Source organism: Peromyscus leucopus, chromosome 3 (assembly GCF_004664715.2).
Source record: "Peromyscus leucopus breed LL Stock chromosome 3, UCI_PerLeu_2.1, whole genome shotgun sequence".
Lineage (NCBI taxonomy): Eukaryota > Metazoa > Chordata > Mammalia > Rodentia > Cricetidae > Peromyscus > Peromyscus leucopus.
This window is the reverse complement of record NC_051065.1, coordinates 99,029,944-99,172,041: the sequence shown is the minus strand read 5'-3', so window position 1 is coordinate 99,172,041 and position 142,098 is coordinate 99,029,944. Positions and strand designations below refer to the sequence as shown.

The 142,098-nt window shown below is 48.1% G+C and overlaps 3 protein-coding genes across 3 annotated transcripts; 1 reads left to right on the top strand and 2 right to left on the bottom strand.

Annotated features, from left to right (window-relative positions):
- Positions 1 to 1,644: 1,644 nt before the first annotated feature.
- Mob1a (MOB kinase activator 1A) lies at positions 1,645 to 16,577 on the bottom strand. The gene is made up of 6 exons (XM_028871324.2): positions 16,347 to 16,577; positions 13,560 to 13,726; positions 10,848 to 10,941; positions 10,093 to 10,226; positions 5,536 to 5,699; positions 1,645 to 4,328 (listed from the first exon to the last, which is right to left on the bottom strand). Exons 1-6 carry the CDS (start codon positions 16,358 to 16,360, stop codon positions 4,251 to 4,253), a joined length of 651 nt encoding a protein of 216 aa, XP_028727157.1. The 5' UTR covers positions 16,361 to 16,577; the 3' UTR covers positions 1,645 to 4,250.
- An 11,286-nt stretch (positions 16,578 to 27,863) lies between these two features.
- Positions 27,864 to 39,494, top strand: Mthfd2 (methylenetetrahydrofolate dehydrogenase (NADP+ dependent) 2, methenyltetrahydrofolate cyclohydrolase). The gene is made up of 8 exons (XM_028871325.2): positions 27,864 to 28,034; positions 32,200 to 32,384; positions 33,787 to 33,909; positions 34,545 to 34,697; positions 35,500 to 35,607; positions 36,491 to 36,583; positions 37,035 to 37,160; positions 38,361 to 39,494. Exons 1-8 carry the CDS (start codon positions 27,934 to 27,936, stop codon positions 38,522 to 38,524), a joined length of 1,053 nt encoding a protein of 350 aa, XP_028727158.1. The 5' UTR covers positions 27,864 to 27,933; the 3' UTR covers positions 38,525 to 39,494.
- Positions 39,495 to 40,260: 766 nt separating this feature from the next.
- Slc4a5 (solute carrier family 4 member 5) lies at positions 40,261 to 105,051 on the bottom strand. The gene is made up of 24 exons (XM_028871327.2): positions 104,922 to 105,051; positions 87,513 to 87,673; positions 86,379 to 86,531; positions 85,377 to 85,472; positions 82,013 to 82,068; positions 81,066 to 81,223; positions 79,909 to 79,996; positions 78,851 to 79,005; positions 77,516 to 77,704; positions 75,323 to 75,497; positions 71,474 to 71,607; positions 69,853 to 70,124; positions 65,621 to 65,679; positions 63,469 to 63,669; positions 60,072 to 60,185; positions 57,113 to 57,274; positions 56,205 to 56,383; positions 54,722 to 54,794; positions 50,058 to 50,126; positions 49,301 to 49,474; positions 48,431 to 48,586; positions 46,407 to 46,491; positions 45,349 to 45,416; positions 40,261 to 41,792 (listed from the first exon to the last, which is right to left on the bottom strand). The coding sequence occupies exons 1-23, from the start codon at positions 104,972 to 104,974 to the stop codon at positions 45,382 to 45,384; spliced, it is 2,997 nt and encodes a 998-aa protein (XP_028727160.1). The 5' UTR covers positions 104,975 to 105,051; the 3' UTR covers positions 40,261 to 41,792; positions 45,349 to 45,381.
- Between the last annotated feature and the right edge of the window lie 37,047 nt (positions 105,052 to 142,098).

Genomic DNA, 142,098 nt, shown 5'->3' with positions numbered 1-142,098 from the left:
CAGCTGAACAATTACTGAATTCTTGGACCTTCCACTGATAGACACTGTTGGACTAGCTGGACCACAGCCTGTAAGCCATTCTAATAATCCCATATATAGTCTTTCTACCAATTCTGTACCCCTAAAGTAGTGGTTCTCAACCTTCTTAGTGCCGTGATCCTTTAATACAGTTCTCATGTTGTGGTGACCCCCAACTATGGTTTATTTTTGTTGCTACTCCGTAATGATAACAATTATTTTTGTTGCTATTTCATAACTCATTTTGCTACTATTTTATTAAACATAATGTAAACATTTGTTTTTCAATGGTCTCCACGACCCTTCCCCAAAGAGGTTGTGACCCACAGGCTGAAAACCCCTGTTCTAAAGAACCCTCCTGACTAAATACCCTGAGCATGTTGGTAATTCTACAATGACAAGTGGCTGATTGGGCTGGGGAGGGTTTTAAGGATACAGGAGTACTTGAATTCAAGGTAAGAAAATTAGTGAATCTAGCCTCCATCCCCTTTCCCAGGAATGTACATAAGATCTGGAGTCCCATGAGCATCCCAGGATGGAGAATGCTCATTTCTGTCCGGGGTGGATCTGCACTAGATATAGGGATTTGTTCTTTGGAACAAGGCTCTGGTATTATATTTGGTTTCATTTAGGAACTTCTCCTTCCTAAGCTTTAAGAAAGTAGATACTAAATGGTATGCAAAGACAACCCTCCAAATTTAAACTATAATCAAAATCTACAGAACCTGCAAAGATCTCATTTCCACATTTAAATAAAAGCATGCTAACACACTTCAAAGCCATTTTTACTTTCAATATAGTTTATTCTGATGAAGTTACAAAAGTAGATACAAAATACTTTTTTAAAAAGTACAGTTAACGACTTAGAAAAATAGAATAAAGCCCTAAAGGTTTAAAAATACAACAAATTTTTTTCCCATGAGGAATATTTTAAGTTATTTTAGATGGTAACCAAGACTACCTTATGCAAATGATTTTTGCTGCAGACCAACACAGAACGCTGTTCTATAAGCAGCCTGTAGCACACTGGTCATCCATTTGGCTCTACTTGTTTGATATACTCTGATGAGAGAATTGTGAATTTCAATGCAGCTGCCACGTGTGTGCTCCAAAGCCCCTCAGAGCCCAGCATCAAAATTGAATATAAAAACAGGAAGACCAAAAGACCCCTTTCCTTCTTTGCCGAACTCAAGACCTCAGGAGGAGAGAACATGACTGCTGGAGAGGTGCTCAGCAGCCCATGTCCAGGCTGGCACTGTTCAGGCCAGGGCTCCATACTGATGGGCGGCTCCCACAGACAGCACAGGAGCCCTGGCACCAGGACTGGAACCACACCTGTAAGGCCGACACTCTTCGGGCCTGATTTGTTTATGCTTCTGAGGTAATGACGTCATGTCTGAGAAGCTCTACTACTGTATGATCTTAGGGCTTAGAGAGAAGCCAAGAGAACAGGAAACCTCAGCGCCAGGACTGTGCCTGGGCCTTTGCTGCAAGTCGTGAACACAGACCTGCAGTTCTCCAGTGAGCAGTCGTGTGAACTCGAGTTCTGCAGGCCAGGGTAGAAGAACTTAGCTAACTGGCTGCTGGTAAGTCACGAGTCAGTCAGCAGAACAACGGTAGAGTGGCTGTCAACACAAAACTACTACAATGAAGTGTGATTTTTTTTTTTTTAAATCTGTGTATCATTGTCCAAGTTTTTTAAAGTCCTGGAAATTAAAGCACCACAGGGCTAAGGCGGAATTCAGCAGGCAACTGGAAGCCACTGCAACTGAGTCTAGGGAGCAGTCAGCACAACTGACTCCTCCTGGGGTGGGGGCAGGGAGTAGGCAGAAAACCCAGGACAGACTGATTTCTTCAGATGTTATGAAAGCGTCTCTAGTCACAGCAGGAAGACGCCACCCTCCTGCTCCCATGCTCTGCCTCAGAGGTGAGCTAACAGCACAATGTGTACATACTGCTGGTTAAGGCAGGTTGGTCTGGGAGTCTGGCACTGCTTTCGTTTAAAAAGACAGAAGGAAAAATGGAGTGGGCGGGGACACACAAGGAGACACTCCAGTCTCAACTACCAAGGGGTTTGTGTTTTGTCCCACTGGAGCTGCCTCCGTGTCTTAGCATTTACCCATCTGGAGCGCAATCTCGGAGAGGAGCGCAATCTCGGAGAGGGCATCTCTGTCTCTGAAATGTGTGCAGAGGAAAGAAAAACCTTTGATTTGAGGGTGCCAGATATCCTAAAAATGATTGCGCCTTGGTTGATAAAGAGAATTTCACTTCAGCAAATCAAAGTAAATGGAGTCTGTGGTTGAGGGGTGATGCTTTTTGGGGGCATCTAGAAGCCTGCATCCTGTCTGCAGGTGACTGACACTTGCAGCAGCTGGCATACGGACCTTTGCATACACCTGGGTTAGGAGGTGTTTCCAAGCTGTCTTTGTCTCTAAACCGTTATCCCACCTTGAATTCCTCTAATGGTGATGTGTGGTTTCAGCGAAAATAAGACAAAACTTCTTTAAAATTCTAAGCATACTTAAGAACATACTAAAATGAGTCATTAAAACTGGAGTTTCTAAGGAATTCTTTCTTGTATAGTTTAGTGGAGTCAAAAATAACAAAACCCTCATCACCTCTAACCTTTATAAAGCCATGCAGGAGGGCAGTGAGCACTTAGTCCCAGCCCTGACACACAGAATGCTGATACACTACAGCACTGCCCTTCAGACAAGTGTCCAGGATACTTAGGATGCCATGTACACCTGAGGAGGCAACCAGAACTGACTAGATCTGAGGACCTAATGAAAAGCAGGCACCTTCCTCAATAAAGGAGCCTTTTATCCTGATAGGATGAGGAAATTTTCAAGTTTTGATACAAAGACAAAGGAGAGAACCTCTAGAGCTCAACGCAGCCTTTGTATAGTAACAGAATGAAGCAAGGCTGCTGTCAACTCACTTCCCGGCTGGATCTCCAGCTCTCCCTCGAACAGGCAGCAGGGAGACCTGCAGTCACACACCCTCAAGCTACTTTTCCCTTATTGCCATAACGTCTGCATTTCTACACATAAATGTAAGTTTCAAGTTGCAATAAAAACATGGAATCGTTTAGGAAATAAGTATTCTAAATACTTTTTTTTCTACTGTCCTCTCCAGAACTTCAAGGCCTCACGAATTATCAATGAAAATAGTGGCTTTGAGGCCCAAGTCTGTCACAGTTTTTTGGAAGTTTCTTGATCTCTGCCAAAATCTAAGTGAAGAGTTTCAAGAGGAGAACCTGCATGCTGCCATCAGAGGACACAGACTACATCCATTATACACCCCCATCTAGACAGACAACGACACAACCCCCAAAATTAAAAAGTCACTTAAAAATAACTTTGGTTAATCTCATGCCACATATGCCTGTGATTTAAGCCTTGTGGGTTTTGCAAAACAAACTTTTTTCAGCAAGTTTACCATGTAGCCCAGGCTAGCCTCCAATGTGCTATCCTCCTGCCTCTTCCTCCACAGTATCAGGTAACAGACATGCACCATCATGCCTGGCTAAAAATATATATATATATACTCTTATCTATAAACACCAGCACACAGACACGAACCTAATAGGCTATCTAAGGTGAAACATAAGCTCTAAATGGCTGAGATTTAGAAATGGAACACCATTTCAATTTGTAAAGTGAAGCAAAACTGATCTGTGTTAAGAAATTTGTTCTAGAAACTAATAAGTTACTGCTGAAAATCCTTAATGTCCATTATGTTGTCACATGGAAAAACTCAATTTCTTTCTTTCTTTCTTTCTTTTTTTTTTTTCAAGACAGGGTTTCTCTGTGTAATTTTAGTGCCTGTCCTGGAACTCACTCTGTAGCCCAGGTTGGCCTCAAACTCACAGAGATCCACCTGCCTCTGCTTCCCAAGTGCTGGGATTAAAGGCATGTGCCACCACTGCGCGGCTTCAATCACTTTCTTGAACAAAAGATCAGCAACAAACTACAGGCTAACCTAAGGTTACAACAGAGGACACTAAAGGACAGGTGGCCACACAGCACCTCCAATCTGGCTGTGCCATACAGGTCTTTGTTCTGAAGCTATCTGGCCAACCTACCTCTGGGACAATTTTCTCTGCAGACAACAATGGGTCTTTTGATCCTGCGTTCTTATAGTCAGTATCACTAGTCCGCACCAGACAGCAATGAGAGAGTGCTAGCGGTAGATAGAGCGAGAGGGCAACTGTGTTCTAGAAGAAACATTTATCTGTCTTTAGATCCAAGCTTCTCAATTAATTCCTGAAGTGGTGCCAACTCACGCCTATCAATCAGATTAAACTCCTGGAAAGAGAAGAAAAGTAAAATGTAATAATGAACCAACATTGAAACTCTCACATGTCAACAATGTCTGGTGACCCTTAAGATCATCAGGTGTGACTGGTCTCCAGAAAGACCAAGACACAACTCATGACTTTATTAGTGTTGAGACATGGGGCTCCCTTCCTAACCTGATTCTGGGGGGTGAAAGGAACTGTAGCTATGAGTGTTAAACACTAAAATGAAATACACAAGTGTATATACAATGACCTAAAAATTACAAACTAAACCTCTGCTAACGGCCACCTCTTGAGAAGTCTACTTTTACACACACACAAAAACAATCTCAGAAGGAAAAAAAAACCATTAAGTGTGGTATACCCTTTGCAATACACACAGAACCATAATACACAATAATAAAAGCTACCAGGTTTCTTTACTTACTGTAAAGTGCTATTTTATATACAGAATTGCCCAGCTTTTTAAAGTTTTTTACTTTTATCTGTGTGTGTGTTTCCTGTATGTGTGGGGGTGTCTGAAGAGACCAGAAGTGGGTATCAGAGTCCCTGGAGCTCCCCCTGCAGGTGTTGGAAAATGAGCTCGGGTCTCTGCAAGAGCAGGAAGTGTCTTCACTGCGCAGCCGCCTGTCACTCACGCTCTTTTCTGGTTTCTTTGAAACAAGGTCTGGCTGGGATTACAGAGATGTGCATCATGCTCTGATAATTCTTTACTATCTTTTTCAAATAATATGAATTATTTTGACGGTTCCAAATTCTGAGTTAGTGCTCACAGGCCACAGACCTGGAAGAGCAAGGCAGCTGGACCTAAGAAGGATGCCGCCTTTCTTCCTTTTTTTTTTTTTTAAAGGTTTACTTACTTACTTTGGGTCTGTCTGTGAGCTTTTGTGAGTTTATGTGCTCCGCATGTGTGCCTGTGCCTGTGGAAGCTAGAGGATGCTGGATCCCTCACAGGGAGTTGTGAGCCTCCTGACAGGGATTCAAGGAACTGAACCCAGGTCCTCTGCAATAATTGTACATGGTCTTAACTGCTGAGCCATCTCTCCAGCCCAGAGACACAGTCCTTCTTTCTATACTGCTTCATGAATCGATGAAACAACAGAGAGAAGAAAACAAAGTTCGTACTCAGACGGGCTGCATCTACGAATAAGACAGTGTTCTTACTGTTATCAAGGTCCAAGTCCAAGACCCTGAGATCAATCTGGCTCACCTACCTGAACAAAGAAAATAAAGTGCTTAAAGGAGGTGTTGAGGTGGGCCTCCTCTTGCAGCTGCATCACGGAGTCAAAGTGCTGGTGGTAAATATGGGCGTAAACCCTGAAGAGACGCTTCAGGATAGTCTTTGCCACAGACATGAAGTTTTTGGGAAACGGGACACCTGTAATTGAATGCACACCTATCAATCATCAAATGAGACAGCAGCGAGTTTTGATACTACACATAAGCTTAAGCTCTCCCAAGTCGACTTCAAAGGACTGTAAGCAAAGCAAACACAACCTGAGTATTTTTCCCCGCTCCACACTGACTGCCTACAGCAGAAGACACAGGTAGAGACTGCTGATCACAATTCAAATTCACATGTTAGTTGTTTAAAATCAGTTTCTCCCTAAGATGAAGTGCAGTAAGAATAAGCATCACTTTCGTCATTTGTAACAGGAAAAAAAAGTTAGGAATGGAAATTTTCCTAAACAAAATAAATGACAGCCCTCAAGTTGGCAGAGAGCATCTCATCTTCTACATCACTCTGGAATGTAAAAGTAGTCTTCATCTTCCTAGAGCCCAAAAAGGGGTGATCCTTCCTGAAACAGAAGGCAGGGACCTCATTCCTTCTCAGAGAAAAGAAATACCTCTTGAGAGAAAAACTGGGAGGTGTGGGGACCTCTTGAAGCAGTAGTCATGGGACAACTGGCTACAATCCTGACAAGTTTGGCTGATGACACCAAAGTCCTTTAGCAAAGGGACTGGAGTGCCAGAGAGCCGGCACTGGCTCCACAACCCACCACTGAGAAGCACCAAGAAGGCGTTTGCCTGCAGGGCATGTGGTGCTTGTCTCTAATTCAAGGCAGACAGGTGGATCTGTGGGAGGCCATGGACTCCAGTGAGTCTCAGGCTTGACAAGAAGTCAGTTTCAAAAAGCAGTTCCTCAGAACCATGAAAAACAAAACACCTTTCAACCTCTCAGAAAACGGAGGCTTCTAACAGCATTCCTCCTGTGCATCTTACTTTTTTTCTTTAGCCAGCCCTTAAAAGCTTGATATTTAAGGGTTGGGGATTTAGCTCAGTGGTAGAGCGCTTGCCTAGCAAGCGCAAGGCCCTGTATCCGATCCTCAGTTCCAAAGATAGATAGATAGATATTTAATAAGTTGTGCTTATTTTAGTTGTATTCCCAACCCCTAGTCTTAGCTAAACTGAGTTTTCAAACATTACACTGGAGCTTATGTGCTGTTTCCCTGGACAGAATCTTAATATGAAATTCTAAAATGGCAGGTTTTAAAAATCAAATCTTTTCTCTTAAAATTCCTACCTTGCTAATGGTTTAGATATGCTGCTAAAAAAAAAAAAAAAAAGTTCTCACCAATAAGATGAAACTAGCAAAATTTACAACACTGATAATAGCCTAATGGGGAGAAAGAGGCAGGGGGAAGAGTCTAGAATTACTACAGTAGAAAGAGAAGCTGAGAAAAAAGGATTCTGGGGGCATGGTGATAAGATTTTATAACCTCAGCAAGTGGGAGGTAGAGATAGAAGGACTCAGTGTTCAAGGTCATTCTCAGCTACACAGTGAATTCAAGGCCAAACTGAGCTAAATGAGATCTTGCCTCATAAAAATAAAATCAAATGAAACTTAACGGAGTAAACATGTAAGCTGTTTTAATCTAAGTACTTTCTAAACTAAATTTAATAGAACATATTCAAGTGGAACCAATATGTAATAAAGTATCTGTGAGAAAGGAAATACAAGGTTTAGTAGAAGATTGTTAACAACGAACCAAGTCTAACAACTTTTTTCTTCTTTGAGACAAAGTCTCACTCTGTAGCACAGGCTAACCTTGAATTCCCAGCCATCCTCCAGTCTCAGCCTCTGGAATGTTGGGATTGCAGGTATGCTCTACCGTTTTCCCCAACACCAGCTTAAGTATAGAAACTTGACCTAGGGCCAGCAGGTTGGATGCCTGGATACCTGCCAAGCCTGATGACATGAGGGCAATCTCCAGGACTCACACGGTCGAAGGTGAGAACTGACCTCCCCAAGTTGTCCTCTGACTTTCACACTTTACAGTGCCACACAAGTTCACTCCCAGGCCCAGACACACTGGGCCATACAGAATACACAAAATAAAAAATGTCGGTTGTTGTTTTTTTTAATTGATCTAAATGTTTCTCCCAGAAGCACCTCTGCTTAGACTATGAAGAAGAGCACAAGCCAGGCAGTGGTGGCACACACCTTTAATCTCAGCACTAGGGAAGAAGAGGCAGACAGATCTCTGTGAGTTCGAGGCCAGCCTGGTCTACAGAGTGAGTTCCAGGCTTGTCTCAAAAAAACAAAAAAAAGCACAAGAATCTGGCAGCAGGCAGTGGTGGTGCACACCTTTAGTCCCAGCTCTCAGGAGGCAAAAGGTTCAATGCCAGCCTGGTGTACAGAGTGAGACAGGGCTACACAGAGAAACGCTGTCTCAAAAATCAAACAAACAACAACAACAAAAAATCTGGTAAGCAGCTGCTCAGATCCCCAGAACAACAAGCAGGCTAACATCATTCTTCAGTACAATATCAAAATCAAAACAGTAGCAAGCGAGAAATGTTCTCCTAGCAGAACATTTTAAAAAGAAATGGAGAAGTTGGGGTATAACTTAATGGTAAAGCATGTGATTAACCATGTGAGGGGCCCTGGGTCTGACCTCCAGCACCAAAAAAAAAGTAGTAACTTAGAGTCATCAAAAATTGACAATGGGAAAATATCTGCTAAAAACGGGCTGGTGAGATGGCTTAGCGGGTAAAGGCGCTTACTGCACAAGTCTGGAGATCCAGATTCCACCCCCAGACCCATGTAAAAGGAAAGAACCAATTCCACAAACTGTCCCTCTCTGGCCTTCACTTATGTATTGTGGTGCACACACACATGCACAATTTTTAAAGTAATTTTTTTAAAAATCTACACCTTTTTTTTTTTTTGAGATAAAGTCTCACTATATAGCCCTGGCTGACCTGGAACTCACAGAGATCTGTCTATGACAATCTTTGAATCCAATGCTAGGATTAAAAGTGTATACCATGACCAGCTAACATTTATTTTTACTTTGAGAAAATGCTTCTGTATTTTTATGAAGAACAAATAGAACAGACGTGAAGAACACTGGAAGGTGTGTACAGTTTCAGATTACCCTGTAAGGTTCCACAAGGTTTACAAGGTCCTAAAACATGGCAATTTGCTCTATACATGACTTAACTGAGGAAGGAAAGACACTCATATCAAACTGGAACAAACTGGCTAACTTTTTTTTAGAAAAAAAAAAAAAAAAACTTAAGTAGCATTCAGAATAAAAACCCTGACAGCCCAAAGATTAAAAAACAAAAAAACAGCTGCCAGGTGGTGGTGGCGCATGCCTTTAATCCCAGGACTCAGGAGTCAGAGCCAGGTGGATCTCTGTGATTTCCAGGCCAGCCTGGTCTACAGAGTAAGATCCAGGACAGGAACCAAAACTACAAAGAGAAACCCTGTCTCGAAAAACAAAATAACAAAAACAAATACAAACAAACAAAACTAAATAAAAAAACATAAGCAATGTCATTATCTAGAAATAAAGCCTTTCTCACTGTAACCAATGCAATTCGGAATTGTGAGCAGAGTTCAGGAACAGAACACGTGCCTAGCACACATGTGAGGCCCAGGCTTCAATCCTAGCACCACAAAAAGCAACAACAAAACCACCCACATTTTAAAAAAAATGAGCAAAATAAGAGAAGTGTATATAGCAAAACACTCTATAAATAAGACCAAAGGTGCCCTAGGGGAAAGAAACATACAGTTTACAGGACAAAGACCAATTATCTGTAACAGACAAAGGACATAACAGGACAGAAAAATGTAAATAAACCGAAAGTATTTAATTCTCTCATATTGGTGTGTGCGTGAGCACAGTGTCATGCATGTGCTTGCTATAAGGCACATGTGGGGGTCAGAGGACAACTTCCTTTCACCATGTGGGTCTCAGGGATCAAGCTCAGGCCACCAGGCTTGGTAGTAAGTGCCTATACTTAAAAAGATATATTTTTAAATGGACATTAAAATAAAAGTTTAGAGCCAGGTGGCAGTGATGGAGCACACCTTTAACCCCAGCACTCGGGAGGCAGAGCCAGGCGGATCTCTGTGAGTTCGAGGCCAGCCTGGTCTACAGAGCGAGTTCCAGGACAGCCAAGACTATATGGTAAAACCCTGTTTCAAACCAAACAAAGAAAACATGTAAAGGTGGAAGGACCAAATCCAAGAAGTTGTCTAACGTACACATATACACGTATATGCCATGGCACTCAAACCACACACACAAAATAATTATTTTAAAATATATCCAATTTAATCAAATTGGAAGAGATTAAAAAATAAGTATTAACTGGTATGAAAAAACACAATTGGGCATGCTGGGGGAATATACATGGGTACAAGCTTTTGGAGAGTGTGGCTTTCTCTGTTAAACTGATTTAAAGTCAGAACATTTAAAGATCACAGCCATCATTCAGAAAGAAAGGCAGTTAGTTCTACAATGATAACTTACCAATCTTCGAAGGGAAAAGGGTTTCATCATCAAGCTGATCCTGAACCCAAGTCATCAAATAGTCAATGTATTTTGGTGCAGAACACTTGATTGGCTTTTTAATATTAGTGCCATCTGCCCAATGGTATTCATACCTGCAGAGAACGACAAGAATGTGTTACTGACAGTTGTTAAATCTTAACACGCACAACCTGTAATCAAAGCAGGTTCACGTTCTGTCCACAGAAATTCTCCGAGAAGTTACGGGAAACCCTCAGCCTATTTTTATCTCAGCCTCTTTAAGATAGATACTTACTTCTGGTTGTGCAGCTACTATCATTAATTCAATACAGGTACCAGGAAAAATGAGCAACTATTAAAAGACTACCTAAAAATTTTTGTAAGAAATTAAACTCCAATCAAATAAAAAACAAACAAACAAATAAACCCACCAGACTTTCTGGATGAATCTAAGTGACATCTCTTTTAAAATGACAGAGTCAGTCTTGGCAGCAAGTGTCTTTACCCTCTCAGCCATCTTGCTGGCCCCTTACTCAAATTTCTATACATTTCCTCCTACAATTATAATTTATAAACAGTAAACACTGAGTGTTTATATACCAAAGTAGTTAACATAAGAGTTATTGCTGAGTAGTCAAGAACTCACAAACTGAATTATCTCTATACAAAGAAACAGGTAAGAACAGTATTATTTAATTCTTATCAATTATAAAAGAAAGAAACTCAAAAGCGTCTGTACCAGGCTAGATGCATACCTGGGACCTGCAGACATGACTGGGCAGCTTGCCTCAGTGCAGAATTCTGTAATGGTTCCATACAACATGTTGATCTGATTGAAGAAATCCACAGCTGCAAAGACAAGGACGTCACTCTAAGTATCTATGTAAACTATGATAAACCAAACACACCTCTCAGCCGAAGGAAAATGGACACTATCTTCTTTTTTGAAGTGGGTTCTATGTTGCCCAGACTAGTCTGGAACTCCTGGGCTCATGCAATCCTCCTGCCTCAGTTTCCCCAGCAACTGGGATTACAGGAGCATACTACCATGTCCAACTAACTTAAGCAAAACGCTGGAGCTGATTTTAACTTAATGGTAACTAATAAGTCACTGGAATACACTATTTGATTAGATCCAAGGAGTTGGAAGATTCCTAGCTTATCAATCTAAACTACATCCTATCATGTGTTATTATAGAACAAACTCAGTGAGAAGTTATAGGCTGTATCATACATTTCAAACATCTCCTTTAGCATCAGCATGTGACCACTCAAAAAGGATCTGGAATCAAGTCCTTAGTCTGGGTCTATGCGAACACAAGAGTTTAAAAGATGAATAACACAAGACTGAAGATGGGACCCACATGCCAACAGTAAGTGCTAGAAATTCAGAGAAAAAGCAACATCGGGAAGGACAGAGGTGGCCAGGGAGGACACTCCAAAGGAGCTTCCACTAGATCTGGAGGACAAGGAGGAAAGTGTGAGGGTAAACTTGACTGGGTGTGAAGAGAATCATTAAGACTTGGGAAGTTTTTCAAAATGCCATGTTCCTGTCTAAAGGAGTACTTGGGGGAAAAAATGAACTAGGGCTTTCCAAGTTTCTTCAAAAATGGATTAAGAGAAAAAAATTCTGTTTCATCAAAAACATTTTATAAAAGCTCTCTAACTTTCAAACTTTCCTCTGTTATATTTTATATTATTATTAGTATTAGTATTTTTAAGACAAGGTTTCTCTGTGCAGCCCTGGCTGTCCTGAAACTCAGAGGTCCAAAGATCCCCCTGCTTCTGCCTCCTAAGGACCGGGATTAAAGGTGCGTACCACTATGTCGGGCATCTTAGTTATATTTTAAAGAAAACAACATTAGGCCTAACCTCAATATTCTCACTAAAGAAGAGTACAGAAGATGACATTTCATAGGCATGTGTAAGCCTAGCAAGGGTTGGACCGCAGCTTTCACTCTCACCCTGAGGAGGGTGCAGCGGGGTTCTGCAGGGTCTCCACCGTGGTGTGAGAGTGGATGAGAAGCAGACATGAGGATCTAGCTAACTGTTAAGCCAAACAGTAAGAAAGACTCCCAAAGACTTACAATGCCATATTTCTCACTGAAACTTGTTCTGGAAAATTAAAATTTTGTTTAAATAAAAGTATTTGCTAACACAGGGTAGGGTTATTTTTAAATAAATTTAAAAGTAAATATTTTAATTTTTCTCAGTTTAAATTTCCCAAAGAGTAACATTAGATACACTGTACATAATTAAAAGTTTGACATGCTCAGTAATGTTTTTTTTTAATACCTATTTTCCCCCCACATGTAAAAGCAAAAAGCCTTTATTTCAAGCTCCGGAGCTTGGTCCCTGTGTCTGTCCGACACAGCAGTGAGAGCAGAGAGCCCCTCTAAGACCTATTTTTTACTAGGGGGAGAGGGAGTTCAGGTGCTGGTGGAGCCAGAGATGTTGGATCCTCCAGGACTGGAGTTACAGAGAGGCCTGATGTGGAGCTGGGAACTGGACTCTGGTCCTCTCCAAGAGCAGTATTAGCTCTCAAACATTGAGCAGTCTCTCCAGCCCTCCAGTAACTGTTCAGAGAATAAAGGGACTCTGGGAACAAAAGTGTTGTTTTGTTTTGTTTTTTAACTGTATTTGCACACACTCAAGTATGTGTGTATGTCCATATACATGAAGCTCAGAGGACAATCTCCAAGAGTCAATCCTCATCTTCCAACATGTAAGTTCTAGAGACTGAACTTGGCAACAAATATCTTTACCCGCTGAACCATCGCGACGGCCAGAGACCAAAAGGTTTGAATAGATGATTTAGAGCAGTTAAGCTTCAAAGAAAAATCTAAAACTGCAGGAGGCCAACACATGCCTTCAGAATTTGAGGTTTAATTTAAAAATATTTTAAATTATATGCATTTGTATCTGTGTATGGGTATATACATGACAGTCCAAGTGCCTGCAGAGGCCAGAAGAGATTGCTGGATCCTCGGGGGCTGTAACTGGAGTATAAAAAAAAAAAAGCAGATATGATCTGCCCTATGTGAGTGCTGGGAAACAAACTGAGTCTCTGCAGAACAGCATGCACTCTTAACCACAAACACATTTTTTCAGCCCAAACTCAATAATTTGAATAAAATTAAAAGCAGGGGTTTCCCTAAATAAGTAGTACTTTACATTGTTCAAACAACATATAAGCCTCTCACTTTGCATGTACATTTTTAGTTGACCTTACTCATTTCTTCACAATATTCTCCCCAAAAATCAGCCTAAAGCACTCAGCACTTCAAGTCTCTCCACTCAACCAACATTATCAAGTACTTTGACAAATAGTCTAAATGTATTTGTATTCATGGTTTTATAGATAGCTGTTATATCACAATAGTTATACCTATAAAAGAAAATTCATCCAATAAGATTTTAGCAAACTCTATCAATCAGCAAGTTTAACTAACGTTCTTAAAACTCACTGTTAACAGCAATCCATTCATTGAGGTCCTCTCCCTCTGGCAACATGACAGCTTGCCTCAGATTGCCACTTCCCAGAGTGGCTTCTGCATGTTTTAAGAGTTCGTACTGATGGGAGCCTTCAGGAATATTCTTCTTTGGTTTGAATGTTTTCGAAGAGCGGCTGCTGCTGTTGGGTTAAAAGTAAAAATGTATGAATTTTTAGGAAAGAAAGACTGGCAATTTGGGCTTATAAATGGCTCTGTTGGGGGGCTAGGAAGATGGCTAAGCCGCTAACATGTATTGCAAGCTGGGCGGTGGTGGCGCACACTTTTAATCCCAGCACTCGGGAGGCAGAGCCAGGTGGATCTCTGTGAGTTCCAGGCCAGCCTGGTCTATAGAGTAAATTCCAGGACAGGCACCAAAAACTACAGAGAAATCCTGTCTCAAAAAACAAAAACAAAAACAAAAAAAAAGAATGCAACACATCATTGCATCATTAAACAAATGTTCCATAGCATAAATAAATGTAACATATCTTCAACTAGTATTCCACAACAGGATCTGATGCCCTCTTCTGTCATCCACAGATTCGATACACATGCATAAATGCAGGCAAAACACTCATATACAAAAAGTAAAAATAAATATTAAGCCAGGCATAGTGACATACACCTTTAATCCCAGCACTCTAGAGGGAGAGGCAGGAAGATCTCTTTGAATTTGAAGCCAGCCTGGTCTACATAGTGAGTTCCAGGACAGCAAGAGCTACATAGTGAGACCCTGTTTCAAAGAAAGAAAAACTAACTAAATCTTTAAAAAATACAGTTATGCTTCAAATGACGGCATCAAGACAGCTAAATAATCCAGAGGATGGAAGAAACCATTTTTAAGTCACAGATGTGATAAGACACTAATATCCAAAAAACATGAAGAATTCTTACAACTCGAACCAAAAGGGCAGATGGACACAACCACTGCACCATATATACACATATGGAAATGTTACAGTGAAATGTACCCATTAATTTGTACAGTTAACAGGTGTTAACAAAATAAAAACAATCTGATTCTAAAGTAGGAAAAGGATCCCCAAAGACTTTCTTTATCCACAAGTAGCCTGAAAATACACAACGGTGCTTAATGTTTTTGGTCACTGGAAGAATGTAAATCAAGAGATTCCACTTCACACTGAGTATAACTATGCTAGACAGATGGGAATTGGAGTTTGAAAACTCCTATGTGGTGATATGTTGTGTACCCTAATAAAGCTTGCCAGAGGACAGAGCCAGCCCCTAGATTAAACACAGAGGTCAGGCAGTGGTGGCACACACCTTTAAACCTATCACTCGGGAGGCAGAGATCCATCCGGATCTCTGTGAGTTCAAAGCCACACTGGACTACATGAGATTGATCCAGTATAGAGCCAGGCAGTGGTGGCACACACCTTTAATCCCAGCACTTGAGATCTCATGCCTTTGCTTGGGAAGCACACACCTCTTTAATCCCAGGAATTAATATGGGAGGGCAGAGAAAGGTATAAAGGCACCAAGAAATAGGAACTCATCTCTTTAGACTGAGGATTTTGTAGAGGTAAGAACTAGTGGCTGGCTGTTCTGCTTCTCTGTTCTTTCAGCTTTCACCCTGATATCTGGCTCTGGGTTTTTTACTAAGAGACCATCTAAGATTCGAACACTCATACAATGAGGTAGGGATGTCAAATGCAGTGCAGAGCTTTAAAACACTTGTCAATGCCTCAGAAGACTAACATGTAACAATTCACTCTGAACACGCAGGCGATACCATCACACACACACATCCAAAAGCCCATAACCAGATGTTCACAGCAGCGTTATTCAGAATAGCCAAAGACCGCAAAAAACTAAGGTATCTATCATCTTAAGTTATAAATAAAGACTCACATTTACCTCACCTAGTTGAAGAGCTATAGACAGTCAGAAGGAAGAGGCAGTTTTTTTTTTCAGGGACAAGCTCAAATAGACTGTCTGTGATCAAGTGGTCACCTTTACACACCCAAGTACATACAGGCAACACTAACTGGATTCAGTAGGTATACATGTGTGTGTATGTGCACATAGATATGTGTGTACGTACACACACATAAATATACATACATATAAAACTATAGAAGAGAACATGAATTTGAAAGGGACAGGAAAGGACACTGGAGGAGCTAGTGGAGAAAGGAGTGGATATGATGGGGAAAAAAAAACCCACATCTATTAAGTTCTCAAAAAATAAAAACCTTTAAAAAGAAAAAAAAAATTCACATTTGGGGCCGAGATGAAAGCGCCCACCTTTAATCCCAGCACCGAGGCAGAGGCAGGTGGAACTCTGAATTCCAGGCCAGTCTGGACGACATGATGAGTTTCGGGCCAGCCTGGGCTACATCGTGAGCCCCCTCTCTCAAAAGAGGTCCACATTTAAAGCAGGCCTGTCCTGGTGGCCTAGGCTGTAATCCTGGCTACTTGGAAGGCTGAGGCAGGAGGAGGCCAGGTTCGAGGCCTGCCCGGGATGGGGGGGGGGGGATCACCTAATAAGGTGCCCGAGCCCAGCCTCTCCAGGAATCCTGTGTAAACCACGGAGAAGCTGCCCTTTCCTTTCTCAGCCTCGTCTAGACACAGAGGCACTACACATTTTCCTGCGCGAACCTTTACCGACGCGGCAGGCCGGGATCAGCCATACGTCCGGCTCCGCCCTCCGCTCGGCACCCTCCGCCGGGCCCTCACCAGGGGCCCCGCCGACCGACACCCGCCCCGCCCCGGCCCGGCCCGGCCCGGCCCACTCACAAGAGGAAGCTCATCCTCGCTAGCCCGACGGGCCGCGGCCCCCGCCCCAGTCAGACTCGGCGCCGCGGCGGGCACCGGGAAGCGGAGGGCGGTCCGCGGCGAAGCAGGGCCGCCGAAGCTTCAGAGCCCGGCCTTGGGGTCGGGGTCCAGCGGCCGCCGCGAACCAGCACACACCGCAGAGTCCGGCCGAGCTGCCTCCCACACTCCGGAGAGCCGAAATGCGGAACCAACACGATCTCGCGAGAGCAGGCTTCCTCCCGCCCCGCCGAGCCTCGCCCCGCCTCTAACTGAGCTCAGCCAATCAGTATTCCGCGGACCCGGGAAGGCGGTGGGCCGCTCGGCACGGCTGTCAACTATGCCCAGGGGCCTCTGCCAGCGGCACTTAGTGACTGTTTTGCCAGCTAGGACTTCATTCCTTCTTCTGCAGGAATCCCCTTCCAGCCACATCATCTGTTGATGGACACCTGGGTGGTTTCTACACGCATGCTGTAATGCTGCTGTGAATGTTCGCGTGCATGTTTTGTGTGGGGGAAGAGTATGTGGGCACCAGGTGACGCCGTGGTAGAATGATGAAAAGGAGGAGAAGGAAGATTGTGGGTACTTTTCCGCTCTAATTGCTGGGGGTTTTAAACCATTCGAACGTCGCTTGTCACATTAATGACATCAACTTTATTTTGTCAACTGGTTTTCTTTTTGTTTTTTTGTTTTGTTCCTTTGTTGAAGCAGAATATGACATATCCCAAGCTGGTTTAAAGGTCCTTAAGTAGCCAAGGATGACCTTGAATTCCTGATCCTCCTGCCTCTGCCTCCTAGTGCAGGGATTACAGGCTTGAGCGGCCATCCTAGTCTCCTTTTATTAACTTTTTAAAACATTTTTTACAAATTTGTGTGTGTGTGTGTGTGTGTGTGTGTGTATGGGCACTCGTAAGAACCACATGTAGAAGTTGGACCATGTTTGGGGGAGGGGGAGTGTCCAACCCAGGTTATCAGGCTTGCTCAGTAAGCTTTTTCAGTTTATTTTTGTTTTATTAACTTCTATAACTTCTGTAGTTTTATTTGTATATATATGATTTAAAGTGTGTACCTTGATATGGTTTTGTCGTTCTTTCTTTCTTTTTCTGGTTTTTGAGACAGGGTTTCACTATGTAATCCTGCTGTCCTGGAACTTACTATGTAGACCAGGCTGGCCCAAACTCACAGAGATTTGCCTGTCTCTGCCTCCCAAGTGCTGGGATTAAAGGCCTGCACCACTATGCCTGGACTGTCTTGATACGGTTATAAACACAAGGACACAGACTCAAACATTAATATTGTGTTATTTAGAGAATATAATTACAGCAGGGCAGTGGTGGTGCATGCCTTTAATCTAAGCACTCAGGAGGCAGAGGCAGTTGGCTCTCTGAGTTTACTCTACAGAGTAAGTTCCAGGAAAGCCAGGACTACATAGAGAGACCCATCTCAATATTGAGATGGCTTCATGATTAAGAGTATGTGTTGTAGCTGAGCAGTGGTGGCGCACACCTTTAATCCCAGCACTCGGGAGGCAGAGGCAGGTGGATCTCTGTGAGTTCAAGGCTAGCCTGAGCTACAGAGCGAGATCCAGGAAAGGCTCCAAAGCTAAACAGAGAAACCCTGTCTCAAAAAACAAAAAACAAACAACAGCAACAAAAAAAAAATATGTGTTGCTCCTATGTAGGCACCAGGCATGTATGTGTACCACATTCATGTATGCTGGCAAAATGCTTATAAAATAAAATAATAAATCCTCTTTTAAAAAGGAAAAAATGACAGAATGAAGGAACTCCAAGTTTTTTTCACCTTTTAATGCAATTGTTCTTAAAGTTGTAAAATTATTAATTAAAGTTATGGGAGGAAAACAGGTATTTATTAGAGAAACCTCTTAGTATGGTCAGCTGCAGGGAAAACGCCTTAGGGATTAGGGGGAGATCTCTGGTCAATATTTAAAGAGGATATCAATATAATCCCACTAAGGGGTCAAAGATAAAGTTTCCCAGTAAGGGAGGGGAGGGGAGAGGAGAAATAGCTAATTGCTATTGCTACAGGGCAATTTGGTTTCTCCAGAAGGGACCAAAGACTGGGTGCTTTAATCACTCTGGCTCAGCAGGGTGGAGAGATAGCGTCTTACCATCTGGCTACAGCAGATGTGGAAAACAGAAGGTAAGCAGCAGCCTAAAAGGCTATCCCGTCCGCCTGCTCTGAACTGCTTCCCACCCCCACGCTACCCCTGTTCACCACTCAGTTCCCCTTTTGAGCTTCCTCGGGCAAAAATTTGCAACCTTGACTTTTCATTCTGTGTAAGCACCCCACATCCTCGTTTGCAGAACTCCAGCTTGACTTACCCTCACCCACACAGAGCCGCTTCCCTCACTTTGGACACTTCAAGGTCCTGCCTCTCCCACACGGTTGGCACTATCTGGGGCTCACTTTTTGGGCTCCCTCCCATGTGAGTGAATAAAGATATTAAAGCTTCTAAGCTGTTCCTTCTCCGGATCTCAGATTACAGACTGTGAAAGAGAAATCTCAATTTATCAGAAACAAAACCCCCCACTCGGGTAATGAGAGCTTAGGGGAGAGGGAGTTTCTAGCTGGAACAGAACAGAGTGGGAGAGCAAGGAAAGAGATACCATGATAAATGAAGACACCATGGGAATAGGGAGAAGCAGAGTGCTAGGGAGGTTCCCAGGAATCCACAGGGATGACTTCACCATAGACTACTGGCAATTGTCAAGAGGGTGCCTGAGCTGGCCTATTCTGGTGATCAAATGGCTGAATACCCTAACTGTCATCATAGAACCCTCATCCAGTGACTGATGGAAGCAGATGCAGAGATCCATGGCCGGGTCCCAGGTGGAGCTCCAGGAGCCCATCGATGAGAGAGAGGAGGGATTCTATGAGCAAGAGATAACGAGACCATGATTGGAAAAAGTACAGAGACAACTAGCCAAACTAGTGGAGACACATGAACTGTGACCAATAGCTGAGGGGCCCCCATGGTACTGGACTAAGCCCTCTGGATAAGCGAGATAGTTGTTTAGCTTGAACTGTTTAGGGGGCCCCCAGGCAGTGGGATCAGGACCTGTTCCTAGTGCATGAGCTGGGTTTTTGGAGCCTAGTGCCTATGGTGAGACATTTTGCGCAGCCTTGGTGCAGGGAGGAGGGGCTTAGACCTGCCTCAACTGAATGTACCAGGCTCTCCTGACTCCCCGTGGGAGACCTTGCCTTGGGGGAGGAAGGAGTGGGGGGTAAGTTGAGGGGGAAGGCTCGGGGTGGGAGGAGGGAGGACAGGGGGATCTGTGGTTGGTATGTAAAATGTATAGAAAATCTCTTAATAAAATATATATATATGAAAAGAATAAAAATTAAATTTTTTTTTAAAAAAACCCTACTCATGGAGCATGGAAGTTTCTATTGTGAGAAAATGACTTAAAGTCCCTGGTCAGGCTTCTGTGTTCACCATATACATCTGTAGACAAAATATATGGCCTCTGCCCTCCTGGAGCTTGGCTGAGTTAGACAAGGTAGGTGTGTGTGTGTGTGTGTGTGTGTGTGTGTGTGTGTGTGTGTGTTGTTTTTCTTTTCTTTTAGGCAGACCTCATGTAGCGCAGGCTGATCTCAAGTTTACCATGTGACGCATGGGCATGGTGGCTCATGCTTTAAATCTCAGCACTTGGGAGGCAGAGGCAAGCGGATCTCCGAGAGTTTAAGGCCAGCCAGGGTTATATAATGAGATTCTGTCTACAAAAAAAAAAAAGCATAGACTCACTATGTACCTGAGGATGTCCTTGAATTTCTGATCCTCCTGACTCCACCTCCCAAGTGCTAGGAATACAAGTATGCACCAGTTCCAGTTTGTGCAGTGCTGGGAGCAAGGCCCAGGGCTTCATGCGGGCTAGGCGAGCACTTTGCTCATTGAGCTACACCCTTGGCCCTGATAAAGCAGACAGTAGTCCGACAATGACACCGGTAGATGGTACATGATTGCAAATCACGGCACTGTGAGGAGGAAAAGCACAAAAATGATGCAGATCATTGAAAAAGACTAACAGGGCAGATAAACAGACCAAACACTCACTTTGGCAGCATATAAAAATTGGAACATTATAGAGATTTTGCATGGCCCTTGTGTAAGAACGACATGTAAATTTCTGACATTTACTACCAAGCTTAACAACACAAATTTGATTCCCCAGGACCCAGGTGGAAGGAGAGAACTGACTCCCACCAGCTCTACTCTGACTTCCACATACACCTTGTGACACACCCAACCCCCAGCTCCAACACACGCAAATAAATAAGTTAAAAAAAAAAATAAAGACTGGGCCAGGTGTGATGGCACACACCTTTTATCCCAGAACTCGGGAAGCAGAGGCAGGCAGATCTCTGTGAGTTTGAGGCTAGCCTGGTCTACAAGAGCGAGATCCAGGATAGCCAGAGCTACACAGTGAGATGCTGTCTCAAAAACAAACCAATACAAGTGGAAAATTCAAGTATCAATGAAGCTAAGTCCCCGGAAGATGAGATTGCCCAGTGTGGGGGTGGGGGGTGAGAGGCACTGCTCTGAGCTGAACCCGTGTGCAAAGGCTTTGAAGCAAGCAAGGGTTTGCCACTGAAAGAAGAACTGAAAGAACTTTTTTTAAAAAAAAGCCAGCCTGTGAGACGGTGACAAGCCGGAGGAAAGCAAAGGAAAATGAACCAGCCACCGCAGAGTGTGGCCTCTTTCTTTAGAGGAAGGTGTTCGAACATTAAAAGTCTTTCTGAAGCCTGATGGTGTGTGTGTGTGTGTGTGTGTGTGTGTGTGTGTGTGTGTGTGTGTGTGCTGTACAAACATGTGGGTGCATGCTCAAGTGTGTGCAGGTGTCTATGGAAGGCAGAGGTTGGTACTGGGTATCTTTCTTTGTTGATCAACACCCTTTCTTTCCTTCTTTTTTCCTTCCTTCCTCTCCTCCCTCCCTCTCTCCCTTCTTTTCTTTCTTTCTAGAGAGCGTTTCACTATGTAGCCCAGGCTGGCCTGGAACTTGAGATGTAGACCTCACAGAAATCTGCCTGCCTCTGACTCTGGAGTGCCGAGGTTAAGGTGTATGCCACCATGCCCATTATGCTCAACAGCCTAATTAAAAAAAAAACAAAACAACTCATTCTTATTCTTTTAAATTATGTGCATATGTGTGTATGGAGGGCTACGTGCAGGAGCAGGTGCCCGTGGAGGCTAGAATGTTGGATCCCTCTGGAGCTGAAATTTCAGGCAGTTGGGAACTGCTCACCAAGGGTGCTGGAAACTGAACTCCAGTCCTTTGCAAGAGCAACATGCTCTCTTAACTGCTGAGCAGTGTCTCCAGCCTTCAACCACTAGGGTCCCTCACTCCACCTAGAACCTATTGTTAGACTAGGCTAGCTGGCCCAAGGGCTCTGAGATCCTCCTGTGTCCACTTACTCCCCAGGCCTGGCTTACAGTATGGCTTTTACGCGGCTGTTGAGCATCTGATCTCCAATGCTTACGCTTTAACCATGCTTTGCTGACTAAGCCACCCCTCAGCACCCACTTACTCTTTAAAAAGGGAAGCAGGCCGGGCGGTGGTGGCGCACGCCTTTAATCCCAGCACTCGGGAGGCAGAGGCAGGCGGATCTCTGTGAGTTCGAGGCCAGCCTGGGCTACCAAGTGAGTTCCAGGAAAGGCGCAAAGCTACACAAGAGAAACCCTGTCTCGAAAAAAAAAAAAAAAAGATCTATTCTGGAAAGAAGTTATACAAGTTCTGAGGAGACTGGAAAAGCGGGACATGTTAGGAAGCCATGGGAAAGGGCTCTCACCGCAGAGTGTGGTTGAAGCCTCTTGCCAGCTGAGATTCAAGGGTTCCAGAATGATTAACGTTTGTTTAAGGCTTTCCCCCCTTCCCAGCAATAAACCTGCAATTTTCTTTGAATTTCACCAAGAGCCCCATTGACAGCAAATGATATGTCCTAACTCCCTTCTGTAACCTTAGTGACCCTGTTTTCACTTTATTAGGTTATAATCTCATCCAAGGCAATCTCCAGAGTCCTTCATAATCTCACTTATCAGGAGGAGAGAGTTCTTAGTTAGGGTGACTATTGCTGTGACAAAACACCATGACTAAAGCAACTTGGGGAGGAAGGGTTTATCTGGCTTACACTTCCACATCACCGTTTATCATCAAAGAAAGGACAGGAACTCAAACAGGACAGGAACCTGGAGGCAGGAGCTGATGCAGACAGAAGTCATGCCGGGGTGCTGCATACTGGCTTGTCCCTCATGGCTTGCTCTGCATGCTTTCTTTTTTTTCAAATTAATTTTTAATGATTTAATTATTTTTATTTTATGTGCATTGGTGTTTTGCCTATATGTATGCCTATGTGAGGATGTCAGATCCCTTGGAACTTGAGTTACAGACAGTTGTGAGCTGCCAAGCAGCTGCTGGGAATTGAACTCAAGACCTCCAGAAGAACAGCCAGTGCTCTTAACTGCTGAGCCATCTCTCCAGCCCCTCAGCATGCTTTTTTTTTTTTTTTAAATATAGAATCCAAGACCACTAGCCTAGGGATGGTCCCACTCACAAGGGGTTATTCACTAAGAAAGTGCCCGGGCTGGAGAGATGACTCATAGATTAAGAGCACTGGCTGCTCTTCCAGAGGTCCTGAGTTCAATTCCCAGCAACCACATGGTGACTCACAACCATCTATAATGAGATCTGGTGTCCCCTTCTGGAATGCAGGCATACATGCAGACAGAACTCTGTATACATGATAAATAAATAAATCTTTAAAAAAAGAAAGAAGGAAGGAAGGAAGGAAGGAAGGAAGGGGAGGGGAGGGGAGGGGAGGGGAGGGGAGGGGAGGGGAGGGGAAGGAAGGAAGGAAGGAAGGAAGGAAGGAAGGAAGGAAGGAAGGAAGGAAGGAAGAAAGGAAGGGCTAGGGGCTGGAGAGATGGTTGGTTCAGTCAATAATAAAGTACCAGGTACACAAGTATGAGATTTGAGCTCAACACCCATGTTTGAAAAAAACTGTTTGTGGATGTGCATGAGCTGGTAGCCTTAAAGCTGTTGAGGGCAGAGACAGGAGAATCACTGGAGCTTGATCAGCCTAGCTTCAGATTCAGTGAGGAACCCTGTCTCAAGAGAATAAGGCAGAGTGTGATATCGTAGGGTACCTGATGGCCTATTCTGGTCTCCATGTGCTCCCATGGGTGTACACACCCAAAAATATACAGCACACTCATATACATACATACACACATAAAATAAAATAAAATAAAATGAGGAAGACATCTCATGTTGTCCTCTAGGCTCCACACTCATTGTGTACATGCATATACACATGAATCTATATACATATATGCAACGAAAATAAATTTAAAAGTACATATATACAAAACATTCAGATATACTTTAAAGAATTCATATTTTGGGAAAATAAAATCTTTAGGTTTTTTTTTTCTTTCTTTTTTTCTTTTTTTTTGAGGGTTTCTCTGTATAACAACCTTGGCTGTCCTGGAACTCACTCTGTAGACCAGACTGGCCTTGAACTCTCAGAGAACCACCTGTCTCTGCCTCCTCAGTGCTGGGATCAAAGGCGTGCGCCGCCGCCACCACCACCTGGTGGAGGACTTTCACAATTTCACAAGGAAGTAAGATGGTTAGTCTTCTTTAAACTTTTTAAAAAAATGTCTTCTTCTTCTTCTTCTTCTTCTTCTTCTTCTTCTTCTTCTTCTTCTTCTTCTTCTCTTCTTCTCCTCCTCCTCCTCCTCTTCCTCTTCCTCCTTCTTCTTAAATTTTTTGATTTGTTTGTTTTTGGTTTTGTTTTGTTTTTTTGAGGCAGAGTTTCTCTGTGTAGTCCTGGCTGTCCTGGAACTCACTCTGTAAACCAGGCTGGCCTCGAACTCAGAGATTCACCTGCCTCTGCCTCCTGAGTGCTGGGACTAAAGACTTGTGTGACCACCACTTAGCTCTTTTTCTTAAATATTTTTAGATGTATTTATTTTATGTGTATGAGTGTTTTGCCTACAAAATTGGTGCCCATGACATTCAGAAGAGGGTACCAGCTCCCTTAGAACTGGAATTAGAGATGTTATGAGCCACCATGCGGGTGCTGGCAATCAAAATTTCATACCTGTATATCATGTATCTTGATCATACCCACCCTGACTCCTTTTCTCCACCTTGCCCACACACATCCCCAACATACCTCCTGCCCAATTTTCTCCCTCTCACCAACCCTTAATAGTTCCCTGAATCCAATTAGTGCTCCCCATATGCACATAGATGTGGCGTCATCCACTGAAGCCTACATGTCCCACCAGTGGCCACCCTCAAAGAGAAGTGAGCCTGGCTCAGCTTCTCTGAAGCAGGGCACACTTGTTTTCATTCCCTTTTCACTGGCATGCAAGTCCAGATAATCAAAAGATGCCACCTGCTGGAGGCTAGCTGGAATGGGCTCTGAGAGGTCTAGTGCGAAGTCACATGACCTGCAGGCCACACTGGGGCCTATGCAACTTTTCATCTCCACTGTCTTGTGGGTTCTCAATACCACACCCTTTTCCTTAGTTTTTTTTTCTCTTATTCATAGTATATGTACCTCACCCCAAGCCTCAAGAGCACAAATACTACTGTTTCTTAATTTTTGAGATAATTTCAGACATACAGAAAGGTGACAGGCAAAGAGCAGAGAATACTTGTAGATTCCCAGTTGCTGCTACCTCATACTTTCTGTTGGTTCTATCTAATTTTTTCTCCTCATGAATGTACATTGTTATAAAAAGTGTGTCCCCTTTCAATTCAATGTGTTGTTTGGTTATTTTTATTTTTTTTGTTGTTTGTTATGAGACAAGGTTCCACTCTGTAAATCAGGTTGGTGTGAAACTCACTACATAGCCCAGGCTGGCCTTAAACTCGTGGTGATCCTCCTGCCTTAGTCTTCTCAGTGTCAGGGATAGGTGTGAAGCACTATTGTAGACTTTCTTTCTTTGTGTTTTTAAAAATTGTAATAGTTGACAGGCAGCAGTGGTGCACACCTTTAATCCCAGCACTCGGGAGGCAAAGGCAGGTGTATCTCTGTGAGTTCGAGGCCAGCCTGGTCTACAGAGTGAGTTCCAGGACAGCCAGGGCTACCCAGCAATACTGTCTTGAAAAAACACACAAAAAATTATAATAGTTTTTTTTTTTTGGTTTTTCAAGACAGGGTTTCTCTGTGTAGCTTTGTGCCTTTCCTGGAACTCGCTTTGTAGCCCAGGCTGGCCTCTAACTCACAGAGATCCGCCTGCCTCTGCCTCTCGAGTGCTGGGATTAAAGGTGTGCGCCACCACCACCCGGCTATAATAGTTTTAAAATTATGTGTGTGAGTTTGTCCAGGATTCAATTCAGAGTCACAGGTTGTATTTTATTATCATGAACTTTCATCTGGAACATCTCCTCATTCTACCATGATCTTGGCACTGTTGAAGACTAATTGGCATAACTCATACAGTGACTTGTCTGATATTTCCTTGTAAGTAGATTAAGATCATCTATCTTATTCCAAAGGTTTAGGAACATGTTTTTTCTTTTGCTGGACAGTGTCTACTGTCCAAGCCTATGACTTCTCCACATAGTAATGAGAAATACCTAGCACTTTTTAGGTAGTTTATTAGTTTCTCATTGCTGTGCCCCACTACCTGACAAGAAGGAACCTAAGGGAAGAAGCATTCGTACTAGCAGGTGGTTCAGGGTTATACAGCCCAATGTTGTGGGAGATGCAGAGGCTGTGGCAGTGGGAGCCTGAGGCTGCTAGCTCACATCTCAATGGATGGGTAATCAGAGTGGGGGACACAGGCAGGTTTTCTCCTTCCCCCATTTTATTGATCTCCAGGCCCCAGTCCATGGGATGAGCAGACTTTTCCTCCTCAGATAAACCTCTTACAGACACACCCAGAAGTGTGTCTCCCAAGTCACTCTAAATCCATGAGAGATTAAACATCGTTACTGGTTTAGGAAAGTTTCCAAATTAAATTTTCAGATTTGTTTAAAACTATCAAAAATGTGTGTTTGTCCCATGAATGGTAATGTTAACTTTGTTTATTAAAAAAAAAAAAAAAAAAAAAAAAAAAAAAAAAAAAAAGGCCGGGCGTTGGTGGCTCACGCCTTTAATCCCAGCGCTTGGGAAGCAGAGGCAGGCAGATCTCTGTGAGTTCGAGGCCAGCATGGACTACCAAGTGAGTCCCAGGAAAGGCGCAAAGCTACACAGAGAAACCCTGTCTCGAAAAACCAAAAAAAAAAAAAAAAAAAAAAAAAAAAAAGGTTCATGGGGCTGGAGAGATGGCTCAGCAATTAAGATCACCTGCTGCTCTTCAGAGAACCAGAGTTCAAGACTACTCACCAGTCCATAACCTGGTTCCAGGGGATCAAACATCCTCTTCTGGCCTCCAAAGGTACCAGGCATTCTCATAGTGCACAGACACCTTGCAGTCAAACACATACACATAAAAGACTAGATTAAGATTTTTTTAAAAAGATTATGTTATGTTCTTTACTGCCCCAACCCCCCCCCCATTTTTACATTTTATGTGTTTTGCCTATATGGATGTGTAAGCAGCCATATGGATTCAAGGAATGGAAGTCTGGTCCTTTAGAACAACAGCCCAGTGCTTTTAACCACTGAGCCATCTTTTCAGCCCCTGGAAAACTTTATTTTTTTTTTTAAAGATTTATTTACTCATGTATTTTATGTATATGAGAGCTCTTTCTTCATGACACCAGAAGGAATCTGATACCATTACAGAAGGTTGTAAGCCATCATATGGTTGCTGGGAATTGAACTCAGGACCTCTGGAAGAACAGTTAAGTGCTCTTAACCACTGAGCCATCTCTCCAGTCACCCTGGCAAACATTAAATTAAAAAAAAAGTTTTGTTTTTAATTATGTGTATGTCACTTGTGTGTGTGGGAGGCCATTGAAGGAAAGAAGTGTCTGATCCTCTGTAGCTGGAGATATAGGAGGTTTTGAACTGGAGTTACAAGAGGTTTTGAGCCACTAGGAGACTTAGAATTGAACTTAGGTCCTTTGCAAAGGCTACAAGCACGCTTAACCGCTGAGCCATCTCTCCAGCCCCTGCGTGATAAAGGTGCATGTAAGTATCTTTCTCCTTATTCAGTTTTCACCCAGTTGTTCTGACATCATTTGATGACTCCGGGTCAATTTTCAGTATGATTTTGACGAATGGTGATTTCTTTAAAAAAAAAATATATATATATTATTTTAGTGCCTTTCAGATCCTCAACACACAAAAGGTGGTTCAGACTTTTTTTTCGATGAATGAATGAATGAATGAACCCCAGACTCAGTTGGCCTGGCTTGGGGGGGGTCGGAGGAGGGGGAGACTCTATTGCCTCTGTTAGGGGCTTGACTCCTTCAGCCAATCAGGACGTGCTCCCGGGCCGGCTTACGTAGAATGGAGACCACCTATTGGCTCCGCCTCCGGCTCAGGGACCAATGGGCGCTCTGGAAGGCGGGGCTTCCGCGGGCCAGGGGTATAGCTTCGTGGCCCGCGCGCGCGCTTCTCTCCGGCGCGGGCACCGGCGCGGGCCATGGCTTCATCCTCTCTGTTATCCTCGTTGGCTGTGCGGTTGCTGCGCCCCGCGCACGGCTGCCACCCCCGCTTGCAGCCCTTCCACCTGGCGTCAGTGCGGTGAGTGTGGCGGGGAGCGGGATCGCGGTGTGCGGCGTGGATAGATGTCCTCCCTCCCTGAGCATCTTTCCGGCGCGCGGCCGGCCGCCGACGGAGGGGTGTGGTGGGGCGACGTGGCACCGGGGCGCACGTGGAGATGCGGACGCTTACCCAGGGGACACTGTTCTGCCGCCGCAGGGAAGGGTGCGGAGAGGTCCGCCTTTCCCGGACCCTAGCGGCAGCCGGGGTTGCTGCAGTCTGATGAAATCCGCGAGCCGGCTTGCTCCAGGGGTACCGACTTCCCTCCTCCCAAGTGGGTGTGGTTCGCAAGATGCCCCTGCCCGGCAGTGGTCCCCGCCGACCACTCCGAAGCCTGACCTGAGAGGATACATTTCCCAGAAGTTGCTGGGGGCTGCTGGGAGTGGGGGGTGCATTGTTTTAGGGGGAGCTACGGTGTTGGAGCTTCCGTTCTGCACGTGGACCGTCGTAGTGGTCACACCATTCTGAGAGTGTTTAATACCACGTAAACCGTATGCTTGAAATTTGCCAGAGCAGGGCGCGTTGAGATTGCTTCTGAGGCAGGAGGATTACTGCGAGTTCAAAGCCAACTTGGATAATGTAATGAGTTGGAGACCGGCCTGGGCTGCAGTGTAGGACACCTCCCCTCCCAATCTCAAAATTACAGTAATATTAAAAAAAAAAAAAAGTCACATGGTAAATTGCGAGTGTGTATTTTACCGTAATTTTTAAAAGTTGAAAAAAAAAATGAAGCAGCGCCCCCTCCCCCCGCCCCCGAAAAAGTAAGTTGATTGAAGAAAAAAAAATCTGATGGGGAAGGCAGGGCAAATTCTGTTTGCATTCCCTTCAGGGGATAATTGACTTGTTGGATCTTTCTGGACCTCAAACTCCCATTTCTGAGCCCAGGTAGGAGGGTCCAGGGGTTGTGAATTCTTCCCCCACATCTCTGCACTTTACAGTGCTTCTTAAGAGCATTTGCATTGCCTGAATCCTGTGTCTTGTAAAAGCTGGTTGTTTCCCCCACACACATCCCCCAATACATCATAGAGTTTGAGACTGAAAATTTAGAGCCAATAAAAACTGCGCCTTCTACAATGGGACTCTTGTTCCTGTTGAAGGGAAAACAGGTGAGATTTCCATCCAGTGGTCAACACTTCCGGGTCCCTGCATGTTGGTGCACAGGATGCTGAGGTTTTTGGAGCACATGGAGGGGCATTATTCAGGGTTTTCCAAGATCTGATCCTGACCTGCCTCTTTGAGCTCTGTCTTTCATTTTTCTGTTCTTTCTTTCTCTGAAGTTCTGGTCGAGAGTGGCTGTGGACCACATGTTCAGAGACCTGGCTAACTGAAAAGATCCTGTAATTCATTACCCAGAGAACCAGACCAGTTTGCTTGCGCTCGGGTTTGGGCTCCTTATCTCTGAAGGCGATCTGTGTTAACTGCCCTGAACATTGGATGGCTGTAGTGCCCACCCTGCTGTCCCAGGTTTCAGGAACACAAACTCCATGGTTGAAGGGAGAGTGCTGTAGCCTAGGACATGATGGTCGGAGGAGTAAATGAACTCGGTGACAGATGTTTACACTTGAATCTTGTTTCTTATATCATCCGTTTTCTCGGCTGTATAAAACAAGGTTGTCATAATAGGCACAGTAGGCAAGACTAATTTATGCAAAGGTGTTGGCAAAATACCTAGTTCAGTATTGGTTTCATCCCTACCCCCATCTCTTTACTGGCCCATTAATTAAGTAGCAGAACTCTTCAAAATAAGTTGATTGGAAGTTATAAGCTTCTCTGATACTAATTGACTGGAAAAAAACACTAACTGTTGGTTTAAGAGGAAAATAAATATTACTGGCTTGGATATTTGCTTTGACCTGTGTTAGACTCCTTCTTTCTAGTCTGCTTTGTCATTTTAATAGGAAGAATTCTAAACATGCCAGCTCTACAGAGCAAGATCCAGGATAGGCACCAAAACTACACAGAGAAACCCTGTCTCAAAAAAACAAAAAACAACAAACAAAAACCCTAAACATATCTGTGGGAGCATTTAATATCTAAATTAAATGTACAAACTTAGACTTTATTCTTATTTTTTTTTAATTTTGGGTCTGAGCTCAGTCTCCTGTCTCCCCTTAAGCAGTGACTTAATTTGGCCCTTGGCAAAGAGATGGAGGGAACTTGTCAAATGGCTCATATTTAAGTCTTTTTTTTTTTTTTTTTTTTTTAAGTAAATTGGCATAACATCCAGAACCTCTCTCTGCAGCAGAGATTAGGACTTGAAACACTGGCCTTTAACAGAACCCTGTGTCCTTAACTTCAGCCCATCCTTTTTGGTCCAAGTGGGCGTCTTACTGTTTCGTCTGCATTTACTGCTTTCCAAAGAAACTTTGTATGGAGTACAAGCTAACTCCTCACAGTGTGCACGTGTGCTTACTTGTGTATACAATTCTGTATTAGCATGTCAACATCTTCCCTCTCCCACCCCTTGCAGGGTCTCCTGCACTCGGGCTGGCCTTGGACTGGCTATGTTATGCCCGGGGTAACCTTGGTATGTCGGCTGTGAATGGACAGTGGGGTGGAGCAGAGAACACTTGGAGGAGGACTCTACCCCAGTCTCAGTTACTTCCTGTTACTGTGATATTACCCTAACAAAAGCAATAGTTCAAGGTTATGGTCCATCGTGGTAGGAGGTCCAGGCAGCAGGAGATTTAGGCCGCTGGTGACATCCCATCCAGAGTGAGGAAATGGAGGGATGATACTTGCTATTCGGCTCCTTTTCTCCATTTTTCTTTTTTGTTTTGTTTTGTTTTTCGAGACAAGGTTTCTCTGTGTAGCCCTGGCTGTCCTCTGTAGACCAGGCTGGCCTCCAACTCAGAGATCCACCTGCCTCTGCCTCCCAAATGCTGGCATTAAAGGCGTGCACCCTCACCCCACTGTCAGGCTTCTTCTTCTTTTTTTTTTTTTTCATCCCAGTCAAGGAATGGTGCCACTCATAGTGGATGAGTTTTCCCATCTCAAATAAAGATGTCAAGATGATGATGCCTCACTGGCATGTCCAAGGGCCCATTTTCCAGATGATTCTAGATTCTTCCAAGTTGACAACACTAACCCTTACACCCTTTTATCAGGACAGTCCTGGAAAGAGACTGGGCAGTGGCAGGTAGAGGTTTGACCTGCCCAGTGTGGTGTGTATTGATCTTCTAACCATATGATATAGTCTGTATACAACCAAGTCCTCTGCATCATTCTGAACGTACATGGACCTTTATTTCTTGTTATCTCATCAACAATATATTATATAACAACTGCCCACATAGAATTGCATTGTGTTAATTTATAAACAATCTATAGGTAATTTGAGGGGTGTGTGCAGAGATTATGCAAACACTGCACTATTTTCTGTAAGGGACTTGATCACCTGTGGTTGAAGAAGGCATCTTGGAAGCGGTGCTTGAAGAGGGACAGTTGTATTAGACGGTACTGTCAAAGTTAAAGCCCAGGTCAGTGTGGCTGGAGAATGGCTCAGTGGTTAAGAGCACTTGCTCTTGTTCTTCAGAGGACCCAGGTTCTATTCCCAGTGCCCACATGGCAGCTCACAACTGTCCATTGTTCTCCAGTTCCCGAGGATCTGACCTTCTCTTCCGACCTCTTCATGCACTTCAGACGCATGATACACATCCATACACTCAGGCAAAAGACCCATACGTATGAAATAAAAACAAATCCTTTGATAAAGAAAAGAAAATCATGGGAAACATGACCAGATAGTAATACCACCAGCATAACACAAATTTCAAATGGAGCATCAACATTTAAGGAAACTGGTTAGCCTCAGAGCCGTAAGGGGATGGCCAAGGAAGTGCCCACTGAAGCGGTAAAAACTTTGGGTAGTGATGAGGAGGTGGCACTGAGAGACCCTGGTCTAAATCTTACCTGGGTCAGTGCCAGCTGTCAGCAGCTTAAACTTCTGAGCTTCCATAGAACTGTTTCAGTCACTGCCACCATCCTGAACTGGTAGCAGGTGGCCATCCGTAAATCTGTCCTTCGGGTCTCACATTTAAACCCAAGCCTTTTGGTTTCCAATGATAGTTTTTTCTAGTTGGAGCATTCCTCTTTTTTTTTGGCGAAGACCCAAGCTACATTTTTGTAACTTTGTCACCTTGTGCAGAAACGAAGCTGTTGTCATTTCTGGAAGGAAATTGGCTCAGCAGATCAAGCAAGAAGTACGGCAGGAGGTGGAAGAGTGGGTGGCCTCGGGCAACAAGCGGCCACACCTCAGTGTCATTTTGGTTGGTGACAATCCTGCCAGTCACTCCTATGTTCTCAACAAAACCAGGGCAGCAGCTGAAGTGGGTAAGTGTCGTGTCAGAGTCCTACTGTCACTGTCTAAGTCTGTCCGGAGGTCGGGCCACACTAGGGCATGCTTCCTGTCTCTGAGCAGAGCCCCAAGTGATGGCCCACACCGTAATCCCAGCCCTTTTGGGAGAGTGAGTTGGAAGGACCAGGAATTCAAGGTCAGCCTTGGCCACGGAGCAGGTTTGAGATCATCCTGGACTACGTGAAACCCTGTCTCCAAAATCTACAATACAAAACAAAAAACCCATTATAACAACAATAAAAAAAAGAAAACTCAAACACATAAGACTAGTGTGATCTAAAACTAAATCAGAGAATTGGCCCTCTGAGAGGGCTTTCAGTGAAGGATGAGTTGTCGCGCTGTGGCTTCTGGGCTGTAATCTCAATTCTGTCCTTAGCCTTAACAGTTTGCTGGCGACCTTGGACACGTTTTACACTTGCTTCCCCTGAGCAGTCAGGGTCTGTCGTGGGTCGGTGACATGGCTCATGGTTTGGTCCTTCAGCCCAGCCATATTAGAAGGGAAGGCTCCAGGCGCTCAGACCACCAACTGTCACATGAGCAGACAGGAGCATCTGAGCCAGCTGCCTGTAGCCAGCTGTCACCCAGTAATCTGCAGTGCCTGAAGCACAGAGACACAAGTCTCCCATCCCCCAAGACCTGAGCCACTGTAGCCCCAGGCTTATAAAGCCAATCGGTGAAGAACTCGAAAACCACTTCCTAGACGTCAGTCATTTCCTTCAGACCTGTGACTGTTTAACCACACCACAGAGGCCTCTTCGTCCTGCTGCTCACTCTGTCCCATGGTGCTTATGCACCCAAGACGGAGATACTCTTTTAAAAATGCCTGATGTTTATTACATGTGTTTGTTCGTTTAGTGTGTGTATGTTTACTCTGCACCTTATATTTTGAGTCAGGGTCTCTCACTGAACCCGGAGACTGTCCGGCCCACAGGCTCTGAGAATCCCCAGGTCTCATTGCCTAAGCGCTGGGTTTACAGATGTGTGCAAGTGTACCTGGCTGTTACATGGGTACTTGGGATCCAACTTGGGTCCTCTCAGGAAGCATGCTGACTCATTTCTCCCTCTCTCCAGCTGGCACTGTATGAGTCTCAGGCTCCTTCCTTGTCTCAAAATGAGGTCATCAGACAGGCACAGAGTAATGGACAGCAAGCCCTGGGCTAGTGTTTAGGAGTGAACGATCTGTGTGAAGCTGGAAGAGTCCTTGTGGGCAGTTCATTCTTTAGCTCCATGGTGGTCACACGTCACAGATGCTCTTTAAGTACTTTGGTGTTCTTGTTTTTTTTTTTCCCCAGAGAAGAATTTAGTCTTTATTCCTCCCCTGCAGTTTGGAGCTGTGTACTTCGATGTTTTTTTAAGCCTTGACCTTTCTTACAATAGGAATCAACAGTGAGACAATTGTGAAGCCAGCCTCAATTTCAGAGGAAGAGCTGTTAAATTCAATCAGGAAATTAAACAATGATGAAAACGTAGACGGCCTCCTGGTTCAGCTGCCACTCCCAGGTGAGTTCTGGTCTTCGAAAGAGAACAGGGATTTGAGCTTGAGCCGTAGCTCGGTGTTGGAGAGCTATGTTCTTCCAGAGGACTCGGCTTCAATTCCCAGCACCCACATGGTGGCTCACAACTGCCCATAACTCCAGTTCCAGGGGATCTGATGCTCTCTTCTGGCCTCCATGGGCACCAGGCACAGACCTGGTATATATACCTACATGCAGGCAAAATGCCCATACACATTAAAAAATGAAGTAATTTTTAGGAATAAGAAGTTCCTGAGTTCTGGGCAGTAGAGGAGCTTACAAAAGTGTTTACTGTTTCTCTGTGTAGCCCAGGCTGGCCTCAGGCTTGTAGCAGTCCTCCTGCCTCAGCTTTCCAAGTGCTGGGGTGACGGAGGTGAGTCATGCCTCCCAGCCTGGTAGGGATCTTGATCTAAAGGACAGTGGGAGGAAGTGGTGGGGGAGAAGTAAATTGGCTGTGGTATTTGACTCACGGCTTTGCTTCATGCGCGCCCATTCTGTGCATTGTGAAGTCAAAGTCAGAAGGGTGTGGATTCACGTAACAATCCTGAAACCCTGGAGCAGGTCAGCCTTTACCTCACAACAGGGACGGACTTTCGGCTACAGCCCTGATTTCTTTTGCAGAGCACATTGATGAGAGGAAGATCTGCAATGCCGTTTCTCCAGACAAGGATGTTGACGGCTTTCACGTCATTAACGTGGGGCGGATGTGCTTGGACCAGTACTCCATGCTACCAGCAACCCCGTGGGGCGTGTGGGAGATAATTAAGCGAACTGGTAGGTGTGTGTTTAAATTGCATTTCTGCTTTGGTATTATGCAAGTAGGCTAGGCTGGGCACCCCCGGTCTGAAAATCTGAAACCCTTTCGGCACACTTAGTTTCTCATTGTTACTAGAGTAAGAGCTGGGCAGATATTCCCACATCTGAATAACTCCAGCATCGAAACATTCCCAGCCCCACATACCTCAGGTAAGCGATGTTCAACCTGTATGTAGAACTGGTAGAAACCCCCCAGAGCAGCAAAGAGTGGGACCCCAGCCCCCGGCCCAGGTTCCCAGCCTGCAGGGCTCACCTCCTGACTGTTGCCTGTGATGACTCTCTAGTCTACAGGCCTTGGGGGAAGACATGTAAGGTTTAACAGTGGGGACAGCAAGAGTCCACAAGACGTGGTGCAGCTCCGCACACTGTACTCGTGTGTTCTCTGCACCCTCTCTGTGAGGCAGCCACGGCCCTGACTGGCTGGTAGTGATTGGATTCATGACCTAGGTCATCCGCCTTCCTCTGCTGCACATTCTGAGACAGACCAGGACTACTTTTAATGCAGATCTATAGGTGTGAATGAGTCACTTGTTATGGAACCGGTTCCTAACAGATTCAAGTTCTGGCTAAAGCATGGTTGTAGGCAATGAGACATTTTCAGATGTGGCTTTCACTGCATTTATTCCAAGTTGGTATCTGTGCCGTGTCATTTGATGTATACACACACGTGCACGCACGTGTGCAGTGTGTGTGTGTGTGTGTGTGTGTGTGTGTGTGTGTGTGTGTGTGTGTATTTATATAGTATTATTTATTTTTGCAGGCATCCCAACCTTAGGGAAGAACGTGGTTGTGGCTGGCAGGTCGAAAAACGTTGGAATGCCGATTGCTATGTTGCTGCACACTGATGGAGCACATGAACGGCCTGGAGGTGAGCAAGTTTCCTTACAACACCCTTTCCTGCGGTGTGAGAACCCTCAGAATCTAGCCTGTGACCACTGTCAACGCTCAGAAAATAACCGTGATGTGGAAGGCTGCGCTACCAGGGATCCTGGAACTTGCTGATTTGAGTTTTGAATGACGCATGGCCATAGGCGGTTAGGATTTGTCAGCTCTGACTCGGGCAGCACTAGAAGCTTTCTTACTCAGAACTGGTATCCTGCTCTGTGTCCTCTGGGAGGCAAAGCCACTGGAGGCCCCTGCAGAAGAGTGACATGATGTGACTATAGCATGTCATGTCATGCTCTGTGGGGTCTCTAAGAAAAAGCTAAGTCAAGAACTGCGTGAAATTCCTGTAACATGAACGTTTGTGACCAAAGCAAAACTGTATCTCCAGATACCTTTTGTTATTGTCAGAGAGCCAACTCACCTTGAGTAATTCTGGTGATGTTTTGCTTAGAAAATGCAAAACTCTTTAAAGTCTACAAAATCGGAAATGGAATAAATGCAATTATATATGACTCCAAAGGGTAGAGCTGAGAGCAGTGCCAGATGCTACACCAAGTGTTGATTTTATTTAAATTTTTATTTCATTTTTGTGTGTGTGTGTGTGTGTGTGTTCTCTTCTGCCTTGAGTTCTGGGGGTTGGACTGAGGCTGTCAGGAATGCTTGGCAAGCATGGTTACCCACTGACCCATCTCTCTGGCCTAAGCCTAAGGGTTGGTTTTAAAATAAATGACAATCAGCCATCTAGAAATTGTGCCACATCCGTCACTGTCTGGAGGTGTTGAGTTCCTGCAGTGCTGTGGATAGCTGAAACCCACCTCCATCTCAGCCTGGATCTGGAACTCAGGGCTTTTGTTTTTGACCCTCAGGTGACGCCACAGTTACAATATCTCACCGATACACTCCCAAAGAGCAGCTGAAGAAGCACACGATCCTTGCGGACATTGTGATATCTGCCGCCGGTAAGAGCTCTTAACGAAGTGCGTGCGTGCGTGGGCTGACGTGTCTGAGCATCCACCTGCCCCACTGCTCTTCCGCCAGCTCTCCCCAGCACCGGTTCTGTGAGCTGCCCACAGAGAAGGGGCTCGAGTTGCAGTTGGAACACGGGTACCTGTCACCCCGTTGTAGCCTGGAGGAGGGTACTCCCAACCCTCAGTACTTCCACACGAAGTTTAAATGGTTCCTTAGTTAATGGTGCTTAGAACACGTGCTCGTCAGTTCTTCCAGGTACCTGCCTGTGACGTCCTCTGACTATAATGTCCTCTTCGGGCCTCCGTGGGCCCTGCAGGGACATGGTGCATATACAGACATCAGGCAAAACATTTCCAGACCTAAAATCAGTAAGTCTAAAATAAATGGAAAATTTTAAATGAAGTATGTTGCCTTCTGAAGGTTGTTGCTCTCTGTTGCCAGGCATTCCAAATCTGATCACAGCCGACATGATCAAGGAAGGGGCAGCAGTCATCGATGTGGGCATAAACAGAGTTCAAGACCCTGTCACCGGAAAGCCCAAGTTGGTCGGAGATGTGGATTTTGAAGGTATTTAGTGTAATTTTTTTGAAAACATAGATCTGTAAATATTACCTTTCATGGACATTTAAGACAGATCATTTTCTTTTCACATAGTTTATGGTTTATTTGTTTTGTTTTGAGACAAGGTCTCAGCAGGTAGCCTTGGCTGGCTAGGGACACTATGTAGACCAGGCTGGCCTTGAACTCACAGAGATCCACATGTCTCTGCCTCCTGAGTGCTGGAATTAAAGGTGTGTGCCATCAATCTGGCTTTTTTCTTACCACTTTTAAGCTTGTATTGTTTTGGTAATATTGTTTAAAACACTTTTTAAAAAAAGTATGGTGTATATGCTGTTTGTATTCATGTTTGCATATGTGTGGATGCATTTCTGTGGAGACCTGAGGTTGACTCTGGGAGTCTTCCAGGATTGCTCCCCACCTTCTTCTAAAAGACGCCACCATACCTGGCCATACATGCTATTTTTTAAAAAATGGTGTGTATGTGTGTTGTGTATGTGTATGTTGTGTGGGTCTGTCTATTTGTGTTGTGTATCTGTTGTGCGTGTGTTGTATATGTAGGTTGGTGTGTGTATGGCTGTGTGTCACTGTTTGTGTGTCCTTGGGTGTCTTCAGTTCATGACTGGGAGTATTTACCTAGAACTTGCTGGTGTGTCCAGACTGGCTGACTAGCAAGCCCCAGGGGCCTGCTTATTTGCCCCCCAGCACTGGGGTGCAGGCATAGGCCACCACATCTGGCTTTTTCACTTGGGTTCTGAGTCTTGAACTCAGGTCCTCATTTGTACAGCCAGCGCCAGATAAGTGAGCTGTTGCCCTGTAGATGCGTAGATGCTGTTTTTCTTTTTCTTTTTTTTTTTTAAAAAAAGAAAGAAAGAGAAGGTTTATTTTGTATGAGTATTTTGCCTGCATGTATGTATATGTGTACCATGTGTGTGCCTGGTGCCCACAGAGGTCAGAAGAGGTTGTCAGATCCCTTGGAACTGGAGTTATGGATGGATGGTTATGAGTCATCATGCTGGTGCTGGGAACCCAACCCACTTCCTCTGCAAGAGCAGCCAGTGCTCGTAACCTCTGAACCGTCTCTCCAACCCCATAGACGCTGTCTTTCTTACCCACTCTGAAGCTGATGAAGGCTTCCTCATAATATGATAAGTACGTGTGATCTTTGCCACACATTTGAAGCAGCCGGCCTGTCTCGTTTCTCTGCAGGAGTCAAGGAGAAAGCCGGTTACATCACTCCTGTCCCTGGGGGCGTTGGTCCCATGACGGTGGCCATGCTCATGAAGAACACCATTATTGCTGCCAAGAAAGTGCTGAGGCCTGAAGAGCTGGAGGTGCTGAAGCCCAAGCAGCGTGGAGTTGCCACCAACTAGCAGTGCTCCATGCCAGTCCGAGAGGCAACGTGGGCCAAGAGGAATGCAGTATTTTTAATTTATTCTGTTGAAATGGTTTAAAATGATGTTTGTATTTATTGAAAGCTTAAACGGGTGGATGTGTGTGCGCATGGCTCTGCAGAACCTCGCCAGGGTGCCCATCCGAGTCCTGCCGTCGGCCTGGTGATGCACGGGACACATCCTCACACTGAGAGTGGATGCTGAACGGCATCGGAAAACCTGCCTTCTTAGACGCTCATTTCCCAAGTGCTATTTCAATACGAGTTGATGACTCACCCGAGGTTCCGAGCCTTCTGAGTTCAACTTTCAAACCAAAGGAAAACTGACTAGAGAAAATGAGGGGGAAGGAAGAAACGGCAGCCGAGTGGAGGACGGCACTCCCTTACTTCCCGTGCACCCCGGTGCTCCCCGGGGTGTGAGCAGGTTTCTCTGAGGAGAGCTCAGTTGGCCGGAAAGCCCGGCATGGCTAGCCGTCCCCCTGTGGCTGAGTCACTCACCGGGGAAGCTTTAGGATTTCCTCACTGCTGTTACCCTTCTGTGAGCTTGCCCTACTTCAGTCTTTAGAGTCACAAAGATCATTTTATAAATGATGTGTGTAGTTGTCCTGTTCGGCTTTTGCAGCACATTTAAACTTTAAACTTCAGACTGTTAGAGAGTGTGTGTCTGTTTTCTTTGGCATAAGCTTTGAGGCCTACTTTTTTGAAAAACAAAACTTGGGTGTGATAATCATGAGGGCAGACTGTGTGAAACTCACTTGCCACCCAAGAACTGACGGCAGCTGCCTGTGTGTCTTTCATGTACCCTGTTGGCTTTCCTGGAAGGTATTGAGGAGCTTGAGTTAATATAAGATTTAATCAGATTTCCTTATTGAAGGGTTTTGTTGCTGTTGTTGGTTTTGTTTTGTTTTTAAATAAAACACATCTGTCTGGTGTGAAATGAGTTTCTGAAATGCTGTCTTTTTCTGTCTCGGTCAGATCTAACCCATTACTGTTTCCTACCCATAGCTGTTCCTAGATCACACCCACTCCGTAAGGAGTTGTGGAGAAACCAGCCTAACCCTTTTGTATCTCAACACTCAGGTCCAAACCAAGAGTTTATTACATGTAAGTGATTCTGGGTCTCTTCTAAGCCATCCCCTCCACTTATGTATCACTCACTCCAAAGGACTTGCTTGCTTGCAAAATTCTCAACACACGTACCCTTGTTCTTCCGCCAGTGGCTTTACTCTACACTTGTGGGTCTGTTTTAATGTATATGAGTATTTGTCTGTGTGTATGTATGTGTGCCATGTGCATGCAGTACTTGTGGAGGCCAGAAGAGGGCCTTAGATCTGGAACTGGAGTTCACATTGTTGTGAGCCATCCCGAGAGTGCTGGGATGCAAACCCAGGTCCTCTGCAAAAGCATCAAGTGCCCTTAACTACTGAGCCATCTCTCTAGCTCCCTTGCTGGGGATATTTTATAAGTCAGGTGTGGTACATGCTACAGGACATAGCTGTTGATGTCCTTCAGTTATTAAACATGGCATAAAATAAGCAAGACACGCCGCACAGTGGTGGCGCACACCTTTAATCCCAGCCCTCAGGAGGCAGAGCCAGGTGGATCTCTGAGTTCGAGGCCAGCCTGGTCTACAGAGCAAGATTCAGGACAGGCACCAAAGCTACACAGAGAGAAACCCTGTCTCGGAAAAAAACAAAAGCAAACAAATAAAAAATATAAGCAAGACACGATTAAGTTTTATTGAAGTGCCGTTTACATTAGAAATGGAAAAAAATATATTCCTAAGTGAATGGCGACTACACCAACATGTTAAAGGCTGCTGAGGTTAAAATGTTCATTTATATACAAAATACAAGTGATATTTAAGGTCAAAATTACATGATTACATGATCAATTTACACCAACCTTTTAAAAGCTGGCTGGTTTCCCAGCTCGTGTGATTACTGGAGCACACCACCTCTGAGTATGTAACGACGCTACAGTTCAGTCTGGATAGAGTGCTAGTACAGACCAGCGCAGCTTTGAAACGTGTGTGCTGTTGCCTTGGTACAGAGGAAGATAAACAATTTCATCTTGGGAAGGGTTTGGAAGAGCTGGGCAGTCTTCCCATTTGGGATGGTGTGTTTTCCAACCACTTGTATATAAAGTACTAGTTTTATTACGAACATTAGCTGCCTAACAGGCAATGTTTGTGAGCTTGGAAATTTGGAACTTAGCTATTGCAAATATTGTTGTGGGGGGTGGATGGGGGTGGGGTGGGGAGACCTACTTAAATGGATAACAAGTAGACTCCAGGTTATGAAGCCAGTGACAAGTTTAAAGGGTCATTTGGTTGACCTAACGTGGCTTAAGAGTAGAGTTAAGAAGCACTATTTTGTCTTAATCCACTCAGAGCCAGTTGAGGCACACGCCTTTAATCCACCCCAGAGACAGGTGGAGCTCTGAGCTCTGAGGCCAGCCTGGTCTGCAGAGGGAGTTCCAGGACAGCTGAGGGTACACAGTGAGTACCTATGTCAAACAAACAATCCACCCATGCACGGGTTCTTCCTTGAATAGCTTTGGAACTGGCCGGGCCGTGTGTGGAAGGCCCAGCCACACTTCTAGAGGCAGGCCACTGTACAGAGGACAGTTCAAGAGAACAAGGCAAACAGATGACTCAGCCATGTCCTAAGGTGCAAACCTCCAGAGCACACTCAGGCCTTCAAGTCATCTAGATTTTAATCTAACCTTTAAAAGATAACTAGATCGGCAAATTTTTAAATAGAAGATACTAAGTCAGTATAGACTTGAAATGTAAGTCCACCAACTGCCCATTTATCTTACTTGTAACCTTGGAAAACATTTTTGTTCGTTTCAGAAGAAAGGTTATATCTATGCTGGGTGGCCATGTGGTTCTGTGTGGGGTGTTTTAATAACTGCAAAGGAAGGGGAGAGGAGAGCTTCGTGTCTGTGTTGGACATCACGGGAAGGCCTCTGGCTGTCTGTCTGGTCATCGGGTAAGGAAACAAGTGAAGGGCTTGACATCTAGATGAAGCCGGGGCCAGCCTTCACCCTGCCCTCAGCCCGGAAGTGTAGTGCTCTGCTAGAGGGTGGTCTCCCCGCCCACCTCTCTCCCACAGTCCTCATTGTCTGTGAAGTCAAGGTCGGACTCCATCTCTATCTTCACCTGCGGCACCATGAAGACTGGACTCCGTGAGTAGCTGAAAGCAGGTGAAGCCGGACAAGAGATTTTGAAGTGCAAGGTGATGCTGAGTAAGACAAACCGGGAAGAAAGAATGAGTTTCGGGTTTGTTCAGCACCAGCCACAGAACAGGGGTCTAATGGGAAAGTTCTGTCTTTGCTTACCAACTTATAATTTTTTTTTTATGTGTGTGGGTATTTTCTGCATGTATGTCTTTGCATCACACACATGCAAGCTTTTTTCTTTTTAGAAAAAAATTATAAGCCAGGTAGCGCTCTAGAGGCACAGATAGGTAGATCTGAGTTCAAGACCAATCTGGGCTACTTAAGTGAGACCCTGTCCCAGACGGATTATTTATTACATTTACTTACTTGTGGGTGTTTGGGGGCAGAGTACAAGAGTGGGTATCCGAGGACAGTGCGGGAGCTGATTTTCTCCTGCCACCATGTAGGTCTCAGGGATTAAACTCAGATCATGGTTTGTTTGGTTTAGTTTAGTTTTTCAAGACAGTTTCTCTGTATAGCCCTGGCTGTCCTGGAACTCATTCTGTAGAACAGGCTGGCCTCGAACTCACAGAGATCCTCTTGCCTCTGCCTCCCAAGTGCTGGGATTAAAGGTGTGGGTCACCGTTTCTTTGAACTCAGGTCACCAGGTTCCGTGGCAAGTACCTTTACCTAGTGAGCCATCTTGCTGGCCTTTCTTTGTTTTTTGATACAGGGTCTCATGTAGCCTCAGACTTGCCTTATAGCTAAGAATGCCCTTGAATTCCTGATTCTCCTGCCTCTGCCTCTCACAGCGGCATGGACTTAGTGCATCAGGGGACCCAGGTGTCCTCTATCTGCTGGGCTTCAGCCATTGCCATTGAACTGGTCCCAGCCTGTTTTAACCAAACGGCTGCCCAAGCCAGCTTTCTGAGTCATAAATCTGACTGTTCTGTTCTTATTGTTCCAAGGACAGCATCCAGACTCCAGAGCATGGCAAACAGAGCCTGCTTGGTTTGAAATGGCCACTTTTCCAGTTGGATGGCCTATCAGTCCGTGTGTGTGCTTTCAAATGTTGCCTTAGGCCTGTTCCCACGGCCCAGACGCCTTTCCTCCTCTGCTCTGGCCCAGTCTGTGCATCAGGCAGGTCTTTCTGTCCTGGATAAGGCTACTGTGATCAGCAGTCTTTATGTGTGCCCATGGTGCTGTGCCTTTGTCTGCAAGTCCCTCTACAACTCTGAGGATGGCACCTCGTGCCTGGCAGGTTTTTAAAAATTTATTATTTTATGTATATAAGTGGTTGCCTACATGTATGTCTCTACACCACATGTGTACCTGGCACCTGAGAGTCCAGAACAGGGGCTCAGATCCCCTAGAAATAGAATTATAGATGGTTCCAAGCTGCCATGTGGATGCTAAAAACCAAACCTGGGTCCTCTGGAAAAGCTGCCAGTGAACTTAACCTGACAGCCATCTCACCAGCCCCCCCTCTCACCAGCCCCCCATCTCACCAGCCCCCCATCTCACCAGCCCCCCTCTCACCAGCCCCCCTCTCACCAGCCCCCCATCTCACCAGCCCCCATCTCTCTAGGCCCCCATCTCACCAGCCCCCACCTCACCAGCCCCCACCTCACCAGCCCCCACCTCACCAGCCCCCCCATCTCACCAGCCCCCCATCTCACCAGCCCCCCATCTCTCTAGCCCCCATCTCACCAGCCCCCCATCTCTCTAGGCCCCCATCTCACCAGCCCCCATCTCTCTAGGCCCCATCTCACCAGCCCCATCTCACCAGCCCCCATCTCACCAGCCCCCATCTCACCAGCCCCCATCTCACCAGCCCCCCATCTCTCTAGCCCCATCTCACCAGCCCCCCATCTCTCTAGCCCCATCTCACCAGCCCCCCATCTCTCTAGCCCCATCTCACCAGCCCCCCATCTCACCAGCCCCCATCTCTCTAGCCCCCATCTCACCAGCCCCCATCTCACCAGCCTCCCATCTCTCTAGCCCCCCATCTCACCAGCCCCCATCTCACCAGCCCCCCATCTCACCAGCCCCCCATCTCACCAGCCCCCCATCTCTCTAGCCCCATCTCACCAGCCCCCCATCTCTCTAGCCCCCATCTCACCAGCCCCCATCTCACCAGCCTCCCATCTCTCTAGCCCCCCATCTCACCAGCCCCCATCTCACCAGCCCCCCATCTCACCAGCCCCCCATCTCTCTAGCCCCCATCCCTCTGACCCCCAGCCAGCCAGCCCCTCCCCCATCTCCCAGCCCCCCATCCCTCCAGCTTTGAGGCTTCATCAATGCCCAGCCAAGTCCTGTCACTGAGCTCTTTTCTCTGGAGAGAACTCCTTCCCACTGTTCTCACAGATTTGGGGAACAACAAGGCATATGGCAAGTGCCATCACCTGCTAACCAAAACCTCTGCACTTATTAACTGGTTCTGTGGCTCTGGGTAATTTTTCAGGTTTTTAAAAAGTCCCTGTCTTGGTCTAGGCTCTTGCCTGCAGACGGAATAGAGATCTGATTTAGTATAAGGGTATTTTTTGTTTTGTTTTTTAAATTTAAAGATGTATTCTGTGGGGAGATGGCTCTGGGGCTAAAGAGTGCTTTCTCTTGCCGGGGAATGCTCTTGCTTCCATGTTGGTGGCTCCTAACCACCTGGAACTCCAGTTCTGGAGGACCTGATGTCCTCTCTGGCCTCTGCAGGCCACCCTGACACTGTGACACCCAAGCAGCTTGAGTCATATCTGGGACCTGCTATATGCAAGACTCTCTTCACGCATGGCACCTCATCAAGATCACCAAGGAATCAAATTGGTATGAGGGCTCTTGGCACCTTCCCTGAGGAAAAAAAATTTTTTTTTTTTTTCTGAGACAGGGTCTTATATAACCCAGGCTGGCCTTAACTTGCTCCAGACGATGGCCTTGAACTCTTGATCCTCCTGGCTCTGCTTCCTCAGTGCTGGATTATAGGAATGTAGCGCCGTTCTTGGTTTCACGGAGTTCTGGGGCTTGAACCAGGGCTTCCTACATACTAGACGAGCATAACCACTGAGCTACCTCCCTAGTCCTTTTCCTGAGTGTTTCTGTCTCTACTTTCTAGTTCTTTTTCCTCAACCCCTTTTCTGACCTGCAATAACTGACCCCACTCTTGATGTATACCTTAGAGTACCTTGTGTTTTGATCCTTTGATCCTCAAGCTTTCAGTAACAGATAATTAAGCCATGTTTTCGCTGTTATCTATGTTGCTTTCTTTTTTCTGCGTTTACTTCCAGTACTCTGTGCAAGGTTTTGCAGTAAGTTCCTTTTCTAAAGTTGAATTCCTTTGTGCATTGTAACCACGTTGACGACAATGAGAACACACATTGATCACTTGATCTCCACAAGCGGATTGCTCACCGCCTGTCTCCCAGTGGTGGGCCAGCTTGCTGGCCTAGTCTCTCAGGCCTTCAGCCATTGCCTAGTCTCTTATCTACCTCTCACGGGCCCCACCCCTAGCCAAGAAGCTACCGGCAGCTTATGGCTGCTAGGGGAGGAAGTCATTTCCTTATGAGTGTACCCACTGAGAAGCTGGTCATGGCCCAGTCAATAACCCCACGCCCATGCACATGAAGAAGAAAAGTACCCGATGGCCTTTACCTTCGATCCAGTTCTGAGCCACTGAAGGAAGAGTCAGAATGAGTAACTCCAACTGGAAGATCTTTTTCCTGGGGGGAGATGGAAATGGTAGCTGTGAACAGGTCCAGGAGGGTTCAGGGGACAGTCTAGCTCTCAGTACTTCCTCACGGTCTCCATGTTCTGCTCTTCAACCCTACATTCAATGCTGCACATGAGGAAAACAGGGGGCCTCCCAGAGATGGGTGGCTTCAGGCTCAGTCCTTCACACAGGGGCTCTTAGCTCGCTAGGAAGGATTGGGGCATGGGGAGGGCAAGGACTAGAGAGGGTGACAGAAAGTGGGTTAGGTGAAGAAGGAACCTGAAGTGACCTTGTGCTATGGCGGAGAGCCCTCGAGGGCCCCCGAGGGTGCCGGCAGGATGTGCTGGCCACCCGGACCTGACCTGTCTTTGAGGAGAGTGACAAGTCCTGAGAGCAGAGCCCCAGGATCTGGACTCCATGGGATCTTTCAGAAGACTCCAAGGGCAGGTTGGACTGTCTGTCACTAGGGAAGGATTAGAGGCTGTGAAGAATCTAGAAGGCTCTTCGTGGGCAAAAGCTGATCCTTCCCAAGCAACTCCCCATCAGCAGTACAGGCGCCCGTGGCTTTCACAGGCTCACAGCCTTATCTCAGGGCCGGAGTCGCCCAGCTGGGTCTCTAACGGGGAATGCTTAGCCCTGACTGGAGCTCTCAATCATCACAATTCCAGGAAAATGTGGGAGGCTCAGGGGCCACATTTGGACCGATGTGTTCTAAAACACTGGGGGGGAAGATGGACAGAGCCACGGGGTCTTTGGGAAAGTTAGGAATGGGGGGTCTTGTCTAAAGGGATGGCTGGAGGATGCTCTTTTATGGGGGGTGAGGTGTTTCCTTAGGTGTGGCGTTCCTATGCTCTTGGCCAGTCACTTTTATTTCTCCCCAGCACACGAGTCCTCGGCATCTAAAACAATTAGACCACTGAGCTCCAGGGGAAGTCCCTTAGGGGAGTGGTGGATGATAGGCTGTGAGTAGGAAGGGAGAGAGAGCAGGTGCTTTACTTACTGGCAATGCAGTGGATACCGTTTTGGGGATCAGATGGGACACTTTCCATGGGGATCTTTATGACTGAGGGAGGAAGGAACTGGGGCTGGAGAAAAACAGTGGGAAAGCAGGTAAACACCAACACAACCACTCAGGCTTCCTCACTGAGACAGGAGATGCATGCGTGCACAGTGTGAGCCACTGTTCTCTTTCCACCCAGAGCAAGCAATGAGGGCCGCAGCAAACACCTGGGGCCCCTCTGGGCACCATGGCGCAGTACCCCACTGTTGTGGAGACCCAGGAGTCAGGAAGGAATTCAGCCAGGAATTTCACTCCCAACAGTTTAATCTGCCCTGTAAGCAGTCCCTGTGCGTGACTCACACTACAGTGCCGTTGTCATAAAGGCACCTTTAAAATGAGTTTCTGTGACTCGGATCTTGTTCTTCCACTGCATATATGTATCATAAAATGCAGAGAAGTGTTTTCTCTCAGACCTGGAGTAATTCCTGGCACATGAGAGTATCTCAGATATTTACTGAAGAGATCAAGAAAGAAAAGGCATTTGTCTTTAAAAAAAAAAAAAAAAAAAAAAAAAACTTGGTGGAGGGCAGGGCTGGAGAGATGGTTCAGCAGTTAAGAGCTCCGGCTGCACTTAGAGAAGACTGGAGGTTGGTTCCCAGCACCCACATTGGGCAGCTCACAATCACCTCTAACTCCAGCTCCAGGAATCCAGTGTTCTCTGCTGGCCTCCACAGGCACTCACATGCACACAACATGATCAATCTTAAAATCAAATGAGACGATTGGACCCTGCCCTTCCTTCCCTGAGTCCTTCCTTCCTCCACAGACTGGCCTCAAATGCACTGTGTGCCTGGGGATGCTCTTGAATTTCTGATCCTCCTGCCTCTACCTCCTAAGGGTTGGGATGACAGGTATGCATGCCCATGCCTGGTTTATAGGGCACTAGAAATCGAACCCAGAGCTTCATGCACACCAGGCAAGTGCCCTGCCAGCTGAGCTATATCCCCAGCCCAGAACATTTCTCCTTTGTTTTTAGAAATTTATTTTTGCAAGGTTTTTACTGAAAAAAAAATCTCATAAAATAAAGTTGAGGGACCTCTCCTCTTGAAAGAAGCCAGCAATTAAGGATAAGGAAGCCATCACAGTTAGAGGACAGCTTAAGCATTGCTCACCAGTTGGCAAGGATTTGCCTGTGAACAGTTTTCATTTGCAAGGGGTGAGATCCCTAGGACAGGGTAGAAGACTAGGGGAACTGGGCATGGTATCAGGAGAAGGCATGAGCAAAGTAGAAGTGGTTTTCTTAGTTCTCTTAGACAGTTGGCTACATGTCCATCTTGGGAGGTATTGCTCCCTTTGGGAAACAGTTGTCATCATTTGCAATGAGTGCTCGAATCAGAAAATCTTTCTGCCTAATGTTTTGAGATTTCCTATACAGTCTGGATTAACTCCTTGGCTCTTGAGTCTCTGTGGGTTTTAGGGCTGAGATACAAAAGGAACATGGGTAAGGAGAGGGGAAGGTGGGGTAACCAGGTGGTCATTCTACCTTCCGTGAAGACACGTGCCTCTCTCACGCCATCCCCAATACCCCGTGGGAGGCCCACAGCGACAGGGCGACCCACTTGGAGTCTAGGTTTGTTGTGAGTTCCCACTGAGCTCCCTGCCACCCTAGGCCTACTCCTTTCTCCGGAGATCCTCCTTACAACTGCCTTCCATGTTGGAGCCTGTTCTGCCCCACACACTTGCCTTGCTGTTGAAAACGGTCCTGAGAACCTACAGTAACAGGAGGGCTACCAGGTATGGCCATCACCTGTTCCTAGGCAGGGAAGCTCACTAGCTCTGACCACCCTGAGGATATTCCCAGAAACAGATGGAATCTCAGCACCCAAGACCACCACAGATGACATCCCTCCTGTGCCAGGTACTGTTGCAAGCCACCCAAAAAGCCACCCCGTACCCTGGCAGAAGTGGAGAGAGAGAGAGTCTCCCAGTCTCTGCCCTCTGCCCAGGCCACTCACTGTCCCCACCTCCTCATCCGGGTTTTCATGGACCCCTTTCCTTCTCTTCTTCTTCTTGTCTGTCTCCTGTTTCTCCTTCTCTGGGAGGATGTTGTCAATCCAGGCCAGGTCGTGCTGGGAGAAAACCAAGTCCAGGAGCCTTCGAACAATGATAAGGCCCAGGATCTGGGGTGGGAAGACGGACAGAAAGGCAGAAGTTTTGTGGGAGCTCAGAGGAAACTGTGAGCTTGTGTTTTCTCCTCAGTTGGCTGAGTTCAGGGACCTTTTGTGGCCAGTATCTTTGCAGCCATTCCAGTGTCCCCAAGATTAACTAGCCAGCGAGCCCCAGAGGCTGAAGCATCCCTAGTGCTGGGATTACAGCCAGTACCACCCTGCCCAGTGTCCATTCTTCTTCTTCTTCTTTTTTTTTTTTTTTTTGAGACAGGGTTTAGCTTTGCGCCTTTCCTGGAATTCGCTTTGGAGACCAGGCTGGCCTCGAACTCACAGATCCGCCTGCCTCTGCCTCCTGAGTGCTGGGATTAAAGGCATGCGCCACCACCACCCGGCACCAGTGTCCATTCTTAAATTCTTGAATCTGGTCTCTGCCCGTCATGACCCATTCTTTTATTTGATGGAAAGTTTACTATTACACTTCTATTTCCAACCAGCTTGAAGTTCATCATGGGGAGCTTGGCTCTCTGCTTTGACTTACTTCTCCAATCCTGGCCCCATCCCTCTTGCCCACCAGGGGAGATTGGGTGACTTCTGCCCGCCCTGGACTCAGCATCTGGGTTGTCCCTGCAGGGTCCTGCTACTCTGGCACTTTTCTCTGTTCACTAGCCCTGGACCCTCCTGGTGGCACTGCCCCACCCAGTCTGTTAAGGAGCGAACCTTCCTCACCATGACTGGGAAGATGATGGCGGCCATGGTTGACTTGAGGATCCAGAGTAGTGCCAGGCAGAGAATCTGCACCAGGGTGAACAGGTGGATCCGGCGAAGGGGTACATGGCGCAGGAAGGCATGGTCCGGCTGGTGCTTGGCTGGCATGAGGAAAAGCTTACAGCGTTCCCAGAACTGGTAAGAATACAGTATAGGTCTCAACCAGGAGGTCAGGCTCCAGGGCTAAAGGCTACAGATTAGGGGGAGTGATGACCTGGTAGGGCCTCTGAGAGGTGACTCCTAATCATGACAGGCTGTTGGGATCCGGGCAAGTATAACTTAGGGGAGGGGCCCTGAGCACTGGATAAAGGAAATAGCCTGGATAGTGACTAAAGGAATATGAACATGGTCCATATTTAAGGAAAAAGCAGCCAACTTAACAGTGGCACAAACTGCCCAGGGACCCTGGCCTCACAGTGAGTCAGAACAAGGCAAAATCTTTCCTTTTATAGAGTAACTTTAGATTCATCAGAGCTAGCGTGACCTGCCTCAGTTTCTCCACCTGTAAAATGTGGATCCAAGGGCCTAATCATACAGATTATATGACACCTGTAAAGTACCCAGTGTGGTCATTTTGTTGGCACGGCCGATGGAAGTGCATCATTCCATGATCCTCTCGTAGAACTGGGACAGTAAGCACTTAGAGTCTCGGTATCACACGACTAGACATGCAATGCTGACTCCAGGTCCCATCAGCCTGGGGAGGATACCACCTTACCTGGATGCCGTTGAGGGACGCTACACCCATGTAGAGGAAGACGCCATAGAGCACTGGCATGGGGATGTACTGAAAGGAGAACAGAGGTTTGGGCTGAGGAGGGTCCTTGGCTATTTGATGATGGACAGTGGTGTTAGCCAAGCACAGAGGATGCTGGAGAGCAGACTTTGGAGGAGCTGAGGGTCTGAGAGCAGATCCGAAGCCAGAGGATGTGAGGGGGGCCATCAGGGTAGAACAGCACTCCTCCCGCTTGGGTGGCCAAGCCAGCATGCAGCTGCCTTCCAGGACTGGCTGCTCTCCCAGCCACCCAGAACCTACACGATGTGAGTTACTCCTTCCAACAAGAGGGGGCTGCCCAGACTGAGCATGGACCCAGACTGAGCACTACTCAGTCTTACCAGATCCTTCCCACGTCTGCCTCAGCTGACCTGGGAACCTTGGGAAGCTGAGGAAGAGCCTGCCTGCTCTCTCTCTCCAGGTGGTCCTGGGAGAACACTTTGGAAGGCACAGAGTTTGATACCAATACGGGTTGCCTAACTTATAGGTGCCATTTAATAATGTCGAGACAGTGGCTGGAGGCGTGGCTTGCAGTTAAGAGCACCAGCAGCCACTTCAGGTGCCTCACAGCCCCTGTAACTCCAGCTCCAGGGGATCTCATGCCCTCTCCCGGCCTCTGCAGGTATCTGCACTCATGTGCACATATCCACACACAGATACATACACACATAATTTTTAAAAGTAAAATAAATATTTAAAAGGAAAAGGGTGTCAAGACATCCAAGCAAGCAAGTGACCTCTTTTGAGTTAGACTGTTCAATATTTAAGCACTAAGAAAGATTTGAATCTAGATGTTGTAAACTTCAATCCCAAGGCATTTGAGCAAAAAGTTAAAAAGGGATTTAGATGGCCCTTGCGTCTTCCTACTAACACATGGCTTGTGGGAAATGTTTTAATTATAAAACAACATAAAAAGTCAATACGTTAACACTGTGCAAACTGCATTTAACATATGGGAGCAATTGAAAGAAAAGCTACAATAAGAAGTAAAAAGCCAGTATTGTGGCTCATCTGTGTGGTGTTTTTTGTTGTTGTTTGTTTTGTTGGGGGGGTGTTGTTTGTTTGTTTTATTTTTTCAAGACAGGGTTTCTTCTGTAACAGTTCTGGCTGTCCTGGATCTCACTGTAGACCAGGCTGGCCTCGAACTCACAGAGATCCACCTGCCTCTGCCTCCCAAGTGCTGGGATTAAAGGTGTGCACCACTGCCGCTCGGCGTGGCTCAGTTTTGCAATCCCAACACTTGAGAGTCTGGGACAGCAGGACTGTGTGGAAAGTTTGAGACCAGCCTGGTTCACATCTCAAGTTCCAGGTCACTCAGGGTTTCACAGGAAGACATTAATTATCTTTAGCAAGGAAAGAACAAGGGTCATGTGCTGGAGAGGTGGTTCAGCGATTTAGAACGCTTGCTGCTCCTCCAGAGGGCCTGAGCTGTGCTCTCAGCACTCACACTGGGTGGCTCACAACCACCTGTAACTCCAGCTCCAGGGCGATCCACTGCCCTCCTCTGGCTTCTGACAGTGCCCAAAGAATGTGGCATACACTCACACAGACATACACACATACACACAAATAAAAAGAAGTCTTTTAAAAAACTAAACAAGCCGGGCAGTGGTGGTGCATGCCTTTAATCCCAGCACTCAGAAGGCAGAGCCTGGTGGATCTCTGTTGAGTTAGAAGCCAGCCTGGTCTACAGAGCGAGATTCAGGACAGGCACCAAAACTACATGGAGAAACCCTGTCTTGAAAAACGAAACGAAACGAAACCAAACCAAAAACTAATCAAAATGAAGAAAACAGAGATTAGACGCGTGCCCCATTAGATATCCAACTGTGTCTGGTCTGTGCAGTGCAGGGATGGAATGAGAATGGACCCCAAGGGATCGAGTATGCTCGGCAAGCATCCTACCAGCTGAGCTACAGCCCTAGAATTTTGAAAACACAGCACCTGGGAAGTCCCTGACCCAGCCTCAGGGCACGGCAGTCCTTGTTGCCTCCTCACAGCTGGAGGGCCCATGCCAGCAGCATCCCAGCCTGCACGTCTGCTTCTTGGGCAGAACTCTCTTCAGCCCATTTTGTGGCTCTTGTGAGAGATGCAGTTGTCTGGTACTGGCAGGAAAGAACTTCATACTTTTGAAATCCTATCTTCAAAAAATATTTTTTTTAATTTTAATTTTTTTTTTCCAGAGCTGAGGACCGAACCCAGGGCCTTGCGCTTGCTAGGCAAGCGCTCTACCACTGAGCTAAATCCTCAACACCTAAATTTTAATTTTTATGTGTGTGTGAGTGTATGCCACGTGTGTGGGGGTGCCCTCAGAGGCCACAAGAGGGGAGCTGGATTCCCTAGAATTGGAGTTACAGGTGGTTGGTTACGAGCTGCCAGTTGTGGGTGCTGGGATCCAAACGGAAGAGCAGCAAGCTCTCTTAACTACTGAGCCACCTCTCCAGCTGCCAAAGCCTTTATTTATAGGAAGGTGTACACCTTGATATGCTCAAACCAGAAATCCTTTGACTTAGAGTCCTGATTCCCGATTGCAGATGGAACCCAGTTCCTCAGCCGCGCTTGGGAAGTACTGTGCCACTGAGCTCCGTCCCAACCTCAGTTCAATTCTTTTCTTTATGCTGCTATGGCCTGATGCCCTGCACTAAGAACACAGACAATGTCAGTGTGGAACTGGATGTCAAAATTATGAGCACAAAAGACTGGCCGTTATACACAGGATGTAATAGATGTGCCCATAAAAGAATCGATCCCATTGTAAACGGGATGAAAGAACAGAGACCATGGTAGAATTTTCTAGCTGCTTTGTGGTCAGTTCAAACACATAGAAGAAGGCCGGTGTGGGACGGCTAGATTGCTGGGTGTGCCCCACAGCTGGACTGGAGTCTGAGACTGTCCCTGGGAGATGGGAGCTGCTGTCTGCAAAGTCACTAAATCATGCTCTTTTAGACTAGTGGGTTTCTTTTCTTTTCTTTTTTTTTTTTTTTTTTTTTTTTTTTTGGTTTTTCGAGACAGGGTTTCTCTGCGTAGCTTTGCACCTTTTCTGGAACTCACTTGGTAGCCCAGGCTGGCCTCGAACTCACAGAGTTCCGCCTGGCTCTGCCTCCCGAGTGCTGGGATTAAAGGCGTGCACCACCACCGCCCGGCTTAAAAAAAAGATTTATTTTTATTTTATCTGTATTAGTGTATTTTTTTTTTGCCTGCATGTATACATGTGCACAACATGTATGCCCGGTGCCCACTGAGGCCAGAAGAGGGTGTCAGGGCCTCTGAAACTGGAGTTAGAGGTATTTGTGAACTGCCATGTAGGTGCTGGGAACCAAACCCAGGTACTCTTTAAGATCAACCAATGCTCTTAACCACGGAGCCATCTCTCCAGCCTCTATTATTTTTTTACATTGACTGTGTGTGTGTGTGTGTGTGTGTGTGTGTGTGTGTGTTCCTGTGTGCAGGTCACCGAGCATGTATGAAGGGCAGAGGACGGCCTTCAAGAGTTGGTTCTCTCCCTCCACCACACGGTCGGGGGTATCAAACTCAGATGGGCAGCCTCAGCAGCGGGTGCCCTCACTCGATGAACTATGTCACTGGCCTGCAAAGAACCACTGTAAAATAAACAAGAAATACCTGCCCATCTGTGTGTGATCTGTGCATACACAATGCAGACGTTCCTCTGAAGGACCCAACTCAGATGATGGTCTCCAGACTCATTCACACACACACACACACACACACACACACACAGAGAGAGAGAGAGAGAGAGAGAGAGAGAGAGAGAGAGAGAGAGAGAGAGAGAGAGAGAAAAGTCTTACATGGGTATTGATAGAAGGACCATTAATAGGCAAGTGGATGTGGTAGAGAACAGAGAGTAGTGGAACCCGTCAGGACTACCTCACTCCTGACTGGAGAGCAGATCTCCTGAGGGATGCAGCCTGGAATGCACCCCTGCTGTGGTGTCCTTTAGTTGTTGGGATGTGAGTAAGAAGAGTTTCAAAATTTTTGGGGAATGTCACTTGTGTGCCCAAGATACACAAGATGAAGAAGTGGAGATGGGACTTGCAGAGCTTGGGGTTCCCCTTTGCAAAGTTTACATTCAGAAAATGGGCAAAGCAAGAAGATCTGGAGTGAGCCCAAACCATGGTAGTGTGGACCAGCCCAGCTCTGGGAGATCCGTGAGCACACTGCAGACCTCCCTGGGGAAGAATGCTCCCCAGAAAGGTAACAGTGGCCCCTGGAAGGGGTGGGGCAGAGCCGACATGACAGTAATAATCATATCAGACCATGTATAACACCACCATTGCCTGTTCACATCTTGCCTTTCTTTTTTCTTTTTTTGAAGCTACCTTTTTTTTTTTTTTTTTTAAGATGTATTTATTTGTTATGTATACAGTTTTCTGCCTGCTTGTATGCCTGCATGCCAGAAGAGGGCACCAGATCTCATTACAGAGGGTTATGATCCCCCATGTGGTTGCTGGGAATTGAACTCAGGACCTCTGGAAGAGCAGCCAGTGCTTTTAACCTCTGAGCCACCTCTCCAGCCCCACATCTCGCCTTTCCTATGGCCTGCAGGCCGGTGGACCTTGGGCTTTGTGGGCAATGGGGCAGAGCCTCACCTTTAGGATGGGAGCCAGGAAGACGGAGATGCCTGTCAGGATGAAGACCAGGACACCGGTCACTCTCTGCTCCCTGGCGGAGATGAGCACACAGTCAGGGGCGACATGGAAGGTACTCCGTGGCCATTCCCAGCCCCTTCAGCTCCTCTGCTGGACTTGAAGTTTATTATGTCCAACACTGTAGACTCCGGGGGGGCTTCATCGGGCTCCGCCTTGCCGCCCAAGGCCTAGCTGACTTGGTTAGGGAAGGCGGGGAGCACCCGACCTGGGCCAGGGCATTTTGAGGTGTGTCAGGAAGGTCGTTCGTGCAGTGTGGTGCCTAACAGCTGGGACTCGAGCTGTGTGGACTTAGGCCGACTCGGCTCTGCTATCTACCTGTGGGCATCATACCAGGCCATGAACACCCTGTGCTGACCACAGCTGAGATGCTGATGATGGCGACACTGCTATGTAAAGTGCTTGGCGCCCTGCTTTGGTGTTGAGTTCCTACCCCTGGGAATCACAGCTGAAGCTATGGGGCAAGAGTCTGCCGGTAGAGGAGGCAGCAGAGGGCAGGGGCAAGAAGGCCCTGGCACAACCCAGACTAGAGCTGTAGCTCTGGGTAGACGGCTTAAGTCCAGGAGTGAGCCGGGAAAGGACTCTGCCTGGCCAATCTTGAGCACTTCAACCAAGCAAAGGGGTCGCCCCCATGCATGCCAGGTAGTAAGCTCCCAGGGCAGCCATTTTGGAGAACACCAGGGTCTGGCATGGACCTTGAGGCCCTGAAGGGGCAGAGGATGTATTTTCCTGCATGAACCAGTTTGGTTCCTGCCTGATGTGGGGCAGGCAAGGAGAAGAACAGAAGGGACAAGCCAGGGCGACAGGCTGGCATCCTGGTTGTGTCCAGGAAGGCTCTCCAGAGGTACGGCAGGCAGCTAAGCAGGACATGAACCCATGGGAAGGCCTCTATAGGGTCTTGAGGAAAGACAAAGAGAGGGCAAGAAGAGGCCCAATGGTGGCCCACGGGTGAGACTCTAGCGCAGCGGTGCTCAACCCGAGGGTTGCAACCAGATATTTATATTACAGTTCATAATAGTTATGAAGTAACAATGAAAGAATTTTATGGTTGGGGTCACCACAACATGAGAAACTGTATTAAAGGATCACAGCATTTGGAAGGTTGAAAACCACTGCTCTAGAGTGTGTGTGCATGCGTGCGTGCGTGCGGCGTGCGTGCGTGCGTGCGTGCGTGCGTGCGTGCGTGCGTGTGTGTGTGTGTGTGTGTGTGTGTGTGTGTTACTACTGGGGACTATTAAAAAAAATCACTTGGAATTGATAGAATTGAATTTTCACCTGTCTCTTCTTCAGAATATTCCTCTAGGGCTGTGATTTCAGTGGCCATAGGGAAGGCCTTTCTTGCCCACATACCTCGAAGAAAAACCATGCTCTCTTCCCCTAAGACGTCCACTCCCGTTCAGGTGGCCCAAGCTTTGCTCTGTCCTACCTGACTCCCAGGAACTGCGGCTGCTCCCCCGGGGCACTGGTCTCTGTCTCCATCTTGAGGCTGTCGATGTGGGCAATGGAGATGACCGTGGCAGCCACGTACCAGGGCAGCCCCGTGAAAGAGCACAGAGCCATGAGGATGCCCACCCAGAACAGGTCCAGATGGTAGCCCGCGGCCTTCTGCAGGACAGTGGGACAGAAAAGCTTCTGGGAACCTGATCCTTTCCAAAGCAACCATTTTGTAGATCATGGCTCAAGGGCTCCCCCTGCCTTCCGGAGTGTATTCTGAGGGGGCTGCCCTACTGAGACACTCACCCTGAGGACTTAGTGTGTGTCTGGGCCTCACTGTGCCCAGAAGTGGCTTTAGTTGCCACGTTGTCTAAAAAAAAATTGAGCATAAGTGTGGAGAAGAGGGATACTCAGACTTGGCAAGACCCTGGGTTTGTTTGGTCTCTGGGAAGAAGAGCTCGTGCCCATTGGCCACAGTCTCTCTGTAGGTTTTAGATAAGGGGTCCAGCCTAGAGTGGTCCAGATTAAGTGGGGCCTGAGTCAGTGATGACCTGAATCTCCTCAGCCCCAAAGGCAAGGAGGGGAACCCCAGGAAGCGTGGGGCTGAGGAGATTCCTCTGCCTCCTGATTCTAGGCCTATACCCATCGGCATATGTGAGGTGCCCAGGTTTCACCGTCAGGAAGCACAAGCCAGAGACACATTTTGAGGTATGCAGGGAGCTTGTGCCCAAGACCCAGCCTGGGCTTGCAACTGGTTCTCAGACCAAGTCACATTGGTCCTGTTCCAGGGCACATATCTCTCTCCTTAAAGACACCAAAGGGGGGACTTATCCCGCCAAAGTATGAAAGGAAGAATGCTCTCCCTCTGGTCCCCCAAATCTGCTCGTGGCTCAGCCTCACCTTCAGCTTGTTCTCCTTCCGGTTGACAATGACAGCGGTGATCTGCTGGTCCATGAAGATCAGGATGGTCACCAGGAAGGCGGGCAGGATGCTCGCTGGGTACACCCACCAAGGGTTCTTCCCAAAGGGGGCGACAAACCAGCCTCGGTCAGGCCGTGTGGGCTGAGTGGAGGAAGCAGAGAGGTCTGTCCCTCTTTCCCTTGTCCCAGACACCTGCCTGCGCCCCCAGCTTCCCGCAGCTTCTCCTTCCCCACCCGGAGGTACTTTTCAACTACGATGTGTCCCCTTAAAGGTGCTAGGAACCTGCGACTTTAAAGAGCGTCACAGAGGCAGGTAGGCATGGGAAGGAGCACAGACAGACACATCGGGGCTACAGAACGAAACAGAACATGATGGGCTTCGACACCCTGGGAAAACAGGCGAGGGTCAGAGGGCAGCCAGCCGGGGGAACATGTAGTCATTTGTCACAGAAAGACAAAGGGCAGGAAGGGGGCCTGACGGAACAAAGCAACAAAGCATCTGATGGACCTAACGCTGCCCCTGAGGAGCCATCTGCCTGCGGAGCTCCGAGGGCTCACTGTGAAAAGCCAGACATCAGTGCAGACCTGCACGTGAAGAATAAAGGGTCGCCGGGCGGCGGTGGCGCATGCCTTTAATACCAGCATTTGGGAGGCACAGGCAGGTGGACCTTTGTGAGTTCGAGGCCAGCCTGGTCTATAGAGCAAGTTCCAGGAAAGGCACAAAGCTACACAGAGAAACCCTGTCTCAAAAAACAAAACAAAACAAAACAAACAAACAAAAAAGAATAAAGGGTCATTTGTACAGAGATGGACATTTAAGAGAAAGAATAGGTGTGTGTGTGTGTGTGTGTGTGTGTGTGTGTGTGTGTGTGTGTTGTGTGCGCATGAGCATACAAACCCCTCAGTATGGCAGATGTCTTCCTCTGTTGCTCAGCCTTCAGATGACACCTCACCATTTTGGCTAGGCTGGCCGGCCAGTGAGCACCCAGATTCAGCATCAGCCTGTCTCTGGCCTCCGATGCTGGGTTGCCGGCATGCACAGCCACACCTGGCTTTTGCTGTGGGTGCTGGAGGTTCAAACTCAGATGCTCCCATTTTCAGAGCAAGGGGTCTTACTCATGGAGTTGTCCTCTCAACTTCCAGAAGCCAGTGCTTTTGTCTTAAGGCTAATGTTACTTCAAAGGCGGGTTCTAGACATGGATTCCCTACTTCGGTTAGATATAGTTAGTGCATTTGGGAGGGTTTGCGCTTGGCCATAAGCAAATCATCAATTCTGGATGGATAATTTCTTTCTTTTTCCTTTTTAATTATATTTTGAGGACAGGCGTAGTAGTGCACATCTTTAATCCCAGCACTAGGGAGACTGAGACAGGTGGATCTCTGAATTTGAGGCCAGCTTGGTCTACAGAGCTAGTTCCAGAACAGCCAGGACTACACAGAGGAACCCTATCTGGAAAAAAGCCACACATAGACACAGAATTATGTTATGAGTCATGAAAGAAGATGCCAACAAACTACTTTTCTAGTTTTAACTCTACTGTGGATTTTTTGGTTTTCGGTTGTAGATAACTGCATAAAAGTATATTTGATGGTGAAATGTAGAATCAAACAAGAAACTCCACAGCTTCCGAATGGCTAATTTGGCTGTACAGAAGTCTGCTGAGATGGGTGGGCTCTGGGGCTGGTTAATCTTGCTGTGTGTTTTTTTTTTCAAGTTCTTTAAAGTTTTCATAAATTTATTAAAATTATATTTCATGTGTTTGTGTGTGTACATGTGCCACAGTGCATGTGTGGTGGTCAGAAAACAACCCGTGGGAGTCCGTTCTCTCCTCCACCAGGCGTATCCCAGGGACTGAACTCAGGTTGTCGGCATTAGCAGAAGCACCTTTACCCACGGATGCGTCTCACCAGGCCCTACTGAGCAATTTTTGTATCCTGGACCTCAACTTTAAGCATGCCCAACATCATGTGACGAGCTCATTAAAGGCTCCACCCCTGTGTTTCCGATTCTATAGGTCTAGGATAGGACTAAGCATCTGTACTAGAGCTGGGTAGTGGTGACACATGCCTTTAGTCCCAGCACTCAGGAGGCAGAGGTGGGCAGGTCTCTGAGTCTACAGAGTGAATTCCAGGACAGCCAGGACTGCTATACAGAGAAACCCTGTCTCCAAAACCAAACAAACAAAAAAGAATCTCTACTTTTTTCTTTTTCTTTTCTCTTCTTTTCTTTTCTTTCTTTCTTCCTTCCTTCCTCTATCCCTCCCTCCCTTCCTCCCTCTTTCTTTTTTTTTCTTTTATTTAAATGATACAAGATCTTACTATATAGCCTTGTCTGTCCTGGAACTCACTATGTAAACCACGCTGGCCTCAAACTCACAGAGACTCTCCTGCCTCTGCCAAGTGCTGGGATTAAAGGTGTGCGCCACTACACCCAGCAGAGGATCTGCATCTTTAAGCTCTGTCCTACCTGACCCCCAGGAACTGTGGGCATTGAAGATGACCATGGCACCCACATACCAGGGGAGCCCCATGAAGGAGCACAGTGCCATGAGGATGCCCACCCAGAACAACATGACCCTAGTCTAAGGGCCGCACTTTGGGGATGATCATTCTAAGGGATCTCTTTGGATGGATCTCAATTGGCCCAGTTTGTAGACTGCCACAGTTAGAGAGGATCAGAAAACCTCTGACAGCACCCCGAGACTTCCACTAGCATGCAGAGAAGATTCCAGAGTCTTTCCCGCTCTGAAGGTCCACAGCCCTATATGATGGTGCATGGGTCCCCACCCACCTCTCAAATGACCACCTCTGGGAGGACTACACAAAGGGCTACAGTACACACAGGCTCTCTTGGCTGAGAAAGAAAAGTTGGATGAGCACAAAGAAGAGTTTGCAGGTTGGAAGCAGGCAGACTGCCCAGGCAAGGGCAAGGAGCAAACCTTGATGACATTAGGCACATGCAGCTTGGGGGTTTGCAGGCCAAAACAGGCATCGATTCCACAGAACAGCAAGATGGAGAAAACAATGGAAAAGTCAGCCACCAGGGTCCGGACCTGCAGAGAGGAAAGGAGGAAGCAAGTGTGAGTTCTGGCTTGCTGAAGACTCAGTCTTTAGGTGGCAATGGAGAGAATGGTCAAGGGTTGTGTTCGGAAGTCAGCAGGCCTGGGTCAGCAACCTCGGGGGTCCACCATCTTTCCAAGCCTCAGTTTCCCTTCCTGCAAAATGCAGATAATGATAGCACCCACCTTGGAGGCACAAGTGGAAGGTGGCAGTTTAGAGAACTTGGGAGACTTTGGCCAGAGTGGCAGTTCTGGCTGAAGTCATGCTTTGATAGAATGACCGAACTTGGCCACCCAGCAGGTGGGTGAGTTGAACTCAAAAGGAAACCCTAGCTCCTCCAGACTTGCTGGCAGATTGTTGTACCCAACCTGGGCTGAGAGGGAGCCCCCTCCCTTTCATGGGGGACCCCTGACTAAGCCAGTGAAATGGAATAAAAAACCCAGAAGGGACACTGTCGTGCAGGAACACATGAGACATGGCAAAGGATGCTTTGCAAAACATTATAGAAAACAATGGTCTTGAAAAGCAAAAACAAAAGCTGGCACAATGAGCTATTTATACAAAACACAAAGCACCGCTGTCTCCCATTATACGCCGGAATTGCTTGTGAAGAATTGCAGAGCAAACACGAAAGGCAGACCAACGGGCTTTTAGAGCGTGGCACGGGTTTCTGCTAGTATTTTCTGAAAGGGAAATTCGGCCGTGTTTGATTACGTGAAACTGAGAATTCTGCTCATCAACAGGTCCCTTAGAAAAGCCAAAGAGTGGAAGAGGCTGGAGAGAAGAAGGCTCTGTAGTTAAGAGCACTGGCTGCTCTTGCTAAGGTTTGGTTCCCAGAACCCCATGGTGGCTCACAACAATCTGTAACTCCAGCTCCATCAGATCCGATGCCCCTTTTCTGGCTTCTTTGGACATTCTGTGCATGTGGTGAACATAAATATATTCAGGCAAAGCATTCATTGACAGAAAATAAAACAAATGAATCTTAAAAACGATAAGGAAGGTTAAAAGGGGCCCGGCGAGAAGGCTGGGTAGGTAAACTTGAGGACCTGAGTGCTACCCCCAGGACCCACACGGTGGGAGGAGAGGACCGACCCCTCCAGGTTGTCCTCTGACCTTCATACATGAACCATGGTATGCCTAGGCACACACACAAATTAAAAAAAAGTAATAGCTAATTTTTAAAATAATCTAAAGGCCAGTTAACAGAATGGCAACAGGCCTTTGCAATACATACATCCAAAAAAAGGAGAGTACACATGACATAAAAATCAAATTCAACAGAAAACACGTGGCAGACTGAAACAGAACATTTCCAAGAACAAAGCCAATTTGACTATGTGGCCAATAAACACACAATAAGGTCTTTTTTATTTTTTTTTTTTAACTTCATCAGTCACCCGGGTTCTGTGGGATGGTCTTTCTGTATGCTGTGAATATGTGTTGCTACTGTTGGCTGATAAAGAAGCTGCTCTAGCTTATGGCAAGACAGGGTATAGCTAGTTGGGAAATCCAAGCAAAGATACAGGGAGAAGAAAGGCTGAATCAGGGCAGACGCCAGCCTGCCTGCCTGCCGCCCAAGGAGCAACATGCCAGCAGACTGGTAACGCCATGGCCACGTGGCAATACATAGACTAATAGAAATGGGTTCATTTAAGATGTACTAGCCGGGCGGTGGTGGCGCACGCCTTTAATCCCAGCACTCGGGAGGCAGAGCCAGGTGGATCTCTGTGAGTTCGAGGCCAGCCTGGACTACCAAGTGAGTCCCAGGAAAGGCGCAAAGCTACACAGAGAAACCCTGTCTCGAAAAACCAAAAAAAAAAAAAAAAAAAAAAAAAAAAAAAAAAAAAAAAAAAAGATGCAATAGCTTGGGCTGGAGAGATGGCTCAGAGGTTAAGAGCACTGGCTGCTCTTCCAGAGGTCCTGAGTTCAATTCTCAGCAACCACATGGTGGCTCACAGTTATCTGTAATGACATCCTTCTGGCCTGAAGGGATATATGCAAGCAGAAGCAGAACACTGTATACATAATAAATACATAAATCTTAAAAAAAAAAAAAAAGATGTAATAGTTAGCTAGCAACAAGATGAATCATAGACCAAACAGTTTGTAATTAATATTAAGCCTCTGACTGGTTATTAACCAGTTACTGGTGGGCAGGAAAGATTTATCCGGCTACACCAGGGGAAACACAATATTTAGAAATATAAGGAGTTTAGAAGCAAAGGCCAGGAGGAAGGTTGGAAAACAGCAAGTGTTGTCAATGGCAACTGGGCCTTTCTGCCTCCAAAGTCTTGTTTGTTGTTGTTTGATTTTCAATACTGGAGATTAAATCTAGAGCCTCAGCTTGGCATGGTGGCACACACCTTTAGTTTCAGCACTTGGGAGGCAGAGGCAGGTGGATCTCTGTGAGTTCAAGACCAGTTCAAGACCTGCTCTACAAAGTGAGTTCTAGGACAGCCAGAGCTATTACACAGAGAAACCCTGCCTCGTCTTGAAAAATGACAAAATAATTAAATAAATATAAAATTTAAAAAAATCTAGGGCCTCCTGCATGATAGACAAGCACTCTGCTCCTGAGCCATATCCCTTGTCCTCTTTTTAAAACTTTAATCTTATTCTTAAACATTTTACTTGTATGATTTCTTATTTGTGTGTGTGTCTGTGTAAATGAATGGCATGTGTGTGTGGCTGCCTCTGGTGGCAAGTAGAGGGAGCTGGAGTTACACACAGTTGTGAATCACCCAATGTGGGTGCTGGGATCCAAACTCGGGTCCTCTGGAAGAGCCACAAACCCTCTTAACACCAGAGCCATCTCTTTAGCCCCTTCATTTTCTTTTGAGATAGGGTGTGTGTTTCCCAGGCTGGCTTTCAATCTGTGATCCTTCCGCCTCAGTCTCTGTGGAGCTGGGATTACAGGTTTGGGCCACTGAGCCAGACAAAGTTTGTGGTCTTAATTTGTATCAATCCCTCAGGCCAATGCCTCCTTGGTGTCCATCCTTTCAGAAGACAGAGCCCTCTGGAGAGACCACGTGGGAGTGTTCCTTTTAAAGATATTATTGTGTGCGCGCACACATGCACAGGTGCCACTGGCCCAGCTGTGGAGGTCAGAGAACAAAGTGTGGGAACGGGTTCTCTCTTTTCACCGTGTGGGTCTTGGGGATGTAACTCAGGTTGTCAGTCTTGGCAGCGGGCACCTGTGGGGCCGTCACTGAGCTGAGTCTGCCTTGAAAATGCCCTGGGTGTAAATCCCTGGCTACTGCAGGGGGCACTTACCTTGGTAGGAAAATAGCGGCTGAATTTGAATTTCTTCAGAGTCAAGGTCATGGAGTAAGTGCCGAAGAAAAGGATGAAGGACATGAGTGCCAGGTCTGGGATGAACCGGCAGGAGCTCCCGAGCAGGCGCCCACCGTAGCTCAGACACTCCTTCTTGCTCAGCAGGGACCAGTCCAGCGCTGTGAGGTTAAGGGGGGCGTACTTGGAGACCAAGCACAGGAGAAAGGGGGTCAGGACCTCCTGTCAGGCAGGGTGTCCTTCTCCCTGTGGTCCTGGGTAATCTCAGTACCTACCAAACCTTTGAGAGCCCCTGGTCCTCCTGCCCATGACGATGCCCTGAATAACAGAGCCATGTCCCTGGGGCAGACTGCTCAAAGAATGACGAGCAGGAAGCTCCCCAGAAAGATTGGGGCGGACAAGTGTTTCTTCCGTGTGTTCTGGGACATGTGGTTTTGACAGCAGGAGGAAGATGCTTTCTTCTCCCTCCCATAGGTCTGCCCTGTTCCAGGCCGAGAGCCATGGCGTTACTGACGCTGCCTCTCAGAGACAGTTAGTGTCCTTCCTTCCCTAGGTCACATCCTCACTGTTTTCTTTTTCTTTTCTTTTCTTTTTTCTTTTTGGTTTTTCGAGACAGGGTTTCTCTGTGTAGTTTTGGTGCCTTTCCTGGAACTCACTTGGTAGCCCAGGCTGGCCTCGAACTCACAGAGATCCGCCTGGCTCTGCCTCCCGAGTGCTGGGATTAAAGGCGTGCACCACCACCACCTGGCCCACTGTTTTCTTTTTGGGTTATTTCAACCACTTTCTCCTTGGGTGTCCCAGATGCTAAAATTCAGAGACTGTGAACATATATACATATACTTATATATAATTTATGTATATTATATAATAATATATAAATATATTATAAAATAAATATATATTATATATATTATATACTTTGTAGGTATGGGCTTCACATATGTGAATTTAAGCAGTTGTAGATAAAAAAATTTAATTGTGCCGGGTGGTGATGGTGCATGCCTTTAATACCGGCACTTGGGAGGCAAAAGCAGGCGTATCTCTGTGAGTTCTAGGCCAGCCTGGTCTACAAAGTGAGTTCCAAGGTAGCCAAGACTGTTTCACAGAGAAACCCTGTCTCAAAAAACAAAACAAACAAACAAACAGCATCTGTATTAAACATGCATTCACTCTTCCTGCATTCCTGACTGGATATGACCCACTGCTTCAAGTCCCTGTAGCCTTGACTCCCTTGCAGTGATGGACTGTAGCCTGGAATTGTGGGCTGAATACACCCTTTCTCCTTTAAAGCTGCCTTCTTTTTGCCAGGAAATGGGTTGAGTTACTTGGAGTCATTGTAGAGGCCTCCCTCCTCTGTCCTCACACTCTTAGATCCGAGACCACGCTGCTATGAGTCACTAAGAGTGGAAAACCAATGCAGAGACACAGACCAAACCATCCCAGCTGGTCCATCTGAGGCCCACTCCCAGCACCTAGCACATAATAGGCTGGGAAGCAGGCACTGCCTGAGTCTGCCCTACTCAAAGTCTTAGGTTTGAGGTTTTGGTTACATAGTCAGGTGAGATGGATAGAGGCTGAGCCACTGGCTGCCTGTGCAGGGGAACGCAAGCAACCTTAGGGACACTCAGAGCTCACAAAGCTGCCCCAATGCCTACATGCTGCCCTTTACCTGAATTATGATTTCACATTCTTCCATATACTTAGGCTGGGAGAGGACTGAAGCCCACCACTTACCATTGTTTGGGAAGGCAGAAGGCTGGGGTTCCTGGAGACTAATAGGTGCAAAGGACAGGTCAAATTCATTGCGGGGTGCTAATAAACTTCTGGGTCTGGGAGTGCACTGTTGGGTGGGAACTGGGGGTTCCCTGGCAGAAACTAACCACAACCTGTATATGTATGTAGCTCTGGTTATCAATTACCTGCTCTGGGTATGCCATATTATATTTCTGCATAGAGATGTCACACACGGGGGTGGGGGTGTGTGTGTGCTTTAGAGCAGGATGCTTACAGTCACAAACTTAAAAGCATCGTTCCCAGAGCCCAGCTGCTCCTGAGACTGACCTCCCAATTCCTTCCTGACTCCCCACCATAAACAAAAGCACATGAACCGCTGCCCTGATGAGAAAGGGCTTACCAGAGACGTGTTGGTGTTTGGCGCCAGTGGGGCCGAGGCATTGAGCGTGGTTGTGTTCACTGGAGGAGATACAGAAGACAGGCCGGGGTCAGTGGTTTCTAGATGTGCAGCCTGCAGCCTCCAGGGACCCCGCCATTTCCCATCATCTCCCTCTGATCTCTCCTATAGACTTCACCTTCCCCCCTCTGCTCCCATGACGGAGGGAGTTGATCCCAGGACTCACTCAGAGCAGCTGGGCCAGTGCAGAACAGCTCACCCTGAGGACCAACACCCACTTCTAACAACTCAAATAAGCAATCTGCTGCTGAGTCCCTGCTAGACACAATCTTGTGCTGTCGAACTCTTTTCAAAAAGTGTTTCAAAGAGCTAATTCTGCGTCATGCACTCTGCCAAACCCTGGGAATATACTCATTTGTTCAGTTCCCCAAATCTCCATGACGTATCCCCATTTTACAGGTGAGGTAACTGAGCTCAGTGACATTAAGTTATCTATTACCTAAGGTTTCAGAGTTCATCTTCAAGCTATGATCCTATCCCAGGCTGCTGGTAGAGAAACTATAAGCCTCTCATTTCTGCCCAGTTTCCATCTATGGAGACTTCTCTCCTACCCACTCCGTCTGTACTCTTTAAAGGCCAGCTGGACCTTCATTCAGGGTGTGTACTTTGATATTTTCCTCTCTAATCTGCCCCTTCAGTGCAAGGCAAGAATAGTATAACCTGGATCTAGGACCTGAAGGAGAACCAGAACCCCCAAAGAACTTCTTGCTGTGTCCCTTGCCAAGCACCCCCTTTCCTGACCTCGGTGTCCCCAACTGTCAGTGGAGTATCTAGCCATCTCTTGAGGTCTGGGAGGAGAGCTGGAGGGAGCCATTACCAGTTTTGTCCCCCAACTACTGTGTCTGGCTACCCTGACTCTTCCGGGTAGGAAGGGCTCCTCACCCACAGGCTCCCCAGGTGATGTGGCCACCCATCACAAAGGCTGGCTTTGGAGGACCACTGCTTGCCCACTCCCCTCCCCTGGACTACATGGGTGGAGGGAGCCTGGCTTCTCCCCTTCCTCCTCTAAGCAGTTCCTCAGTGGTCGGTTTGGGACCAGCGGCAGTTGCTGCTATGGTCTGAAGTTGTACAATCCCCATTTGTTCCTGCTGGCTGTCTACCTTCGGATGGACACCCAGCACAAAGGTCCTTATCCTGAGGCTCCACCCAGCCTCTAGCAAGTCGTCTGCAGGGCTGGATATGATCACAGAAACTAGTTACTGCTGGGCCAGCTGGATCAGTGTTGACCCTGGGCAGAACAGTGCCAATGACGTTACATCCTAAGAATCACCCTGAAGCAAGTTTCCCTTATGAGAAATTAGGGACTATTGCCTCTTCTCACAAGAAAACAGGATGCCCAGTTAACACTATGGACAGAGAAGCCGGGTAGGAAGCCCCAGTGGGGGGGGGGCTACCCACTCTACTGCTCAAGAGGGCCGCCGCACCCAGGATTTTCAAGCGACCTCTTGATATCTTCGACGTGGGCTTATCAGTTCTTTTATAGCAAGAACAGAACCCTATAGGAGATGGGAGAACTAGAGTATGGGAAGTTCCAGAAAGGGTCCAAGTATCAAATACTGTACAATTCTTGTGCACACAGAGTGGTACTCACTTAAAGTTGAGAGCGGCCAAATCAGCATTTGCAGCATCCATAAACAGAATACAAACCAGTTACCATGGAAAAAAAATTTAAATAGGAAAAGATAGTGTCCCAAGCAAGCTTGTATGAGAAAGAGTGTGAGAGAAGAAGGTGTGCCGTCGTTAGACTGGACTGTGCAGCAAAGTTAGGGCAATGAGCAGTGAGTCGCAGGCGGCACGTGAACTGGGAAGAAAACCCCCTTAGTTCCCCACTGCCCTGGTCTGCTGAATGCCCAGACCTTTGCCGTCCAAGTTCTCCTAATGAAAATGCACGGGCATTGACAGCAGCCCATGATTCTCTGGGGAGAAATCTTGCTGGGATTAGTAGTTAATCCCAGCTCAGTAAAACAAAGCTTGTCAGACTTGGGGAGGGCGGGCCACAGGAGCCCTGGGCAGGCTTGTCGGTGCACAGCCAGTTGGATTCTACCTGGGATTCTAGATTCCTTGGGTCTGGGGTTGGAGCCCACGATTCCTCATTTCTGATAAGTTTCTGATTGGTGTTGGTGCCGCCAGGCTTGGGACGATGCACTAAGAATCATGAAGACGACTCAAGGTAATCAGGCATCCAGGCAAGAATGACGGGAAGCAATTCGGAAACAGACAGTTTTGTTATGCCCTTTGGAGTCCACTGTCTATGCTCTAGGGCACCCCTAGGTGAACAGAAGGTTCACTGAGTAGCCAAAGCTCATCACAGTACCCCAGAATTTGGACTATTTCTAAAGAGACAAGGACATATGTTTCTAGGAGGCAGAATTGGGCCAAGTGTGCATACTGAGTCTGAAAAGCACACACAGTAAAAACAAACTTGGCCCCTGAGACCAGATTCCCCTAAAGCAGAATCCGAATCAAAGGGACTGTGGCAAGACCTCTTTAGAGATCTAGGCAAGGACTCGGACAAAGGGTAAACTTTACCTATCACTGTTTAATAGAACAACTCAAAGATAACACTAGAAAAAAGAAAAGAGAGAAAAAGTTAAGCCTAGACTTCTTTCCAGAAATCAGTGCAGTGATTGGCGGTGTGACCAACACTATCCCCCTTGCAGGAAGGACATCTTATAAAAGATGCAGGGTAGAGCAGGACCCCATACTTGCAAAGCAGAATATCAGCTGACAAGATCAATTTTTTTAAGGCAGGGTCTCAGTACATAGCCTTGGCTGGTCTGGGACTTCCTATGTAGACCAGACTGGCCTTGAACTCACGAAAATCCACTTCCCTCTGACTCTCAAGTGCTGGGATTAGAAGTGTGTGCCAGTACACTTGACATGATCAATTCTTTTATTAATTATTATTGTTGTTTTATTATCATTAAACTAAGGGATTGAGCAATCTAATATCTATTTTCCTACTTATTTGAAAACCTCGCAGGCATCTCTGATAAACACTGATTACCCTTTGACAGTCAGGGAAACTGAGGTTCACTGTGGTCTCGGGTAGCCTCTGGACCTCAGAGTTTGCTTTCTGTCAGGCCAGGACAGTGGTGCTTGGGTAGGGTCTCGCACCCTACTCTGCCTTCCCTTGGGCCCTCTGGGTTCCTCCCGCTGGCATCTCTTAGGGGCATGGTTCTGGTGTGATGGCGATCAGACTCTGAGGAGGCCTTCACTTTGCAGGTGATGATTTCTTTGGTCAGAAAGCAACCACACCTGACCAGCACTGAGGATTTATTATCAGGTTGACCAGCTGTTTGCTCCAGCCCACTCAGCCCTGGGGTCCTTTAAACACATGCATGCCAGACGGTCCAAGCAACTGGTTCCCAAGCAAGGGGGTTGGTAGCTCTCAAGATACTTCTCCCCACTGTAAGTTCCTCCTAAACTCAGCAGCAGCTGGCTTCCTGGAACTGCTCCTCAATTCTCGAGCCACATCCTGTGGTCACAGAGGGTAGATGGGGTCCTTCGTGACAGCCCTCTCGACCTGCTCACATGCCCAGGAGGCGGCAGGATGCCAGCTTCCCCATCTCTTCCCACGGCGGGACTGGCAAGGCCTCCACCCTGACTGTAGGCACGTTTGTCCCCTGGGCTGGCCTCACTTTATGAGGTCTGTAACCACCTGGCAGTGGTATGTGGAGGCCAAGCTGTCGTGTATGAATGGCTCTGGGAGGGACCATCAGATCTACCTGACTCGGGCGGTATTACTGACAGGTGTGTCCTCCACTCCAGCCCACACTTCGGTAAATCACGCCTTGCTCCTCCCTGAAGTTCCCCTGCAGCTTCCTGATTACAGCCCTGGATGCTTTTTACCACAACCATGTGGTGGCTTTCACTGGAGCTCTCATCCCCTCAAATTCTTCCCCAAAATTAGGTTCAAGACTCTGCAATTAGCATTGTGAATTCCAAAGCCAGTCTGGGGATCACGGCCAAGGCCAGCCTGGGTTACATAGACAGACCCTGTCTCAACAGACAAGACCAAGCCTTTGCTCCTTTGGAACAGTAAGCACCTGGCTAAACAAGCCCTTCAAACAAGCTCCGGCATTGAGAGCTGTGGCGGAAGGAGTGTGTGTGTGTGTGTGTGTGTGTGTGTGTGTGTGTGTGTGTGTGTGTGAGTAGTGCACGTCGGGGATTACCTGCGTCAGGAGCAACACACTCGCATTTGTAGGTGGTGATGGAGTCAGGCTTGAAGTCCGTGTTGATGGGATAGTAACTGAAGGCACCAATCATCTTTTTGATGGCATCGTAGATGAAGATGAAGCTGATGAGGGTGGAGAACCCCTCCTCGGTGAATCGGGTGATATACTTGATGATAAAGCTGGCATCTGTGGCCACCAGGATAAGGCACTGGATGGCTGAGTGCAGGCCGATCCAGAGGCGGAACTCCATGTAGTCCAGGCCATTGGCCCTGGATGGCAGAGGGAAGCTGAGGGACCTCCTGGGCTTGGCTCCCCAGCCCCACCCCGAGTGGCTCGTACTCCTTTGGTAGCACAGATGCCCGTCTAAGGACTGGGAACGGTCTGGACAGGTACAATTTCTGGGTCGGGTTGCGTGCGTGCGTGCGTGCGTGCATGTGTGCGCGTGTGTGTTTATGTGTGTATGCACATGTATTTGTGGGTTTGTATGTAGCTGATGCACATGTGTGGAAATTTCCAGGTAAGGAGTGAAAGGAAAAGTATGAGCTCAGGACCCCCAAGGCCAAGTTCTCCGCACAAAGGAGATTTATTTGTCCCAGAGGGACAGATCAGGGAATAAGAGACAAAGGCAGGAGAGAGAGGATGAGGGAGAAGGGGAAGGGAACAAGGGAGAGGGGGCAGGGGTATTTGTTGGGGGTGGGGGTGGGGAGAGAGACAGAGGACTGCCTCTGGACAGAGAGGAGACAGACATGGCCCAGAGGCAAGTGGCAGTTGATAAAGTTTAATGGGAAACCTTGTGTTAGGATGAGGTGTTTAATTTTAATTGGGCATGTTAATTAGGGCAGCCAGTGGGGGCTTCTGATTGCTGGACTTCAATACTTTGGTAGCTGGATCTTGGTAGCCAGCCTCAGGAGGACGAAGTGGCCTTGGGGGCTAGCCTTAGATTTGAATGTAATCTACTGGTTTTTAGCAAGGCAGAGGGGATGGGAGAGAAGGGCAAGGCCTGCCAGAGCCATGTTCACAATGCTCAAACTGGCTAGAGTCCCTTCAGGGAGTGCCAGGATCCACCCATCTCCACCTCCCAAGCACCGGGATTGTAAGCATGTGCCACCAGATTTTACACGTGGGTAAAATTCTCATGCTTAGAGGGCAAACACTCTACTGACCGGCCACCTCCCCAGCTCTGGGGTGTCTGGTCTTTGAGAAGTCTTGGAAAAGACCTCACTGGGTGTCAGGAAGCTGCTAAGACTTTGGTGCTCGGTAGAGAATTTGAGATGAATGGTCTGGAGCTGCCTTAGGAAATGGTCTCATCCAAACCCATAAGGCAGCTTGTGAGCTTCCAGCCCACGGCTCCTTCTCTACCACACTGACTTTCCAGTGAGCAGTGATGCGGCCTGGCTTGCTCCCAAAGTGCTAATCTGCACTCAGATGACTTCAATGCAGCTTACGGGAGTCAGAAGGAACCACCCAACAACCACAGTTCAAGAGGCCCCTCCTCACAGGCCCCCTCCATCCTCCTACCTCTCAACCCCACATCTGACCTGGACCTATTCTCCACCCTCGCCTGGGCTGACTGCCTTAATTTCAAGAGTAGGCATGGAGCCTGCCATGCGGTACCTACTTGCTGAAGTCAAAGAGGAGCTTCTCGAAGATGAGGATGGGCCCAGTGCTGCTGAGGATGATGAGGGGCTGCCCCGAGAAGAGGCAGAACAAGGCACCAGCCATGGCAGTGCCCAGGAAGCTCTCCATTACTCCCTGTTGCATGAGAAAGCAAGAGACTCAGGGAGGCAGAAGGGGCTGCTGGGCCACAGTTTCCTCTGAGATTAAAACCTGCTATCTTAGAGGGAAGCTCATTAGAAGACAGGATTTTTGCAGGGGGGTGAAACACCCTGTTGTAAAGGGAACGTGAAACTTTCCTACAGCGAAGCTCCTGAAGCTCAGGAAAGAAACAACTCACTGGCTTCAGGAAGTCCCTGAATCTGAACAGATACACTAGTCAGGCTCCCACCACGCATATAAAGTATAAGGCCCGCTGAGAGATAATCTCAGACAAACTGAGCTGCCTGCAGGAGGCTCAGGCCAACTGAGGCAACTGGAAAGGACACCCTTCAACCTGGTGAGCTCCGGCAGGCTGTGCAGCGTGCTCCAGGTCTCCAGCTTTTGTGAGCTGGAGTTGGCTTTGGTGATATAGCTGTGTTTGAGTCTGTTCCTGTGAATAACCCCTCATCCAGAAGTAACCACAGAAAAACTCAGGGTTCACCGAACATAGCGTTGGTGGTATCTGCACATTGGTCTGTCATGGGCTCCCTATCTGGGGTGAGTAGATGTTTGTTCTGTCTCCCCAGGAAGAATGTCACACCAGGAGCCTCTCTAACACAGGCTAAAACTAACCGCCTCTCCAAGGACCTGTCAGTGGGCTCTCTCTTCCTAATCCTGCCTCCCATTCCCTGTCTTCCATTTCGACCATGGCCAACATCACTCTCTAATTCCATTTGGATAAAGGTTCCCTGGGACTTCTGCTGTCAAACCAAGGTCTTCAAAACAGTGAATATGCTCATCCCTGTGCCCCTCTGGTTATCATTCAATCATGTAATTATTCATTCATTTTCAAATATCGATGCGTTGCCTTTAGACTTCAGACCAAATCATTCATTCAAAAGCCACCCAGCAGGTACCAGAGAAACGGCTCAGCAGCTAAGAGTACTTGCTGCTCTTCCAGAGGACCCAGGTTCAGTTCCCAGCATCTACACAATAGCTAACAAATGTAATTTCAGTTCCAGGGGACTCAACGCCCTTTTCTGGCTTCTGCAGGCACCGTAAGCATATAGTACACATCCATGCATGCAGGTAAAACAGCCATATTAGTAAAATCAGCATAAATAGATCTTTAGAATACTATGTACCAAGCAATGTGATAGGCACCAGAAACCAGCCAGTGAACAGCAGAGCACATTTTCAGGTTAGTGGAACATGTAGATACGTAGCTGGTTTTTTAGGCCTTTTAAACCTGGGCATTATTGATGATTTGGCGTATGATTCTCAGTTGTGGGGACTGCCCTGTGCATTGTGGGCTATTTAGTAGCATCCCTCACCTGTAGTCACTAGATGCCAATAGTCACGGCCCCTCCCAGTTATAAAAACCAAGCCCAGCTCTGGATATGGCCAAATGTCCCCTGGGGTCCAACTGCCCCTGGTTGAGAGCCACTTCCAAGGAGTGGGATGCTGGCATGGGTTCCCAGTGCCAGAGAAGCTCACAGCAGAAGAGAAGGGGCCACCAAGAAGGTCACTGCAGACAGATATGTGGAAGTTGAGATCCCAAACATAAGCAGGTATTGGCTAGGAGAGGCTGGTTAAGTGGAGTGAGGAGCAGCTGGTACCAAGGAGAGGACAGCACACCCTGAGGCAGGAACAGAAGAGTGTGTGTCCCAAGGGCTTGAGGATGATCAGGATCACAGGACATACACTGTGTGAAGGGCTGGATGCTGAGGAAGAGAATGCAGAGGCGAGGCTTGACAGAAAAGCAGGGCCATGCACTGAGCACCAAGGGAGAAGCTGCATGTGGGAGTTTGGGGTGATTCTAGCTTCTGGCAGGGACAGCAGGGTGAGGCATATGTCACATGTTATGCTGGGAAAGAATCATGAGTAGCTGGTGAGAAGAAGAAAAGATGACAGATGTCATGTTGTCTGTGCGAGCCAGGGGATTCAGAGAGGCAGTCATGTAGGAATGCACAGGAGGCAGCTGGGCATGGACCTGAAGCTTGGGAGACAGATGTAGGCAACGACAGACACTCATTTCCACATCTGAAAATGGGTCTTTCCTTGGTGCTCTGAGCTTTTATATTGTTTGATTTGTCTTGCAAGCATTGGGGATTGAATGCAGGGCATTGAGCATGCTAGGAAACCTCTGAGCTAGGTCCTTACCACTTTCTAATTTTTTAATTTAATATTTAAAAAACTTATGTATTACTATGTATTACTATTATTACTCTGTGTGTGTGTGTGTGTGTGTGTGTGTGTGTGTGTGTATGCCCACGTACAATGCACCCAGTACAAATGTAGAAGTCAGAGGACAACTTTTAGGAGTCTGTTCCCTCCTTCACTGTGGGGACCTGGGATCTAACTCAGATCATCAGGTTTCCACAGCAGGGGCTTTTATCCACTGAGCTAGCCCCTTACTTTTTATTGTTGTTGATATTTTGAGATAGAGTCTCTCTATGTATCCCTGGCTGCCCTGTAACTCTCTATGTAGAACAGGCTGGCCTTAAACCCACAGAAATCTGCCTCCATCTGCCTCTGAGTGCTGGGATTAAAGGCATGCACAGCTACACCCAGCCTGCTCCTTACTTTTAAATTTTTATTTTTTGAAACAAGGTCGAATGTATCCCAGGTTAGCCTCCAACCCAATATGTAGCAGGGGCTTGCCTGAACTCCTGCTCCTTCTGCCTCTGTATTTTAAGGGCTGGGGTTGCAAGCATGTGCTGTCAGGCCACACATATTCTTTTGTTTGGAGACAACATCATGCTAAGTTGCCCAGGCAGGCTTTGGACTTCTGATCCCTCAGCCTCCCGAGTAGCTGAGATCATAGGCCAGTACCACCAGGCCTGTCTTTGCTCTGAGCTGCCTAGTGGTTCTGCCACTGGAGAAGACCCTTGGCAGGAGACCAGCAGGTATCTCTATGAAGCCAAAACCATCCCCAGGGAAGCCCCGGGATGTCACCATGGCAACAACTCTCATTCCATAAACATATTAACACTAAGCTAAGAAATCAAAGTGAGTTGTTTTGTTTTGGTTTTCAAGACAGGGTTTCTTTGTGTAGTTTTGGTGCCTGTCCTGGATTTTGCTCTGTAGACCAGACTGGCCTCGAACTTACAGAGATCCGCCTGGCTCTGCCTCCCGAGTGCTGGAATTAAAGGTGTGCACTACCACCACCCGGCCAAAGTGAGTTTTCTAAATAGAGAGGGCTGGATAGAGAGATAGCTCAGGGGTTAGGAGCACTGATTGCTCTTCTAGAAGACCCAAGTTCCCAGCATCCATAGGGCAGCTCACAACAGCCTATAACTCCAGCTCCAGGGGACCCGGTGCCTTTTTTTCTGGCCTCCATGGGCACTGAATGCACATGTACACAGACATACATGCAGGCAAAACACTCATACACATAAAATAAAATATTTTTAAAATAAAATTAAAAATGTAAGAAGGCCACAATTAGCAACTTAATTAACAGTGCTGATTAAGTTCACTAAATATTCAGTGGGGAAAGTAACAAACAGTAATGTGGCTGATTTCCCTAAAAGTTACATTATTCCTAAAATCGTTATTTTGTCGGAAGGGTAAAGAGTTACATAAAGCCAGATGGCCAGACTGATGGTGGTACACACCCTTGGTGTTGGGATTACACGCTGAAACTCCTTACTGCCAGCAGGTGGCAGTAGACTTGGTGTTTGTCTGTCTGTCCCCAGCTCACACTCACCTGATAATTGTCTGTGGCATCCCCCAGAAGCCCACCAAAGGTGATGGCGTTGGTGATACAGCCGAGGTAGATGAACAGAACAGCCGAGATGGACTGGATGTGGAAGCCGTCATAGAAGTCACTTGGGAACCAGGGCAGCTTCCTCTTGACATCCAGGCGAAGGCCCCCAAAGAACCTGCTTGAGACAGGCAGGAGACTGCTTTTCTCTGCAGGCACCCAGAGGGGAGGGGATGCCTCCAGGGCCCTACAGAGTCTGGGGTGAGGGGCAGGGGTAGATGGAGTTGCGATCTTTCTACCAGAACACTGAGGATCAGACGTGATTCACGTAGGCCTGAAAGTTTGCAGTCAGCACTGTCCATACTAGGGAGGGTGGACACAGACTGTCTGAGAGGAGGAAGTCCTGATGGGAACTTCCCTGTGGAGCATACTCCACTGTGATGGCCTTCCTCGAGTTCCTAACCAACCCAAGCCGTACAACACGTGATGGTTAGTGTTAACCGCCAAACTTCACCGAATCTAGAATCACTCAGGAGATGGGTCTCTGGATATGCCTGTTGGGGCTTATCTGGACTTTGGCAATTGAATCGGAAGACTCCTTTTGACTGAGGTCGAGGCTGCTCCCTGGGCAGGGGATCTGGGACTGAACGAAATGGAAGAATCGAGATGAGAACGAGCAAGTATTTACTGTTCTGCTGCCTGGCTGTGGCTGCAGTACGACCAGGTCTCTCCTGTGGCTCTGACCCCCCTGACGTGATGGGCTGTAACCTAAACTTCTAGCCAGAATACGCCCTTTCTCCCTGAAGTTGCTTTCGTCAGAGTGTCTTATCACAGTGAGAAACTAAGACACAGCACACAGCTGTATCCCCCAAGTCATCATTTACACAGAGCCTTGCACTTCTAGACTTTCCTAAATCTCAATCAACCTGGGAAACTCCAGGAGCAGCCAGGGAACTCAGGCCAGGACAAGTTCCTCTTGTTCCCCCCAAAGAAGAGAAAAATGATGCTTTTAAATAATACGCCTTTAATCCCAGCACTCGGGAGGCAGAGCCAGGCGGATCTCTGTGAGTTCAAGGCCAGCCTGGGCTACCAAGTGAGTTCCAGGAAAGGCGCAAAGCTACACAGAGAAACCCTGTCTCAAAAAAAAAAAAAATAATAAGATGTTTAAATGTACTATTATATATTAGATTATACTTCTTTTAAAAAGATACATTACATCTCCAACCTCTGGTGCTTGTGGATATGGTTTTATTTAGAAAGCCTTTGGGTTTGGGAATGCAGCTCAGTTGGGAGAGTGCTTGCCTACCATGAATATGGTACCTGTGCATGAGGCCCTGGATTATAAGCCAAGCATGGTGGTGGCTGTGAGTTCAGCTCTGGAGGGGGTGGGTTAGGGGCATCATCGGTTCAAGGTCATCCTCTGCTGTAGTAAGCCTGAGATCAGCTTGGGTTACATGAGACCACACACACACACACACACACACACACACACACACACACACACACACAAAGTTTTTGCTGATGTGATTAAGTTACAATGAAGTCATTAAGAGTGGGCACTGATTCGGCCCTTAGAGAAACAGGGCAATACTACCCAAAGACATCCACACAGGGACAAGCAAGGCCATGTAACAACAGAAAAACTGAGGGGATTGCAAGTGCCAAGTTAAAGAGTGCCCTAGATGCCTGGCTGCCATTAGAACTCCAAGGAGGCTCTACCCACGGGCTCACAGGCAGTGGTGCTGGCATCTTTATTTAGAGGGTCGGGTTGAGACAGGGTCTCATATTAAAACCCAGGCTGGCCTGGAACTTGCAGAAATCCTCCTGCCTCAGTCTCTCCAGAGCTGGAATTACAGGTAGGGTCCACCATGCCCTGCTCCCTGCTGACATCTCCATTTCAACCTGAGTGAAAATGGATTTCAGTAGGTCTTACACTATCTTGTTTGTGGTACATTGTTTCTGACACGGGTACCAAAGGATGTCTACAGAAAAGTTTGGGTTCCTCCTTGTGGGTGGGGTCCTTCTGTTCCTCTTACTCAACACAGCTCAAGAGTCAAGAGGAGCTTCACTAGAGTGCAGAAGGACTGCAGTGGTCACACTCTGTCTCTAGAGGGCGCTGCACACAGGATTGCTAACAGGACCGGAAGAAGGGAGGGTTCAAGACTGCAGGCTCTCTGCCGGGCATGGAGGGGGCACCTTCCGGTCCAGATCAGCTCCTCTCCGATTTCATGCATAGCTGGCATCTCAGCCTCGTCGCCACTGCCCACTCCGCCGGCCCCGCTACCTCCAGCCCCTCCGCCACCGCCGCCTCCTCCAGCCGAGGCACCGCCTCCGCCCGCAGAGCCGTTCATCTGGCCCAGCTCTGCCAAAGAGAACACAGATTTCCTGGAAGAGAAAGTGGGGGGTAGGGGAGATCAGGGCTGGGAAGGGCCCAACCCCGCAGGACTGTCCCTTTCCCACCTCCAGCAAAAAATTACTAAATATCTTTTGTTTTCTTTTTCAAGACAGGGTTTCTCTGTGTAGCCCTGACTGGCCTGGAACTCTGTAGACCAGGCTGGCCTGGAACTCACAGAGATCCACCTGCCTCTGCCTCCCGAGTGCTGGGATGAGAGGCGTGCGCCACCATCGCCCAGCACCTAAATGTCTTAAGTGGCAGGGAAATTAAGCTGGAGGTGGAAGGTGGCTCAGCATTTAAAGCGTTTGCCACACAAACAAGAGGGCCAGAGTTGGGAGTCCCAGAAGTCATGTGAAGGTCGGTCGGGTGGGCAAGGCAGCCACTTGTAATTCCAGCACAGGGGAAGCCTGGAACAAACAAGACTAGCCTAATCTGCTAACCTGGGCTCACTGAGAGACTCTGCTTCAATGAATAAGGTGGAGAGAGCAATGAAGAAAATCCCCAGATATCAACCTCAGGCTTTTACACATGCACCCACACATATTCAAACAAGACTACACACACCACACACCACACACATGCACACACACACACACACCACACACATACACACATGCACACACACACACACACACCACACCACACACCACACCACACACATACACACATGCACACACACACACACACACACACACCACACACCACACACCACACACACACACACACATACACACACACACCACTCCACACACATACACACATGCACACACACACACACACCACACCACACACCACACCACACCACACACCACACCACACACATACACACATGCACACACACACACACACACACACACCACACACCACACACACACACCATACCACACACACACACATACACACACACCACTCCACACACATACACACATGCACACACGCATGCGCGCGCACGCGTGCGCACACACACACACACACACCCTACACACAAAGACAGAAAATGGTTCAGTAATACCTACACAGACCCCCACCCCTGACTCCAGCTGTTCACAGGCAGCCCTGCTGGCTTCTGATTTCTTACAAAGAGAATAAAAGGCTGATGTGGAGCGCCCTCTGTTGATCTCATCCTTAATACACACCTCTTGTCAGCCGAGGGCACCTTCTTGGGCGGCTCAATTCTGATGTTCGGATCCCATTCTCCAGGGGGAAGGACAATGACCTCATCTAGAAATTCGTCAATTCCTGCAATCAGATCTTCCCGGTTCCGGGCTTTATAAGCCACATCGCTGAAGAGCTGGGGAAGAAAGTAAGAGGAAGAGGAAGAGGGAGGCCTCAGCTTGCCCCTCACATCACAACTGTTTTTAAAGGAGCCAATTTTAGTCATTGCTCCGGATGCCAACTTGATTTCAGTGGGTGGATGAAGACAAAAGACAGCAGGGGACAATAGGGGACAATAGGAAAGCGCCAGTTCTTAGAGCAGGCCGTCACCTCAGATTTGAAACCCAGGTCGCTGTACTTCTTTAGAGACAGGCAAGCATAGAGAATAGCTTATCCACCCGGGACTCTTGATTTGGGCTATCTAATATATTCACTTCTTTCTTTCTTCCCCCTCCCCCCTCTCTCCTCTCTCTTTTTGTTTTTAAAGACAAAAAGTTTCTCTATGTAGCCCTGGCTGTCCTGGAACTCCCTCTGTAGACCAGGCTGGCCTTGAACTCACAGAGACTCGCCTGACTGCGTCTTGAATGCTGGGATTAAAGACATCCACCACCTTGGGGAGCTCTCACACTGAGCTTACGTTGCTGCACCTCCATTCAGCTCCCCTGAGCCTTCATCACCTCCCTTTGTCCAGAAGGCGAGCATCCCAAGGTCATGCTCGTCTACCCGCTTCCTGCTCACCCTTGGCTTTTTATCTGCAGAGCCTGTCTTAGTTCCCCCAGGCAGCTAGCTCATAGCTGATTTTATTTTTTATTACTTATAATGATAGAATATATAATAATAATTTCAATATTGCAGATCTGTCCCACTCACTAGATAGTGCTCCTACATGAGAGGGTCTGGGTCTTTCCCTGGATCTCATAATCCCTAGGTCCCTGGTACACAGCAGGGGCTCAACTGTGCCTGTTAGAAAACTGGTAGTGAGGGGGGGTGGGGGAGGCTGTGCCAGGACCACAGCTATTAGCACTCAATTCTCACTTACATCATCCACCATGAGGGTCGCAATGGCTCGGCCAATTTCATTATAGGACTTTGCTCTCCCAGAGGGTCCCAGAAGAATGAACAGAAATCTGCAAAGAAGATGGAGGAGGAAGAAGAAACAAGGAGGGAAAAATAGAAACAGGTGAAGAGAAAAGTTCTTTGGCCTTCAATGTATCCATTAACTTTTTAACTTCCCTCCTTTGAATCTTTTAAAACTCATCATCATTATTATATTAAATTATGTGTATGTCTGTATGGAGGTATGTGCACCTGAATGCAGTGCCTGTAGAGGCCAGAAGAGGGCACTGGATTCCCTGAACTTGAGTTACAGGTGACTATGAGCCACCCAACATGGGTGCTGGGAACTGAACTCAGGTCCTCTGCAAGAGCAGCAAGTACCATTAATCACTGAGTCATCTCTCCACCTCCTATTACCGGTTTGTTTTTGTTTGTTTTGTTTTGTTTTTTGAGGCAGGCTCTCACATAACCCAAACTCAAACTCTTTATGTAGTCAAACTCTTTATGACTTTGAACTCCTGATCCTCCTGCCTCTTACCTCCCAAGTACTGGGATTACAGGCAAGCGCCATAATGCTTGGCTCTTGCTTTTTACATTTATTTAGTTAGCTAGTTATTGTATGAGTGTGTGTGTGCACATGCCCGGCACACAGGCCACAGCCAACATGTGGAGTTTTAGAAGACAGTTTACAGGACTCAGTTCTCTCCTTTCATCATGTGGGTTCCAAGGACTGAACTCAGATTGTCCGGCTTGGTGACAAGCGCCTTGACTCACCGCATCATCTCACTGGCCTCAGAATCTGCCTTTCATTATTTTACTTGTTGAAGAGACATTTCTGCTTCTGCCCCCCAACTAGGCATCCTCACATTTGCATTGCTGCCCAGACCACTTAACAACTTCCTTCCTGGCCACTGCCTCCCCACAGCCCTTCTCTTTTGTGAGGGTCTCACTGTTGACCTGGCTGGCCCCGAACTCTCTATGTAGAGCAGGCTGACAGAGATCTGCCTGCTGAGTGCTGGGAATAAAGGCGTGCACCACTGTGCCCGGTTCCGTAATAATGTAAAAGGCCATCCCTGCTTGCGGACTTCATGGGGACTGGCTCCCTGGAGACAGGTGTGGTGGCACTTTTCGGTGACTCACCTGGTGGGGACAGGCACTTCCGTCACCCCTCCCAGCATGGCAGACTGGACGAGGCGAACAAATGCAATGAACGGTTGGTCCAGGAAGTCCACCTCGCCCACAAGCACGTTGGAGGCTTCCGAGTCCTTGGGGATCTTCTTCATGAATTTGTTTTTCCGCTGCTCCGGGAGGAAAAGGACACCTCAAGAAGACCTGGCATGCTCTGACTCTCCCTTCAGAGAACACGATTTCTACAGCATTATCAAGAGACCGAAGCAAAGGACCAAATATCCGCTCCAGCTCTGTAGATGACGAGACTCAATGTTTGTTAACCTGGGACCGATTATGCCTTCATAGATGGTAGGATCCAGGCATGAACTAGATCCTAAGACACTCCACTGCTGTGGGAGCTGAGGGGTCAGAGAAGAGCCCTGGGATTGCTGGACCTAGCTCCCACCTACAACCTCCTTTCCTGGAACTTAGTGGTAAGCTGCCCAGACCTCCCTCCAGGCCTTCACCTTCGGTGGTTGAGAGAAGTCGGTTATGATGGTCTGTTTGCCCTGTGCCCTGCTTCCTTACTCACAGGAATCTCTGGACCAGTCTCCAAGGGTCCAAGGAGACTTCTCTGCTTCCAGGTTCCTCCCAAGGGGACCTCCTGGGGAACTCATAGTTCTTAGACTTTAAAACTGAGACCGTGAAGGGGATCCCACTCCAGTGCTCTTGGCTACCAGCAGTCCAGGGCAAGGCAAAGAGATGGAGTGATCGGGCCTAGTGTCCCCAACATGTCCTCTACTCAAACTATCCCACCCTCTGTCTTTATGACTTCTCTTCAGAGCCATCCGATGATGGAAATGTCCTAGGGAAGGTTACTTCTCAGTCCTGGGGGACTTCTGGTCCCTTGCAGAGAGAGGTTCCCAAAGCTTTCTGCTTCCCTGCCTGCCTCTGAATCCAGGGCAGCGCTGTCCTACCTGGTCCGTGTTTGGGGTATGAGAGATGTCATTCATGCTTCTACTCTGGGCGTGATCTAGGAGAGACAGGAAAGCAAGCCTATCAGGGGAAGCCAGGCTCACCCCAGTGCTTTGCCCTCAGCCCTGAACTATGCTTCTTACGTTCATAACTGCAGCACTTCCCTCAGGTCTACAGCCTCTTCATCTGGCATTCCCGCTCTCCTGCCCTCAAGGGCAGCTTGAGTGAATAAGCAGCCTGACTCTAGGCTGTCTACTCATTTCTCAAGCGATGGCATGCTTGCCTCTAGCCTTTGGCCCCACCTTCTCTGCCCTCGCTGAGATGCCTACCCCAAGTACAGCTCTATGCCAGGCTCACATGGGAAGAGACATAGAGATGTATTTTCAGATGAGGTGCCAGGCATCACTAGACTGGAACTTGGTGAATGAGACCAGTTCCATCTCTAGCCTCCTGGATCCATGAGAGTTTTTAAAAAACAGGCTGGCAAAGTCCACGGGGAGACAGGGCAGTCCAGGCACTGAACTGCCAAGAGTCCCTTCCTCTGGAAGCCATTCTCATTTCCCATTAGCAGTGTGGTCCAGTGGGCATGCTCAGCCCTATGATTCCTTGGCTTTGGGCCTGTGGCCCTGCCTTACTTCTACAGCACTGCTCTCCTCCTGCTCACTTCCCAGGATCCTCTTCTGCTTGGCTCTCATGGGGCTTTGTTTTGGCTGCTATTCCCTCAGAAACCTCTCACACTTCATCACTGTCAATCACAGTCACTCCTATCGTTTCTACTGTGTGCGTGCGTGTGTGCGTGCGTGCGTGCGTGTGTGTGTGTGTGTGTGTGTGTGTGTGTGCGCGCGCGCGCGTGTGTGCGTGCGTGTAACGACACACAGAATGCATAGTGCATCTCAAGTTCCACTCTCTTGAGATTCATAACCTCGGAGCAGCCCCATCTGGTACCCCAGTTCATTATCTTCCACCAAGTCTCCCGGAGACCTTATCCCACTCAGCACTCCCTCCGCCCCCCACTGGCCACTCAACATCCTGGGAGGCAGTCCTGGCTCCGCCCTCACCCTTCCCTCCTGCTTCTTCCCTCCCGCTTCCCACTGGTTGTTACCGGCTACTTCCATCTCTCCCCTCTGCTCCTGAATGCATGCCCTGCCTCTTTATTCTTTCTCAGACGGAAGTCTGACTTTAGCACACACCTGTTCCCAGATCTCCAGCGGGGCCCCCCTCCCTTACCTTCAGAGTGACGTCTTGGGGGTTGTGACTAAATGCATCAAACCTTCTTTTGTCTGACCCTTAACCTTATGCTCCTGACAAGCTGAGTGGATGTTTTTTCCTCAACAGCAATTTCCATCAACTGCTGTTTGTGCCCTGGGGTAAAAGTTCCCCCTTGTTCTTAGAAGCCTGCTTCTCTGACCCTGGATTTAACCATGGCTTGATTTCACACCGATCTTTGGGCTGCCTCCATTACAAGATATTCTAATGAAACATTGGTGGGTTTCTTTTCTGTTCCGTAAGGCTCGGCTGTCTCTTTCTCTCCGAGGCCTCCCCACATCATCTGTGCGCTGGGCCACCTCAGGGAGGCTGATGTACCTGGGTACATATGATCCAGGTCACACAAAGTAATAATCACTTCCTCACCGGGCGGTGGTGGCGCACGCCTTTAATCCCAGCACTCAGGAGGCAGAGCCAGGTGGATCTCTGTGAGTTCGAGGCCAGCCTGGTCTACAGAGCGAGATCCAGGAAAGGGGCAAAGCTACACAGAGAAACCCTGTCTCGAAAAACCAAAATAATAATAATAATAATAATAATAATAACTTCCTCACGCCTCCTGTCTAAGGGTGCTGCTAACAAGAGGGTCTCTATACACAGGACTAGTTGAACAGAGCTCTTTCCAGAGCAACTTTCTGCCTACTGACCACTGCCCCCTGTCGGCCATATAAGAAATAACAAGGTCAGGAGTAGGTGCTGGGGTGTGGGGGTTACTGACAGGAATCAAACATTAGGACAGAGGGGGAAAGACTGGGCCAGGCAAGCACCTGCTGCAAAGACACAATGGTGGGCCAGCTCTTGCGCTCGTGCTCTTCCTCCCTCCCTCCACCCTCCCTCTCCCCCCCCCCCACATAGAACTCACTCTCAATCCTCCTGCTTCCAACCCCAGAGCGCTGAGATTATAGGTCTGTGCCACTGTGCCCATAGCGCACCTATTAACCACAAATGAGCTTGACTGTGACCTTTGACCTCACAGTCCCCTGATGGTTGCTACTGACCACGCTCATGTTTCTTCTTTGTGGTGATGAGGGGTGTCTTGGGTGCCCTTCAGCAAAAGACTTAGGTGACTGTTTGTTTTGAGACAGAGTTTCACTGTGTAACCCAGGCTGGCCGGGAACTCACTGTGGTGTAACCCAGGCTGGCCAGGAGCTCACTGTGGTGTAACCCAGGCTGGCCAGGAGCTCACTGTGGTGTAACCCAGGCTGGCCTGGAACTCACTGTGGTGTAACCCAGGCTGGCCAGGAGCTCACTGTGGTGTAACCCAGGCTGGCCAGGAGCTCACTGTGGTGTAACCCAGGCTGGCCTGGAACTCACTGTGGTGTAACCCAGACTGGCCAGGAGCTCACTGTGGTGTAACCCAGGCTGGCCAGGAGCTCACTGTGTAACCCAGGCTGGCCAGGAACTCACTGTGGTGTAACCCAGGCTGGCCTGGAACTTACTGTGGTGTAACCCAGGCTGGCCAGGAGCTCACTGTGTGTAACCCAGGCTGGCCGGGAGCTCACTGTGGTGTAACCCAGGCTGGCCGGGAGCTCACTGTGGTGTAACCCAGGCTGGCCGGGAGCTCACTGTGGTGTAACCCAGGCTGGCCGGGAACTCACTGTGTGTAACCCAGGCTGGCCCTGAGCTTGAGGCAATCCTTCTGCCTCAGCCACTGCACCCAGCAAGGCTTCTATTTCATTTTGCTTGCGGTTTTGTTGTGCTGAGGATCAAACATGGTGCTTTAAACATGTTAGTCCAGCTCTCTACCACTGAGCCGCAGCTCCAGCCCCAAGGACCTGCCTGTAACACCATTACTAGGAGGGATTCCCACCAGAAAACAGGGCAAATGATGGAGTTGGTGAGAACAAGAGTTTTGACCGAGATCAACGTGCCTAGGACGTGAGGTCCGTGCTGATGATGCCAGGGCTCGGGTGAGCTCCATGTCTAGCAAGGGCTATTACGGTGATAAATCAGACCTTGGGACAAGGGGAAATCTGGCTCCTCCTGGTGATGTCTTGAGAAAGCTAGATCCTGGGTTCTGCCTCCTCCATCTACGGATGTGTGGACTTCCCACAGCTGTCACGGCCAGTGTGCTGCTGTGCCTGACCAGCAGAGAACACTCACACAGATGTCCATAGCTGGTGCTTTGCCGAATCCTCAGGTCCTCGGTGGAGCGGTGCAGAGTCGGGCCTGCCGAGGGACTTCTGGCCGAGCTGCGATCTGGAAGGGGAAGGAAGGCATGCGGTTCCAGTTTCCTTGCGGCTGCAGCCTCCCTGGTCAGCACAGGGGCCATGCAGTCACCGCAAACTAAACAAAGCTACCACAAGACATCTCCCCTTCCGAAAATAATTTTTTAAGATTATTTATTTATTTAGAAGAGGGCATCAGATCTCACTACAGATGGTTGTGAACCACCATGTGGATGCTGGGAATTGAACTCAGGACCTCTGGAAGAGCAGCCAGTGCTCTTAACCTCTGAGCCATCTCTCCAGCCCCCCAAAAATAAGTTTTAAAGGAACAGTGTGAATAAGATTACACAGGGCCGGGTCTGGAGAGATGGCTCAGTGATTAAGAGCACTGGCTGCTCTTCCAGAGGACCCGGGTAAATATGTGTACAGTTGAAAGGGAGACAGAATTCACAGTTGGTCAAATCAACACTGGCTGCAGCAGGCTACCTACCTTTAGAATCTCCGATCCTGCCACTCACTGGCTTCTGTGTTTGTCTTCTGGGATTACCAGGGCTAGGGCCTTCAGACTTCTCAAATACTGAGATCCAGTAGCTAGAGTGAACAGTCTTCTCTCCCCAAATGGCCCCAGGCTTTACTAGTCATAATGACACTAGAAGCCAGGTATACAAGCCCTGGCACACTTGAGGTGACCCCAATGCTCCCACCACCAATACAGGCTGTGAGCCATCTGTTCCTAGGAACTGCTATGCTCTGGTGTCAGGGACAACATGGAATATGGCTGGCCACCCCAAGGACTTCCAGAGAAGGTGGCTGGAAGAGCCTCAGAACCTCAGAACCCCAGAATATCTTCAGGATTGTAACGTCAGATACTTCCAGCCACTGAGATGGGCTCCCCTGGCCACATGCCCTGTGCCCACCAGTGAATAGCCCTACTCACGTGTAGTGGAGACCGACTTCCCAATGTCTGCTAGGGAGAGGTGGATGGGCTTCTTGGTTTGGTGACGATGCTTCCTCAGGAGCACGTAGCTGACCCTTTCCCGGAGCTCTGGTCGCAGAAGCCCATCCTCTATCTGCTTCTCAATGACATCATCTGGATGAGAAACAAACAAGCCAGACCCATGCGGGACAGAAAGAGCCTAAAGCTTTGGGGGCTTGGTTCTTCCCTGCTGTTACTGGGACTGAATATGGGCAAAGGGATGAGGGGCTTGAAAGTCGTTCTGCTCTGCTTTGCCACTCACTGTGGGGACTGCCACCCCCAATCTCTTCATATATAAAGCTGTGTATACATCTCCAGGTGTGTGTATATGTGGACAGAAGTTTGTGTTCTTTCTATACTTGTTGTGAATGAAATAGGACCTTTGAAAGTGCGCCAGGATGCTGTGTTACATGACTTTCATCCCCCAAAACGAATTCTTTTTTAGAGAAGAAATAGTTATAGCAAAACTAAGTGCACTCGATAGAATAAAAATCACAAGATTGTTTAGGGATGTGAGGCAAGCCAGCTCCTCGTTTGACACTCCAATAAGTGGGAGCTGGTTTGCTAAAGAAGAAAGATTGGAGCCGGGCGGTGGTGGCGCACGCCTTTAATCTCAGCACTCGGGAGGCAGAGGCAGGCGGATCTCTGTGAGTCCGAGGCTAGCGTGGGCTACAGAGAGTGAGTTCCAGGAAAGGTGCAAAGCTACATTGAGAGACTCTGTCTTGAAAAAACAACCAAAACAAAACAAAAACAGAAAAAAAAAAAAGAAAGAAAAAAGAAGAATGATGGTCCATTTTCCTCTGAAAAGAAACAAGTTGCCATGGCAACAGTAGTCTCTGCCCATTCAAGGATGGGCCTGTCTGCTGCCTCACTGGACCACATTCCAAGGATGCTCTTCTCCTAGTGGTTGGAGGTCTGCGTAGTGTAGAAACTAGGGCATCTAGACCACTGCCTAGACAGCTTCAGAATCAAAATTCATCTCTGTAGAATCAGGCGAGAGTTGAATTGGCCAGTCACATGGCCTTGCAGGTTGACATGAGGCTGGGGGAATTGCCCTAGTTTGTGCGGACCACAGCAGAGATGCCTTGGCCTCACCTATAATCTGCGGTAGGGAGCTGCTGTCCAGATCCAGCAGCACCGTCCCTGTCTGCAGGCAGGTGCGGAGCTCAAAGAGGCTGTGCAAGGACAGTGTGGACACATGGGGCTTGCTCCAGCGTTCTCCTCCTTCCTCCACCTTTTCTTCAAATTTTATCCACCTGGAAGAGATAGGAACAGGGCTGAGCATGGCCAGAGTCCTCAGGGGGAGGCCTCTCCCAGGTCTCCCCAATAGTGCTGTACAAAACTTTCCTCTGAGATAGAAACATTCCATCTGCAGGAAGGTCCTTAAACAGGAAGCAGACAACTCAAAATAGCTTTAGGAAGTCCCTGAAACAGACCAGATTCCCTAAACAATAAAAGCTGAGAGTCCCTCTCAGATGAGCAAAGTTGAGCTGGAAAGGAGATTCTCAGACAAGCCAAGCTACCTGAAAGAGAAAGAAACCAGCTGAGCTGCCTGGAAGAGGTTTAGACCAATTGAGTCACTTGTGTGCATGTTTGCCTGTAGGCAAATGCACTGTGTGCATGAAGTGCCTGCAAAGACCAGAGGAGGGCCTCAGATCCCCAGGAACTGGTTACAGATGATTGTGAGCCATCATGTAAGTTCTGGAAACCAAACTCAAATCCTCTGCAAGAGCAGCCCCTGCTTTTAGTATTTCTCCAGCCCCTCATCTTGTAGTTTGTTTGTTTGAGGTAGATATTGACCAAATTCAAAGAACAGTAATGTACCAGGAAATATATTTGTCATAGAGCACCAAAAGACTACCATTTATAACAAAACTCCTTCCATTTAATAAGAAAAACTCATGAAATGAGCCATTCCTGGGAGAAATGATGAGGAATGAAAATATGGCCGGTTACTAGTAACCTGGGCTTTTTAGTTACTACAAATGCAGTAACACCTTCATTTCTCAGACTGCCAAAACTAAAGACCGGGGTTGGAGAGATGGCTTGGATGAAGGGCTCTCACTGCTCTTACAGAGGACCTAGGCTCAGTTCCCAGCACCCATGTCATAAGAACATTTGTCTTTAACTCACTCTGGTTCCAGGGGATCTGGCGCCCTCTTCTGGCCTCCACAGGCACTGCATACACATGGTGCACATACACACATGCAGGCAAACACTCATACATATAAAATAAAATAAATAAATCTTTTGTTTTTGTTTTTGTTTTTTTGAGACAGGATTTCTCTGTGTAGCTTTGTGCCTTTCCTAGATCTTGCTCTGTAGCCCAGGCTGGCCTTGAACTCACAGAGATCCACCTGCCTCTACCTCCCAGGTGCTGGGATTAAAGGCATGCGCCACCACCACCCGGCAAATAAATAAATCTTAAGAACAAACTATAAAACCACCACTAACAACAACAAACCTAAAAAGACTGACAATGTTCTGTGTTGTTAAACAGCATGTCACAGTGTACCAGAGATGTAGCATTAACCAATTTCTTTCCATAGTTAGTGTATATACCTTTTGACCCAGTGGCTGTTTCTAGGGGTATGACAGGCATGCAATCCCAGGCCTACTCCTGTAAAATTAGTACAGAGGTGCTTCCTACAGCTTTGTATGCTAGGTGAAGAACTGGTTTTCAGTTGAAGCATGATGAAGACCCACAGATGTAAATAAAAAGCATAAGTGAAGGAGGACTAAAGAGGTGGCTGAGTGGTTAAGAGCACTTGTAGAAATTCCCAGAACCCATGTCAGTCAGTTCATAACTCCCTGTATGCAGCTCCAGGGAAATCTGATGCCTCTGACCTCAGCAGGCAATGGCACATATTCCCTGGCCACACACCCCCAAAGCACATAATTAAAAATGATAAAAATTTGAATTTAAAATACTCAGAACGGCCTAAGAAAGATCACCATAGACCAGCAACATTGGCCTCAGAGGCACAAGATGGAGATACGTGCTGGCCAGAGGTAAAAGCACGGGTCCTAAAAGCCCACTTAAAAGCACGATATAAAAGCACTGCAATCCGCATGCTCCCAAGGGAAGATGGGCGTGACGATGGGAAGCCACGCCCTGCTCTGAGCTTAGCGGAAGATCCAGCACGGGGATGCGATCTACAGCAAGAGGACGTGGAAAGCCGGTCAGTCGGGACAGTCGACGCAGCCTCTCCGATTACAACTGCCAGGGATAACCGCGGAGGGGAAGGTCGACTAAACATGATTTCAGATGTGTATCTTTCAACGCAGAAAGTCTCTCTGTGTGGCCCTGGCTGGCCTGAACTCACTGTGTGGGCCAGACTGGCTTTGAACTCACAGAGATTCACCTGCCTTTGTCTCCCAAGTGCTGGGATTAAAAACGCGTGCTGCTACACCAACCCAACCAGCTGTGTTTTTAAAACAATAGGTGAGCTGATCTAAGAAATGTGGGCGCTGCTGCACAATCTGATGAAATGAATGAACTCTTGTCATTTCTTTTTAGATATTGCAATGATTTCATTGTAATTACCTTCATTTTATTTTAGAGACTGGATCTTGCTCTGTATGTAGCCCAGGCTGGTCTAGAACTTGAGAACTTCCTACCTCAGCCCCCCAAAGCTGAGATTTCACACTTTTCTTACCAGGCCAGCCGGGTGACAGTGTTATTGCAGTTACACTAAAAGGTGACCTCGTATGGAGAGTAGAAGAGTTGGAGACAGCCCCTGCTCCTGCTGTTAGGAGTCCCGGAAGGGGAACAAGCTACACCACCCTAACATATGTGCAGAGGGCCTGGGTCAGTCCCCTGCAGGCTCCCTGGTTGTCAGTTCAGTCTCTCTGAACCCCTAAGAGCCCAGGTTAGTTGATTCAGTGGGTTTTCTTGTGGTGTCCTTGACCCCTCTGGCTCCTACAATCCTTCCTCCCCATACTGGGTCTCCTTGCCCAGCCCTAATACATGGGGAGGTGCCTTGTGTTACTGCAACTGGATATGCCATGTTTTGTTTTGTTTTTTGTTGTTGTGTTGATACTCATGGGAGACCTGCCCTTTCCTAAACAGGAACAGAGGAGGAGTGGATGGGGGGGTGGGAACAGAGGGGGTTGGGGGAGGGGAGGGAGGGGAAACTGCAGCTGGGATGTAAGTAAGTAAATAAATAAATGCATTAATTTATTTATAAAAAAAAAAGGTGCCCTCAGGCTGGAGAGATGGCTCAACAGCTAAGAGCATCTCTTGTTCTTGCACAGGACCTGGGTTTGATTCCCGGCACCCACATGATGACTCACAACTGTCCATAACTCCAGTTCCAGGGGACCTGATGCCCTCAACTCAACAGGCATCAAGTATACATGTGGCATACAATACACACACAATAATAACATAAATCTAAAAAAATTTTAAAGAAGGTGACCTCATTTTTTTTTTTTTTGTTTTTGTTTTTGTTTTTCGAGACAGGGTTTCTATGTGTAGCTTTGCGCCCTTCCTGGAGCTCACTTGGTAGCCCAGACTGGCCTCGAACTCGCAGAGATCCGCCTGGCTCTGCCTCCCAAGTGCTGGGATTAAAGCCGTGTGCCACCACCGCCCGGCATGACCTCATTTTTTAGAGACAAAAACTCAAGCATTTGCAGGTGGAATGATATGGTAGTTGGGACTTAGGTTAATATGACCGAGTATATGTCTGGAGCAGGGTGTGGGGGAACCTTGAGATTGGCTACTCGTTAATTAGTAACAGTTGAAAAGTGGGTGATGGGTACATGGAGGTGCATTCTAATACACACTACTTCCGTGTAAATTTGAACTTTCTATAACCCAAATGCTTAAGTAGTTTCTAAATTGAATAAAAGCACAGGCTCTTTCTAAAGTCTCTGGTCAAAGCCAGGCTTACAAGCTTGCGGGTACCTGATGGAACGGTTCATGTAATCCCAAATAATTCACTGCAAAGCGACCTTTATACCACAGTTGGCTTCAAAAGGCACGAATTAGATTTGGAGAAGCAGGTCAAGTGGAAAGAAAATCTCTGAGTTGGAAAAAAGACTTAGGTATTTCATCCAGCCCCGGTCAGTGCCCTGGCCTCCTCTTCCGTGCATGCCGGAGGCAGGAGCCAGGTGCCCCCTTCCCTGAACAGAACCTTGAAGAGTCACATGTTCCAGAAAGCGGCTCTCTGTCACCAAGAGGGAGGTCCAGACCTGAGGCCTTTTCTGCAACTGGTAACTGGACAGCTTGCTGCTGATCCAGACATGACAAGAGCACGAGAGAGAGAGAGAGAGAGAGAGAGAGAGAGAGAGAGAGAGAGAGAGAGAGAGAGAGAGAGAGAGAGAGTGTCTGGGGGCAAGGCACCAGGTACCATCCAGGGAAGGAGCTAGCCTACCAGGAAGGCCTAGAAATGGCTGAAAGCCAGGACAGCTGGGGCTGTAGCTAGTCGGTAGAGTGCCTGCCCACAGTGCAGGAAGCCTGTTTGATCCCCATGCACCACTGAAAAACAACCGGCATGGCCAGGGGCAGTGGCGCACACCTTTAATCCCAGCACTCGGGAGGCAGAGGCAGAGGCAGGTAGATCTCTGTGAGTCGGAGGCCAGCCTGGTCTGCATAGTGAGATCCAGGCCAGCCAGGGCTACATAGTGAGACCCTGTATCAAACGAAAACAAAACAATGATCAAACAGCAAAACCCAGCATGATGGTGCAGGCACTCAGGAAGTAGAAGCAGGAAGATGAGAAATTCAAGGTTGGCTGACCCGATGGCTCAGTGGGTAAGGGTGCTTGCCGGGAGTCCAGTGATCCAGTTCATGATGCCAGGAACTCACATAAACGTGGAATGAGAAAACCACCTCGGCAAAGTCACCTCTGCCTCACATCATGCGACTGTGCAGGCACACGCATGCATAATAAATTTTAGATAATTTAAACAAAGAAGTTCAAAATCATTCCCAGCTACATGGCTGAGTTTGAGGCCAAGTTCAGAGCACTGGGAATCAGATGTCAGTGTTATTTAAAGAAGACATGGAAGGGCTGCTGAGACAGCTGGGCTGTCCAGAGCATTGGCTGCTCTTGCAGAAGACTAGGGTTCGATTCCCAGCACCCACATGGTGGCTCACACCCATCTGTTAACTCCAGCTCCATGGGATCTGGTTTGTTTGTGCTTCGTATACACTAGGCAAGCAGCTGAGATACTCAGTGGAATTTGTTTTTGTTTGTCTGTTTTTGTTTTGTTTCTAATGTAAGGTCCCTGTGCTGGCTGGTTTTTATGTCAACTTGACACAAGTTATAGTCATCAGAGAGGAGGGAACCTCAATTGAGTAAATGACTTTATAGGATCTGGCTGTAAGCAAGCCTGTAGGATATTTTCTTAATTGGTAATTGATGGGGGAGGGCCCAGCCCATTGTGGGTGATGCCACCCCTGGGCTGGTGGTCCTGGGTTCTATAAGAAAAAGGTTGAGCAAGCCATGAAGAGCAAGCCAGTAAGCAGCATCCCTCCATGGCCTCTGCATCTGCTCCTGCCTCCAGGTTCATGGCCCGTTTGAGTTTCTGTCCTGACTTCCTTCAATGATAAACAGTGATATGGAGTGTAAGTCAAATAAACCCTTTTCCTCCTCAAGTTGTTTGGTCATGGTGTTCCATCACAGCAATAGTAACCCTAACTGCAACAGTCCCCTATGTAGCCCAAGCTTGTCTTGAACTTGGACTGTAGCCCAGGTTGGTCTTGAACTTGTGACCCTCCTGCTTCAGCTTTGTAAGGGCTAGGATTAGAGCTGTGTCTTGCCACACAGGGCTATTTTAAATAATTTTTAAGTGCAATACAATCTCCTGAGGAATGCAACTTTTGATGCTAAGGCTGTGTTGATTCTAAACATTTATTATTTTAAGAAACATATCAGTGGGGCTGGAGGCACAATTCTGCAGTTAAGAGCACCTGCTGCTTTTGCAAAGGACCCAGGTTCTGGTCCCAGCACCCACTGGGCAGCTCAAAACTGTCCATAACTCCAGTTCCAGGGGATTCAATGCCCTGTTCTGGCCTCTGAGGATACTACATGCACATGATGCACATACCTACGTTCAGGCAAAACACTCGTGTACATAAAATAAATCAATAAAAAAAATAAATCTTAAAAATAAAGAATTCTATTTGGGGCTGGAGCGACGGCTCAGCGGTTAAGAGCATGCACTGCTCTTGTGGAGGCTCCACGCTCAATTCCCAACACCTGTGTCAGGCAGCTCACACTCCACGGATAAATCAAGCCCTGGAGGATTCCGTACCCTCTTCTGTCTCCTCGGGCACCTGCACACATGTGCATGAGTCCACTCTCCCACACATATACACGCAAATAAAGGGTTAAAAAACTTTTAAAAAGAAAAAAATACATACTTGTGTGAATTTTTTCCTTTGTTTCCTTTTTTTAATTTTGTAGCCCACTGGCCTTGAACTTGCTATGTAGCTGAGGATGTTCCTGAACTCCTGATCGGTCAGTGCTGGGTTGGTAGGTTTGTGTCACCACACCTGCTGCTATCGCACACGAAGTCCACACCCCTGCTGTGGTCACACTGGGCCACCCCTGACTTTATGCTGTGATTTTCTCACCCCTTCACCCATCACCCCAAAGCTTCACTTCTCTAGGTCATTTCAACAGCACCCGTCTAAGGCCTGTTTGTAATCCACTAAAACATTTTTATTGCATTTCTTGCTTGGGATGTTCATGTGTGTGTAATTTTGTGGCCATGCACATGCCACAGTGTCCTTGTGGAGGTCAGAGGGCAATTTTCAGGAGTTGGCTCTCTCCTTTAACCACATAGGCCCCAGGGAACAAAAGGACATCAGATTTGGCGGCAGGCAGTTTTATCCGCTGGGTCATCTCAATAGCCCTGTAATTCATTTTTATATGTGTAACAGGTTCATTTCTTTTTTTCAAAAATTATTTCTTTTTATGTGTTTGAGTGTTTTGCCTGCATGTATGAAATAAATGCAGCACACGTGTGCACTGCTTGCAGAGGCCAGAAGAGGGTGTCAGATGTCCTGGGACTGGAGTTAGAGGCAGTTTGTGAGCCTCCACTGTGGGTACTGGGAACTGAGCCCCAGTCTTCTGGAAGAGATGTAAATGCTCTTAACTGCTGAGCCCACAGATTCATTTCTTAAAAGCAGTATGAATGTGAGCTGGTCCCCAGCATCTGGCAAAGCTACTTAACTTCCCCAGTGAGTTATGTCAGGACCCTGTGTGTCCCAGCATAGACTGAAAGGGCGTGTTAATTCAGTTAGGAGCCAACTGTCATTTTCCCAGAGATGTCCGAGGACTCAGCAAGTCCTGTCTGGATGGTGTACGGAAATGGAATGAAAGTTCCTCAAGAATGGAACAGCTGGGGTGGAGAGATGGCTCAGCAGTTAAGAGCACTGGCTGCTCTTCCGGAGGACCCAGGTTCGATTCCCAGCACCCACATGACAGCTCACAACTGTCTGTAACTCCAGTTCCTGGGAACCTGACACCCTCACACAGATGCATGCAGGCAAAACACCAATGAACACAAAATAAAATAAATTATGTAAAAAAATGTAAAAAGCACACAGGGTTGAGGGAAGGCTCAGTATACAAAGGCACTTGCTGCCAGGCTTGAGTACTTGAGTTCAGTCCCGAGAATCCCACATGACGGAAAGAGAGGGAGAGAGAGAACTGACTCCTACAAGGTGTCCTTTGGCCTCCATATGCACTCTGTGACACACATGCATGTACACACACACACACACACACACACACACACACACACACACACACAAATAAGTTAATAAAATGTAACTTTTAAAGCACATGCATGAAGGTAGGTATTTGAAATAGAGCACATGGTTTCTACAACCAATTTAAACACATATCCATGGTTCCTCAAGCTTGGCAGTGAATTTAAAGGACTAGAGCATACGAAAGCATGGCTGAAGTGTTGACATATGCCCAGTTTAGAAGGCAGCCGAGGGGCTGGCAAGCACCAGAAGCATAACTTCGTCCTTTCGGCCTTAGAGCTGATCAGATAGACGCTAATAACGACCAGCTTCAATAGAGTGTATGTATAAACCTAACGGACAACTTGCTATTTTACAGTAGGATTTGTAACCGTTGAGAGGCTGGTCTCTCTCCCCTTCCAGCCCTTGTGTTCTCTCCGTGGTAGACATATGGGAAAAGTCAAATTATCAAGATGTTTCTGAGTATAGCATCAAAATGAGACACGTTGGCTAAGTGATTCCATTGTTTAATAGAGTCAGGATAAGGAGCCAGAAGCCTCCATCTCAGAAGATGAGACGTGCCTGAGACCAGGACCAGACAGATGGGGCCCTCTTTCTGAGACTCTTCAGGAATGAACCCACTTTCTTCCCGCCATGGTTACCTGGCTCTCTGTAATTCAGTCTTCCTTTATGCTGGCCTAAGAACTGGTAAGGTTTTTTTTTTTTTTTTTTTTTTTTTTTTTTTTTAACATGGATAAGCCTCTCCACCAATGCAGCAATCCAAATCAGAAAAGCCCAGGTTTAATGGGTAAAGCATTCCCGGGTGATTCTCCAGGCCCCCAGAGAGGAGACATGGAAGAGAGACCAGAAGAACCACATGTCTGTTTTCGGGGATGCCATTTATATACTCTGTGGGAGTGGTCTTGAGCCTCTCTGGGGGAGGAGCTTTGTTTGGCAGGCTTTGTAGGGGTGGGCTTAGGGAAAGAGATGGGGGGAGTTGAGGTGGATCTTCCACCAGACTCCTTCCAAACATTCCAGACTCTTTGGGTATAGGGATGCCAGGGTGCCAGGGGTTGAGGTGGAGCTCCCACCCAAACAAGAACCTCGGCAAGGCTTTGGTGATATCTGGCACTTGGGAATTATTGGTGACATGTAATACACATGACATGTATTACTCCATTGTTCTCCACAGATGAGGAGACTGAGGCCCTTAGAGGACAGCTACCCTCCCCAAGGTCATGCAGCTTGCCAGAGACAGGGTCTGGGGACAAGTCCTTTGACACAGGGTCTGTGTTCTCGAACCCTGCACACGCTATCCTGGGTCTCAGTTACCCTGTATTTGAGCACACGCCTGCCTTTCACACTAGGTCAGGAGTCAGAAAAGAAGGCCCCCTGAGCTAGGAGTGACTGCAGCCTTTTTGTATGGTCAGCTCAGATGGAGCAGTTTCTCTGGACTGGAGAGATGGGGCAGTGGTTAAGAGCACTGGCTGCTTTCCTAGAGGACCTGAGTTCAATTCCCAGGACCCACATGACCGCTCACAACCTTATGTAATTCTAAAGTTCCACGGGTTCTGATGCCCTCTTCTGGCCTCTGTGAGCACCAGGCATACACATGGCATGCAGACATACATGCCCCCCCCCCAAAATAATAACTTTTAAAAGGGATGTTTTTCCACACACGAGTGCACGTACACATGCAATGGCACACATGCAGAGGTCAGAGAACAACTTGCAGAGGTTGGCTCTCGCCTTCCACCTTGTCGGGACAGGGGCTAGCTTGTTTCTGCGACTGCGCTGCCTACTCCAGGTCAGTCGCCCCAAGAGCTTCTGGCTCTCCGATGCTCCCTCTCCCATCCCACAGGGGTGCTGGGGTTACAAGATGCACCCCATCACATCCAGCTTTTTATGTGGGTTCCTTGGGTCACCTGGCCAGCACTGAGCTGAGCCATCGAAGGTTCAGCTTTTGTTACTTATTTAAGGTGTTGTTTAAGGAGGAGGAGGAATAGAAGGAGGATGAGGAAAGTAGGAGGAGGGGGAGGAGGAGGAAGAGGAGGAGGGAGAGGAGGAGAGAGGAGGAGGGAGAGGAGGAGAGAGGAGGAAGAGGGAGCGAAGGAGGAGGGAGGGAAGGAGGAGGGAGGGAAGGAGGAGGGGGAGAAGGAGGAGGCAGGAGAAGATACTATTCATGAGCCCAAAGCCCAAGGTGTTCTCATCCCATCCATCCTTCAACAGAAAGAGTTCCCCAGTGTCTACGTGTGCTAGAACTCAGAGGACAAGTTCAGGCTCGCTTGTCTTCACTCCGGAGGGACCTAACACAGCTGTTTGTTTGTTTGTCTTGTCTTGTTTTAGAATGAAAGAAGTAACTAAGGTAACTTGAGGCATCCTGGGAGCCCTGATTGATGTGAGATTGCAACCCCGTGGTGGAGACAGAGATGAGCAGATGTCTGGGGATTGCTGGCTAGCCTGTCTAGCTACATTAGCAGGCTTCAGGCCAACAAGACAGCCTATCTCAAAAAATAAGAAGGAAGCAGGCACGGCGGCTTTGGTGGGCGAAGGTGCTCGCCACCAAGAAGTCAGCAGACCTCCGCACACGCGCCATGGCACACGTGCACTCTTCCCCACACACCTGCACACACAAACAGATAATTGTGAAAGGAAAAGAGACCAAACACAGAAAGTAGATAGCAACTGAGTAACAGCACCAGAAGTTGATCTTTGGCTGGCTCTCTCTCTCCCTCCTTCCTTCCCTCTTCCTCTCCCTCTTCCTCTCCCTCTCCCTCTCCCGCATGCACACACACACATTCCTGAATGTACACACTCACTCCTGTTTTCCTCCATGCTCACCACAAACTTCAGGTGTGTGTGTGTGTGTGTGTGTGTGTGTGTGTGGTAGTCAAGGAAGAGGAGAGAAAGTAGGTGGACACCAGAGGGAAAAACCGCTTGGTGACAGCGGTCTCCATCGTTCAGACCAGTGGGTCATCAGAAGGTGACAGCTCTGGAAACCTCCACCGGACCTCAGATCTCCACACCCGACTCCACTGCTCAGGAACACAAGAGCCACAGACCTGGACCCCCTTTCCTGGATACCAGCAACCCGCAGCTCCTCCCTGCTATTCTTCCCCCTCCCTCGCTCCCTCCTCAACCCTGTGGGGAGCCCCCCCTGCACCCCGGGCCTGGCTCTATTCAGCAAGCCCCTCTCAGCTCCCCGCTCCCTCAAGCCTTTCTTTCTTCTGCCCCATTTCTATTGACACCCAATAGACTCCCATCCCTCATCTTCAGAGACTAAAGCAGAGGCCACAGCTCAGCGGTGGCCTAGCATACCCAAGGTCCTGGGTTCCACACTCAATAGTGCATGAACAGGGGCGGTACGGGGGCTGGAGATGGGGCTCAGTTGGCCGTGAGTTTGCTTAGCATGTCAGGGAGGTGGCATTTGGTCCTTGGGACTGTATAAAAACCCGGGTGTGGGGGGCTGGAGAGAGGCTGCACAAGTTGGAATCCCACAGAAAAGGCCTGGTAGTGGTGTGCTCCTGTAACCCCAGTCCTGGAGGGGGTGGGGGAGGCAGCAGGGCAAAGATAGGCAGGTCTCTGGAGCTTAGTGCTAGCCAGCTTGGCCAACTGGTGAACCCCAGGCTCACTGAGAGAGCCCTCAAAAATAAGGTGGAGAGCAATGGTGGAAGACACCCGACACTGACCTCTGGCTTCTACACACATGTGAACACGTGTACATGTTCACGTACACACATATGAACTTGTATAATCACACAAACACACTGTCTGCAAGTGTTCTGGTGGCCCACACCTTAATCTCAGCTCAGGTGGTGGAGGTAGAAGGATTACAAGTTCAAAGTCATCCTCTGCCACATAGTAAGTTCAAGGTCAGCCTGGGCTTTGTCTCTATCATCTATCTGTCTGTCTATCTATCTATCTATCTATCTATCTATCTATCTATCTATCTATCTATCTCTATCTATCTATCTATCTATCTATCATCTATCTATCATCTATCCATCTATCTATATCTATCTATCTATCATCTATCTACCATCTATCTATCAATCAATCTATTATCTATCTATCTATATATCTATCTATCTATCTATCTATTTATCAAGCTGGAGACTTCCCTTGAGCCCACACTCTGCTTCAGAGACTTCTGCTCTTAGACAAGCCCCTCAGCAGAGCTGTCCAAATGATCAACTGACTTCCAAACATGGTCCCTCACCTTGTGCAGCCCAGGCTTCATCTCTGAGCTATTTCCCCAACCTACACCTTTTCCTTTTATCTCTTCTCAGCACTAAAACCAAACGTCTGTCTCACATCCAGAACTCTGTCTTTTTACAAAAAGTCTTCAGGTTCCCCAAACTCTCAGTATCAACCTCAGTCTCCATAGCTCGGCCAGCATGAGACCTGCTGATGGCCTTGCCCATGGGCCATGGCAGGTGCTGACGGTCTTGCCCATGGACCATAGTAGATGCTGATAGCCTTGCCATATTCTTCATCCACAAGGAACATATGCCCAGTCTCTGCTGTCCGTCTTGGTCTTCAGCTGTACCACCCTGAACACACTCCATCTCATGTGTTGGGTACATGCTAAGCAAGTGCTCCACATCAGGCTATCTCCCCAGCCCCTTACTTCAGGGGCCTCTTCTGCATTGCATATCCTTGCTGTGCTAACACGATCCACCCTCCCATCTTGGTGTGAACAATCTTTCTCCAGGTAGCCTTTCTTGACCTGTCATGTCTCTGTGTGAAGTGACCTGTCATGTCACTTCATCCTCATTACCAAACACCCTCTTATTTGACTCTGTGCATCCTTACAGAGAAACCAGCTGAGCAATGAGAGCATCTGCCACGGTCCATTTTTAAATGTCTAGCACTTGGCTCAAGGCTTGCAGTCAGCAAGACCTTAGTAAATATTTGAATGAATGAATGAAGTTTGTTGACTTCCACACTGAGAGGAATTTATAAATCGTCCTCTGATTTATAAAGAGGGAGTAGTTCTGGTCCAACAAGGCTTCCCAGAGGGCTGGAGGAGCTTTGTGCCCCACACTGAGAAGGGAGATTATTCTAAGGGAGCATTATGCAAGATCATAAATGAAAACAAGTGCAAGGCTGAAGTGGGAAGTTCAAGCTTCCTCCATCCTGTTGACATATGCAGAACCATTCAGGACTTTGGAAAGCGTCCTCCTGTGGGACTAGAGCTGTAGATCACTTGATAGAGTGCTTGCCTAGCATGCATGAAGCCCTGGGTTCCATTCCCAGCACCACATAAACCAGGCAGCTTGAGGAGCAAGAATTCGAAACCATCCTTAACTACGTAGCCAGCCTGAGGCCAGCCTGAGCTACATGAGATCCAAAGAGGGAAAAAAGAATGCACCAACTCAGCTAAGCTGACCCACTTCTCATGCACCCTTTGGCCCTTTGCTAGTCATGACAGGAATGTTCTCAGAGCGTATGTATCTCATAAGAACCTTCTGGCAAGTTCTTGCTCTTGGGCTGCTGAGTGGAAGCCAGAGCAGCTTGGATTTGGAGCTCGCCCTCAAGGCTCTTGAGCGTTAAGCTCTAGTTATTTCTGAGTAACCCTGAAGGGCCCTCACACGCTTGGGTCGGTTCCAACCCGGACAATTCTCCTGCCAGCCCCTTCCTTGCAGTCCGGCAAGTGTGGGTTTGAGAAAGGGATTCTGCTCATAATATGGGGCGGGTGGGTCACCCCTACCTCACCTGATACAGCCCTCCCTCGGGCAAGGTCATTATCAGTGAATAGCCAGCCAGACTTCTCATGTGGGAATGCCAGAGAGACAGCTAATAACAGTCTCTCTTATTAGCAGCCTGGCCTTCCACCATCGATCACATCAGAAGCGCCGACACCGCCGCCGCCGCACACACAGTCCCGATTATGTGCACGGGGCTCAGCAGAGCTCCAAAAGCCACTTAAATCTATCCAGCAGTGACTCCTTCGAGAGTCCGAAATGTCCCCCAAACTAATAAACACGACAAAGCACCACCAGGGAAAATTCCTTGCGGATTTGAGATTTTCGCTCTCTTAATCTCCTAACTCAATAAAGCAAGTGCTCCCTGCAACAAATTAAATACTTTTCTGAAAGGGACCCCTCCCCCACTTCCTTTGATGTTGGGTGTGATTAGACCCCTCATGCCAGGGCCTGGGGATCTGTAATGACACGCCATTCTTCACTCCCTTCAGCTGTCTTCTGTTATTCTACAGAGGCCCAGAATCCACGGGGATTTGCTGGCTCTTTGATTCTGGAAATTTCTGAGACTTCTGGCTTTCCTGAGGTGGGTCCCACCATCTCTTAGCTGAGAGAAAATGCTTGCCATTCTTGCGCCTGGGTGACAAATTCCAAGCAGGACTGACTAAGCACCTCTACTTTTGGGTTTTGTTGTTATTTTGGGTTTTGTTCTTTCGTTTGTTTTGGATGGTTGTTAGTTGTTCTTTGTTTTGTTTTGTTCTTTAATTGTTTTTTAACAACGTATCACTGGGTAGCCCTAGCTGGCCTGGAGCTCACTATGGTGTTGACCACGCTGGCCTTGAACTCACAGAGGTCCTCCTAGTTTGCCTCTGGAGTGGTGGAATTGAAGCCGTGGACTACCCCTTGAGGCAGAGGTTTTGGGTGCACACACTGTGCAAAGAGAGGAGAAGACTGCCCCTCTTCCCTGGGTCTGTCTTTTTAAGCCTTTTTCTCCTCTATTCACTTGACTAGAAGGCAGGCTGGCTTCAGACACCTGCCCCTCAGAGGTGTTGACCGGCAGTATTCTAGGCAGGCTCTGGCCATTTGAACGGTCCTTCCCATCTTGTGAGCCCTGGAGAGAGGTACAGAGGTCTCAGGCCCCGCAGCTGTCTGCATTTAGCTCCAACTCCAAAAGAGTTGCCTTCAGTCCTGTGTCTTTCCCTGGTAGTCAAAACAAGTCCCTAGAAGTTGGGGGTGCAAGGGACAGGGAAATGGCTAAGATCCTTGAGAGCACATAGCAAAGCACAAGAGACCTCAAGCTGGGGGGTCAGACAGGCCTGGGAGGGGGGCCGTGCAGACTTGACTGCCTGTATCTCTGACCCTTGTCAGTCCTTCCACACTTCAGAAGCCAGATTCCAGCTCTGCCCTCCTCAGGGTCACTGCGGGGCTTGAACAGGGTGAGGCTGCAGTCTCTTAGCGCATTGGGGTTCAGTGAACCATGAATGAGGAAAGGCTCCTGGGTTTGCACAGGGGTACAGGGCCACAGCTCTGGGGCTGCAGACTGGTTCCTCCCTGAGCCCAGCAGCACCTTCTTCCTCTCAGTGGCCCTTCTTCCAGACGCCCTTGCAGCAGAGAGACCCAAGGATGTGGGAATAAGAACTTCCCTCTGCCCAGCAACTGCCCAGGCCACAGAGGGAAATTTCGGGCTCGGGGTGTCACGGTGGTCTCATGCAGACCTTGTCCTGGGCACAGCTGGGAGTGAGTTTATGCATTTCCAACTATTCAGGCTTTGCCATAGTCCAAAGTACAGCTCCATCTGACAAATCTTATTCCTTAGCCTCTGGTTTCTTTTGATGGAAATGAGTTTATTTATATTTTTTGGTTGTGAGTCTAGCCTTTAACGGCTGAACCATCTCTCCAGCCCGGAAATGAGTTAATTTAATCATGCTTCGTGTATGTGTGTGTGTGTGTGTGTGTGTGTGTGTGCGTTTGGAGACAGAGTCTCAGGTATTCCAGGCTGGCCTTAAACAGGCTATGTAGCTGAGGATGGCCTTGAACTCCTGATCCTCCTGCTTCTGTATCTCTTCAGTGCTAGGGTTACGGCTGTGGGCTTCCACCACTGACTTGTGTGGTGCTGGGAATCAAACCCAGGACCTTGTGTACGCTAGGCACATACTTTACCAACCGAGCCACAGCCACAGCTTGGATTTTAACTTTATAAAATCAAAATGGTTTCTCCTGCATGGAAAAATGACTCAGCAGCAAACGTGTCTGCCATTCCAGTGTGAGGACGAGATTTGGATCTCCATGTAAAAGCCACATGAGTGTGACCTCCCGCTTGTCAGCTCCGGACAGAGGAAGTAGAGCAAGCCAGCTAACCACCCCAGCCAGACTAGTTGAATGGGAAAGCTCTGGACACAAGAGAGACCTTGTCTTAGACTATAAAGTGAAGATCAGCTGAGAAAAGATACCAGATTATCAACCTTGATACTCCACATACACACAAGGCTATGTGTGCCCCAAGACAGGAAAACACCCACGTACACACACACACCCTACCCAGCAGAGGTTAAAAAAATTATTACTTGATGGGTGGTGGCACAAGCCTTTAATCCCAGCACCTGGGAGGCAGAGGCAAGCAGATCGCTGAGTTCGAGGCCAGCCTGGTCCACAGAGCAAGTTCCAGCACAGCTAGGGCTACACAGAGAAACGAAACAAAAATACTACTTTTCTAGGAAAGAGGGGTGTAATTGAAGCCACAGAAAGACTGAGGAACAGCACGAATTCTGTCTTCCAGCTCTCAGGATCCCTCCCAGTTCCTCCTGTTGTTCCTGCCTTTCCCTCCCTTCTTCTTGGATTTTGGGAGCACAGGGGACTATTAACCTGTTCTGTTTGGTTTAGAGGTCCCTCTGTCACTGGGGATATGATAAGACCAACGTTAACCTAACTTCAGCTCCCCACTAACCTAGATAGATTTCCTCTTCCTTTCCTGTGCACGGAGCTCTCTCTTCATGCTCTCTCTCTCTTTTTTTTTTCCATGTACATGCCTGTGTGGTGTGCATGCATGTGTGTATGTTCATGTGGGTATGTGTCCCAGTATATATACACGTGTGTGGGGTGGGCAGGGCTGAAGTTGCCGTCTGAAGTCTTCCTCAATCGCTCTCCATTCTGTTTATTGATGTAAGTGCTTTCCCTTAATCCAGAGCTCAGCTCACAGATTCTGACTAGTTCAGGTAGTCAGTGTCCTAGGGAACCGCCTGCCTCTGCCTCCTGAGTGCTGGGATTACAGGCGACCACCACTCCGGCCCAGGTTTTCCCACGGCTTCTAGGAGTCCAAGCTCAAGTTCTCACACTTGCCTGGCTAGCACTGTACCCACTAACCGGGCCCCGAATTCCCCATGCTTCCTTCCACGGCTCTACCTCTGCTTATCCAAACTGCTGAGATTGACAATCCTAGACCCTTCCCCGCCATTCGGACTTGGGCCCCTCCTTCCTGCAGAACGCCCCACTTGCACTCCAGCCTGACGGGTCCTTTCCCTTCTGTGGCATTTAGTTTGAACCATTTGACATGAAAGGATACGTGGCCTTCTTGTCCTCGTCCAGGGTCTCATGAGTCACTGTTTTATCATTCTGTTTAGATGCTCTGTGTGTGTGTTTGTAAATGTGTATAGGCCTACCTATTCATGTGTGTGAGCGTGCACATGTGTGTGCAGACGCGTGTCTCAAGATGGGAGGACAAGCTTGTTCCTCTGTGTCTACCCACCATTCTTTAGAGACTCTCTCGTGCTCAGGAACTTAGGCTGGTCATGTGCCCCCGGGATCTGCCTATCTCCACCTCCCGGCTGGCACAGCACCACCGCTGGCTTATTCCGGGGACAGAACTCAGGTTCCTCCAGCCACTTTGCCAACTGAGCTGGCCCCTCAGTTCCTTACATTTTCATTTCGTTGACAATAACAACGTTTGCTCCTCAGTGTTTACAGTTCTAGACACCAAAAAGGGCAGATAGGAAGGTGCTCATAAGTTGGGGGAGCTCCTGACAGGACTCAAGCTGTGAGGTGCCGTCTCCCACCAGCCTATGCCCCAGACACACCCTCCTCCCAGCCCCCTCTCACCTGGCTGACTCCTTCCACTCCATCTGGTCCCCGTCATGCTGTAGAGTGTCCATCTCTGTGAAGAGGGTGGGGTTGGGAGCCTCATCTTCCTCCCCCAGGATGTCCTGCAGCTGCTCAGCAGCCGGAGACCCTGAAAAATGAAGGAGCTGGGTCTGCCGAGCGCCCTGCAGAGGTCAGGAGGCCACAAGGCCAACAGGAGCGGAGCAGGTAGGGGGTGGGGGTGGGGGTAAGAAGCAGGGGAGGAGTGTTTCTTGACTCACTAAGACTCAGTCCACGGTCTGGGTTAGGCTGAACTCTGGTCCCTTTGCACTGGATGCAGGTGTGAGTCTCTGAGATAAGACAGGATTCGGTCTGGGCTGAGATTCAGGGTCTTATAAGTGGCCGTGAAGGCTGGGAAACGGTGGAAGCCAGGGCAGCAGCAGCAGGTCAGGAACGGAAGAGTGAAATGAAGACCAGCCTGACCCAACTTCACTTGGCACAAAAGTTAGAGCTCTCTCTTGCTCCACTGGGTCCCAAGGCAGTCAGTGATGGGAAGAGGCAGTCAGTCAAGGGAAGGATGGGCTAGTGTCCTGTGGGCTCGTTCCTCACTGGCAAGGTGGGCCTGATTCCTGGGTGTTCTGCCTCCTCACCAGTGGCCCCCTGGAAGTTGTCTCCTGAAGTTCTCAGGCACCTTCTTTCCTCCCCCCACCCCACTCCCTCTTCCCATCGTCTAGCAACGCCCCACTCTGTGCCAGGCATCATCCTTGGTACTGGAAAGTAAAGCCGTGAAGAAGACCTGCGTGCTTGCTAAGGTTGTGCTATGGCAGAGTCAGGTAATAAGCAGGTAAACAGGCCCACCTATGACCATTTGGGATAGTGCTGAGTGCTCTGAAAAAGAGACAAGATACCCAAAGGAGGCTGTAGAGCACACACTGGTCACAAAAGGCCCCTCTGAGAAAGGCGTTTGAGTCGTGACTTGAACACATCAGGAAGAAGTGTGCTTGAGTGTTGTAGCTACCCTGTGGTGGGACTGTGTGGGCAGTGTGGCTGCAGCACACTGAGCCCGGGAGAGGGATGACGAGATATCCAACGATGAACAGTGCCTTGGTGAAAGGCAGCCCTGGGCTCCTGTGGCCTCCTAACTCCCCTGTGTTTTCAAGAATGTTTCTTCCTTCAGCAGCCCTTGATTCAACCTTCCGTGAACCGTCCACAGACCTCATGACATTCTCCCCCTCTCTCCCGGTCTGTCTCCTCAGTTTCTCCCACTCTGTCTTCTCTATTGATCCGTAGGTCCTCCATTGTCAGTATCTCCAAGAACTCTGTTCACACCTAACCTCTTCCCCATAACTTCCCAGTGGAGCCAGGCATCGACCTCACCTTCATCTCTGACGTGTCCTGGAGTCCCAGAAGGTAGGTCACACAGTGTGCCTCTCGTCCATCTGGACATGAATCTCACAGCTGCCACTTGCTGACCCATGAATCCCCTGACCAAGGCTTAGACTACAGAAGGTCCTTATGGGCCCGCATCAACCCCAGCCTCCAGGCCCAGAGCCCACGGAAGAAAGCCTCTGGGCTGTGCAGCCTTCTGCCTGCCCCTGTCAGCACCCTTCCTGTGCCCCTCAGGGCCACCCCCGACCTTTGTGCCTCTCCATAAGCTGCTGCAGCTCCTACCCGCTTCTGTGAGACAGTAACGGCATGCGAGTATGAGGTGATTCCGTTCTGCTAGTCCCTACGCTGCCACCAACCGCCCTTGGGCCGAAGGACTCCTTCCTCCACTCACCATCCTCAGAGTCCTACCTCAACTGCCCGCTGCCTCTCCTGCCTCGGGGCACTCCATCCATGGCCAGCCAGCACCTGAGCTTGCTCTTGAACCATTCCTAACGGTCTCACGCAGTGGACTTTGGGAATCACAGTGCTCTCCGGGCAGCACACAGTCTACACAAGTTAGACGATTTTCCTAGCAGAAAGTGCTAGGAACTTACGTGTGTGCAGGTCCACAGTGGACTTCATTGATTCAGATGCATTTGATTTTGAAAATGTTCTGTTGTTTTAAACTTACTTCACTGGCTTTGAGTTTAAGGAGATTTTGTTTAAAAAAAAAAAAAAAAAAGAAGAGGATCATTCCTGTAGACATAGTGGTATATGTCTTCAATCCTAGTACCTGGGAGGCAGGTGTAGGTGGATCTCTGTGAGTTTAAGGCCAGTCTTGTCTACATAGTGAGTTCCAGGACAGCCAGGGCTACAAAGAGAGATCCTGTCTCAAAAAAATAAAACAACCAACTACACACAACCCCCCCAAAAAAAACAAAAACAAAAACAAAAATCCAAAAACTGATCATTAAGAAAACTCATTATCAAAAAAAAAAAAAGAAAAGAAAAAAGAAAAAAAGAAACTAATTTTCTCCCTTCAAGTTGGAAGACCACTATGGCTGCCTGATTCCGAGGAGACAAACCAATTCCCCGTGGGACCAGAGTACAATAACCACGGCTCTGTTATGATCTTGCTTTTCAGGGGACCGACCCAGGACCTATGTATGCTGAGCAAGCGCTCCACCACCGGGCTACATCCGCAGCTTGACCAAAACTCTTGGCGTGTAGATTTGCACTCGTGCTTTTCCCGTTAGAACGCTCTGGCTGCCTCTCCATTACCTAAAGCCTGGGCTCAGTGATATGGCGCAAACCATCGCCAGTGACCTGGACCTAGGCTGTGGCATCCTTCGCTCCGCTGCCCCGGAGCCCAGCCACTTCGGAAAGCACACAGTTCTCTGTAAAAGGGCAGTGACACCCCCCTTGGACCTCTGTCCCCATATTTCGTAAATCTGGAATCTTCCACACCCCTCAAGGCCAGGAAGAAGGTAAAGACGCGGACAGATCCTGAAGAAGTAGCAGATTAGAAAGCACAGACAGGTCTGTGCCAGGACCAGCCTGTCTGGGCAGTACCTGCTCCCTGGAACAGCTGGGCTCGGGAGTCTCCGGCGGCGGTCGGTGCTGCCTCCGGCCCCAGCCTGTTCTCTGGCTGCTGCCTCCTCCACGTATCCTCTTCCCCACACAGAACAAACTCACTTTTGTTCCAGTTAAGCAGCAAGGGAGGCGGGGAGGAGGAGGGCGGGAGAAGGATGAGAGGGAAGGAGGGAGATTGCAGCTAGAGAGAGGGGAATATACGCAAAGAAAATAGAGACAGAGCTCATGAGATTGCGTGGAAATCCTGGGAGAAAAGAGCGCAAGAGAAAGAAAGGGGGCGGCGGGCGGGAGATCTGAGGCCTGATGGAGAGGGGAGGCTTAGCAATGAAGCTGAAGCAGGAACCCGTGTGCTCCACAGCAGCAGGGTGGTGGCAGCTGAGGACTGTGAGACAACACCCAGAACTGCCCCTCCCGCCTCGCCACCCCACCCCCATCCCCGTGAGCCCTCCCCGACAGACCTGGAGGCTCCAGCAGAGCAGGGCACCTCTCCTCAGGCTCCTTTAGAAAGGTTGAGGCAGGGCGGGTAGGATTTGTGCGCAAACCCCCAGGACCTCCTTAAGATCTTAAGGTTTTGGTGGCAGGTGAGCGCGAGCGAGCGGGCTGCAACAGCCTGGCAGGCCCTGTTCTCCGCTGAGAATAGGGTGGGGGTTGGGGTTGTTATGGGGTGGGGGGCGGGGGTGTTTGCTGGGGGGTACGTAGCGTTACACGGAGCTGGATTAGCTTCCTTCCCGACTTTAAACCCAATTCCTGACCTTGCTGTTTGTACCCACTACGGAGACAGAATGTCAGATTGTCGCTCAGTGGATGTGTTCTGGCAGTCTGTGGACAGCAGGGGCTGGCCACTTGGGGGGGCATGTGTGAACCCCACCGGGGAATTACTTTGCTCTCTGAGAAATTCCTAATCTGGGTTTGGCTCGGCAAGTGCTTAGGCCATGCAAGGTTGAGCAGAGGTCACTGAGGCCCCTGGGCCGGCTGCAAACTCCAGTGCCTCCAGTCGTAGAGTTGGGAGGGGGCTTGGTAATGGTGAAATGCAAACCTTCAGTTCACAGACAAAGACCGAGAGCCAGTGGACACCACAGAGAGCCTCTGGTGCAGCTGAGCTGACCTGGGGATGCCTACTATTCCCCACCATGTACTGACCCATGCCGGGGTCCTGACTGCATTTTCCTATGCTAAGCCAGCCCTCTCCTCACTGAGCTACAATCCCCTGTTGTTGCGCTCAGGCTAGTCTCCAATTTGTGACATTCTCCTGTATCACACTCCGAAGTGCAGGGGTTAGAGGCATGCACCACCACCTGGCTTCCATCATGCCCATTTAAAGAAACAGGTGGTCAGGTTCCTGCAGGGCTCCAAGAAAACTCACTGTCACCCAGACCCCAGCAGTAGGCATCCCAGGAGGTTCTTTTTCACATGTCCCCACACCGAGGGACCTGGCCTCACAGATTACCCTACACTGTGAGAGAGGTTGGCCCAGCCCCTCCTGAGTCCTACTAGGTAGCAAATGCAGGCACACTGAGCCAGAGGTAGGGGCCATCTCAACACCCAAAGAAGGATTTCAAAAGATACTGGAGAGATCATTAATATTTTAGAAGAGGCCAGACCTAGATTCATCTCCTGATGCTGTAAATTATTAGCAGTATCATAATGGCAAAATATTAAGCTCCCTGCAACTCGGTTTCCCTACTTATAAAGTAGAAATGATCACATCTGCTTCTTTGAATTCTGGTGGAGAATGACTGAGATAACACACATAATGTGGCCGGCGGACAACCAGTCCTTCAGATGATATTCCGACCATTGTTGCTTGTAGCTGAGACCCCTCCTTCCTCCTACCAGTCACCAGCCTGTCCCCTGCCCTGACCATCCCAGGGGCCCAATCCCTTTCAGTGTCCCGTCCCACCCTGCCACTTCTGTGGGTTTCCCACTCTTCTCCCCGGGCCTTCCCTATCATTCCCTCCCTTTCCTGCCCACTCAAGGCTTCGATCATCGCATGTTGGGCCACTGCTTCTCTAAGGTCCTGTGACCCCACGTGCACGTAGTATGTCACAAACTGGCCCTCATCATGTGAAATGCCCCAAGTAACGGCCCCTCCGGTCTACAACTACAAGAGGCACATACTGTGGGCCCAACCGTCAGAACAGACTCAGGCAAGCTGAGCATGCTGGCACACACCTGTAACTCCATCTCTCGGGAGGTGGAAGCAGGGGGATCAGGAACTCAAGGCCAGCTGCAACTATCTAGTGAGTTCCAGGCTAGCCCGGGCTACAGGAGACCCTATCTTCAAGAGAGGGGGGGGGGAAGAGGAAAGAAAAAGGAGGAGAGGGAGGGAGAAGGAAGAAGAGGGAAGGAGGAGATGGAGAGGAGGAACAAGAAGAGGAAAGACCTGGGCTTGGGAGGGAACTTGGATGTGTGGCGGGGCTGAACTTATGGAGCACACAGAGCAGCTCTCTTTCTGGGTGCAGATTGCCCACCCATTACCTGGGCAGAGCACAGGGTGATCTGGTGACCACACCCCCTGGCAAGAAGCATGGGCTTCACCCTAGGAAAGCCTTGGGGAGCCGTCAGTGACTTCAGGCTCTGAGGGGCCTGTCTGTGTCTCTCCCTCCTCAGCTTTGCGAGGTCAGGCTCTGCCCCACTTCCAAGGCTTTGCTGCCCACTGGCCCCGGGCTTACACAGCGTGAGCACTCCGCAAATACTTTCTGGGTGAGTGAATGTGACTAACACTCATCATCAGTGGGAGATTAGCTACCACAAGGAAGGAGCTAAGTACCTCAGATCCAGGGAACAGGAGCTGGGGTGCAGCTGTAGGGGACGCGGGTTGCTGAGGGCGTCACAGGGCTGCAGAATTCAGGGACTGGGAGACAGAACCCGAGGGTACCAGGGTCATTCTTGCCAAGCAAAGTGAGTCTTTGAGAGAGGACTGGGAAGCCCCGTGCCCGGTTTTCATGGCTGACAAAATTCCTTTTCCTGATGCTTTACAGAAACTTCAAATGTGTTCTCTCAGGCAGGAGAAGAGAACCTGCCCATATGTGCTCACAGGAATCCCTCCTGGGGATGTCTGGGGACATCTGCCCAGCCTATGCTTCCCACCCCCCAAAAAGCTGTCTTTGGGTAAAACATGACTTAGGTCGCTGGCCATAACCTATTAGGTCAGGAGTAGTTAGTTGGACATCTGATCCATGTCTGGACAGTTTGAATTGGGTCTCTCAGTTAGACGGCCTTTCTTGGTGGTTCCTGGGATCGTGAACACATAGATGTGGAGCTGAGGTGCAGACAGAAAAGAGGAATAGACCTGCCACGAAGCAGCTGGAAGAGGCCATGCAGCCACAGAGAGGAGATTCAAGCTCGCAGCATCATCCTCCAGCTCAAGCCTGCCAGTCCCTCTGCCTTGAGTGAGACGCTCTCCTGCATTGAGAGCTCACACACCCTCTCCTGGCAGAGACCTGATTCTTAGAAGTCTCTCCTTCCTCCCCTGGCTCGCTCTCTTGAGACTCAGCTGCCCACTGAAGCTGCTCTCTTGTAGATGAACTGTATCCTAAAGTAAACAAGGTCTGAGCAGGTCCTCTCTTCCAGAGCGTGCTCTAGTTCCAGGGCAGGAGGTCACCTGGGAGGGCGCTTGTCAGCAATGCTGACCACAGATGGCCTTAACTGACATAGAAACTATGACTATTTCTGTCCGCTTTGGATCTGCTGGCCTGTGTGAGTATAATAAGCCCTGTTCCTGAAGAGGTTATTTCTGGAAATGCCAAAATGGCTGAGGCATTCACCCATCTGGGCACAGGGGACTGGGGCAGATAGCTCAGTGGTTAAGAGTGCTTGTTACCCTTGCAGAAAGAAGGCCCCGGTTCAGTTCCCAACATCCATATTAGGTAGGTCACAACTGCCTGTCAATTCAGTTCCAGGAGCTTACACACCTTCTTCTGGCTTTGGTGGACACCTGCAGGCACATGGTACACACACACACGCGCGCACACACACACACACACACACACACACACACACACACACACTCAGGCACACACATATACATGAGGTAAAAATAAATCAACTTTTTTTTTTTTTAAAAGGAAAGAGAAGTCACATAGGCCTGGTATAATGGTTCATGTCTATAACCTTATCACTTGGGAGGCTGAGGCAGGAGGACTGCTATGAGTCAAGGCCAGTTTGGACCTCGGGAGAGATGGCTCAGTGGTTAAGAACCCTTGCTGCTCTTTCCTGAGTTTGGAACCTAAATTCCATTACCAACTCCAGAATATAGCAGGCAGCTCACAACTGTCTATAAATCGAGCTCTGGAGAATCTGAACATTCCCATGCAGATCCACACAATTAAAAATAATAAAATAAATCTTAAAAAAAAAAAAACAAAAAAAACCTGTGCTGGATAATTTTATGTCAACTTGACATGAGCTAAAGTCATCTGAGAGGAGGGAACCTCAATTAAGAAAATGCCTCCATATGATCAGGCTGTGGTCAGACCTGTAAAGCATTTTCTTAATTAGTGATTAATTAATTGATTGGGGAAGGCCCAGCCCATTGTGTGTGGTGCCGTCCCTGGGCTGGTGGTCCTGGGTTCTATAAGAAAGCAGGCTGAGCAAGCCATGGGGAGCAAGTCAGTAAGCAGCACCCTCCACGGCCTCTGCATCAGCTCCTGCCTCCAGGTTCATGGCCCGTTTGAGTTCCTGCCCTCACTGCTTTAATATGGACTGTGATATGGGACCGTGAGTGAAAGAAATAAAGCCTTTCCTCTCCAACGTGCCTTTTTGTCATATTTCATCTTTGTGTGACTATTTGAATCGGTCTGTTTCAGAGACTCTTGGATTGGGGAGAAATTAGTCCTGTGCCTTTGCTCTTCCTCACAAGAAATGGGAGGAAAGGGCTGGGCGTATGTGTGGCTCAGCTGGTGGAGCATTTACCTAGCATGCACAAAGCCCTGGGTTTGATCCCCGGCACCACTGGTGGTACATGTCTGTAAATCTCAGCATTTGGGAAGTGGAGGCAGGAGAATCAGGAGTTCAAGGCCAGCCTGGGCTACATAGCAAGTTAGGGCCCATCCTGGGATACATGAGACCCTGAGAGAGAGAGAGAGAGAGAGAGAGAGAGAGAGAGAGAGAGAGAGAGAGAGAGAGTTGTAGGAAGGGAAGGAAGGGAAGAAAGACAACATGAAAGGCCTCTTGATTCTAAAGTCTTGGATCTCTGAGGCTCAGCATCTATATAGGAAATGGCCTTTCTTCTCCTCTGCCACTTATCCTGGAGTGGTTTTGATCTTTGCTTTCTTTTTAATTCTTATTTTATTGTATATGTATGGGTGTTTTGTCTACATGTATGTCTGTACACCAGGTGCATGCCTGGTGCCTGCAGATGCAGAAGAGGGCATTGAATACCCTGGGACTGGAATTACAGACAAGTGTGAGCCACCACATGGGGGCTGGGAATCAAACTCAGGGCCTCTGGAAGAGCAGCCAGCTCTTATTTGCTGAGCCATCTCATCAGCCCCAGTTTGGGTTTTTTCAATGGCCTTATAACAGTTCAATACCCAGTAAACAGAAGATGGCTTCAAATTTTTCCTTGTCCCCTCCCATCAGAAGGAGTTTATAAGCATCTCAGCAGCAGTAAGGCTGACCAAGTCAGAAAAATGTCTGCTCATGGAGAAAAAGACTTGGGCTCTGTGCTCTTAGTGTGGGTTAATGTGTGTAAGTGTACCAACAGATGCTGAGAGCCGACTAGACACAATGGACTGAGTCAAGCATTTTATCTGTTTGTATCTCCTTTGGTAACCCTGATGGTCTGGTGTGACCAGCCATCCAGTTCACCTGGAACAGACATGATATTAACGCTGGTAGTCCTGCCTCCCTCATCCCTAGAAATACTTCCACCCTGAGAAGACTGGGGCAGATGGCCCTCCACCAGAGCCTTCCACCTACAGACGAGGGTACTGGATGCTGGGACATCCTGGGTCAGGCCTACCCCATCTGACTGGGTCTTGGGTCAAGTTCTCATTGGCAGCTGAGTAGAGTGGAGATGAATTCGTGCATCTAAGGCTCTTGCTTCTATGACCTCTCAAGAGATTCTAAGATGAGGAAAATGCTTCTTTTCCTGGGCAGAAAGTGTGTCTCTTATCCATGCTCATTGTGGCTTGAGGGTTATCATCATCTCACATTCTAGGCCTGAATGCAGCTTGAACAACCTATGAAAATCGAGTTCCTAAATTATATCACACTAAGAGAAAGGTAAGGGAGAAGAGAGAGGGGGAAGGAGGGAGGGAAGAAGAGACTATGCCAGTATTTCCCTTCATTCCCAGTCAGCCATTCTCCTTCACCATAAGCCAGTTTGGCTACTTGGAAGGCTTTAATCTGTCCCCCCGGCCAGCATGGTGACTAACCACCGAAGAAGAGTCACATTCACACAGGCTTTGGAGTCAGCTGGTAATTTCCCAGCTTCACTGATTGCAGGCTGTATCATGCTTCATGTCTTTGAACTTTGGTTTCCTAGAATAAGTACGGGGTAATGATACGCCTCTCTCTCAGGGTGATGTCAGGATTAACTAAGACAATCATGCTGTCTGCTTCAAATAGTGCCACAGAGCCTCAGTAGATGGAAGCAGCACAGTCCTGGCAAACAACCACATAGAACACAGCAGACACTTAGCCATGGGACAAAGGAAACAGGAGCGTCTAGAAGCGAACCCTGCAGGCGGGATCAGCTGGTATTTAACCGGGTGCAGGAATATACAATGTGGAGAGGAGTCACGGTGTTAATCAGTATTGGTAAACAACGGATACTCATTGCAAAAGCATGAAACCAGATGCCCTGTTGCCAGCCACAAGAACTGTCTCAAAATACATTAACGACTCCAGAGCAAAACTTCCAAACCAGGCGCTGGAGGGAGGGCTCAGGGGTCAACCACCTGAGCTTGACCCCTGGCTCCCTGTTCTCATGTGGTGGAAGGAGAGAACTGACTCCCACAAGTTGTCCTCTGAACTCCACACTTTCATCACCACACAAACCTCCACCCCCAAAATAAATGTAAAAATACTTTTTACATTCCCATGCCACAAAACTCCCCCTCCAACATAGAGGGTAATCTTTTTCTTTTTTTTCTTTTTGATTTTCAAGACAGGGTTTCTCCGTGTAGTTTTGGTGCCTGTCCTGGATCTCGCTCTGTAGACCAGGCTGGCCTCGAACTCACAGAGATCCACCTGGCTCTGTCTCTCAAATGCTGGGATTAAAGGTGTGCGCCCTGTGAGGGTAATCTCCCTGACAATGGTACCATTGGTGATTCTTGGGATCTGACAGCAAAAGCCCAGGTAACAGAAGCAAGTGGGTGGGGCCGCGAGTGGGTGGGGCCGCAAGTGGGTGGGACCGCGTCAAATGAAAATCCTCTGCAAACCTCAACCAGGAGAAAGCACGAACATTCACACACACACACACACACACACACACACACACACACACACACACACACACACCGTGCTGGAGCTACAAACACATGACCACCATGCCTGGCTCACGTGCCGGCCACTGAACCCAGAGCTTCATGTGTGCTGGGCAAGTGCTCCGAGCCATACCTCCAGCCCAGAGCACAGCTCTCCACGTTACCGAGAAAGGATAGCGAGCTTCAGGTTAGTGTACACTGCACGCTGTGTCCGTGAGAGGGAAGGAGCAGTGGGGCCCTGAGAGTCGGCGCCGAGCCCACGGAATGCCGCCCATATTCTACAGAGAACCCCCACCTGGCCACTCTGTGCCCACCCGCGGGCTGGCTCTCCAGAACATGCCCTCGAAGGAACTTACGGGTCCTTTTGGTAAAATCCACGCCGCCTCCCCGGCTGCTGGCCCTGAGCCCTGGGCCAAGCAGCTCCTGCTGTGGTTTGTCTGGCTGCAGGACCCACTGGACTTTTTGCAGGCCTGGAAGATGTCCCTTTGAGTCACTTTTCCTTTGAGAGCAACTGGGCACTGGAAACCCAATGTGTATCGAAGGGAAATCTGTGGAAACAGTGCAGAGAGGGGAGGCAGTGACTAACCCAGTCACGGAGACAGCTTCAGAAGCAATATGAAAGACGTGGGCTGCCTGGATAGAACCAAAGTCCCAACACTCGGGGAGACAGAATTCTCCCTGTGAACCAACCCAGCAGGTGCTGGGAAGAGAGTTCTGTCAGAATGCACATGCAGTGGTGGGGGTGGGTGGGGATCTCTCATGCTTGCCTCTCCCCAGCCATGACAGTCAGCAAGCCCAGGAAATAAATCCAAATTCAAAACCTGAAGCATGCTTTCTTCTGCATGCTTCTCTTTTCCCATCGTTGTAAAACCAAAACATCATGGCTCTGAAGTTCAGATCACATGCTGCTGATGAAGAGCTGAGTTTGGTTCCCAACACCCATACAGACAGCTCACAATAAACTGCCTGTAATTTCAGCTCCAGGGGGCCTGATACCCTACTCCGGACTCTGAGGGCATCTGCACCCGCATGTACCCAGAACTACAAACAGACACACAGTTGAAAAAAAAAATCACATCACATGTTGTTAAGCCTGTTCTTAGGGGGCCGTTCACCACAGACTTTGGGGCTCGGAGCCAGCAATTCTGTACCAACAGGAACATCCCTGCAGCCGCTCATGCAGGTTCTAACTGAACTGCTGTTTCCAGAATCTGCGAAATGTTGGTATCTGCCATTGATCATAGCTGGGAGCACTGGTAAATTCAATGGCTTTATGTTGGGGGAAACTCTGCCCTAATCCACCCAGACCAGATGCCCAGTCATGCGGTTCCTAGAGACATGTTCAGTTCAGTAGTTTATCAGTGTGACCTGACACTGTCAACTACGAAGTTCACACCTCAGAATCTGCACAACTGAGTTACAAATAATAATAATAATAATAATAATAATAATAATAATAATAATAATGTCAAAAAATTGTCTGGGGTGGTGGTGGCATGTGCACATGTTCACACGTGTGGGCTCATGTGCAGGCACACACTGTGTGCTTGTGGAAGGCCAAGATGGATGTCAGATGTCTTCCCCGATTACTCTCCTGGTATTCATTCAGGCACCGGAGCTGGGTGACTGGACTGGTGTACCTGGCCAGCCTGCCCGTTTCTTCCTTCCAAGGGCTGAAATTACAGATGTCTACGCTGGCACCTAACATTTACGTGTGTTCTGGAGAACTAAACTCTGCTTTTCACGTGCATAGCAAACAGCAAAGGCTTTATCCCAGCCCATCATTTCTTTTCTTTTCCTTTCCTTTCTTCTTTTTTTTGGTTTGGTCTTTTTGAGATGGTGTGTGTGTGTGTGTGTGTGTGTGTGTGTGTGTGTGTGTGTGTGTGCTAGTCCTGGCTGTCCTAGAACTCGCTCTGTAGACCAACCTGGCCTGGAACTCCAAGATCTGCCTGCTCTGGCTCCCAAGTGCTGGGAGTAAAGGCATGTGCCAGAACCACCTGACCATCCTAATGTTTTTAAAGTAAGCTAATGGTTTGGGGTTGGGTCAGTCAGCTACTTAGTCGCCTGTGAGCCTGGGTTGGACATGCCTGCCAGGACACGGTAGACTGGTCCCACCAGCTTCTCGGACACACTGCCAAGAGTCAAGGAAAGAGACAGCTCTCTTCAGTCTCCAGTTAGGAGTGCTGATATGGTGGCACTCAAGGAATTCTCAGGCCCACGTGGGAGTCACATCAGGTTTTCAAAGTGCTGTCACCTTGGCCTGGCTGTCTCCTCCTGTAGATTGTAGGATCCAGCTTTCTGTTCCCAGCCTTCTCTTCCACCTTCATCCCTGCAAAGGAAAAGATGAACACAGCTTCAGAACATTAAATGCACAGGGGGCCAGGGAGATGGCTGTCGGTGAAGTCTTGCCTTGCTAGCAGAGTTTGCTCCCCAGAACCCACTTTTAAAAAGCTAGATGTGAAGCTGGGCAGTGGTGGCTCATGTCTAATCCCAGCACTCGGGAGGCAGAGCCAGGCGGATTTCTTTGAGTTCGAGGCCAGCCTGGGCTACAGAGAGAGATCCAGGACAGGCACCAAAACTACACAGAGAAACCCTGTCTTGAGGGGGAAAAAAAGCCAGATGTGGTGATGCACATCTGTAATTCCAGTGATGGGGAATTGGAGACAGAGGGATCCATGGGCCTCATTGGCCAGCCAGCCTAGCTGAATTTGAGAATTCCAGGTAAAAATGAGAAAGCTTGTCTCAAAACACATGCTGAGGAATGGTACCCTGGGTTAACCTTTGGTCTCCACATGTACAACAGATTCATATGCATATTTACTAGAACACACATACACACATGAAATAAAATAAAATTAAAAAATAAAATAAAGATGATAATGGCTACCATTAATAGGCAATATTTTGAGTGCTTGCCTTGTCCAACTTAACAGAATTGTCTCATCAATGCTATAGCGTTAGTATCAGTATTAATTTACTCTGTGGAGAATACAGCCCAGAGCCTTGCCTATCTTTTTTTTGTTTGTTTGAGACAGGGTTTCTCTGTGTAGCCCTGGCTCTCCTGGAACTTGCTCTGTAGACCAGGCTGGCCTTGAACTCACAGAGATCCACCTGCCTCTGCCTCCTGAGTGCTGGGATCAAAGGTGAGTGCCACTACCACCCAGCCACTTAAAATTAATTGATTTATTTTGAGACAAAGTTTGTGTATAGCCCTGACTGACCTGAAATTCACTGTTTAGACAAGGCTGGTCTGGAACTCAGAGATCTGCCTGCTTCTGCCTCCCAAGTAGTGGGATTAAAGGCATTAATCTCCAGCTTCACATCCAACCATATCAGTACCGTTATACAGATATGGAACTGAGGTACTAAGAATTTAAATTACTATCAAACTAGAGGAAGAGAAATTCAAACCCAGATTGTCTGTTTTGGGAACTATACAGAGTTCTTAACCTTAAGGTTTCTAAAAATATACTTCTATCATAAAAATAACAGAAGTGTTCAAGTTGACATTACAAGATTTTGAACACCTGAATTGATCAATAGTTATGAGTTACTGGTACAAAAGGTTCGCCGTTATTTTTTTTCCAGTTTTATTCTGTTGTTATTGTTTGGAGACAGGGTCTCGCTATATAGCACTAGCTGGCCTGAAATTCACTGTGTAGACCAAGCTAGTCTCTGACTCACAGAGACACTCCTGCCTCTCCCTCTTGAGTGCTGGGGTTAAAGGTGTTCACCACCACACCGGGTGTGTTCGCCACGGCATGCTGCACGTTCAAAATCGTTTGCACAATAGGAAACAACTAACAAGAGCCCCGCTTGGCAACACACCTTTCACTCCAGGCCTCAGGAGCAGAGGCAGGCAGAGCTCTACGTGGGAGGGCAGCCTGGTCTACACCGTAAATTCCAGGCCAAGCTAGGGCTGTATAGTGAGACCCTGTCTCAAAAACAAACAACAGTAACAAAACAGAATGGACCGATTGTGCCAACAAGTGTGACGTCTCTCGGGCTGTTTTCTATACGTTTGACGGCTGGTGTGTAGTCTCCCTGATCGGCAGTCCGTTATGACAGGCCAGCGTCGATGCCATATGGGTTGTTAAGTACTCTGAACACCACTGGTGGAAATAACGGTCTTGGGGGATGGAGAGAAGGAGGGCTAGAAGAAAAGGCCAGTGGCAAGGAGTCTCGGGGCTGGTGGGAGGGCAAGCTGGGTGACAGAGCTCCAGGATGTCTGCTAGCTCCCCTTCACCTCACGGTGGTGACATCTCCATCTTAACAGCTTTGCAAAACTGCCCTCCGCTGTTAGGAATCTTGACATCATAACGCATCTGGAAAGCCCCACATAAGAACAAAAATGAAGGGTAAGCTCTGCTCTCAGCAAATCCCAGCCCGCTCCTGGAACTCCCCACACCTCCCCTAGCATGAATCGTGAACAATTTACCTTTAAAATGAGCCATCTAAAATCCCATGGTGGCCAGTGAGATGGCCTCTGGGTAAAAGCATTGCTCCCAAAGCCCAGGGACTGAGTTCGATCTCCCAAATCCACATAAAGGTGGAGAGAGAGAACTGACTCCACAGAGTTGTCCCTGACCTCCGCAGACTGGCATGACAAGCGAACAGCGTGCATGGAAGATGATGATGATGATGATGATGATGGTGATGAATTAAATACTTTCATATTTTAAATTGTATCGGGCAGCTCTCTCCCTTTTAGTGTCTGTACTTTTATCTAAATGTCTACCTTCCTTTCTCTCCTGAGACAGCATCTCATGTATCTCACAATGACTTTGAGCTTGATATGCGAGTGCACACATGCAGAGGCACACACACACACACACACACACACACACTGAAAAAAAGAGGAAGACACAGCAACAAGGAGAGTTAAATCAGTTGTCCCAAATCACAGAGCCAGCTCTCGTGGAACCAGGATCCAAACTGAATTCTTTCTGATTCCTAAGCCCAGGGGAGTAAGGGAGGGGAAGAAAAGGGAAGAATGGGAGAGAAAGGAGGGAGAGGGAAGAGAAAGAAGAGGAGTGAGGGGAGGGGCATAGGCTTCTGCCAGTCTCCGCTTTGGGGCTCCAGGCTCTCCCGGGCGCTGGCTGAATTCCAACCTCACCGCAGCCCAGGGCCCTATATGAGCCGACTCTGTCTCTCAACACCTCCCGTTGATTAGAGTACGAACCCCTACAACTATCACCCACTGTGATATGTCACCACAAAGCCCACAGCAATGGCCCCTGGCTTGCGGCAAAGGGAAGAGCCTGCAAGGACAGCTCTTTCCTATCTCCAGGCCCTCCCTTGCCCAACTAGAGTACCACCATTTCCCCATCCACTCTGGATCCCAAATCACCTTGGCCTTGAGCATGACTCCCAGTTCAGGCCAAGTTTTCTTTTCTTCCGAGATGTTGGCCAGCACCTTTCCATGTCCCTGCTGCCAGCCCAGAATCCAGGATCCTCAAGAATAATCTAAAACCTTCCTGGCAAGATAGATACTCTGAACTTGAGGGGCTGAGTCAGTGATACCCTGGCACACAGACACCCAGAGTCCCCCACCCAAGCAGCCTTTATGTCCAGTGTAGCTGGACATGGTGAACTAGCCAGCCTCAAAGATGTACAGCACCTCTGGACCACCAAAACCCCAGTGGCAGAATCATCTGCCAGCTAAATGCCTGCTGCCCTGCCCCATGCACAGGGCACATCGATTCAGGCAAACCGGCTCAGATCTGTGCACCAGAGGCCCAGACGCAGTCGGGATGAAACAGTCTGATTATTAGGGAAGAAAGGCAAAGGATGCTGATTTGTCCTCAGGGCTAAGCAGTCACGGCTCTGGACATGAACTACCTAGAGAACGCTCGCACAACGCTCGCTGCTCTGCCAGCTACGAGTTTTTTCTTCCACCTGTCTTTTAAGCCCTTTGACCTTTATGGAAAAGAAGGTTAAACCAGACAGCACAGCGTCTGGTGAGCCTCTGGTGCAACCTGGATGATTTTATCTAATGACTTGATAAACCCCACACAGGGCCATGCTGGCCTTGGGGAGCTGAGCTGGACACTAGACAAAGGAGAGTGGACATGGATGCACATGCCTGCCATCCCCGCACTTCAGAGATGGAGGCAGGAGGATCAGGAGTTCAGGACTAGCCTGTGCTACATAGCCAGCTCCAGGACAGCCTAGGACACATGAGACCCTGGCTCAAACAAACCAAACCAAACAAAGAAGCCAGAGAAAGGCCACCTTCCAACCGGAGGCTCGTTTGTTGCTCAGGCCTGCCAAACAAACTCCTATACTCCAGAAGAGAGGAAGACAAGAAAATGAAATGTCCCTGAGCAAGTGGCAGGTGCCATACCCACGACCTAGAAACAAAAATACAGAACGAAAAGTTAGCAATTCTTTCTCCATCCCCGGTGTTATACTAACAGTAGCAATCTATTTCCCTCCAACTCTCGGGCGGAGGAGAGGCAAGCCTCAGGCTTCTGGGTGCTAAAGTCTTGCCAGGCTCAGAAGCATCGTAAAGACAGACAGAAATGTACAGGCCTAGAGGTGAAAGAGCCTTTTTCCACCAGATGGAAGCAAGCTGGAGTGACACACCAGGGTTCTGAGGGCACAAGCGTCTCCGCTCACCTCCATTCATTTGGAGAATTCACACCCCAAACCAGTGAACTCAAGGCACTAGAAGAATGAATACAGCATCATCTTCAAAGGAAAGCCAGACACCCAGGGCTCCTCTGGAGATGAGGTGTATGATGATCACACCTCAACACTCCGAGTCCACACTCAGAAAAACACGCTTTGTCTATGACACTTTAAGCTGCAGACTTACCCGTGTGTTCTTAGCAGTGGCCACCAGGCTCCAAATCGCAGGGAGGCCAGAGCCCCTGGCTCGGCTCCTGTTGGGTGGCAGGAAGGCTTTCCGTGGCTTCCAGGCTGAGCAGTATTTGGGGCACTGGAGATTGACTTCTGGGGTTCAGTAGCGGTCAGCCATGTGATCAGGGCGGGGGCAGGGACACTCCCGCAGGGTCAGGCACGGATGCCTGATTGGCTGACAGGCCAGGGTATGGCAGGGGCTGACTAGGGCCCACAACAGCATGGGCAGGGGACTTTGCTCCAAATATCTTCTCCAATTTCATTGATAATTTTAACCTGGTGAGCATTTCATGACTGTGGTATATTCCAGCCTTGAGTCTGAAATATTGATTTATCTCTCTGCTTGGTTTTACCCAAGATCTTTTGTCTTTGAAATTCTGTATTGTATGTGTGTGTGTGTGCGCGCGCGTGCGCGTGCGCGTGCGTGTGCGTGCGTGTGCGTGTGTGTGTGTGTGTGTGTGTGTGTGTGTGTGTGTGTGTTCCTGTTATAGTAGACATGCAGAGGTCAGAGAACAACTTGTGAGATTCTCTCCTTCCACTTTGTGGATTCCAGGATCACTTTGTGAACTCAAGTCATCAGGCTTGTCGGTAAGTGCCTTTACCAACTGAATTATCTTGCTGGCCTCAGATCTTTTATCATCATCATCATCATCATCATTATCATTATTATTAATTCTGACTTGGAGAGATGTTACAGCTGGAAGAAATCTTGGAGATGATCTCATTCTACCCCAAAGTACCCAAGTTTAAGTTAAGAGAAAGAAACTGAGGCCCAGAGAGATATGACATCATTTCCAGGAGCCTGTGCAGGCCTAGGTCTGTTGTCGCATACTATGGCCACCCCAGTTGACTCAAAATTAGAGCTCATTTGAAGGTCCTCCGCTTTCAGGTGTCAGATCTTTAAGGACTGGTAAGGTGACGGCATGGGACCTGACACTGCATGTACCTCAAGGTGCAGCCGGTAGACCGAGAAACGCCTGGGGGATAACGCGGCCAGGGCTGCGGCCAGCGCATTTGGACATTATGAGTTTCCTTGCTTATTTGCATACTGTCTTTGCCCTCTAATGTGGAAAAGATCTCATTTTGTTTGCTGATATGTCTCTGATACCCAAATAAAGTGTGGCTTGTAGATGGTTGGGTTCAAATACCAGCTCAAACTGAGTTTTTTTTTTTTTTTAAATGGGTTCAGAGCTCAGCTCAAACCTCTGTGGGGCCTTGGGCAAAGTGGTTTCTTCTTCTTCTTCTTCTTCTTCTTCTTCTTCTTCTTCTTCTTCTTCTTCTTCTTCTTCTTCTTCTTCTTCTTCTTCTTCTTCTTCTTCTGGTGTCCTCCCTCCCTCCCTCCCTTCCTTCCTCCTTCTCTCCTTTCCTCCCTCCCTCCTTCCCTCCCTCTCTCCCTTCCTTCCTTCTTTCTTTTCTTTTTTAACCCCAATCTTCTCAACTGGAAAAAAATGAGGATAATCACCTCTATGCCCAAGGCTGACTGAGTCTGTCTATTCAGGGGACATATTAGGCTAGTGCCTGGCTAGTAACATTTCATAATTGTAACACTTGCAGGAAGCTGGCAGCATGGCCTGGATTAGTGGGGACCAGATGTGTTTTAGCGGAGTGTGTGTGTGTGTGTGTGTGTGTGTGTGTGTGTGTGTGTGCAGCTGACTTCTGGTCCTCCTAGCGTCCAGGAACTAACATCCCCTGCAGGCCCTGGGTGAGCAACGGCTGGGCCCCTCCTCCTGCCTGATCTCTGCTGCCCCCTGGAGGTCATCCACGTCAGCGGTCCGAGACCCACAGAGAAAGGAGCTTTACTAGAGACAGCCCTTTCCTTAAGCAAAGCCAGACCCTCAAGGTCTCCGATCTTCCAAGCTTCGTCCTTTACAAAGCCTCCCCTGTAGCCGTTTGGCAACGCGACCAGAAACCATTAAGACAAGAAAGGAAGTAAGGGCACCTGGGTAGCCATTTCTGAGACATGGCCCTAAAGGGACCAGAACAGGCAGGCAGCTAGGACCGGCTACTTCCCTCTGGTCCTCCATGGAGGCTGTATTTGCTGAGCTAAGAACAGTGCTCTGGTCTCTTCTGCCAAGCTGAGCCACGCTAGTCACATCCTGACTGAAGTCAGTTTTCTTGGGGGACAAGATATCAGTACATTGTCAGCCTAGTTCTCTGGAGACATGGTGTGTGTGCCATCCCTAAAGTACTGAGGTTCTCTCAGACCTTCACTATTGAGCCCCCCATGCCATATTTCACTGAAAGGAATTTTTTTTTGTTTGTTTGTTTTTTTGTTTTTCGAGACAGGGTTTCTCTGTGTAGCTTTGCGCCTTTCCTGGAACTCACTTGGTAGCCCAGGCTGGCCTCGAACTCACAGAGATCCGCCTGCCTCTGCCTCCCGAGTGCTGGGATTAAAGGCGTGCGCCACCACCGCCCGGCATGAAAGGAATTTTTATTCTCCTCATTTATGGATGAGAGAACCGAAGCCTAGAAAGGGTAAAGTGACTTGTCCAAGGTCACACTCCTGGTGACCAACCAGACAGGCGGGAACAACGACTCACACCTGTAATCCAAGCACCAGGGAGGATGAAGTCGTGTTGTGGGATGTTTGTACACTGGGCGAGGTGTATCGCTGTGACTGGTGTAATAAAAAGCTGAACGGCCAAAATCAAGGCAGGAGGTATAGGCGGGATTTCCTGAGAGAGAAAGGAAGAGGAAGAGGAGTCTAGGGGACGCCAGGAGACACAGAGGGGACTCAGGAGGTGTGAGATGGAAGAGAGGTAATGCCACATGATAGAACATAGATTAGTATAAATGGGTTAATTTAAGTTATTAGAGCTAGTTAGGAACAAGCCTAAGCTATAGGCCGGGCTTTCATAATTATTAAGAAGTCTCTGTGTCGTTATTTGGGAGCTGGCTTTCAGGACAGAAAAAGACTCATTACAAAGTAGGAGGATTTTCATGAATTTAAGGACAGCCTGAGCTGCATACCAAACACAGGCCCAGCCAGGGTTAGCTAGCCAGACCCTGTCTCAAAAACAGCAGCAACCGCTGGATAAAGTGACAAATACCTTTAATCCTAGCACTTGGGAGGCAGAGTCAGGCAGATCTCTTGTGAGGAAAGGCCAGCCTGGTCTATATATGGAATTTCAGGCCAGCCAGGACTACACAGTGAGATCCTGCCTCAAAACAAAACAAAACGGTACGTTTAGGAGCAAAGCTTGGGACTTAGAGGGTAAAGGCATGTGCTGTCAAGTGCGAGGACCCTGGTTCAATCCCTGAAATCCACATGACAGAAGGAGAGAATAAACACTCAGGAGTTGTCCTCTGGTCTAGCACATATACACCGTGGCATGCTTACATTCACGCACACAGCAACTAGTTCATCAAATCATAAAAAGAAGGGGAGGAGGAGGGAGCAAGGGGGGTCAGGCGAGGTTAGCAACTTAATTATGGGTTGGGCTGAGCAGATGGTATTTTATCTCAGCCTGAAATTAAATATGACTGTTCCTTAAGACAGGGCCTGCACCTGCACCCTGATCTGTTTTGGGTGGTCACCATTAGCTCCTGTTGTCTGGGCTGCCAATCTTGAAAGGGTTCCTGTCCAGACAGTAGATCATGTGATCGTTGTGCTTGAGACTTGAAAACTGAAGCCTGGGGGCTGGAGAGATGGCTCAGAGGTTAAGAGCACTGACTGCTCTTCCAAAGGTTCTGAGTTCAATTCCCAGCAACCACATGATGGCTCACAACTATCTGTAATGAGATCTGGTGCCCTCTTCTGGCCTGCAGCCATACATGCTGTATACATAATAAATAAATAAATCTTAAAAAAAAAAAAAAAGAAAAGAAAAGAAAAAAAAAAGAAAAAGAAAAAGAAAAGAAAACTGAAGCCTGGCCTGGTGATGCACAAGGCTCTCCAGGTACGTGCCGCTGCAGGAAAGGGGGTCCAGAAGTACCGAGAGCCCCACGGGATGGGAAGGGGCAGGTGATGGATCAGGACAGGAGTCAGAGTGAGGCTGATTGGCAGGTGCAGGGTTAGGTCGAGAGGACAGTAGTGAAGTCAGAATGGGATGCTAGAATTTGCCGTTTCAGACTGTCGAGTGTGGTCCAGGATTGATGAGAGCAGCTGGGAAGAGAGGGAGGCTTGACCTCCATCTTAGCCGATCTTAGCCCAGGAACTGGGGCATGGAACACAGTAGGGGCTGATCTCTACTCTCTTACTCCTTTTCAATTTTGTGTCAATACTGTGACTATTATCTATTCAAAAACCTATAAATGAAGCTAAAATTTAAAAAGAAAACCATACAACTTTGTCCATAGACTCTTCTAGACCAAGTATGGAATAATTATTAACTTAAAAAAAAATCTCATTAGGAAAACAAATGGTCCTTAAAAATTTGAAAAGATGCCATGCCTTATTCATTTAAAGGGGGAGAAGGAAAAAAGCAGGGGCTGGAGAGATGGCTCAGCAGTTAAGAGCTCTGTTGCTTGTGTTCGCTTTTTATTGCTGTGATAACAGCCAAGGCCAAAAGCAACTCGGGGAGGAAAGGGTTTATTTCAGCTTATGTTTCCACATTGTAGTCAATTACCGAAGGAAATCAGGCCAGGGACTCAAGGCAGGAACTTAGAGGCAGGAGCTGAAGCAGAGATCATAGAGGAGCGCTGCTTACTGGCTTGCCCAGCCTGCTTTCTTATACAACTCAGGACCACCTGCCCAGGGGTGGCACGGGCCTCAGGAAGCTGGGCCCTCCCACATCGACCATGTTAAGAAAATTCACCACGGATTTGACTACAGACCAGTCTTAAGGAGGTATTTTCTCAATTAACATTCCCTCTTCCCGGATATGTCTAGGTCTGTGTCAAGTGCCCATGGAGGCCAGAGGCATCCGATCCTTCAGGAGCTGGATGTAGAGGTGGTTGTGAGCCCTCCCTTTGTGCTGCTGGGTCCTGAGCTCCGGTCCTCTGCAAAAGCAGCACTTGCTTGCTTATAATCCCAGCACGTGGGAGGTGCAGACAGAAGAAGGCAGAGTTCAAGGCTAGCCTCAGCTACACAGCTAATTCCAGGCTTTCCTGGCCTATATGAGTGAGACCTTGTCTCAATCAATCTGTATTTTGAAAAAGCAGAAAGATTTTCACTGGAATGAAGCTGCTCTTTAGACAGCTCCACAGAATACTCTTTTAGAAATGTTGGCAGTTTGGGGCCTGGAGGGATGGCTCAGGGGGTGAAACACTTGCTGTGCAAGTGTGAGGACCCGGGTTCGGATCCCAGACACAGACATAAACAAGGGGGCAGGCATAGTGGCCCACCTTAACGCCAGCACTAAGAGAAAGAGGCAGAGCATCCCCGAAACAGGCCACCTAGCTAGACTAGCCAAACTGGTGAGCTCTTGGTTCAGGGGGAAGACTGCCTCAATAAACAAAGTGGAGAGGGACTGAAAGAGACATCTAATGTAGCCGGGCAGTGGTGGTGCACGCCTTTAATCCCAGCACTCAGAAGGCAGAGGCAGGCAGATCTTTGTGAGTTCAAGGCCAGCCTGGTCTACAGAGGGAGTTCCAGGATGACCAAGGCTACACAGAGAAACCCTGTCTGGAAAAACAAAAACAAAGATATCTGATGTCAACCTCTGACCTCCACATGCACACTTTTTAAAAGGAATATTGGCCACTAGGAACAACTGAGTTTCAGCAGAATGCTGTGGCTGCCCCCATTTGTGTGTGGGTTGCTCCAGAAAAGAGCACCGAGATTGCCTGGGGTGACGCTTCCATGGACTGTGCCAGAGAAGCCAGGGCTTAGAGGCCACCCTGTGATTATTGGTGCACTTTGTATTTGTCCTCCATATGGATGCATTCCTTACTCAAAAGCAGTTAGGGCCCACCCCTAAACACAGGCACATGAAAAAAACGAGAAAGCAGGCCTCAGACAGACCCTCCTGTGGCCATGTGCCTAGAAGCAACCTTCTGGAGCAACTCAAATGTCCCTGGGCAGAAGAATGGAGAAACAGAGTGTGGAGGAATGAGGTTCTGTGGACTGCACACATTGGGACTGTCGAGCTGAGCACAAGTGAGCGAGTGAGCTAGTGAGCAAGCATGCCTGCATTGAGGTGAGAACAAGTGAGCAGGTGAGCAGAGCGCATTGGCTTCCAGTGCTGGGTGTGGTGTGAGCAGATGCTTTAAGCTCCTGCTGCCTTGATTTCCAGCTGCTGTGGACTGTGGCCTGGAGTCCTGAGCTAATCAATCTGTTATCCCCCAAGTTGCTTTTGTCAGGACATTTTACCATAGCAACAGGAATGAGAATGACATCATGTGGCTCCATGAACTTTCCCCTTGAGAACGGAGATGAGCAGAGGACTCTTTTTTTTTCTTCCTCAAGACAGGGTTTCTCAGTGTAGCTTTTGGTGCCTGGCCTGGATCTCGCTCTGTAGCCCAGGCTGGCCTTGAACTCACAGAGATCCTCCTGGCTCTGCCTCCCCAGTGCTGGGATTAAAGGCGTGTGCCGCCGCCGCCGCCGCCGCCGCCGCCGCCGCCGCCGCCACCCGGCTGTACACATCTTTTATAATTTTTAATTTTATGTGTATGGGTGTTTTGCCTGCATGTATATATGTGTACCACATGCATGCCTAGTGCCCTTGGAGGCCAGAGAGGGCATTGGATCCCCTAGGGCTGGAGTTACAGATGATTGTGAGCCAACACCATGTGGGTGCTGGCAACCAAACCTGGGTTCTCTACAAGAGCAGCCAGTGCTCTTAGCTGCTGAGCCATCTCCCCAGCACAGGCACACATCTTGCCTCTCCCATGAGGTGGTAAGCTCTCTAAGGGCGGGACCCACTTGCTCCTAAGATTCATTTACTTTTATTTTATTCATATAGGTGTTTTGCAGGCATGTTATGTCTGTGTACTGCTGTGGGATATGAATGTGTTTTATTACTATTGATTAATAAAGAAGCTGCTTTGGCCTATAGTAAGGCAGGATAGAGCCAGGTGGGAAATCCAAGCAGAGATACAGAGAGAAGAAGGGCAGAATCAGGGGAGATGCCAGCCCCCTGCCAGAGGAGCAAGATGTGGTAGAACACAGGTAAAGCCATGAGACACATGGCAAAACATAGATTAATAGAAATGAGTTAATTTAAGTTGTAAGAACTAGTCAGTAATAAGCCTGAGCAAGAGGCTAAACAGTTTGTAATTAATATGAAGCTTGAGTGATTATTTTAAAAGCGGCTGTAGGACTGGGCGGGACAGAAAAGCCTCCGTTTACAAATGGTGCCCAACGTTTAGCAACTCCATCCACACGAAACCTGAGAGAGCTTTTAAAAAGGTTCCAAAATGGAGCCAAGGGCAGCTTCCCAGTTCATGTCTCTCATGCAGGCTGCAGTACAGAGATGCATCCCCTGGCTGCGGCATGCATTCTTGAGCTGCAACATGGTGGATTCCTGCCAGCTCACATGGGCCACAGTACAAGTGCGCACTGAATGGCGGGTTTAAGGCTTTTGCTCAGACAGATAAAAAGGCTAAAAGATACACAGTAAAAAGAGGTCCAGACAGAAAAGCCTCTAAACAGGTACCAGTGTGTTTTACAATGTGCAGGGCTTGGCCGGGCGGTGGTGGCGCACGCCTTTAATCCCAGCACTCAGGAGGCAGAGCCAGGCGGATCTCTGTGAATTCGAGGCCAGCCTGGGCTACCAAGTGAGCTCCAGGAAAGGTGCAAAGCTACACAGAGAAACCCTGTCTCGAAAAACCAAAAAAAAAAAAAAAATGTGCAGGGCTTAGGAAAGAAGTAAAAAGGGTATAGACAGTTATAGAAAGGAATAAATAGTTTAAAAATAATATAATAAAGTCTTTAAAATAATAAAAAAGTATAAGCCACATAGAGATGGAAAATATACAGAAAGTCTGAATCCTGTATGTTATTGTATGTTATTGTGTTGATTTTGAATTTTTTAATGGATGATGGGCAAGTGACAGCTGCTGGGAGACATGGGATTGAAAGAGAGACTGATGAAATATACCAGCCTCTATATTTTAAGAATGCCTTAACTTTAAAACAGAAGTCAAAAAATATATCTGTAAAATGGAACTTAAAAGATGCATTGCTTTAGAGAAGAGGTTTTGCTTTTGTTTCCACAGGAAACAAGACGCTGTGGATTCTTTCCAGGATAAGATGGATCAGTTTTGATCAAGGGAGACCTCCTGGACCTTGACAGGTGATATCAACAAAAGTTATAGCTAGTTTTCCCAGGATTTGGTCATTATCTCAAAATTTTCTCAGGGTCCCCATAGATTACCAGCACCCTCAATCAGTAAGAAGTAGTCTAGAGAACAATGCCCCAAATCCCAAAATATTGTTTATAAATGTTTGTTTTCAAATTAAGGATGGTTGGTTATAAATTGTTAATGGTCATAGTCAATCTCTTTCTAAGAAGAAAGGGGGATATGATATAAAAATGATGGGAAAAGGATAAATTATTATGATGAGAAAAAGGTAGATTATTGAATCTACTTTAATCCAAAAAAAAACAACTGTTAATCTCAAAATATTTTACATTGATATGGATTTTGGTTTATTGATACAAATTTAAGGTCAATTTTGTTACACTGTATGTATATTTCTACTCTTGTTTAAGATATGATGTTTATGTAACACTTAAAATTGCAATGTATAATTAAGAAATACAGATTAATAGTCATCTATAATAGTCAAACTTATAGTCATGTTAGTTAGGTTTTCTAGGTATACAAAGATATATTTCAGATAGGTAATCTTCAAACACTTCAAAGACCTATAGAATATGGCATTTAAAATGTTTTAAGAACTCAGACTTTTCTTGACAGTGAGACAGCTCTGCTCCTGGCAGCACCAATTACTTCAATGAGGATGATGGGCATCGAAGGAACTCCTTATGGAGTTTGTTTTCAATGTGACAAGGCTAGCCATTTGGGCAAGCAACTGCTCTTGCCTGGACTGCTTGACAGTGTGCTGTATAAACTGGACATGCAGGACCCACAGTAGAGTGACTGCTAAATTTTGCCAGAACAAGACAAAATGGTCCTTTAGGTTCCTGCTTCACAGAAGAAACTGCCAGACATTCTGCAGGACACAGAGGAAAGCAACTGATGAACTTTGCCAACACAGGTGGGACAGTCCATCAAATTTCCTGCTTCCCTGAAAAGTCTGCCAAATACTCCAGGCCTAAAGACTGAAGATGGATGCCCCAACATTACAGAAGAACTTTGGGTTCTTCTGTAGCCAGATATCTCTGTCATGTCTAGAGTTTTGGAAGTTGCTTGAAATGCACTTCCTGTTTACTCAGGTAATATTATATCCTTCTGGGGTCTTTGATGGAGTTGAAGACTAGATAGTTATAATTACAGTTTTCCTTAATTATTATTTTTTTAAGATTTATTTGTTTATTATATATACAGTGTTCTGCCTGCAGGCCAGAAGAGGGCACCAGATCTCATTATAGGTGGTTGTGAGCCACCATGTGGTTGCTGGGAATTGAACTCAGGACCTCTGAAAGAGCAGTCAGTGCTCTTAACCTCTGAGCCATCTCTCCAGCCCAGTTTTCCTTAATTCTAATAAAAGGTAAATTAGATATGAAACTTTAGACTCACAAAGATAGGATAGATAATAGAGTATTTCCTTTAATTTTGTCAAATACAAACAGACTAGATATTGTAACTCTAATTCTTGCCTGACAACTGTTTTGTTGTATGTAATTTTACTATGTTAAAGTTAAAACCTTCCTTTTTATTAGACTGAAAGGGGGAACTACTATGGAATAACCCCTCTGTATTCTGTGAATGTGTTTTATTACCATTGGTTAATAAAGAAGCTGCTTTGGCCTATAGTAAGGCAGGATAGAGCCATGCAGGAAATCCAAGCAGAGATACAGGGAGAAGAAGGGCGGAGTCAGGCAGCTGCCAGAGGAGCAAGATATATTAAAACACAGGTAAAATGCTGGGCGGTGGTGGCGCATGCCTTTAATCTCAGCACTCGGGAGGCAGAGCCAGGCGGATCTCTGTGAGTTCGAGGCCAGCCTGGTCTCCAAAGCGAGTTCCAGGAAAGACACAAAGCTACACAGAGAAACCCTGTCTCGGAAAAAAAAAAAAAATGCTGGGTGGTGGTGGTGCACACCTTTAATCACAGTACTCAGGAGATGTCACAGAGCCAAGCAGATGTCTATGAATTCAAGGCCAGTCTGGTCTACAGAGCGAGATCCAGGACAGGCACCAAAACTACACAGAGAAACCCTGCCTCAAAACAAAACAAAACAAAACAAAACAAAACAAAACAAACAACAAAAAACAGGTAAAGTCACAAGACATATGACAAAATATAGATTAATAGAAATGGGTTAATTTAAGTTGTAAGAGCTAGTCAGGGGGCTGGAGAGATGGCTTAATGGTTAAGAGCACTGACTGCTCCTGCAGAGGACCCAGGTTCAATTCCCAGCACCCACAGGGCGGCTCACGACTGTCCGTAACTACAGTTCCAGGGGACCCAACACCCTTCCACAGGCAAAACAAACACCAGTGCACATACAAATAAATAAATAAATAAATAAATAAATATTTAAATAAATAAATAAATAAATATTTTTTAAAAAAGAGAAAAGAAAAAAGAGCTAGTCAGTAATAAGCCTGAGCAACAGGCCAGTTTGTAATTAATATTAAGCCTCTGAGTGATTATTTTAAAAGTGGCTGCAGGACCAGGTGGAACATAAAAGCCTGTTTACAGTGTACCACATATCTGCAGTGCCCAGAGAGGCCAGAAGAGAACATTGGATCCTCTGGAACTGGAGTTCCAGACTGCTGTCAGCTGCTATGTGGATTCTGGGAACTGAATCCAGGTCCTCTGGAAGGCCAGCCAGTGCTCTATTAACCCCTGAGCCATCTCTCCAGCCTCACCCATGAACTTTTTTATCCCCATAAAGCTCCTCAACCCCCATCAAGGGCCTCATGAGTACCCACCAAGCACTAGTATGGCTTCCGGCTGCATTGCTCACCCAGAGGGTTTAGTCCACATCTGGCAATACCATGCTGGTTTTGTGCTCATATGGTGCCTTTCCCCACAGTAGAGGTGACTCAAACTGACTTTCCTACAGAAAGCACGTGGCAGGGAGTCTGCCTATGATGGTGCAGACTGCCTGACTTTGGGTAAGAGGCGCAGGAGTGAAGGTGTGGGTGACCATTTCCTGTCTCTGTCAGGGCAGCTCCTGTCATAGCTTAAGGAGGGGAAGATCCGTACAGCCTAAGGAGAGAGTGCAGCCATCCCAGCTCTTCTTAATGCCAGAAGTGAGCTCCCTTCATGACCTAGTAGACTTCTAACCAGACTGAATCTGTGGTTATTTGGGAAGTGGCTGCCAGAACACAGAAGAACTCTGCCTACACACACACACACACACACACACACACACACACACACACACACACACACACTCAGAGCATCTAAAACGTCCCTTGTCCTCAAAAGTCATCCAAATTACATGCCTGTGAGATTAAAAAAATTTAGTAGAAATATTCCAGAGACAAACAATAAGGGAAATGGATCTCAAGTGTTTCAATGAACCAGAATTTTTTGCAGATGAAATCTGGGAAAAGGACATTCAAGACCAGCTGATTCTGGTTTGAGGAACAGCCACACTAGAGGACACACTCATCACTTGTCACAATGTAATTGATGAAGTATCTCTTCTGTTGACATGTCCCTGTTCACAGTGCAGTAGAGGTAAGAGAGATCCCATTGGTTTGTAGCTACCTTTCCAGGATGATGCTTGCCTGACCGAAGAATGGGTAGGCATTTGGTGAAGCTTGGTGCCATCACTGAGGGTTCAGTATGGGATTACAGTCCTTAGACTGGTCCACCCAAGGTAGGTGAGTGGAAGCAGCTGGAGAGAGAACCTAGCTGGCCGGTCTCTGGGGAGCTGATGGGAGCACACTTCCCTTAGGAGCTCACAGCCGAATTCTAAACCTCAGGATGTTCACTTGGAGAAAGTGGAAGACGCCCTCTCAGACACAGGAGCCACAACGCTAAGGTCACTGGGTTTCTAAGTCGGAATTTCAACACAGCCGGGGTGGGGGGGCTGTTTCTTTGGACCTCCAGGGATCTCGATGTCTATGTTTGTTACATCTCGGGACAGCTGGATTCCTGAGCACCCCCTCCCACACATTCCTTAAAACCCCGAGGTGAGGGTGCAGCACAGGCACTGTGACAGTGAGGACAGCTACCTTCCAAGATCCCAAGAAAAGGGTGGTAAAAAAAAAGTCTTGTTTGGCCCCAAGGGAATGAGGATTTCCATACAAGTCTCTTCACCTACACAAGTCGATGAAGCACACAGCCCTTAGTGAAACAGAAGAGGTATCAAGTTGACACATGACTGTTGCTCCCCTGGCTCCAGAGCCTAGGGTGAAGAGCAGTAGAGAACATCTAACTAGATGTAGGGCCCAGCCCCGGCTGTGAAAGTGTGGCTTTGCACCCGAGTGTACGCACAATCCTGGCCTCTAGCTCCGAAGGAGAGGAAATCCAGAGAGGCAGCCGGGAAAGGGCAAAATGGCAACATGATGAGGTAACTTTGTTGTTCTGTTATTTCCCCTTCTACTAGGAGGGGATGGCTGGGGATTTCTTCAGGCAGCCGGACTGACCTGTAGCTTTGCACCGGCCTTTGGCAGAAAGTAATACACACACTCACCAGACCTTCCACAGGCTGGGCCTTCCCCTGCCTCTGCAGAGTCAAAGCCTGCAACCAAGCTAGGGCTGCATGTATCGAGTAAACTCTGCTCACCTCCGTGAAGGGGCTGGTGCCCCCAGGGCCTTGAATCAGGCCTTCAAACTAGGAACCCCCCCTTCCCCTTGTTTCCTTTGCTGTCAACACAGCCCTCCTCCCTCACTTCACCAACCAACTATTTTCGAACCCAGAAGTCACTGTCTATTCAGATCCTGTAAAAGTAACATGATGTTTTGAGTCTCATGATCTGTGTGGTCAACCGTCCTTGTCAGTGTATGTAACTAAGCGGGTCCTAAGGAGGGCTATTACTGCCTGCTCGGGTTGTCTGAGCCCAACAGAGCCGGGCCTTCTTCCTCAGAAAACCAACTCCTTTGAAATAGAGAATCCTCGGGAGAGATGCCAGACTTTCTGCCTCGTTAGCCCGTGGGCCTGAGATTGAGGAGAACATTTCACATCCCCAGGGCTGCCACAGGTCTGCAGACCCAAATGCTGGCTCATCAGAGAAGGGAGATGGACCAGGGAAACAAAGAAAGCCCTTGAAGATCGCAGTTGGGCTCAGCTGTGAGCAGCTGGCCTACCTACACAAGGCCTTGGGTTTGATCCCCAGAATGCCAAACCCTGTCAGGCAGAACTATGTATACTTTATGAGTTTTCTAAGTTTCATATTTTTTTTTGCATTTTAATAACTTGTTCTTTAGTGGGGGCACACGTGTGCCATGGCTCCTAAAAAGAGGATGGAGGACAACTTTGGGGAGTTGGTTCTCTTCTTCCACCTTGTTGAGGCAGGGCCCCTCTTGTAACTTCTGTGCCCTACACACCCTAGGCTAACTAGGCTGTGACGATACTCCTGCCTCCAGCACACATCTCACTGTAGGAACGCTGGGATTACTGAGGTGTGCCATGGCATCCTGCTTTTCTGTTAAGATTTTCATGTTTGTATGTATGAGTGCTGTGTCTGCATGTATATATGCATACTGTGTGTGCTGTGCCCACAGAGGCCAGAAGAGGGCACTGGATCCCAAGGAACTAGAGTTACAGATGGTTGTGAGCTGCCATGTGGGTGCTGGGAATGAAATCCAGGTCCTCTGCAAGAGCAGCTGGTGCTCTTAACTGTTGAGTCACCTCCCCAGGCCTGCATCTGGCTTTTTTGTTTGTTTGTTTGTTTTTTGGGACAGGGTTTCTCTGGGTAGCCCTGGCTGTCCTAGAACTAGCTCTGTAGACCAGACTGGCCTTGAACTCATAGAGATTGGCATCTGGCTTTTTTATGATATTCCAGAGATCGAGTTCAGGTGGGCAGGTTTGAATAGCTAATGCTTTTACACACTGAGCCATCTCACCAGGCCCGTTTTGGTCTTTAAAAAAATTAAAATAATTCCCTTTCTGTGAGAACAACACAAGGGAGACATAGGTGGGCAATATTGGGGGAGTGTGAAGAAAGGAGAATCAGTGAGTGAGATGTGAAGAAAGAGCAACTGAGTGGCTAAGATGGAGGCCAGGGAGGAGGAGCATCCAGGAAGTGCACCGCCTCTCCAGGCTCAGACTTCGGGGTGCACTTACACAAGCCTCTCCTTGTGGAACCCTCCCAATGGTCCTGTCAACAGGTCATCTCGAGTCTAACCTTTTAGATTTAGAAACGGGCTCAGAGAACATTTCATTGTGGACTTGAGGGCAAGAAGAACACCAGAGATTAAAAGCTGAATTCTGGGGTTAGGACTGTAGCTCAGGCCTGGAGTGCTTGTCCAGCACCTGCCTTGGGTTCCGGCACCACATACACCCCAATGTGAATGCATGTGCGTGCACACATGCACACACACACACACACACATGCACACACACACACGATATTCTACCCCTTCTTATTCCACAGCCCCTCCCAACACAGTGTGAGTGATGTCAGTCTCTACATCCAGGGCTGGCGGCTGTGACCTTCTGCAAAGAAGACTCAGGTTCAAAGGAACACAGACTGGGAATTTCTACTCAAACAATAAAACTGCCCTCAAAAGCAGATTGTAGGCCAGGTAGAAAGAGCTGCTGGCATGTCATTGCCCAGAGTTCAAACTGAAATCATGTGGACATTTATTTACTTCAGATACTCTTATTTTCTTTTTTCTCCCTCTACCCCACCCCCATGGAATTCAGGGACCTGAAGGGAGCTGTCCTTGGGTTGAGGAGGTCATAGGAGGACTTAAGTTGGAAGCTTTCCTTCCAGGATGCACAAAAAGACCCGGTTTGGGGTCCAAGGCTTCCCAGTGGAGGAAACGGGGCGCGGGTGGGCGCTGCCCTGGCAGACGGTGTTCTTCCTTGGAGTCCAGAGTTCGCTGCAAGTAGCCTGGCACACTGCCGGCCCCTCACCCACACCGAAAGCCACCTTAGCTGATAACCAGATCGCTCCGGGAGCTTCCTGCCTCGCTATGCTGAGACGTGAGAGTCCACGAGAGCAAAGACAGAAGCAGGTGACCGGAAGGCAGGACCGAGGAAGCCTGCACCCCAATACAACTGCCGCACCCCACTACAACTGCCACAGGATCTCGGCTCAGTGGCTCAGGCAGGCTCTGAGTCTGGGCTTCTCACCCCGCCCACTCCCCAGGTAATCTTTCTCCTTCTGTAGGAAGACTGGCTATCTAATGGGTAGGACCCAATTCACATCTAGAGGTCCAGAACAAAGGCTTCTGGGAAATAAAGCATTTCTGGGAAATAAAGGTTTCTAGAGCATTGAGGGGAAACAGGAAATGGAAAGGTTTGGTGTATCATCTTGAGCTGGAGTTCTTTAATTTTGATCCCCCCCCCCCAATTTGGTCCTGAACAATAGCATTTTTATAAATTGCCTGTTCATATCTATATTTATACTGCTATGTTTCTTTTTGCTGTTTACAAGAGGGTTTTTATTGTTACATTTTGAGCCAACACCTCATTATGCAGCCCATGCTAGCCTCAAATTCGTGGGCTCCCCAACACTGGGCTCACAGGGTCTATCTCTTCAATTAGAGAAAGCTAAAAAGAAGGGTTGGGGATTGAGCTCAGTGGTAGAGCCCTTGCCTAGCAAGCGCAAGGCCCTGGGTTCGGTCCTCAGCTCCAGGGTGTGTGTGTGTGTGTGTGTGTGTGTGTGTGTGTGTGTGTGTGTGTGTAAAGAGAATGACTTCCTTTTCCCAGCATCACAGGAATATTTGGCTTCCAATGTCAGTTGTTTGTCCCATAAAACAGAAGCAAAGAGGGAAGAGGTGACAGACATCCCATCCCCTAACCTTCTGGTGCTTGGGCCATTCAGCCGCAACTGAGATGTCACAAGTGTGCACCACCACACCCAGGTGTGTGTGTGTGTGTGTGTGTGTGCAATCACTTGTCCCTTTGGAATTCATGACAGATTGGCTCCAGACCCTCCTGGCAGTGCCCAGATCCTTGGATGTTAAAGCTCCATGTATGGAATAGTGTAGATTTGTATAGGCCATATATATATATATATCCACCTGTATACTTTAAAGATCTTTACATTTTTAAGTATTTGTATGTGCAGATGCAAGTATGTGCATGTGCTATGATGTGTGTGGAGGTCGGCGGGCAGCTTGAAGAAGCTGGTTCTCCCCTTCCACCACGTTGGTCTAGAATCAAACTCAGGTTGTCAGGTGTGGTGGTTTGAATGCCATACCCCCTCCTCCCCAGTTGGTGGCACTGTTTGAGCAGTTTAGGGGATGTGGCTGTATTGGAGACAGTATGTCATTGGGGGGGGGGAGGTAAAAGACTCCCACCATTCCCAGTTGGCTCTCTTTGCTTCCTGCTTGCTGTTCAAGATGTGAGCCCTCAGCTTTTGCCCCCCCCCCCCATGCCTGCTGCTTTCTTGCCATCACGGACCCTTATCCCTCCGGAACTGTAAGTCCAAATCAACCCTTCTTTCTACAGGTTACTTTGGTCATGGTATTTTATCAGGGCGGTAGAAAAGTAACTAGGACATCAGGTGTGGCGGCAGACACCAAACTGTCAGCCCCACCTGCACACCTCTCTTAAAATTTAATTTTTGGGGGCTGGAGAGATGGCTCAGTGGTTAAGAGCACTGGCTGCTCTTCCAGAGGACCCGGGTTCAAGCCCCAGCACCCACACCGCAGCTCAAGACTGCCTGTAACTCCAGTTCCAGGGGTTCTAACACCCTCACACCGACATACATGCAATGAAGCTCACCTTCCTGACAGAAACCCATTGTTGAATTCTGTCTTGTTCCCCCCAGGGCTGTCAAACCAAGTCAGACCTGCTTCAGCTGGCTTCCGCATTCCTCTGGCCTTATCATCCCCTTTCTTCCCCCCTTCCCAAAGGGGCAGACTTCAGCCAAGGGCATTCACACTGCTGGAGACGGTGTAACCCTATAGCCACTCACCTAAGACAAAGTGGCAATATTTAATAAAGACACTGATACACACTCAAGTCAGCAACTAGTTCACTCTGAGAAACGTGTACACAAGGCCTGTGAACAAGAAAGCACATTAGCATGCACAGCATTTTTTCTTATTTTTGTGTTTTTAATTTTAAAAGGAGTGTAATCACCTACTTTCCAAAATAAAGTTAAAGCATTTTCTACTAAAAACCTAATTTCCACTATCACCTAATTATGTATGAAACTTAACCAAAGTTGTGATTTATCATTTGTTACTCTAGTTTCTCCTTTTCTCACTTTTAGAATTCATTTATTAAAATTCATATAAGCTGGGGGCTGGAGAGGTGGCTCAGTAGTTAAGAGCACTTGGTGCTCTTCCAGAGGACCTGGGTTCGAGTCCCAGCACCCACCTGGTGGCTCGCAGCTGTCTGTAATTCCAGTTCCGGGTAACCCAGTGCCTGTTTCTGGCTTCCATGGGTATCAGGCATGTGACGCACGGACATACATGCAGACAAACACTGCCGCCAACTTTTCTTCCCAGTGGGAGACATGAACCACATCTACCTCTCCTAAGTTCCCCCAAACAAACTGAGGCACGATTCTGCCCAAGTTCACTCTGGGGAACAAATTAGTTTATCAGGATTCATTAATTAGAGCATAAGTGAAGGGTTACTTACAGGGGTGTGGGTGCTCCTGTCTGCAACAGGCCGTAACTGTGAAGCCTTTGCCCAGCAGGGACAGGGGTCCCCACAGTGCGTAGGTGAAGACCCTTCCCCAGTCCTCCCAGGTCTATCTACTCCAGCTCCACGTGCAGTTAAAGCAGGGTTGCATGCAACAGGTGGTAGGGAACCCCTGGATACTCGGCTGAGGGTCTCGTGACCTCATGGGGCTTGGGGGCTGTGGTGGTCAGTCTGCAAGCCCAGCTGGGATAATCCTTTTTGCAAGGGGGAGCAGCTGAACTCCCCAAGAGAGCAGTTGCTTAGCTTGGAAGACAGTCACTCATTCATTCATACACATAAAACAAATTAAAAAGTTAAAAATTAAAACAAATTACGTAAGCTGAGTGGGGTGGTCCATGCCTGTAATCCTAACACTCAGGAGACTGAGACAGAAAGACTGAAAATTTGAGACCAGCCAGAGCTACATATTAAGATCCCCCCCCTCCCGGGGGAAAAAATAGGGCCAGGGGTCTAGCAAGATGGCTCAGCGGATAAGGTTGCTTGCTGCCAAACTGTGCACCCTGAGTTCCATCTCCGTGGTGAAAGGACGGACCAGGTCCTGAAGGTTGTCTCTGGCCGACACACACGTGTACCCGCACGAAGTAAACAAATGAACAAATGTAGTAACGACAACAAAAAGACGGAGCCAGACGCGGTGGCGCACACCTTTAACCCCAGCACTAGGAGGCGGAGGCGGTGGAGCTTTCTGGGTTTGAGACCAGCCTGGTCTACACAGAGAGTACCAGGCTCCTCCCCAAAGCGGGAGGCAGAGGAGTCAACTGACCATGACCGTGGGAACAGATGCAGCAGAGTAGGAGCCCATACTAAAAGAGGCGAGTGATCTGTGTGCAGAGCACACGATCTCATGCAGCCTTCACAGCCCTGGAAAACATCATTATCCTCACTGTGCAAATAAGGAACTGTCACAGATCAGAAGTCTTGGTCATAAAGCAACTAATACCTCCCACAGGCCTGGAACAAAGCGTAGGATCCAGGGAGCCACAGGACGGCCCCTTCCCCATTTGGCAACACTAGAGAGTCATCTCAGAAAAAAAAAAAAAGGACAGGGACAGGGAGGGGGCAGGGAGGGGGAGACCAGGGAGGGAGACAAATGGCCTCTCTCCTTCACAGGGAGAGAGCTGAGAGCACAGGTGAGTATGGGAACCCCAGGGGTTCCCTAAAGCTAGGGCGCTGGACACGTGTGGAGGGGCAGACCTACAAGAGGCTGGAGGGATGGGCAGAAGCTAGGCGTGGATGACCTTGTGAGTTACGGAAGATTTACCTTTTAAATTCTAGGCACCTGGAGGGCTCATTGCATTTCAGGAGCCCCACTAGCTTGCACTTTAGAAGGGTGTCCTGGTGCGCAGAACTGAAGAGAGGCAGTGGACAGCAGGTCAGCAGTTTACTGCTGCTGGCATTCCTGCACAAGCAGACGCATGCAGTCCGTAGAAGGGCATTTAAAGATGGACAGACTTCAGGGCTGGGATGACGGCTCAGTTGCTGTGAACTGAACTCTGAGTTTGAGTTCCAGTAAGAGACAGGTGTGGTAGTGTGAGCTTGTAATCCATCCCTGAGCTCTCTGGCCAGTCACAGTTCCTTCATCAACAAGCCCAAAATCCCAGTGAAAGATCCTGTCCCCCAAAATAAGGTGGGCAGCTCCTGAGGTTGTTCTCTGGTCTACGCACGCGCGCGCACGCGCGCGCGCGCGCACACACACACACACCAACCCTTGTCACTAGTTCTGTGGCAACCCAGCCCTACATCCCAGGCCTCCCTGTACATAGCAAGTCAAGTCTTAGCATCTAAAATGGCATTAGCCATGTACTATCCTTGAGAGTACTGAGGAAACTTACCTAAAGGACTTTCCCAAAACCCTAGCAAGAAAGGCTAGAGACAGGGTATTCAAACCCCACAATCCATCGACCTTCCTAGAAGGTGTTGATGGCAAGTGAGGCCCCGGGCTCCCTCCCCACCGGCTACTTCCCCTCCAGCGATGGCCCACTCCTGAGTACAGAGCCTCGCCCACCTCAACCAGGCCTCTTGAGAACACCTGTCCCCGTGTGGGCAATGAGAGAACACCTCCAAGAGCTGGTCAGTAAACACCTGGACTAAGCTCTCAAGTTTAGAATGCCACCAGGCCCAGGGAGTCTCCCTCCCGGA

Bases quoted from the DNA above. Each gene is read 5' to 3' on its own strand.
- Slc4a5 (XM_028871327.2), bottom strand. From the start codon at position 104,974: ATGGACACTCTACAGCATGACGGGGACCAGATGGAGTGGAAGGAGTCA. The intron at 71,608-75,322 runs GTGAGTGTGAGC...CTCATGCAACAG, and splicing joins ATGCCACAGACAATTATCAG to GGAGTAATGGAGAGCTTCCT. The intron at 50,127-54,721 runs GTGAGGCTCTGC...TTCTCCTTTCAG, and splicing joins TCCTGGCTCCCATCCTAAAG to TACATCCCCATGCCAGTGCT.
- Mthfd2 (XM_028871325.2), top strand. From the start codon at position 27,934: ATGGCTTCATCCTCTCTGTTATCCTCGTTGGCTGTGCGGTTGCTGCGC. The intron at 32,385-33,786 runs GTAAGTGTCGTG...TTCTTACAATAG, and splicing joins CAGGGCAGCAGCTGAAGTGG to GAATCAACAGTGAGACAATT. The intron at 35,608-36,490 runs GTGAGCAAGTTT...TTTGACCCTCAG, and splicing joins AGCACATGAACGGCCTGGAG to GTGACGCCACAGTTACAATA.
- Mob1a (XM_028871324.2), bottom strand. The intron at 5,700-10,092 runs GTAAGTTATCAT...ATTCAATTACAG, and splicing joins CCTTTTCCCTTCGAAGATTG to GTGTCCCGTTTCCCAAAAAC. The intron at 4,329-5,535 runs GTAGGTGAGCCA...TTCTCTTTCCAG, and splicing joins ACTTTATTTTCTTTGTTCAG to GAGTTTAATCTGATTGATAG.